Raw genomic sequence first — 129260 nt, 5'->3', positions numbered from 1 at the left:
AATGTATCTCATAAAAACATGTATATATTGATTGTGGTTTTTTTTACTTTCATCACTATCATATTGCCTTTAATTACCTTCAAGACTCCACATTCAATATGGATCTTACACTTGAGATCATCCAATTTCCTAATTGACGATAGATTCTTTTTCAAGCCTTTCACATGTCATACCCCTTGAATTGTACGAACAATACCACCATACATTTTCAATTTGACAATACCTACTCCAATAATTTCTAAGGCATAATCATTTCCCATAAACACAAATCCTCTCAAGATAGGTTCATAAGTGCAAAAGTAGTCTTAGTGTCGAGTCATGTGCCAAATTGCACGTAAATCCAATATCCAACAATCATGGAGTTGTCTCCCACCTCTAGAACTCCCTACAACTTCACTGTACAAAACTTTCGCATCATCTAAAGCATTTGAAACAAAACCTTGAGAGGTTGATGCTTCAAAGTTCTTCCCTCCACTCTTCTTGCGTTTAAGGGGGTGGAAACATTTTTCCTCTTAAATTTCTATACTATTATATTTGTTTATTTTATGTTATATTTATGTGTTTTAAACTAAGATACTTCTTACTCTAAATAATTAATTAGGTGTTTCTAGTTTATTTTGTTTAATTATTTTATGATGTTTATCACTATCATTTACAAAATTTAATATTCTTTAATACATTCCTTTTTTTTTTCTTTTTGTAAGCTATATCATAATAAATTTTAAATAATTAAAAATATTCAAACTTATTTAGCTTAATGATGTTTATATTAATATAAGCTATAAAATAATATTGTTAAATTATCATAAGCTCATCTTTTTATTATTTCTTCATACATTATACAGATAAATGTTATTCTATGGCCATAAGAAATAAAGTTTGAATTAATTTGTAGTTAGAGCTTTGACCTTAGGGATTTAAATGAGTAAAGAAATTAAGATGAAATAACCTTTTTTTAGTTGGTATATTATGATAATACTCATTTATCCTGACTGGAGAAGGTATGAACCATGTGTATACAAGAGAATGTGGGGCAACCACGTGTATACAAGAGAAAGTGTGAACCATGTGTATATAAGAGAAAGTGGGGGAACCATGTGTATATAAGAGAAAGTGGGGGAACCATGTGTATACAAGAGAAAGTGTGAACCATGTGTATAGAAGAGAAAGTGTGGAGGAAATAGCAACATGGGGGGGGGGGGAGGGGAACCATGTGTGTATATACAAGATAAAATGTGAACCATGTGTGGAGGAAGAAAATTTTGTGTTTCATTAAGGTAAGGGGGAGGAGACATTTATCCTCTTAAATTTCTATACTATTATATTTGTTTATTTTATGTTATATTTATGTGTATTTACTTAGTGATGAGGTGACTCTAACCTCATTTACTTATTTAAACTAAGATACTTCTTACTCTAAATAATTAATGAGGTGTTTCTAGTTTATATTATTTAATTATTTTATGATGTTTATTACTATCATTTACCAAATTTAATATTCTTTAATACATTCCATTTTTTTTCTTTTGTAAGCTATATCATAATAAATTTTAAATAACTAAATATATTCAAACTTATTTAGCTTAATGATTTTTATAGTAATATAATCTATAAAATAATTTTTTTAAATTATTGTAAGCTCATATTTTTATTATTTCTTCATACATTTGTTGAGTGTCTTTTATTCATGAATTACACTCAACTTTTGGTACTCTTTTTGGATAAATTATAAATATATATATATATATATATATATATATATATATATATTATGATAATTTAACTCTAATTAGGAAGAATTAAGTTTATATTAAAAGATAGAAGAGTAGTAGAAAATTAATGATGATTTCCCTCATTTTTTGCAGAAAATTTAGGAAGACAAAATTCCACAACCATAACTGTGGTTTTGGAGCTATAGTTGTGGAAATCTGGGAAGAAATTAGAAGGTCAGAAAGTTGCAACTATAGTTGTGGTTCTGCAGCTATAACTGTGGAAATCTGGAATGCAAATTTAAGGGTCCAGAGACTTGAAGCTAAAGCTATAGGCTCACAGCTTGAGCCATGGAACACTGATGATTGAGAGAGAGCACTAGAGTGTCACATCCATAGCTACGAAATTCACAGCTATGCGTTGGAGGTTCCTTAAGCTTGAAGGAGTTTCCACAGCTATGATTGTGAAACCACAGTTGCAGCTGTGAAGCTTACTTCACCTTGATCTTTATAATGTTTTAAATTTGGAACCTGTTGTGTTAGCATGTGAAAATTCATTTGTGTGTGCAAGATTAATAGAGTATTGTAATTGTTGTGCTAATTATTAGCTTGGTTTAAGTTGGTGTCTTAAGCTATCTATTGGTGTGGCATAATGAGTCAGGGAGTTAAGTCTTTGATAGGAAGTGTGAGTTTGGAATTGTAGAATGGTGAATGCTAAGTAATGCAATTGATTTTTGGGAAATTAAGTTTCACCACTGCAGCGGTTTAAACAATTGCTAAGGGAAAGGTGCTCCAAATTTTTGTTTAAGTCTCAGCGCTGTAGCGCTAGGTCCTACAACCATAGCGCCCTCTCGGGAAAAGTTGTTTCATGTGAAATCATCCACCGCTCTAGTGCCAGCTCCACAGCTAAGGTGCCAAGTCTCTGTCTAAGCATTTCTTGTATACAAAAATCCCACCACTGCAGCGTCAAATTCTGTAGCCATAGTGCCAATTTTCTGGCTAATAGCATTTATATATATAGTTTGTTTCCACAACTGCAGCGTCACTTTCACAGCTAAAGCGCTCACTCTCTGGAGCTAAATTTCAATATTAATTGGCACACCGTTGCAGCGGTGGCTCATGGCTATGGCGCCCAATCATTAACACTTATAAATAAGGGCCAGGGGAACAGTTTCATCAGTTTAAAAACTGACTCCCACTCTTGTAAACCTTCCATCTCCCACATTTGTGCTCTTCTTCTCTCGTGTCTAGCAAACCTTCCATCTCCCACATCTCATCTTCCTCAAGTGATCTTTATAAAGATCACATTTTTGTTCATTCATTTTACTCCAAAACATCAAAACCCTCTCTTGTTACTTGGATTATAAGGTAAAGTTTCCATCTTTCTTACCTCCTTTTACATTGCATGAAACATTTGCTTTCTCTTTTCAACTCTTTTGAACCCTAAGCATGATTTTGTCACTCTTTGAGTTCTTTAAATCATGATGATGGCATCATTTGTGATGTATTTCATTTTTGGAATGGAACGCTTGAACTTGGGTGTTTGATCTGTCAATATTGCACATGCATGATCTTTCTCATTTTTTACCTGCTTTGTGTTTGAAGAAATGCCTGAATGAGAGGAGTATTTAATTTGAATACAATGAACACCTTGGAAGAAATGACTATTGAAACGTTCTCTTATTGTGTGAAATGTGAATGACGAGAGTGCACTTGCATGTTGTTTTTCTCTATCATTTATATCAAGTGCTTGATTAAATGCTTGAGTGAATATATGTTCCATTTTCTTGCTATTAATGGTTAGTGGTTGTTGTACTTGTAAAGCTTTTCCTTGGAACACTTGTCTGATTATATCAATGTGTTTGCATGTGTTGTGTATAAATGATTATCAATGTGTTTGTAACTTCCATGCATGCGTTGTGTACAATTTTAGGTTGATTTTATGAAATATGTTTAGGGTTTCATGTGGTAGAATGTTTATCAATCTACACCGAGGCAATTTGATGAATCAGTTCTGTGGCCTGGGGATAGTCCTGTATTTTCTGGAAGGGGTGGAGATCAAGGTGAACACCCTTATGGTGGGGAGCAAGAGCATGGGCAGGCAATGCATTTAGAAGAAGCTGAAGAGGGAGAAAGCTGGTGAAAGAGAAGACAATGATGAAGAAGCAGAAGATGAAGGGTCACTATCACCCGCTTTCTGAACTCGCTTTCTGACAGAGTAGAGTTCAATTTAAATTCATGCAAATTTTAAATTCCTTTCAATTTAAATTTCAGTCATTTTAATTTCAGTCGTTTTAGTTTTCTTTTCGTTTGGACTATCTGTTGGTTTACTTGTTTGGCTGGTTTTGAACTTCTTGGTGTTCTTGGTTGAAGTTCATATTTTGTGGTGCAACTATACTAATGGTTGGGATATTCATTGTTTTTTTGGAATTGTGCACCATTGGTTGTTTTGATAGCAGTAGTATGAATATATATATATATACTTTTTGTGAAAAGAAAAATGTATATATATATATATATATATATTTTGGGAAAATTTGAAAATCATTCTTGGAAGGTAGTAAATGAGATGGCCTTTAGATCAACAAAATGCGAAAACACATCTTTTGATTCACCTTAAAATGGTTTGTTTTGAGACTTGTTTTGAGGTTGTACTCATCCAATTTGTTGATCATGAAGTTGTGAGATATTTGATTAGCATGGCATGAAAGATCAATAATTGAACATTTAGCCAAGCTGGTGGGTGAGAGAGACTAAACAATACAATGCATCTATCATATACACTTCTACGTTTGAGAGCCATCATCATCGTATATGTGTTTGCATTGATTGAGTCTTGAATGATTGCTCCTGTGAGAAATTTTTGACAGGATCAAGGCATTCCAGTGTGTATAATTGAATTCTCTTAAGCCTAGAGCCAAACAGTTAGCCATAATTGAATCCCTTTCTTGAAACCTGTTTGAGCCTTAGCCTGCAATCAACCTTAAGCCTATGCCAAATTCCAACTCTTCACCCTAACCAAACTCTTGAGAGTATAATGAAAATGAATTGGGGATTAAGTTGAGGGAGTTGTTGAAATTGCCAAGGTTGAAGGAAAGTATTGAAATCATGTTAGTGCAAAGTATGAAGGAAAAAGTTACCCCTCTATCAACATCACTGTTCAAATTTAAGTCAAAAGCAATGCTTATGCTTGTTAGTTTTATTCTATCATCAATCTCAAAAAAAAAAATCAATCAAAAATCACAAATCAAAATAAAACAAAAAAAACAAAAAAAAAAACAAGCACGTGCACATAAAGGCCCAAATGAGAGGTGGTTCTTGAAAGCTAGTCATACACTCGTGCAGAGACATGATGTTTAATAAAGGAAGAAATTGGGCTGAGAGAGAGATGGTTGGAGTTGAATAGAAAGAGTTATTCACTTTCATTTTGCTCTCTTGAGTTTTAAACCTTCTTGACTAGAAAAACCATGTCTCTTTGTAGCCAAGCCTCAGTAAAACTTTCAAAAGTCCTTGTGATCCTTAATTTTCTCTCAAAGAGTAGTAATGAAGAGATGATACCAATGCTTATGTTCATAGAAATGATGAGTGGAATTGAGAGAAACACTCACCTTGAAGAGTCATTCTTATGAGAGTATGTTCAATTATTGGTTTGTAATGTTTGTGTTATGAATTGTCTTGCAATCTTTTTGGTTGAGCATGATTGATTTTGTGGGCACCTCAATGAGTAGAAAATGGTTTTTGATAGTGAATTGATTGAGTGTTGGCTTATTGTTGATACAGAAGCAATCTCATGATGGGAAGTTTTAGTTGATTAGTATTTTGTTGGGGACCAACAAAAGATTAAGTTGGGGGAGTTGTTGAGTGTATTTTATTCATGAATTACATTCAACTTTTGGTACTCTTTTTGGATAAATTGTATATATATATATATATATATATATATATATGATAATTTAACTCTAATTAGGAAGAATTAAGTTTATATTAAAAGATAGAAGAGTAGTAGAAAATTAATGATGATTTCCTTCATTTTTTGCAGAAAATTTAGGAAGACAAAATTCCACAGCCATAGCTGTGGTTCTGGAGCTATAGTTGTGGAAATCTAGGAAGAAATCAGAAGGTCAGAAAGTTGCAGCTATAGTTGTGGTTCTACAGCTATAGTTGTAGAAATCTGGAATGCAAATTTAAGGGTCTAGAGACTTGAAGCTAAAGCTGTAGGCTCAGAGCTTGAGCCATGGAACACTGATGATTGAGAGAGAGCACCAGAGAGTCATAGCCATAGTTTTGAAATTCACAGCTACATCGTTGGAGGTTCCTTAAGCTTGAAGGAGTTTCCACAGCTATGGCTGTGAAACCACAGTTGTAGTTGTGAAGCTTATTTTACCTTGAAGAACTCTCCACAGCCATAGCTGTGATTCTACAACTGCAGTGGTGGGCTTAAAAATTACAATTCCTCCCCTGTTTTGAAGCTAATATAAAAGGGAAACGAAGGAACTTTTGGGGGAAGGAAAAAAATAGAGCAAAAACAAGATCAGGTGCACACAAAGGGGGAAGGACAGAGTGGGAACGAAGATTGGGAGGCTGGATCACTTGGGAACGAGGATCAACTCCTTTTCTTCATCTCTTCCTTTGTAATTTCTTCTTCTACTCCTTTGATCTTGTAAATGGCCATGAAGGGCTAAACCTTTTGAGGATTGGTCTTGGTGTAACTACTAACTCTTTTATTTCTTAAATCTATATATGCATTGCATCCTTATTACTTGTGCTTGATTCTACTTTTAATGCTTATATCGGCTTGATCACCCGTTGTATGAATTTTTGGTTTTTGAATCCTGTTGGAAAACATTTTGGAAAACCCGAACTAAATCTTACACCTAATCATCTCTTGTTCTAGGGATAGACTTGATATGGTAGTCACTGTTGTTCAAGTCATTGGTTTTAATGCAAAGTGTTAATTTCAAAACATAGAGGAATCATGTTTTAGATTAATTACTTTAGGATTCAACTTTGAAGAATCTGTTAGAAAAGAATGGCACAATCCAAGAGGGGGGGTGAATTGGATTCTATGACCTTTTAAAAATTATCAGAGTATTTAGGATCTTTATTTCACTTTTAAACTTTTCTAAGACTGAATTTTCAAATGAAGCTTTTCTAAAGACTTGTTATGAAAATATGAATGCAATATGCTCACTTGATTACAACATAATGAGGTTCAACAATAATGCTCTAATTCAGATTTAAAATGACAAAATTCACATATACTTGTTAATCAAGTTTTATCTTCTTTTAAAGTTCAACCAAGAAATTACACAATGTAAAAGATAAGGTAGAAGAAGATTGCACAAGTCTTTTATACTGGTTCAGCCACTCCACATGTGACCTACATCCAGTCCTTAATCAACACCTGATTAAGATTTGTTCCACTATCTTAAGCAAGAAGGTTTACAAGCACACACACATGCATATACTTCAACACAAAAGATAACCACTTTCTTGACCCCAAGAAAGCACCCCTTGTAGAACCCACTACAAGAAACCTTACCACTTGAGAAACCCTTCTCAAGATTTTTTACAAAGATTCACAAAGAATAAAGGAACGAATTCACCTGGAATTCTTGAAGCAAATCTTAATCTTCCCCTTTCAAGATATGATGATGATGATTATCTTCTCACAAGCTTTTCACAAACGTTTTCACTCTTGGATTTCACAAAGAAAACTCTCCAAGATGTCACAAAGACTCCACAAAACGTTTTTCACAAATTGATTATCAGTTCTAACTCTTTTCTGAAGTTTCTCAAAGTTCAAACTATTTATAAAAGTTTCAGACGCAGATAATCGATTATTTTAATGAATAATCGATTATTTTGTTCTTCAGGTTTTCTGGAAACCAACCAAGAACAATATAATCGATTATTTTGCTGGATAATCGATTATTCCAGAAAGTTGTTCCTGGGATAACCGATTATTTTGGCAAATAATCGATTATTGCAGCAAGGCATCCCATTTTGCCTATTGTTGGAGTAATCGATTATATTTAACAATAATCGATTATTTTGAGTTAGTACTTAAAACTTCATTTTAAGTCTCAAAATAACTTTTCAATGTTTTAACTCATCATCATATACTCTTTACTTAGTTTAGATATAGATTTGATTATGCACAAAGCATACTAAGCACACACAATATAAAATCTCATTCAAAACAACTTAATTTCTAAACTCTATTACATTACTCCATTACATTGCTCCATTACATAGCATTTTCTTGACTTTTCTTTGACTTTGTTTTTGTGCTTCCAAGTTGTAAGTTGTTGTTGCACACTTGTGTTGTGATCATCAAAACTTCTTTAGGCTTCAAGCTCTCCTAAGCTCAACAGAATCTTGTTGGATTACTAAATGTACGTGGAGGTAATGAAATTGAAATCATATTTATTTTAAGAAAATTTAAGAGTTAGCAAGTGCTCTAGGGTCCAATCCTTGTTTTATATAATTTTCTTAGAACTTTTACATTTTCGCTAAAATTTTACTTCACATTATTTCACTCCAAATTATATCAACATCTCTTTATTAATCACTAGAGTAAGAATTACTAATCTCCCAAATCCCTGAGGACGATACTTAAATACTACATCGAAACTTGGTCCGCTTGCCAAGTGGAGTGTTTGCAAAAACCTCATCAACATTATAAAGACATGTTATTCTATGGCCATAAGATATATATCAGGATCTTAAGAAAATATTTTGGTGGCCTAAAATGAAAAAGGAAGTAGCACAATAAGTAGCTACATGTTTGATTTGTTAAAAGGCCAAGATAGAACACCAAAAGCCAACAAGAATGCTCCAATCCTTTAATATACTTGAATGGAAATGGGACAGTATAACAATGGATTTTGTAGTTGGTTTACCACGAACAATGCATAAATTTGATTCCATATGGATTATCGTGGATAGACTTGCAAAATCTGCTCACTTCTTGCCCATCAACATCAGGTATTCACTAGAAAAAAATAACTAACTTATATATAAGGGAGATTGTATGACTGCACGATGTTCCATCTAGCATAATATCTTATAGGGATCCTAAGTTTACTTCTAGGTTTTGGGGAAGTTTACATCAAGCATTGGGAACTATAATTAAGCTTTGCCTTAGCTCAACATATCATCCTCGAGTTGATGGACAATCAGAAAGGACCATACAATCCCTAGAAGCTTTATTGAGAGCTTGTGTGCTAGAGGATTCTGGTAGCTGGGATCAATATTTTTCTCTAATTGAATTCACTTATAACAACAATTTCTATTCTAGCATAGGTATGACACCCTATGAAGCTCTATATGGAAAGAAAATGCAAAACTCCTTTGTGTTGGTTTGAAACTAGAGAAAATTTAATCTTAGGTCCTGAAATGGTGTAACAAATCATAGAGAAAATCAAAATAATTTAGGAAAAATTGAGAATGACTTAAAGCAGACATAAAAGTTATGTTGATAAGAAAAAACGACCTCTTGAATTTGAGAAAAGTAATCACGTATTTTTGAAAGTTACCCCAACAACTGACATTTGTAGGGTAATGAAATCTAAGAAACTCACTCCTCGATTTATTAGTCCTTACCAAATTCTCAAAAAAAAATTGGTCTTGTTGCTTATCAAATTTCTTTACCTCATTTTCTTTCAAATCTTCACAATGTCTTATATGTGTCAATTAAGAAAATATATTTACGATCCTTCTCATGTAATAAGGCCTGATATAGTACAATTAAAGGATAATCTTACATTAACATGTACAGATCGCAAACAAAAGGATCAAGCAGTTGAATGACAAACAGATTTCACTAGTAAAGGTCATTTGAAATAATGACACTGGAGATGCTACATGGGAATTAGAAGAAAAGATTAGGGAAAGTTATCTTCATTTATTTTAAGCAATAAAAATTTCGAGGACGAAATTTCTATAAGTAGGGGAGAATTGTAATATTCTAAATTTTCATACCATACTATAATATTCTCAATTTTATTATTTTCTTAAAATAATATTTTAAGTTTTTAGTAATCATATTTTAAAAATAATAATAATAATAATAATACAAATTAAGTACAAGGTCTTTATTTTAATGTTTTGAAACTTTTATATTTCTAGCAAACTAAAATAGAAATATATATTATTTAATTACATTATAAATATTTTAAGAAAGAAAAATATATTTATAATATTTTTCAGAATAATACTTAAGCTATTATAATTGTATGTGAAACAACTTAGATATATTATAATTTATATAACAATATATTCACAAAATATAGATTGGTTGAGTGACTTGTTTAGTTATACACAAGAATGTTGGGTCTTAGGTCATGGGTTTGAGTCATATCATGATTTTAGTGGTTTTTAATAACAATAATCATATTAATAATAAGAGTATTAATTGACTGATAAAAAAATGTATAGCAGTAAAATTCATCAACTTAGCAACATTAGGAGGGGGTGGGGGGGGGAGAGAGAAAAGGAATAATTTTACATTTCATTAAGGTAAGGAGGAGGAGACAATTATCCTCTTAAATTTCTATACTATTATATTTATTTATTTTATATTATATTTATGTGTATTTACTTAGTAAAGTGACTCTAACTTCATTTACTTGTTTAAATTAAGATACTTTTTATTCTAAATAATTAATGAAATGTTTCTATTTTATGTTGTTTAATTATTTTTTGATATTTATCACTGTCATTTACTAAATTTAATATTCTTTAATACATTCCAATTTTTTTTCTTTTTGTAAGCTATATCATAATAAATTTTAAATAATTAAAAATATTCAAACTTATTTAGCTTAATAATTTTTATATTAATATAAGCTATAAAATAGTTTTGTTAAATTAATATTTAGCTTATTTCTTCCACTGATTAATCATGTTAATCCCTTGTATAATATATAATAACTACTATTGTGCTAATATTGTAGAATAAGGAGGGGGATTGTAAAATAGAACCAATAAATCCCTCTTTACTTTGTAAAAAAAATGTAAAAATGTTAATCCATGTAATGTAAAAATTTTATATGAAGTGGTAATAATTTGATTTTTCTATATGACCTCTAAGCATTTAGAATTTTATAAGATAGGCAATAATTTAACAATATTGCTAATATATTTATTATTATTATTATGACTTTAATAAATAAAATGAGTGTAACATATATCATAATTTTGACTTCCACTAGGGCCACGTTTTGTTGATCTCCCTCTCATCATTGTTAATGTTTTTGCTTGTTTAGAATTTTCCAACCTATCTTTCTAATTCTTTCGCCTGGATTCTTCTTCAAGAATAGCTCCTACATCATCATCAAAGGATAGATGACCAATGACATTGTTATTTGTTATGTTGATGATGAGTTGATCATATGAATCTGGTAAACTCTAAAGTAGAAGTTCCACACGTTCATTTTTTGCTATATATATTAAATTCTTATGATGTAAGCCAAGCAAATAGCATATTCAAATTGTTGATGTGGTCTCTATTACTGTCATGGACTCACTCATTCAAAGAGTGTAGAGTTTTTTCTTTAAGAATATCCTAGTGTGGAATGACTCAACCTCATACAACTTAATGAGAATGTCCCAAATCTCCTTTGTAGTCTTTTTTCTCTACGCCACTGGATAAAACTAAATCTTCCATTACTAAATGCAAATTGGCAACAACATTGTCATCTATTTCTCTCCACTTTTCATAAGTGATATCTTTGGGTTTGTCTTCGATTGCACCAAGACAATTACTTTTCCTCAAAATTGCTATTATCTTTAATTTTCACATGGAGAAATTACTACCTTTAAATTTCTCTATCTCATATTTTGCTTCCAAGATTTCTCTCTATTTTTTCTCTCAATTAAGTTGACTTATGAAACTTCCATTATGATTAGTATTGCCTATTGGAACAATGATGCTAGACTGTGAACTTTTACACATTAAGTAAATTCACAAGAAAGAGAAGTGGGTCACTAATGGACACATTTAAATATCGAGTCTTTCCTTTCGAAAACTTTTCCTAGATTTGCACTTTCACACTACCACACTATATATTCAATAACAAGAATAACTTTTGTTGATGTGACAGATCAGATAATACTACAACCATATAGCATACTAAGAATTTTTTTTGACACTATACTAATGTGCATCATAGTAGAATAATATCTTCAACTTATTGGCTTTGATACCATTGTTGGGTACCAGAGTAGCTAAATAATACCACACAACTAAAATGAAAGATAAGAAAATTAGAGAAAAAAAAAAGATAATAAACACAATAAGAAAATTTTACTAAAGCAGGAAATTACATCACTTCTCACTCTAAAATTCACTCCTTGAAATAGGAGAATACTACTACTGAGAGAGAGCTCTCAAAGTAGGTAAAGAGAGGAGAGGAATATTTGGGATTCTTGTAATGGGACCTCTAAGCCTTATTTTATAGGCTATGTGTGGAGCTAAAAGCTAAATTCACCAATGTGGGACTTAGTAACTAACATTGATAACATAACATGACTCTTATTAGTACTGATTGTGGTTTGCACAAATTTTAGTTCTATATTGAGTGTTTGTGGAAGGCGTTATGAGAAAGAGAATGTGTGCACAAAGTTTAGCAAATGAAAGGTTGCATGCGTTATCCATTTTTTATGTTGCCATAAGTTCATGCATGGGAACGAAAAAATGGAGTGTGTTCTTTTAGTTGTGGTGGATTTCGTGTTAGAAGAGATGAGTTGCATGGAGAGTTATGTTCAACTTGTTGCATTGGTGAAAGAAATAGGGACAACAAGGCGCGGTGTTAGCATGATTACATTGGAGATCCACAACCATGTGAAAAAAATGTTTATGATTGTAAATTTTTTTTGGTGAAAGTGAAAGGATATAAGGGTATAATGTATGTTGGATGTTGTATGAGTGCAAATAAAGGAGTGGGAAGTGTTTTGTGTTTTTGTTTAGTGCTTGTTGGAAGCTCACCACGAAGCTTTCATAGTGGTTCAAATATAGGTAGTGTCATAAATGTTTTTTTGTGTATGCAATGAGAAAAAAGCCAGAAAGTACTTCTAAGTGGAGTTAAGATTCCAATGACTCAAAGTGTTGATTTGCTAGAATGGATGAGATTTTGGACTAATAGGATGGGAATCATTGTGAGTTTTACTACAATAGTAATTATTTGTTGTTTTTAAAAGTCATGGTGATTCATTGTCAATTCAAACACACTAAGGATGTGTGTTCTATTAGGATTTTAAAAGAATTATTTTTTATATATATATATAAAATCTTGTGGTATTATTAAGTCTTGTAGTATTGAATCATGATAATCATAAATATGTCAAAATATGATGGTATCCAATTGACAGATAATGTGTAAATGAAGACAAAACATGCTAAATAATTTTGTGTTGATTTGTGAGAACAAGCATTGATTATAAAGGAAATTGAGCATGAACAAATTTTTTTTTGTAAGTACTTAGTTAAATTTGTCTACACTTTGTTACATGAACAAAAGACCACTACAACTATTTTTTAGGTGCCTTTGGGGTACATTGGTACCAACTAAAGTCCAAGTTTTTGCATGGAGGTGTTACTTGAAAGAATCCAAATGAAGGCCAACCTAAAAAAGAGAATTGTATACTACAAGATATTATGGAAGTTTCATGTCCATTATGCATTAAAGATGAAGAAAATACTTGTCATATTAAGTTTTCTTGTTCATTTTCTTCTTCCATATGCATGGAAACAATGCTACACTTGGGAGCTCAAGTAGTTATGCCTCAACATTGTAGGAGCCACTTTTTACATCATGTGTATGGTTTGTTAGCTAGGGAACAAAATTCAAAATGATTAATATGACGCTACAAGAAATGTTACATACAATAACATACAAAAAGTGTCACTATAAATACAAAATATGTAGGTATAAATATTTTACATATAATTATACATAATTTTAATGTGAACTTTGAATAAAATTTAACATTTATTGTATGTCACTATAATTTATACCTATACTTTTAACAGTATACCAACATATTTATATTTATAGTATAGGTAAAAATAGTTTTTAGTGAGATATTTTGTATCATTATAAGATGTGTCACAATTTTTTTTTATAGTGTGGGTTGTTACAATAATTTAGACTATATGGCTACCAAAAAAAACAATGTTGTCTTCAAAAACAAGTTTATAGATGTTGTAAATGTGTTATCCTTAACAAAATTTAGATCTTGGTCATGGTTAAGTGCAAAAGTGAAGGAATTTTTCATTTTCTTTTAATGAATGGTAAAAAAAAATCCAATGTATAGATTAAAAGCTATGTAGGAAAATATATCTTGTAGGGATGTAATCCAAGTTCCATATCATTAATACAATAGAGACCATTTGCATAAAGACTAAAAGAAAATTCACGAGGGTTTAAGTTCAAAGTGAACAATATCATACAAATGTAAAGAAGTGTATATGAATATACCTACCAAAAAAAAAAAAGATAAATGCTCCTCTTGACAAATATATCTTCACAAAATGCAAATATAAAACAATCCATCATATTTTGTGTACAATTTTAGGTACCCACCATTCCTCTACTTTGTGTGTGTGCGCGCATGTGTATGCGTGTGCGTGTAGTGTGCATGTGTCTTATTCGAACAGTAAGTTTACCTACACTTACTTCACCCAATAATTCATATTCTATTTCAAATTTTAACAATCTAACTGTTGAATTAAAATTTATTAATGTATAGATCAAGTCTGTAAGTTTTTTTAAAAATTAAAAATTATTTAATACTTCATTTCATTAATTTAAATCAACATATTAAATATTTTTATAATTATCTATCAATTTAAATTAATGAAATAAAGTATCAAATAATTTTTATTTTTTTAAAAAAAAATTATAAACTTAATCTATACATTAAGAATTTTTAATTTAATATTTAGATTATTAAAATTTAAAATAAAATATGAGTTATTAAGTGAAATAAATTTAGAATGAGTTATTAGATAGAAGAATGAAATGTGTTTGATAATATTATTCTAATATAATTATATAAATACCAAGCTAGAGGAGCATAAAATGTAAAGAATAGGAAATTCGTACATAATTCAGTGTCTCTAAATCGTGACACGTTTTAGTTAGCGAGAAAGTCTATGTGAATTGCATTCATAATTGCTCTTGGGTATTGTAATCAATTATTTTCATGCTGAAATCCCAAAGTTTCTTTGCTAAATCAGTGTTCATTGCCAGTGAACTTGCTTTAGCCACATTATTATCTGAAAAATACTCGCCACTAATTCCCTTCACATGTGGATGCAACGCCACATAGCATGTTGTTGCTGCTCCCTACAATGAGATTGAAGTAGTTGAGAATGCAATATTATAAGAATCATAAATTAAATATTGAAATTTTAGATTCCCTTTTAGATAAAAGAAGTAATAAATAAGTAATAACAAATGTTTATATTCAATAGTTTGAACTATGTTTATATTACCTGTTGGATACTTTTTATCTGAGGATTAACAATCATCTTAATTAAATCTGCATAAATCACACAAACAACATAAAACTCTGTAGTTGTCATCACTTTTGCATTCAAAAATACTGACCAAGATAATTTCTACACACTATATAAGTTTGATATTGTTTAACATGTTTGAATTCAACATTCAAAAGTAAGACTGGGCAAAAGAAAAAAAAAAGACTAAATTGGTAGTGAACTGCATTATAAAATTGGAACTATTTTAAAAAAAAAAAAACTAAAGTGAAGTATTTTTTATTAAAGATTCAACTCTTTGAAAAATGAACTACAAAATTTTAAATGAACTAAACTATTTGTATAATAGGATAAAAATTAGAAGTGTAAAAAATGACCAACCTCCATGGCCTGATGTTTCGAACTTATTCAAAAAAGTACCTAACAATAAATAAGTCAAATTGGTTGAACCCAAAAGTTTAAAATTTGGTTAAATTAGTTGAACCAGATGGTTAGACCACTAATTTTCATGCTTAAAATTTGGTCTGATATTTTTTATATTTTTTTTGTAGAGTTTAAATAAAAATAAAATAGAATGGATGAATTTGGTCTGTTTCAATAAATCAACAAGTCAAAATAGTTACAATTCAAAAAAAAAAATAGTTCAATTTAAATTGTGGTTTAATTCAAACTTTTAAAATGTTATTTATTTCAATTTAATGAAAAAATAATATTATAGTTGATCTGAACTAATATTTAATTCAATTAAAACAAACCTTTTTTCATTCACTTCCCATTTATTTTGTCTGCTTCAATTCAAAAGATGCAACCTATTTAACATAATTAGTTGTTTCAAGAGTAAATAATATATATGTGTATCGATGATGTAATGGATGTCTACATTATCGTGAATGATAATTCTATTAATTTTTATAATAATTATTACCTTAAAATTTGGGTTGATAGTAATTTTTTATTAGTTGAAAATTGTTTATACGGATGCATAAAAGTTAAACTTATGTTCTAATGTAATTAGAACACCTGTAACTATGAAAAAGGAATTGAATCTTATTACACTGAACTAGATCACTAAAGACTTAAAAGAACAATTAAAAGGAATATATCCTTTTATGTGTTGGATTATGAAAAATATTTTAGTTTGTATCCCAAATTCCTTGATTTGAATAATTCCTAGACAATTCATTAGAATAATGTAATATGGTAATTACCAGTTGGCACACTTCCACTAGTCTCTGGATTATAAATATTGGTGATAATACTTCCTGGATGAAGAGAATTTGCCGTAATATCTACTCCATCTTCCTGATCACGATGTAATGATTAATATTATATAGTTAGTATATCATAGAAAACTCAATGAGGCAAAATAAAATAATAAAAAAATTCATTTTAATTTACTTACAAACAGAAGAAAAAGCGAAAGTCATAAGAAAAGAGAGAGAACATTGAGAAAAGTTAACAGTATGGTGTTATTAGCCTATGATTGTTGCTCCTGTGAATGCATAGTTTTAGCATTTCAAGGAACGTAAAACAAAGTAAGACTAACAAAAAGTGGTCATTGATGATCAAACAACATTTCTATATATATAAAAAAAAAAAAAAAGTCAATATAATCAACTATTTCAAAGATAAGTCTAGTTTCAACAAAATAGTTATCAGTAACATTTTATCTGTAAATAAGAAAATAAAGGCATTATTAGAGTACTATGCGAAAGACAAATACTGCTTAAAGAATTCTAGTAGTAATTAGTTAGCTCATGATAAGATGCTGTAATTTCTTTAAACACAATGAACATGGTAAGATATAAGAACAAAGTTGGTCTTATATATATAGAGGGAGAGAGAAGGGATCCTTTTATTCCAGGAGTAAGTTTACCTAAACTTACTCCGTTCAATAACTCATGTTCTACATCAAATTTTAACGATTTTACCTTCAATTTAAAGTTCTTAATGCATAGATCAAATCTGCAAATTTTTAGAAAATTTAAAAATCATTTGATATTTCATTTCATTAATTCAAATTGATGAATAATCATAAAATTATTTTATACATTGATTCGAATTAATGAAACGAAGTATCAAATAATTTTTAAATTTTTTAAAAATTTGCAGATTTGATCTATGCATTAAGAACTTTAAATTGAACGGTTGGATCATTAGATTTTTATGTAGAACATGAGTTATTAACCGGAGTAAGTCTAGATAGACTTACTCCTAAAATAAAAAGATCCCTCCTTATATATATATATATATATATATATATATATATATATATATATATATATATATAGGAGGGTTCAAATAACACTGGTGTAACTTTTACTAAGTGTTACACCACTCAATAACTTTATATTAATTGTGAATTTTGCAAATCTAACCGTTAGATTGAAAATTCATATCACTTAGATCATATATATATATATATATATATATATATATATATATATATATATATATATATATATATATATATATATATATATATATATATATATATATATATATATATATAGTTGAGAGATCCATTTACTTTAATAATATAAATTTTGGTAGATTACTCTATTCAAGAATTTATGTTTTATATCAAATTTCAATGATTTAATCGTTAATTTAAAAGTTCTTATAATGCATAGATCAATTCTATGAATTTTAAAAAATTTGAAAACTGTTTGATACATCGTTTTATTAATTCAAATCAACATATAAAATATTTTTATGATTATTGTAACGTGGTTTTAAAAAAAAAATGGCTGATTTAGTATCCCGGAACGGGCCGTTCCCAATCTAGAACGGGCCGTTCCAAGCTATTAAATTAAACTGAAATTCGTGGTTGGGAACGGGCCGTTCCGGAGGGAGAACGGGCCGTTCCAAATTCCAAAACGGGCCGTTCTGGTTGGAGAACGAGCCGTTCTGGAAGGAGAATGGGCCGTTCCGGAGGGAGAACGGGCCGTTCCGGATGGTTAGAAAGCTTGTGTTTGGGAGGATTGAAGTTCCGAGTTAAGCCTCGAGGGGAAATTCTACTTTTGTTCAGTCTTTGGCTATCTGAGCCAATCTTCAGGTAAGGGAAGCTAGAATGTTTGTTATTTAGGATGTATGTGAGTTTACAAACTCAATGGGATTAGGCCGGGCGCAGGTTGAGTGTGTCAGGCGTGGAAGAGCTCAGAGTTCTTGGGTTGGTGTTAGGCTAGGTGCGAGCTGACTGTACATATATGGTGCTATATTTTATATACAGAAACTTAGTTATTTTGATCTTTATATTTATGTCTGTATGTATGTGTTATCCAGTTTAATATTCTCTTAGTTAACTAGTTGTAGTGCGATTCCACTAAGTGTAGAGACCGTGGCGGGTCGTTACAATTATCTGTCAAATTGAATTAATGAAATGAAATATCATATAATTTTAATTTTTTTTAAAAAAATTATAGACTTGATCTATTTATATTGAATTGTAAAAATTCAATCATTAAATTAAAATTTTTTAATACATATATGAAATTTGTAAAAAAAAAAATTAAAAACTATTTGCTATTTTACTTCAATAGTTCAATTTGATGGATAATTATAAAAATATGTTATCTACTAATTTAAATTAATAAAATAAAATATTATATGATTTACAAACTTTTTTAAAATTAATAAATTTGATTTATATATTAAAAACTTTTAATTTAATAATTGAATCATCAAAACTTAATGTAAATAATGAATTATTGAATGATATAAGTCTATCAAAATTTATTCTTAAAGTAAGTAGATTTTCTCTCCCCTCTCCCTCTATGCAAGCACGCTGACAATTCAAAACCATAAAATTAGACTAAACATCAAACTGGGAACTTCAACAATTCATATTTTAATTCCATTGGAACTCTCTAAACTAAAAACAATTAAATTCTATGTTAAAAGTAAAACAACAAAATATACGATAAAAGAACAATAAACATAACATAAAAAATATAATATTGAATCAAAAGTAGGAGCTATCAAAATATTGGTGAAAAAAAAAACCCAAAAGTAGTCAATGAAAATAACCATGTGCAAGTTCAAAGTTTGTTTCAGTAATCAGTCAAAATTTTAGAGAAAAGATAATAATGTTAACTCTTAATAGTCATTAACAGCATAACCATCTGTAACATAACATTATGGTATAAAAAATTATCATCGAAACTTTCCTATAATTATATATTAATCATTTTATAATAGAACAAATGTCAACATACTTTAAGGCGTGTTGCGAGTTCATTGGCATGTAAAATATTAGCAAGCTTTGATTGCCCATATGCATGCCACTTCTCGTAACTGTACACAAGGAAGAAAAAAAAATAATCAAATTAATATACATTATGTTTCTCCTTTCCATAGATACTATATGAATCATGTTTAAGGCTTAATTCTAATTTCTACACACAGCTAAGGTTCACATAAGTATAACAAAATAACTATATCCAAGTGCATCAAATTCTAAATGATATTGTCGATTTTCTGTATAGAGACGCTTAATGGTACCACAAGTGACAGGCCACAAATGTGTCAATAATGTGACATATTGACACATTAATAATGGATAAACAAACATGAGATTGACAATAATAATATTTCTTTTATTCTTTAATAATTGAATAAATACTGGAATTGAATTCCAGTGGTAATAAAATTAAATCTCCAGAATGATATGTCTTCATGGTATATCTTACCTTGATTCATCATTAATTTTATCAAAAAGAATTCCTTCGGGATATGTATAGTGGTGGCCATCAGATGATACATTGACAATTCTTCCTTCTATCTTGCTTTCAATTGTAGTTTTCTTCATAGTATCTAACAAAAGATTTGTTAACAGAAAATGACCTGTGGAATTATAATAAGTAAAAATAAATAAATAAAATAATCAAAGTTACTTTTATATAATTAAAGAAAAAATAGAAGAATTATATGCATATATATACATATATATATATATATATATATATATATATATATATATATATATATAACTACCATCTAATATTGTATAAGCAGATATTTTGAGACAGCTCATGACCATAGAAGAACTACATGTAAACTTAGGTCTTATTTGGATAAAATTATTAAAAAGCACTTATATAGAAGAAGAAAATATAAAAATAAAATAATTCAAGAGAGAAAGGTTTCTTGTGCATATGCTACGGTTGACCAATAGTAACAAGAACCTTTCATTCTTTAGTTCTTTTCTTTAGAAAGAAAATATGGATCACATTCCCTATACTCCCAATAAACTTTCTTTTTTTAGCATTCTAGTATTTTTTGCCCCTTTCCCCTTTTACATTGAAAAGCTCGTAAAAGATTTCATGTTACCAAATATCAGTCATTTCCTTCATACCTAAGTGATTTGTGGCGAAGAGTAGTTCTATGTTGTTTTTGGACAGCGTGAAAGGGGATGCCCCTATTCCTGCATTGTTTCTTAGAATTACAACAAAAAAACCAAAAAAAAAAAACATTATTACTCTTTTCTTTCTTTGAATGATCAAAATTAAGGTATATGCATATATGCATATGTGAGGGAGTCTGTAATTAATAGTGTGAAACTGAACAACATAAACTTTATTATTAGTTGAAAGAAAAGCGTCAGCATGCTCACTCTTGTTCAAATACATTTTGTACTATTGATTAAAATTAATTAAAAATTATAATTATAAGTGAAATTTATTAAGTAAGGAAAATGTATAAAATTTTATAATTTTTAATAAATTTTAACTTATAAAAAAATTATATTCGTGTTAAAAATGTGTTGTTAACATTTTTTCAATTGAAATTAATTCAAGTGAGACCTATTAAATTCGGAGAGTTCTACATAAAATTTAGAGGTTCTCACGTTAATTTCAAACTAATAATAATTGAAAAAGGTTTCTTTCAGCTTTTCTTATACACGCATAAAGAAAGAGATTATAAGTAAGAATTGTACTATATAAAAACATTATTAAGTAGGTTAAGCAGAAAATGTGTAAAAATATTAACATTGTGTGTAGTGTGTTTTTCTTACATCAAGATGTTCAATGGAAGACCAGATGAATTGAAGTCTAATGCAAATTTCCTCACAGATGCCATTGAGCTGAGATCTAACTCCATCACATCAACTTTAGCTGTGGAAATCTCTTTAAGAATTGTTTCTTTAATAGCTTTTGCAGCAATCACATTTCTCACGGCCATAATCACATGGACTCCACGCAAAGCTAGAACTCTTGCAGTTTCAATGCCAATACCATGGGTTGTTCCTATTATTAGAATATCCATCACCAAAATTAATATAAAATTAAGGGGCACATACATGAATACTAAGCATGTAACACATACCACGATAAAATATCTTTTACATAAATTATAATATGTTATCATATAATTTATAATTAAGGGAAGCCTACGAGGGAAAAAATGCAAAAATAAAAAATATAAATGTTGTGTATCAGGAGTTACCACACACATACACATATCTTTATATTGATAAGATATTGTTCACTTTTAACACGGTCCTCATGATTTTACTTTTGGATACTACCTAAAAGACTCATCAACCAATGAAGAAAATTATGTGAACATAAACTCATTTCTATCCTTTAATTTGAGTAATGTAGGACTTTACTTGCATCCCAACAATAGACTTGCGATCAAACTAAAAAAGAAAAGCACAAACTCAAATACCAATGAGTGTAAGACGTATAGCCATTAAAGTGCAAACTTAATCGGAAGTTGTCAAAGTTAAAATTTTGGATGAACATTAAGCTTAACTATTGATGCATCATGTGTTTAAATATATAAAATTGGCCTTAATCGCATTCTAGTTGTATGATGAAATGCTTTAGTAATTACAAATTTAGGAACGACTAAATAATAAATTATTAAAGAGTCATGTTATCCTATTATTATAGGTAAAAGAAATGTTAAGGACTAACTTTGTAATAATTTGTAGTTGACAACTGACATAATATTAACATAATATTAGACATGGCAACGGCGCGGGGTGGGTTTTATGTTTTCCGTCCCCGCCCCCGATACTCGCTGGAGGTAAAATCTGGGTACCTATTCTTCGTCCCGTTCTCGTCCCCTCTTCTTTTTTTCTTTTTTTTTTTTAAAAAATAAATATGAACAAATTTAAAAAAAAATAAAAGAAAAGTAAAATAATATAAATTTTTACATATAAATATTTTTAATTTTGGTTTATATATATATAAAAAATTTAATTATATTAATTATTAAGCAGGGCGGAGGCGGGGGGCGAGAGCGGGGGCGGGTATGGGGCCAGGGGTGGGGCGGGAATTAACATCCCTGCCCCCGCTCCCGATTTTATCAATCGGGAAAAACCCGAATCTGAACCCGATAAACACAAATTTTCCCCGTTCAAATCAGGTTCGGACAAGTACCCACGGGACGGGTTAGATTATCATGCCTACATAATATCATGGGATTGATGAAAATACCAATGTATCATTGTCGTAACGTGATAAAGAAATACGTGAAAAGAAATTGTCAAAGGTGGAATATTCAAACTCCTTCCATAAACTCCGACAGCTACAATTAATAATCATTAACTAAGCTAATAAGTGTTTAATATATAAATGAAAACCTAAATTGTATATGTTTATCACTTGTATAAGTGATAACATTATTAATATTATTATTATTAATAAAGACTAAAAATATATTCAAATCAAATTTTATCTAAAAACAAATAGGACTTAGATCATTAAAAAATATTGAGTCTAAAATTATAATTAATATAATAATAGTATTATTTTTATTACTAGTAATTAGGGGGAAAATACTTTGGATCTCTCTCTTTTAAAAAAAATTCAGCAAAAAAAATCTTTTAAAAAAATAAAAGAAAGAAAGGGTATATTGAATAATTTATAAGTAGTTAAAGGGTATAATACTCTAATAAAATGTGGAGACGAAAAAGAAAATATCTTTTTTTCCCTAATATTATAAATATTATTTTTCATAATATTTTAAAATTATATATAAACTCACTATACTTATGAGGAAGGAGTTAAGAGGTAAGGTAAGTCTGTGAGTTTGTACGACCAACATCCTTAGAAACATAATATTAATATTCTAATAATCTAAAACTATTTTACACAATCATTCGATCATAATTCATCATATATAATAAATGAGTAATCTTTATAATAATTTTAAAAAATTATACAAACTATGATTTATAATTAGTTAATTGTATAAAAAAATTATACAGACAACACATCACTATTAAATTTAATCTTTAAACACTAAAATGAAGCATTATTAATCAATCAACATATGGAGAGAAAGAATTCCTATAATTTCTTTGACACAAGAAATTAGTAATATGTATATGTATATGTGTGTGACCTGTGACAATAGCAGTGAGACCAGTTCCATGGATCCCTTGAGTAACTTCCTCTGCAGTAGAAGACCATGAAAATCCTGAAGAACACATGATCACTAACTCACTCTCTTTTTGTTTGTGTGTGGTTTGTGGGTGTGTTTGCATGTTCTACTTATAATAGATGTGTCATAGTTGCCGTCTCGTTGGTTCCTAGAATAACAATTTAGAATCCACCTCATTTGTAAGTGACGTTTTCTTCTCATTGTTGGATAACTAATGAGTAAATTACATTCATATAATATTGGTGTAAAAGAAAAATCACATCATCAACTAATAAATATTATTAGTATGATTTTTAAGATAATTATTAAACTACACATCTATTTTGATCCTTAAATTTGAAAGATGCTTTTATGTTGATCATTGAAATTAAGAAATTAGCAAATAAATATTTAAAATGTAATATAAATATTTAAATTTAACTACGAACTATCAATTGGTGTTTAAATATATTTAATATTATCACTTTAGTCACATTTTTTAAAATTTTGGATTAATATAATTGTTAATTTGTATTTTTAGAAACACATTTAGTAATTAATTAGTTTTAAAGACTAATATGACAATGAATTCAGTTTAAGAACCATTTTAGATGTTTATTCTAATTGTTATAACAGTCAAATAAATTATTTATATAATAATAATTTGTAATTCAACGATAGAATAAAATTACTTTAAACCAATGCATAATATTTCTTATTTAATTTTATTGTTTTATTATTAAAAGATTTATTTCGATATCTTAATTTTTAACATGATACAGTTGTCATTTTCATCTAAATTAAACTAATGATATTATATAATTTATTGTATATGTAACACATGTCACCACATATAAAAAAGCATGTTAGTTTAAATTGAATGAAAAATAATAATTTATCATTTTAAAATTTAAGAAATCAAATTAAACATAATTAAATAAAACATTAAAAATAGTAATTTATCCTTTTGTTGAGACTTTTTTTTCAGCCACTTTTTTTGGTTTGAAGTATATGTCCCAGTCCCACGGCCGGCTTATAATTTATATTCTTACCCGGCTTAAATATTTTTTAAAACCTGTCAAAATCAAAAGTTTTAAATGTTTATATATTTTTAATGGGTTTCTTTATTTGAATATTAAAATAGTAAACTATTTTCCTATACATGTATCTCAACAATGTATTGCAAAATTTAATTTAATGTTCAAGAAATATTTTTCCTGTGAATTTTTATTTTTGTTATAAAAATTGTGCGCTAATTAAATTAATTTTCATTAAATATTATTTTTTAAAGTTCCTCAACATAAGAGGATTAATTTTCTAATGCAAACTTACCAATACACAAACAATGAAGCATAAAAAAAATCTATCCCGGTACACTAGTTATGTTGCATGGATTCATGATATATATAATTAAACAAATCTAAAATATGAAGCAATGTTATAGATATATTTAGGGGTGTCAATTTAATGTATGGTTCTTCATGTCTCCTTCTATAAAAGTCCTAAGTATTTTAATCTCACTTAATTGAGGGACTTAAAATCCCTAATCTATACAACTCCAAATAAAAAGGAGTTAGGGCCAAGGTCCAAAGGGACTTGACTCTACCGTATGTCATATTATTTCTTTTTTATTTTTTAATAAAAAAATGACAAGAAAAGCTTTTCCCAGCTTATTTTTATTTATTTATTTTATATAATAATTTAATTGTATATGTAAATTTTTGTAAATAACTTATGATGATATATAATTTTTTAAATATGGATTTGTATCACTTTTTCATATTTATGCACTTTTTTAATTTTCATTCTTAAAACATGTTTCATTTAAATATTTTTATTTGATTTCATCGCATAAAATTTTGTTTATTCTATTTTGAAAAACATTGGAAAGTCAAAAGTAAAAAAAAATTGATTTCAACATTATATTTTTTATTTTATTTTATTTATAGATAATAAATTAACATATTATTAATCTTAATTTTAATCAATTATATATATAAAATAAATCATATTTATATGATGGCATGTGATAGAATATACCTTAAAAAAATTAACCACTTAAAATAAATACAAGATTTTAAAATGCAATATAAATCTAGAAGAATTTAAATATATATATTTTTATTTTCATCTGATAAAAAATTATAATTTATGATAAAATTATTTATTTTTATAATAATTACTTTAAAAATCATGTTTATTATTTAAAATAAACTCGAATCAATTATATATATTTTTAATACTAACAATATATAAAAAGTTAAACTCATTTTACAAACTATCTAATGTCTCTCATCTATCAACTATCAAATTGAGAAAACTTACAAGATTTTTAAATGTAGTACAATTTTACAAGAATTTAAAAATTATACATATTATTTAAAATAATATAACTAATTGGTACGTAAGATCGTGAGACAAAATATAATTTAAAGGTTTGTTTAAAAAAATAAAAATTGGAAGTTAGTCCATAGACTGTATAGAGTAAATTAGTTTATATAATTATGGTAATTTTTTAATAAATTTATTATTTATATATGAAAAAAAAAATTTGGCCCATAAACTTTGGAGGATGAGCCGGCCCATTTGACTCGTCTGAATGTGTTACAATAAAAAAGAATTAAGTGGAACTGTATTGTGTCATGGTACTTACTGACTCCTTCACACATGTCTGGTAAACGAAGTGTGTGTTGAAGATCATGTTCCAACTCTTATTCATGAAGTTCACGTATTTTCATCATAACTACTATCTTAATTTTATAAATTATTAACTAATCACTCATATAGCATGCTATGACATGATATCACTCATTTTTTTTTTATAATTTTATAATTTTGTTGCATATTAAATTTAATGAAAAATTAATTACCTTTAAATAAATTTTTATTTAATTTTTACAAGATTTTATCAATCACCCAAAATAAAGTAATCAAATATCCTTATTTTGAGTCAACGTAAATGATTAATGATTTATTTAGACAAATAATTTATTTAAAATCTTATTTAATAAGTTTTTATAATAAAAGTTTATGTTATAAATACTTAAAATTTAATAAGTTGTTGTATTTAAATATTCATGTTAATAAGTACTTGTATAATTTTAAGTGTTTGAATATATAATTATTTAAGTATTTATAAGATGTTATTTCATTTTAAAAATTATAAACTAAATTTTGACTAAAAATAAAATAAAGGGCTTAAAAATGTTTTAAGCGCAACAAAATTAACTAGTTTTGATTATAGTCCTTGTAAAAATATTTCATCTCTTTAAAATTGAAACTATTATTTTTAGTCCCTATTTTTAATGTAATCATTTTTAACTACTTTTTGTTTATTAAAAGATTACGTGAGATATTACATGCAATTGTTAGTAATATTATGTCAGTATTTGATATCTCTAAAAAAAAATTAGATCCTTAAAATAATTGTTGTTCATTTACATTAAAATATTCATCAGGAAAAAAATTAGTAACTTTAAATTTTAAAGGAATGAAAATAAAATAAAAAATATTTTAAAAAGATCAACAAAAACTTATTTATTTTATGAGGATCAAAAATAATATTTTACAAATTTTAGAAGGATAAAAAAACAAAAAAAAATTATAGGGATCAAAACCAAAACTCCTAATTTTATAAGGATTAAAAACATATATAACCCAAATAAAAATATAAAAAGTTAATAAATAATTTTTAAAATTGACATTATACACCACTAATATTAACATTAATAAAAATTATTGTTCACTATTCACCTAATTTTAATTTATAAAAAAATTATTAATAAAAGTAGAATAAATCAATTATATATATAACTGTGATTAAAAATTAAGAACAATAAATTTTAAAAATTAATTTTATATATTTTATAAAATCATGGTAAAAAGTTATTGAATAATATTAGCAACAAAATTATTCCAAATTTTCTATTTTAGAGAAAACTAATTACAACGTTTTCTGATGATGTGGACTTTTGAAGAGAAGAGGTATAAAAAATTAGAGGAGAAAAGAAAAATAATAAATAAAACAACAAAAAACTTTTGAAGTAATATATATATATATATATATATATATATATATATATATATATATATATAAAACTGATTTTTAGTGAAATTGTAACGTAGTAAGTTTAAAAAAAAAATATGGGTGATTTAGTAGTCTAGAACGGGCCGTTCCCAATCTAGAACAGGCCGTTCCAAACTATTAAATTAACCTGAAAATTGTAGTTGAGAACGAGCCGTTCTGGAGGGAGAACGGGTCGTTCCAAACCCCAAAACGGACCGTTCTGGAGGGAGTACGGGTCGTTCTGGATGGAGAACGGGCCGTTCTGGATGAGTCCCAGAACGGGTCGTTCTGATTTCAAAACAGGCGTTCTGCATGTGATTTTTGCACATGGTGAAAGGGTGCAGAACGGGCCGTTCCAGATTCAGAACAGGCCATTTTGGCCACTCCAAAACTTCTATAAATAGGGGTTGGGGGCAGTTGAGGAGAATGAGAGGTTTTAGAGAGAAGTTCTATGAGAAGGACTCTGGGTCTGTGAGCTGTCTCCCAAAATTCTCTGTATGATTCCTTTTCTCCTCTAGATCACTAATGCCTTCTGTCTTTTCTTGAAATTCAGATTATAGGAAGCTTACTTTGGGAGGATTGAAGTTCCGGGTTGAGCTTCGAAAGGGAATTCTACTTCTTCTCGGTTATTGGCTATTTTGAGCCAATCTTTAGGTAAGGGAAGCTAGAATGTTGTTTAGGTTGCATGTGAGTTTAGAAACTCAATTGATGCATGAATGTTGAGAATCCATAGATGGATTGAAGAAAATCTCATTTTTGGGGTTTTGAGAAAAAGGAGGATTTTGATGATTTTTATGCATAGGTTGGATGCATGTGAGATTTAAGTTTATTTTGAGTCGTATGGAGCCTATGCATTGTGTTTTGTGTTTGCATGTGGCTGAATTTGTTAGTTTGGATGAGAGTTTTGAACTCTCTGACTGGGATTTAGGCCGGGCGCAGGTTGAGCGCGCCAGGCGTGGAAGAGCTTAGGGCTCTCAGGTTGGATGTTGGGTCAGGTGTGATTTGGTTGCGTCAGGCGTGGAGACTCTTAGGAGTCTCTATCTCAAGGACACCGAGCGTGAGTTGAACGCGCCGGGTGTGGATGAGTTTTAGGACTCTCATGTTGGGATTAGGCTAGGCGAGCTCAGGCTACGCCAGGCGTGAACATGTTTATGAATAAAATGATGCTAATGCATGTTAAGTTGAAGTTTTGGATCATGTATGTATGATATATGATGTATGCTGAGGTGTGATTCATATGTATGCATAGTGATGATATATATGAATGTTTAAATATGATATGGCATGAGTATATGTTCATATGTGTATGATTATTGATCATAATGGTAGGTAGACCATGTATGATGTATGATGCATTATTGCATGTGATGTCTTATGACATGTGTATGATTGTTGATCATGATGGTGGGTAGACCATGTATGATGTATGATGCATAATTGCATGTGATGCCTTATGGCATGAGTCTAGCCTAGGACTTGAAGAGAGGAAAAATATTTTCGAACTAGGAGAACTCACATAGAGTCTCTTGAGAGTGGTGCTTGGATAGGGCACTGATATATGAGAGTGGTGCTCAGGGAGGCCACTGGATTTGGGAGAGTGGTGCTTAAATAGGCCACTGGGTTGGGTGAGTCTCCTCTAAGTCCTTAGCTAGTGTTGGAACGGGGTATAAGGTCGAGGGTTATTCCCTTAACCAAGTACTCGGGAAGGTGCATGGATCCTTGCGGATAGTCGGTGGGCGAACTCCACAATTGACTTGGTTATGCATGCCAAGGTCATAGTAAGCTCGTACCCAGCTGTGCTATACTTGAAGGTGGATCTGGAATTCCAATTGTGTAAGTGATATCATCCGAGTAAACCCGAGTGAGGATTATATCCTGTTTAGCTGTGACCGAGCAGGCGCATTGGGCGTGAAAATGGTTGGGGTGGTTTCGGTAGGATGGGATGTCACTTATACAACTCTGTTGTTAGGGAGATCTCCTAGGTGTATGCGTGACGACGCATTAGATGATTGATATGCATTGATATCTGTCATGAGATGCATTTATTGCATGATCATTAATATGATGAAGTGTGGTGTTTGACTTCATGATTGGTGGATTGTATTTTATGCATGAGTAGTAGAGTGTATGGTGTGACTCTATGAACATGATTGATAGTTGGATGATGTGTAGTATAGATTTTATTCTGTACTTGTATGATTGGTTTTGAACTCTTGCTTACCCTTCTGTTTCCATGTGGTGGAACTACGATGATCATACTTGGTATGGGAGCAGGTCAGGGCTAGCTTGGAGTTGAGGTGTCCGCTGCGAGACGAGGAGTTTTGATCCTTGTATTAGAGTTACCATTTTGGGTAACGGTTTCGTCTGTACTTGACCAACACTAGTGTGTTCTATTTTATAACCAGAAACTTAGTCATTTTCATTTTTATTTATACATGTATGTATAAGTTGTCCAGCTTAATATTTCTCTTAGTTTTACTAGCAGTAGTGCGATTCCACTAAGTGTAGAGACCATGACAGGTTGTTACAGAAATGATGAAAAAGAAAATTATATATGTCGATAATAAAATTTAAACTTAAATATTTTTTAATAAATTTTTGTATAAATTAAGTAATAAGTTATATTGAACAATTTATTAAATTAAATTCAAAACATATTATAAACTACTCAAAAAAATATTTTATAAATTTATTTAAACATTTTCATAATTACTTATAAAATAATATAATAACAAATAAATTATTCACAAACATTTTCAAATGAGACTTAAATTGTCCAAATATTGAACAAACACAACACTTTTAGAAGAAAACTTATTCTAACGCTAATAACTTAATATAATAATATAATATTTGGAGTCAGCATAAAGTAATTAAAGTGTCCAACTTTTGAGCAAACAATTTTGCAAGTATATGCCATAGTTGTTCTTTATTAGTCACTATGGAAGTATATGCCACCAGCTTTGAAAATTAGCCCTGGCTAATGACTATTGTAATCAATTAATTTCAAACTGAAATCCCAAAGTTTCTTAGCCAAAAGAGGGTCTGTTGGGAGTGAGCTTGCTGTATCCACATTACTGTCTGAAAAGTACTCGCCACTAATTCCCTTTACTTGAGGGTGCAATGCCACATAGCATGTTGTTGCTGCTCCCTACGATGAAATTTGAAGAAGCTGAGAATGCAAGATTAGAACAATCATAATTAATTAAATATTATTCAACTTTTGGATTTCCATTAAGATATGTAATAACAATGTCCCTAACATTTATATTTAATTGATCAAACTAGTTTAAATATAATTACCTGCTGGATATTTTTCATCACCATTTTCCCAAACTTGTTCATTAATTCTGCATGAGTGGAACAGAAACATAAAAATCAACTATATTGTCATAACTTTCAAAGACAAATATTACTAATCAAGATAATTTTATCTATAATATATATGTTGATGTCACAAATTTTCTACTATAAAAAAAATTATTATGTATTGATACTGATAATTAGTAACATAATATACTTGTCATTAAATTTATTTTTTTTATATTATATTATATGTTGATATATTATTAAAAATTATAGATATAAGTAATAATAACATATAAAATATATTAATGAATATCGTTCAAAATTAACATTAAAATTTTGTAAAAATTTTGTATTCCAAATTCCTTAATTTGCATGATTAATTCTTAATTAGACAAACTATAAATATGTATGAATGATGTAACGTGGTAATTACCCGTTGGCACACTGCCACTAATCTCTGGTTTATAAATATTGGTAATAATAGCTCCTGGATGAAGAGAATTTGCAGTAATATTTACTCCATCTTCCTGGCCATGGTGTAATCATAGCACAATGAACATAGTCAAATATTAAAACTAAGTTGGTACAAAACAAAATTGATATGTGCAATCTAACAATACAGAACCAAAACAAGCTTTATAAAATTCGACTAAATATCAAATCAGAAAGTTCATCAGTTCACAAATAAATTGGTTGAGGTAGATTCACCATTACTGCCTAAACTAAAAATAATAAAATTGTGTTAAAAGTAAAACAATAAAATATAGGATACAATAGTAGTAAGATATAAACACGTCTCTAGTCTCACACAAATAACATATTAAATCAGAGAGAGGAGCCATCAAAACATTTGTTAATACTCAAAAGACAATGAAAAGAACCATGTGCAAATTCAAAATTTGTTTATCTGTAACCAGTCAAAAGTTTTGAGAAGGTTTTTTTTTTTTTTTTCAGAAGTTTAGAGAAAGTAATTGAAAATAATAAAGTCAACTCTTATAGAACATAATTAACCAACTACGTGCAAATTCTCGAAATTCAATTTTAGTCTCAATTATTTTGAGTTATTTTGGTCTTATAATTTTTTTTTTTTGGTGCACTGGAAAATTAAAAGAAACTACAAACGAAGGAAGGAACGTCCTCTAGCATCATCACGTAGAGCTTCACATAACGAATGAGGAGGAGAGCCAAAGACAACAAAAGGCCTATCAAGAGACCCCCCCATCTTTGCCAAGATATCTGCACAAGCATTCCCCTGACGCAGAATATGAGAAAGTGCTACCCTCCAATCACGCCTTAGCAATTCACGTATCTGCTGAATAACCACCCCAAAGTTGTGAAATTTGGGAACATGTGCCATAGACACCAGCCTAAAGGCTTCCAAAGAATCTGTTTCACATTGCACCTCTCTAAAACCAGCATCCCACGCAAGCAACAATCCATGTTTCAATCCCAATAACTCGGCCAGCAGCACTGATGTGGTTTGATGCCGCCCAGAAAACCCCGTCTTCCAAGTCCCTTCGTGGTCCCGAATAACTCCTCCAAAGCCCACGCAGAGATCCCCACTCTTATAACTACCATCTACGTTGACTTTCACCATTGGGGGAGTTGGCTTACACCATGTGACTTCCTGCACCTCATGAGAATGCACTTGCTCGCCTGCGAAAGCATTGTTCCAATCACACAGTGTGGAGTTAATCTTATAACGGACCTGCTCCATATTCCACTCTTCTCCTCCTAACACGTCCATATTACGCCACCGCCATGTCCACCACATAACAGCCAAGAACTTGCTACATTGAGCGCTATTCACCCCCCTTTGAATCCAAGTTCTCACTTCATGATTGAAGAAGTTTATATTTGAGAAGCCAAACTGTAGCCAAAGCGCTTTACTGTACTTGCAGTCCCGCATGCAATGTAAAACCGATTCAGTATCCTCGCCACATCTAACACAAAGGGGGGATAGAGCCAAGCCACGGTTGAACCTGAACAAATTAGTAGGCACTGCCACATGAAGCATCAACCAAATTATGACTTTCACCTTCTCAGGGCACTTAATCTTCCAAATCCACAGCCACTCACCTTCAGCAGGCAAAGGACGGTTTTTGTTACACAACCACTTATAACCACTCGCTGCGGAGTATTCCCCATCCGTTCTAGCTGTCCAACTCCAAACATCTGGAACATTGCCAAAGCCCATTATATCAACCTGGTTTAGCATGTCCTTGATGTTATCTGGTACCAAGGTGTACAGGCTATTCCAATCCCACGACCCATCTTTCCACACGTCATTGATCTTCCTTTCAGTATCAGAAATATGCACATAAGGCACATGGTTACAAAGACGATCCATAGCGGACCATGAGTCAAACCAAAAGGACGAGTTACCATCTCCAAACCGAATCTTAAACCCATCCCTAATTTCATGTGTAGCCCGAACAATCCCTCTCATAATATTAGACATAGAGCCCGTGCTGGTTAAAGACAAAATACATCTCCCCCTTAGATACTTGTGCTCCAATATTTCCCGCCAAAGAGAAGGTTTACCAACAAGTAGCCCCCAAACAAGCTTCCTAAGTAGAGAGATATTGGCCATCCTGGTATCACGAATTCCAAGCCCCCCATACCTCCTTGGCGCTATTACTTTCTTCCAACTCACAAGGTTCAAGCTTCTAGTAGCACCCTCCTTCCCCCAAATGAAATTCCTGGACACCTTGTCAATGTCATTACAAATGGTTTGCGGTAACCACAAAGTTTGCATAGTATAAGTAGGCAAAGATGTCAGTACCGATTGAGCCAAACAGATTCTACCCGCCCTATTTAGCATATTCCTTTTCCACGACGCAAGTCTAGAATGAAGCTTTTCAACCATCGGCAGAAAATGACTTCGACCCATCCTTCCAGGTACAAGAGGGAACCCCAAATACTTCCCCAGGTCATTACAAAACTGCATATTAGTGGTAGCACTGAAGTCACGAATCACTGAAGCAGGGGTCTTGGCGGAGGCATAGGCTTTCGATTTCTCATAATTCACCTTCATGCCTGACGCGACACAGAACTCCTCTAGAACCTCAACAATCAGATGGCGTTGACTACTCTTAGCTTTACAGAAAAGCAAGACATCATCCGCAAAAAGAAGGTGAGATATGCGCGGTCCTCCCCGAGCGACACTGACTGGGCACCACCTCCCTTCTTCGACTCTAAGAGAAATAAGAGCTGACAATTTCTCCATGCAAAGGACAAATAAGTAAGGTGACATAGGGTCTCCCTGACGAAGGCCTCTAGATGGACTAAACCTCTCTAGCCTCTCCCCATTCCACAAAACCGACAGCTTGGAGGAGCAAACACACTGCATAACAAGGGAGATAAATATAGTAGGAAAACCAAAGTCATTCAAAGTGTTTCGAAGGAATTCCCATCCAACCCTATCATACGCCTTCTCCATGTCAATTTTAAGAGCCACTGTCCCAACTCTATCTCTAGACTTCTTCATATAATTTTGGTCTTATAATTTAAAAATTAATCACTTTTGACCTTCAAATTAATTTAGAAAACATTAAAAAGTAGTTATAAAATCCTTATTTGTATCATTTACGACTAAAAAAGATACATTTTCAATTTAAAAAGTTAAAATAAGAAGAAGAAAAATTAAGTATCTAGAATTTGAACATAATTTTTTTTTAGAGGGATAAAAATATAGTTTACCTATGTCAATCATTTTCATCCTTGTGAATTTAGCATTTATAATAACTAGCAACAAAGAAAGCACTTTGTGTATATCTACAGAATTTTTTTTTTAAAATATAAATATATTAGTGGAGGTAGTGAGCAATTAGAGTTTCAATGACTGAATTAGTGATTCCCTAAAGAGAACCATTAACTAACTTTTCTCCTTTAATCATTTTTCAATACAACATATTTCAGCATACCTTTAAACGCATTGCTAGTTCGTTTGCATGTAAAATGTTAGCTAGCTTCGATTGTCCGTATGCACGCCAGTTCTCATAACTGTATACAATCAAGAAAATTAACCAAATACATATTATATTTCTTCTTTCCACAAATACTATAGTATTCAAGTTTTCATGCTTAATTTTACGTACAATTAAGGCTTGCATGCTTAATCTACGAGAAATAATTATATCCAAGTTCATTAAATTCGACTCATGTTAATGGGTTTTTGGTGGAGTCTTTTATATGATCTTTTTTAAAAATTGTAGTATTATTAATACAAAGTAGGTTAAATACTTTTTTTTTGTCCTTTATAATGTTTTTTTTTTCAATTTAGTCCCACTTTAATTTTCGGTCTCAATTTGATCCCCAATAATTTAAATCGTTCCAATTTGGGACTTCCGTCCAAATGATTTAGACGGAATTAACTGGTGGCCACGTGGATGCCAGGTGGATGCCACGTAGATGCCACGTAGGTAGATCAAAAAATACTTGAATACATCTGGAACCAGAACGGCCCGTTCTGAAACCAGAACGGCCTGTTCTGATTACATTATTGGTGTGTAAATTTTGCACCTGGAACGGGCCGTTTCAGATCCAAAATTAACACACCAACAGTGTAACCAGAACGGGCCGTTCTGGTTTCAGAACGGGCCATTCTGGTCCAGAATTTCGGGCACAAAAAACTAAAATACAAAGCATTTCAAATACTAGATTTGGTAATATTGTTAATGAGGATTAATAACTTCAATTGCTAAACATTTAGGGTATACAGTATATCATTAAGGATGATACAGTGTATCACTAAGGACAATGGTAACAAGTTTTATTTCATTGTTAGTCAAACTAGAGTGAACCACTTATTACCAAATTGACACTATACAGTCAAGGATAAAACGAAACAGTGTTTTTCCTTGAAGTCATTAACGATGTACTCCAACAATAACAACTTGTTCTTGAGGAGGTACCCCTAAACCCTGAATTTTAATTTCAATTTTTGAAATACATTGCAGCATTTTAGTCAAGATTTTGAACTGGATAAATTCAAATCAAAGAAATATTTTGAAAGGTCTTATCTTATTTGATTTTTTTTAGTTTTATTCATAAATGAATATTAATTTATTGTGTTTTTTATTTATTATATATTTATTAATATAGATATAATAAAAAAAGAATAAAAAGCATGGCGTTCTGGAACAGGCTGTTCTGAATTCAGAACGACCCGTTCTAAAAGCAGAACGACCCATTCTAAAAGTAGAACGGCCCGTTCTGGTTTCAGAATGGGTTGCTCTGCTTGCAGGTTTTTTCCAGCATTTTGGCGTCCACGTGGCATCCACGTAGATGCCACGTGGCCAACAGTTAACTCCGTCTAAATGATTTAGACGGAAGTCTCAAATTGCACTAATTTAAGTTATTGAGGACCAAATTGAGACTGAAAATTAAAGTGGGACTAAATTGAAAAAAAAAATATTGTAAGGGATCAAAAGAGGTATTTAACCTACAAAGTATTTATGGTTAGAAATAATGATTAATTTTTATCAAGAATTATGAACACACATAAAATGAATATTTTTACCCCCAACATAATTTATTTTATATTCAAGATTAGGATTCAAATCTTAGATAATTTAGTTAATAAATACAAGTCGTTATCACTTATATATTCACCGGTGTTGGTAGAGTCTTTTATGTAATACATTCTATATAATGTTAGCATCTTATGTAACATATGGACACAAAAAATGAATAACACAAATTGATCAGAGATTTACAATAATTTTTTTTCTATTTTTTTGACAGCATATTTCTTCTATATTATTTAAAAATTGAACAAATATTAATTCCAATGGTAATAAAATTGAATCCCCAAATTAATATGTATTTAGGGTACATCTTACCTTGATTCATCGTTAATTTTATCAAAAATGATTCCTTCTGAATATGTATACCGGTGACCACCTGAGGTAACATTAATAATTCTTCCTTCTTGCTTGCTTGCACTTGCCGATTTCTTCATAATATCCAATAAAAGATTTGTCAAAAGAAAATGACCTGTGGAATTATAATAATAATAAAAAAGTCAAGACCACTTTTATATAATTAAAGAAGTAGAAGAATAATTACTTGAGGTTCTATATATTAACTACCATATTCAAACTATATAAGTCGACAAATAAACAAACTTTGGTATAGTTTTTGATAAATTTATCGATAACTATTTACAAAAGAAGAAAATAAAGAATAAAATATATTGAATGTCTTTCGTTAGCTAAATCAACTTCTACAACTTACTATTTTTGTTTTATAGAAACTCTTTCAATCAACTTCATTGAAAGCTAAGATGCATAACTCTAATAACTCTAATTTTAACTTAGAAACAAGTTAACATGTATAAGAGAAGTTCGATATATTTTACTTTAATATTTATTCCTTACTATCGATAAAAGCATTATAGTGTTAATTTTTTCCTTTCCCCTATTACACAATAAAGCTCTTAAAAGATTTCATGTTACCAAATACCAGACATTTCTTACATACCTAAATAATTCGTAGCAAATTGTAGTTCTATGTTGTCTTTAGACAGCGTGAAAGGGGTTGCCAATATTCCTGCATTGTTTCTGAGAATTACAAAAATAGCAAAAAAACCATTATTGCTCCTATATTTCTTGGAATGATTAAAATTAAGGTACATACATGTGTAGAATAAGAGTATGAAACAACATAAACTTTATTATTATTTGAAGTTCATGTTAGACCTAATAAACTCGTACTCCTAATTTAGAAGATATCACATAAATTTTAATCAATAAAAAATGAATGAATGTCTACAAAAAAATGTGTTGTTAACATCTATGAAATGTATGAAAAGAGGTGATCATAACTAGAAATCTTGTCGATGAAAACATTATTGAAGGGGTTAAACAAAACATATTTAATAAATTTAATAAAGCATATAGCTCATGTAGTTTCTTACATCAAGATGTTCAATGGAAGACCAGATGATTGAAACTCAGATGCAAATTTCCTAACAGATGCCATTGAGCTAAGATCTAATTCCATGAAATCAACTTTAGCAGTGGGAATCTCTTCAAGTATGGTTTCTTGGACAGTTTTTGCAGCAATTGTATTTCTCACGGCCATAATCACATGCACACCACGCAAAGCAAGAACTCTTGCAGTCTCGGTGCCAATACCATGGGTTGTCCCTGTTATATGGAATATTCACCATCAACAAAAAAACAAAAAAGAAATGCAAATAATAGGCACATATATGATACTACAAGCATGTATAGTATATTTATAACTAAATTATACTCTTCTCATTGAAAAATAAAGATATTATATTATTTATTTTTTATATAATTATATATACAATTTACTCCCATCAATAACTTAATCTATTAAACAACATTACGTTACCTTTCCTTTACATACATATATTATATCATCTCCTCATGTGGCATAATCATACTCTGAAGTTAAATTCCTTTCTTTATTTTTCCTCTTTACACACTTGTACATAATTTAATTAAGGACTTGCCTTTTTTTTTTTTTTTTTAACAACAAATAAAGTAAAATATATATAATATTAGTACAAGGGGTACCATAACCCATGTACAATGGTATATTTTAAGGACGTGCCTTAAAAGTCTGACTTCAATGGTATATTTGTATATATCTTATTCAAGCTTACACTTTAAAGCTATAAAAATTAAATTTAAGAACTTCAAAACCTAAGGCATTTACAGCATATTTTACCAATATTTTGTGTTAATAATAAAAAAACTATCAATACTGTTTAATGAAAAAAAAAAGTTATGACTGAAAATTATTATAAAAATCAGATAATTTAGTAAGATGTATTTTTATCAAAAAAATAAAAATATTAACAAATTTTTAATATATTAGATGTTTGTTAGCTTGTTAATTAGCATTAGATGCTTTTTAATGTGAATTAATATATATAGTAATTGAGAAAAACAGAACAATATATATCTTTCTTTTCCTGCAAACTCTATTAAAGAAAATTGTAAGTAAAACAAGTCATAAGTACGTTTAAATTTAAAGTATCTACAAGTCAATCAAGGTTAAAAGATTAATAATTTACACTCACTCTTACACATACTAAGACATATAACCTCTAAGAAACACACTTAAAAATAAATTTCCAATTTAGAATTTCGGGGTGCAGTGAGCTTGGTAAAGGGTATTATATTTGTCTTCTCAAATTAGAATTGAACCTAAGTGCATCTCATCTGTAGCATGAAATTTTTAGTAATAACAATAACAAATTTAAGAGACCCCACCTGTGACAATTGCAGTGAGACCAGTTCCATGGATCCCTTGAGTAACTTCCTCAGCAGTAGAAGTTGATGAAAATCCAGACATGACTAACTCACTCACTCTCTTTCTCTCTCTGGTGGGTGGAGTGTGTGGTGTGGCAATGGCCAATGGGTGGGGACTGCATGATCAACTTATATGTGTTAATTAATTAGTTGCAATATACTAACATTTTTTTTAATACAATAAAAGCCTAAGTGAGGGTGATCCAGAAGCTTAAAGACAAGTTTTAAAGTTCTATGAGTCATATACTAAGATAAGTCTTAAAGTTTTATGAGCCATATCTAATTAATTGATAGATAAATGAGTTCTTTAAATATATTAATAAAAGTTCGAAAGTTTTAGTCATATGTATGAAAAATATTTTATTAAGAATATTTTTGGTATAAAATTATTTGGATAAATCTTTTTATAAACACTTTTCGAAAAGTAAAACAGAAAGGATAAAAAATGAAATAAACTTGCTTATAAATTAAAATTAACTTATATATAAATTATATATTTTATAGAAGTTTTCTTTTATTATTATTTTTTTAAATATTATTTTTAACTCATGTATATGCTTGTTTTAATTTATAAATAAATAGATAATTATGGATAAAATAAAACATAGATAAATAAATAATTGCCGTCTTGTTGATTCCAAAAATTCCAATTGAGAATCCACCTGTTGTCCAAGTGACGATACCTTCGATCTCCTTGTTGGATTATTCACCACTTTGTTTTGGCTTTGGCTTTGGTGATTTGTTTGGTTTGATATATATGTCCCTTTGCCAAGGCCATCTTATACCACAAGGTCCTCACTCTGATTTTCACCTTTTTTACTTTTTCATAAATAATTTTCTAATTTCTATTCTTATCGCGTTAAATATTTTTGTTAATTAAACTAATATTTTGAATTTCTCAACATCAAAAGTTTTAAGAGTTTAATCATTTATAAGATTTTACAACTCAATCAATCATAAATCATTCTTACTAATTTTTTAAGATAGTGTATTATAAAATTAACAAACTTAATTTTTATATATGACAGTTTATAACTGAATAATATGAAGGCTTACATATTATTTATTCAACTTTGAAATATTTACTGGTATGTGTATCGTATTTGATTTAAAATATATTTTATAAAATAATAAATATATTTTAAAAAATAAATTACTTTTATTTTAGTTTCATATATTAAAATATATTTTATTTATTTTAAATTATTGTTATACTTATATCTTTATTTTATAATAATAATAATAATAATAATAATAATAATAATAACAGCAAAATGATATTTTTACCCAAATTTAAGTGATGTATATGTTAATGATTATATTATCTTCTACATTAAATTTTTTTATTTATTTAATATCCATTTACTTTATCTCCATTTTAAAAGGTATTGACAAAAATTACTTCATCGTTAATTTCCTGATATAGATTTTGTCAAATGATTCTACATAATCTTTGATGTTCACTAACAATGCTAGCTATATCAGTAATGAGACATATATCAAAATCCTTTTCACCTCCATCCTACTTTTATTGAATAAATGTGGGAATTTTTCAAGCATGGATTAATTGACCACTTAAACTATATTTATTATCTAACTATATGTTGACCCTTCAATTTAATATATGATTGTCTTATAAAAGAGTGGGAACATTAATTTGAAGATTATCTTAATTTAGTAATATTAAGATTAAGATATGTGTGAATTTTTCAAATGTTACTGAATATGTTTACTTCAAATTAATGTGAATCAAACATACACTTCTATTGTTATTCAATAGTAGTAGCGAACGAAAGAACTTTATGCCATCAATATAATAATGGTTCGACGAAGTGGAAAAATTTATTAGGAACGAAAATATGAAAATAAAGAATCCAGGTGAAATTTTAAGTTACCAACCTTTCCTACAATTGCATAATGGAGAACCATTTTTACAATAAGATTCAATATCTCTCAAAATTTAAAAGCGGTTGTTGCTATTCATTTTGCAACTTGATTTTTGATGGTGCATTCAATTACATGAGAGGTTATGGTTATTGAAATTGATGTGATCATAAATTATTACATTGAAGTCCTAGTCATGTATATATATATGTGCATATTTGTTTTCCTAATTAAAGATGCATTTATAGACCATTAAAACTATATTTATCATCTAACCACATACTGACCTTTCAATTTGACATGTATAATGACGACATAATTATTATAAAAGACCAAAAAAAAACATTTTAAAAATTATCCTGAATTTAATAATATTAAAATTAAAATATTAATAAATATAAGTAATCGATATAAATATAGATATTTTATAAATGAATTTACTTATTAATTTTTATATAATTGAGTTTATTTATTCAAACATTTAAAATTTAATTTAATATTGTATTATTTTTTTTATCCATAAAAAAGTTTGCAAAGACGCGATAAGGAAATATTATATACTGTATTATATATATATATATATATATATATATATATATATTTTTTGCATCTTTTATTTTTTATATTTATATTTATGTATAAAAGGCATATAAACTTGAATTTAGTGTTTAATAAATATTGTCTTTCTAATTTTTAACTTTTAATTGACAATAAGAGTTACTAATTTAATTATTTTTGTTGTTGTGCTAATTCCCAAACCTAATGCGGCTAGAGGGTCACAATCCTTGTGCAAACAAATCAAGACACAAACAAAAGTATCATCAGCTATGGATGCATGCATGACATAACACAAATTTTAAATATGATGCAACCTTAGATATGTTACAATAAAATAACATCAAGGTAATCAAACTCTGTTATATTGTTGCATAACCCACTCTAGCAACTTAATTGTATAACGACCTACCATGATCCTTATATTTAGTGGAATCATATTATTACTAGTGAATTAAGAAAAATATTAAAACTGAATAACTCATACATACAAGTAGATATAAATATAATAATAATTATGTTTCTATGTACAAAATATAACACCAAATATGTACAGTCATCCAAAATAATAACCCTTAGTGTTGGTCAAGCACAAACAACAGTTACCCAAGAAGATAACTCTAACACTAGGACAAAACTTCTCATCTCGCAACGGTCACCTCAACTCCAAGCTAGCCCTGACCTGCTTCCATACAAAGTATGATTATCGCAGTACAACCACATGGAAACAGAAGGGTAAGCTAGAGTTCAAAAATCAATCATACAAGTACAGAATAAATTTTATATTACACATGCATCCAAATCAAGTCCCAAAGGGGCTCCCATCTTAAATCATTCATCATTTCATCAAACATGAAGTCAACACCACACACTTCATCATACTAGAAAATCATGCAATAATATCAACAAATGACAAATATCAATGCATATCAATCATCTAATGCGTCGTCACGCATTCACCTATGAGATCTCCCTAACAGCAGAGCAGTGTAAGTGACATCACAATCCTACCGAAACCACCCCAACTGTTTTCACGCTCAATGCACTCGCTCGGTCACAGCTAAACAGGATATAATTATAAATCCTCACTCGGGTTTACTCAAATGACGTCACTTACACACTTGGAAGTCCGGTTCTACCATCAGGTATAGCACAGCTGGATACAGGCTTACCACGACCTTGACATTCATTATCAAGTCACTTCTGGAGTTCGTCCACCGGCTATCCGCAAGGAACCACGCACCTTCCCCAGTACTTGGTTAAGGGAATAACCCTCGACCTTGTAACGCCCAAATTCTAATACCCAATTTATACAATAAAAATTATAAATTTTTTTTATAATGTTTTCGCAATTATATCACTAATAATATCTATATATTTATTTAATAAAAGTAAAGAAAAGAATATCTTGTGAATTTAATATATAATATATCGTTCTAAAATATTTAGAATAACGTATTCTTTTACACATTATTCCTTTTTCCTTACTCTTTTAATACAATATATATATTCATAACAGAAAGAAAATTACAATTAAAATAATATGATTGACAAGTAAAGTTATAATAAATCCATCAAATAGCCTCCATATTCCAATTTCCTTCCATGTAGGACAACAAAATGATCTGGAACCTCAAGTTGGTCCGTCTATTTATAATATATTTAATTTAAAAACAAAGAAAGGAAGGAGTAAGAACAATATCCAATAAATACAATAATTCAAAAGAATGAACAGAATTATTTATAAACAAAAATTTAACATATATATATATATAAATATATATACAAATTAAATATTAGATTTTCTTGATACAATAAAATTTGAATTATACTTGTAGTGACTAGTCAGGATAAATGAGCATCATTATAACACCAACCAAAAGATATTCCACCTCCATTTCTTACTCATTTAAATCCCCAAGGTTAAACCTCCAGCTACAAATAATTCAAACTTTATCATCTATGGCCATAGAGTATTAATTATCTTTAAAATGAGTAAAAGACATTTTAACAAATTATATTAATCATAAAAAATTACTCAAAATAAATTTAACAATTTATCATTATTTAAGCTTTAATTAAATAATACAAATTTAAATAAAATATATTAAGAGCACTAATTAATTAAATGACAATGACAATTATTATAAAATAATTAAACAATATAAAATGTGAATATATTAATAATTATTATAGATAAGAATAATCATAGAATAAGTAATAGTAATTAAAGGTTAAACAAATATATGAGGTTAGAAACACCCCACTAAATAATAACGTAAATAAATAAATATAATAATTAAAAGTTAAGTAGTTAGATGAGGTTAGGAACACCTCACTGAATAAATATAATAATAACATAAATAAACATTGTAATTAAAAGTTAAGTAGTTAAATGAGGTTAAGAACACCTCACTGAATAAATATATAAATATAGTAATTAAAAGTTAAGGAGTTAGATGAGGTTAGTAACACCTCACTGAATAAATATAACAATAATGAGGTTAGGGGCACCTCACTAAATAAATATAAGCAAATAGATGAGGTTAGGGATACCCCACTAAATAAATAAATAAATAAATATAGTGACATAAATAAATATACATAATAGTATATAAGATTTTAAAGAGATAAGGTTCTCCTCCCCCTTACCTAGATAAACAAGAGCTACCACTTGAACAGAACCTCCTCTTTTGGATTCCCTCTCTCTTTCCTCTCTCTATTTCTCCAGAATTTCCTTCTCTCTAGAATTCTAAATTTTCAAAACCTTAGGCCCCTATTTATAGAAATTTTGAAAATACTATGCACTATGCACTATTCATTAAAATAATATTATAAATTACTATGCACTATGCACTATTCATTAAAATAATAAAATTTATTAAAATTTATAAACTTCAGATCCGCAGCCCCTCTGTAGCCGCCAGTTACTGTGCACATGTACAGTAAAATACTATTTACAAATACGTAAATACGTATTTATGAATAGTGAAAAACGTATACGTGAATAGTAAAATACATGAATAGTAAATATACGTAAATAGTAAAATACTTAAATAAAAATATGACAAACCTTCTAATAATCTCAATAAATATTTAAAATCAAAATAACTTGTTTTATTTATTAAAATTTGGGATATTACATTTTTAAACCCTTTAATAATTTCATAAATATTTAAAATACATAAAAATAACCCTTTTATTAATATTGTATAAAATTTGGGATGTTACAATTCTCCCCTCCTTTTAAAAATTTCGTCCCCGAAATTTTCTTGAAAATAGGAATAGCTCCTCGCAGTTTGCTTCCTAAGCCATGTTTTCGCTGCGCTACTCTGATACATTTTAGTAACTCCTAACTGAATGTTAAGAGTACTCTTATGTCATTTATCTAAGATCATCTTCCTTAATTCGAGATTATTAGGCACATAGATTCTATCTTAAAACACCATCCACTTCCAAGCATAAGGGTTATTTATACCTCTACCAATCTTTTCTACTTGGCTTATTAAGAAAAGATTTAACTCTTAGGTCCTCTAATCACATCTATTAATCTATTAGTCCTTTCAACATACTCAATTTAATGCTCCTAAGGTAAGCTCACTTACCAAGCTTAAGTCTCTAAATTCTTCAATCAAATCCAACCCTTAAATCATCAAAATGATAGATCAATGATCATCCTATTTAAGGCATTTGTCACCATATTACTTAAATTTTTAAGACCCTCTCCAAGGATAAAGTACTTAAACGTAAGTTTACTAGATACGTATAATCAATCTCTAAGTCTTACCACCATATCTATATCCAAGGCAACCTCATATCTACTATCTTGTCTTATACTTTCATGTCTTGCCATCAAAATGAATCAACTAATTATGTTTCTCTAATTTCCTTCAATAGTCCATTCTTTACTCGAGTCATACCTAGTTTCACACTACTAGAAGTAATTTCACAAATCAAACTTAAATTCTTAATGTGAGCTAAAAGATATCCCTTAACCATAAGAAGAGATATATAGAGTTTTTTTTTTTTTTTTTTTTTTTTTTTTTACTCAAAGTATCGACCACCACATTGACTCTTTCTGAATAACAACTGAGATTAAAATCTTAATCCTTCACAGTTTCCAATTATCTCTTTTGTCTCATATTCAACTCCTTTGGATCAAACAATTATGTAAAATTCTTATGATCACTAAATATCTCAAACTTAGAATCATACCAATAATGTTTCCAAAATTTCAAGCGTAACTATTACGACTTCTAATTCAAGGTCATGGAAATAATCCACCCAAACCTGTCTTCAAAGCATTACTATATACCACATAACACTTACTAAAGTTTGATAATCTTAACACTAGTCAATCTTTCCTTAAGAGTTTCAAAACTACTATCACACTTACTATTCCATAAAGGCAACTCTCTCTCCTTGGTTAATCCAGACACAGGTAATACTATCTTAGAAATTATCTCAATAAATCTCCTATATTAATTAATGCAACAAAGCTCTTAACCTAACTAATTGACCTAGGTATCTCCCACAACTTCTATCATAAATAGATCTACGTTATATCTCCACTAGAAATTACACAACCTAGAAAATTCACCTCATAAAAATTCATACTTAGATAACTTGGCATAAGCTGTCTTGAATATATTTTCATCCTCAATTATAATACGATGATATCACATCCTAAAGTCAATCTCACAACCTTCATTAATTCACTCCTAAGGTCGTCCATCCTCATATCAGCATACATGCATATCAAATCATATTAGAATACCTACTATAAATCTTCATATATACCATTCTTAAGCATGTATGAATCAATTACTGTTTACTCCGTATAGCCTGTACATGAACAACCTTTACCACATAACATCATACAACCTTAAAGAAACTTTTGATCCACAAGATAACACCTCAATATATTAGAATAAAATCGATTTCCTAATAACTCACAAATATCATGACAACATATATATCTCTTTAACAACTATCAAAGAAAATGATACATAGAAAATTATATAGGCTATCACCAAATAATCTCAAACCAATCACCAAATAATCCCAAACTTATCACCAAAAGAAAGCTAACAGGATAAGTTATCATTCTTATAAAGACTTGAAATTCTAAAATGATCATATACTTAACTAAAAATTTCAAAAATTGTAGTAGATTAAATCAGCGCTTAACAGCTAGACTTTTGATCACTAAAATATTCATAACGAAAGTTCTAGATCTCCATTGTACCTGATTTTGGTGCCCTTGACAAGTAAACATCCAACTTACAACTTTTATGAAATTCATAAAATCCAACTCTGTCAATATAATACTTGTACTGGCATCACAAAACTGCAGCTAAAACATTCCCTGCATTGATCAGCAAAAGAGTGCACCAAAGTCTAAAGCCCCAAAAATACCTTAAGATACTTCCAAATCATTATTTAAATTTCTTCCTACAATCTTGAACCAAAATAACTTTCATATTTAGCACAAAGAACTTAGAAACTAAAATAATCCTCTTACAATCTAACCCATAAAAAAAATCAATATGTAAATATCAAATTTAATAAATTATTTAATAAGGTTTAAAAATAATAAAAGAAATATAAATTAATTCCAGTAAAGGTGGCAGTGCCTCCTAGTTAGGAATAACTTATAAATTCTAAATCATATAATAAAAATAACAAAGATTCACACTTTAGTTTTTATCAAAAATATTTAAAACTCCAATTCGCAACATACATCCTCTTTGGATTTAATTACTGTAACTATAGACTTCATCTACCAAACAAGCATAGTAAACTCATAACTCACGGCCGATTGGATCGACCGCTCTGATACCATTAATGTAACGCCCAAATTCTAATACCCAATTTATACAATAAAAATTATAAATTTTTTTTATAATGTTTTCGCAATTATATCACTAATAATATCTATATATTTATTTAATAAAAGTAAAGAAAAGAATATCTTGTGAATTTAATATATAATATATCGTTCTAAAATATTTAGAATAACGTATTCTTTTACACATTATTCCTTTTTCCTTACTCTTTTAATACAATATATATATTCATAACAGAAAGAAAATTACAATTAAAATAATATGATTGACAAGTAAAGTTATAATAAATCCATCAAATAGCCTCCATATTCCAATTTCCTTCCATGTAGGACAACAAAATGATCTGGAACCTCAAGTTGGTCCGTCTATTTATAATATATTTAATTTAAAAACAAAGAAAGGAAGGAGTAAGAACAATATCCAATAAATACAATAATTCAAAAGAATGAACAGAATTATTTATAAACAAAAATTTAACATATATATATATATAAATATATATACAAATTAAATATTAGATTTTCTTGATACAATAAAATTTGAATTATACTTGTAGTGACTAGTCAGGATAAATGAGCATCATTATAACACCAACCAAAAGATATTCCACCTCCATTTCTTACTCATTTAAATCCCCAAGGTTAAACCTCCAGCTACAAATAATTCAAACTTTATCATCTATGGCCATAGAGTATTAATTATCTTTAAAATGAGTAAAAGACATTTTAACAAATTATATTAATCATAAAAAATTACTCAAAATAAATTTAACAATTTATCATTATTTAAGCTTTAATTAAATAATACAAATTTAAATAAAATATATTAAGAGCACTAATTAATTAAATGACAATGACAATTATTATAAAATAATTAAACAATATAAAATGTGAATATATTAATAATTATTATAGATAAGAATAATCATAGAATAAGTAATAGTAATTAAAGGTTAAACAAATATATGAGGTTAGAAACACCCCACTAAATAATAACGTAAATAAATAAATATAATAATTAAAAGTTAAGTAGTTAGATGAGGTTAGGAACACCTCACTGAATAAATATAATAATAACATAAATAAACATTGTAATTAAAAGTTAAGTAGTTAAATGAGGTTAAGAACACCTCACTGAATAAATATATAAATATAGTAATTAAAAGTTAAGGAGTTAGATGAGGTTAGTAACACCTCACTGAATAAATATAACAATAATGAGGTTAGGGGCACCTCACTAAATAAATATAAGCAAATAGATGAGGTTAGGGATACCCCACTAAATAAATAAATAAATAAATATAGTGACATAAATAAATATACATAATAGTATATAAGATTTTAAAGAGATAAGGTTCTCCTCCCCCTTACCTAGATAAACAAGAGCTACCACTTGAACAGAACCTCCTCTTTTGGATTCCCTCTCTCTTTCCTCTCTCTATTTCTCCAGAATTTCCTTCTCTCTAGAATTCTAAATTTTCAAAACCTTAGGCCCCTATTTATAGAAATTTTGAAAATACTATGCACTATGCACTATTCATTAAAATAATATTATAAATTACTATGCACTATGCACTATTCATTAAAATAATAAAATTTATTAAAATTTATAAACTTCAGATCCGCAGCCCCCTCTGTAGCCGCCAGTTACTGTGCACATGCACAGTAAAATACTATTTACAAATACGTAAATACGTATTTATGAATAGTGAAAAACGTATACGTGAATAGTAAAATACATGAATAGTAAATATACGTAAATAGTAAAATACTTAAATAAAAATATGACAAACCTTCTAATAATCTCAATAAATATTTAAAATCAAAATAACTTGTTTTATTTATTAAAATTTGGGATATTACATTTTTAAACCCTTTAATAATTTCATAAATATTTAAAATACATAAAAATAACCCTTTTATTAATATTGTATAAAATTTGGGATGTTACAGACCTCGTACTCTGCTCCAACACTAGCTAAATACTTAGAGGAGACTCACTCAAACCAGTGGCCTACCTGAGCACCACTGTCACCCAAAACCAGTGGCCTATCTAAGCATCACTCTCATTTATATCAGTGGCCTATCCAAGCACCACTCTCAAGAGACTCTATGTGAGCTCTTCTAGTTCAAAAATATTTTCCTCTCCTCAAGTCCTAGGCTAGACACATGCCATAAGGCATCACATGCAATAATCCATCATACATCATACATGGTCTATCCACCACCATGATCAATATCATTCTCATATGAACATATACACATGTCATATCATATTTAAACATTCATACATATCATTACAAAGCATACATATTAGTCATACACCACCATACATCATATATCATACATACATGATCCAAAACTTCAACTTTAAACATGCATAAGCATCATTTTCAATCCAAAAACATCAAACTCACTCACGCCCGACGCAACCAAATCACGCCCGGCCTAACATCCAACCTGAGAGCTCTACGTTTTTCCACGCTCGGCGCATTAAGCTCGCGCTTGACGTCATCCAAACAAAGACTCATAGGAGTCTCCATGCTCGGTGCACCCAACCTACGCTCGGCGCCAACTCAACAGAGACCTCAAAGACGCCCCCACTCTACGCTCGACACCACATCAGTACATGAACATATAGGGCATTTATCTGATATCACACCCGGCGTGACTCATCTAGAGACCTCCATCTCAATTCAATCCTGAAGCGACTAACCTCGCGCTCGGCGTGAGTTTGAAATGGTGGCCTCTGATGAATTCACGCCTGGTGCCAAGAACTACGCCCGACACAAATTCAAACAACAGCCCCAAAACTTCAAAAATTTTCTCCAACACCTGAAAATCAAAAAACCCAACCACATGCAAACTAAGAAAAATAATGCATGGGCTCCATAAAACTCGAAAACAAACTTAGATTCAACATGCACCCACCCGATGCATCAAAATCACCCAAAAACCCTATTTTGCCCAAAACCCCAAAATGAACAATTTCTCCAATCCAACCATGAATTCTCAAACTTCATGCATTGATTGAGTTCCTAAACTCACATGCAACCAAACAACATATGTTCTAACTTCCCTCACTTGAAGATTTGCTCAAAATAGCCAAGAACAGAGAAGAAGAAGAATTTTCCTCCAAAGCTCGACTCCCGGATGTCAATCCTCTAAAAGCAAGCTTCCTGCTTGAATTCTAAGAGAAGACAAAAGAGATTAGTGGTCTAAAAAAGAAGAAGAATCAAACAAAGAAATTTGGGAGAGAAAAGAGCTCACAAACCCAAAGTACTTCTCTATAAAACTTCTCTCTGAGATTTTATTTGAGAATGAGCTTATGAGGCTTCCTTCTCAGAAAAAATATTATATACTCTTCTCTCTAACACCCACTAAACTTTGCAATCCACTTACTACGTTATAATTATCTCTTTCAAGTTACCTTGAATGTTTCTACTGGTGTGTAGAATGGAGTCTCCCACATTTTTTGTGCTAAGCACATAAAAATTAATGACCACGTGTTAATAAATAACCACACCCGTCCATGTGTTAATGTTAGTGTTCCAACTCCCATTCATCAAGCTAATTAAAATTACTTATTTAGGTTAAATTATATTTTTAACCCTATTATTTTTATTATACAAAATTGACCTTGTTTTTTAATTAGATAAATTTAATTTTTCAATTTTTAAAATTACATTTGTCACATCTTTTAATAGACCCTCCGTTCACCATTAATTGACTTTGATGTAATAATATGATATGATTGATTATGGTGCGACTGACATGAACCATTGATGATACTAGTATGACATACATTACATTGTTATGAACAATTGGCAATGACATTGATTATTACTCAACTATATATCCATGCAATGATAATATATATTACTATGTCAACATTATTGTGTCACATCATAATAAATCATGTTATATATATATATAAAAAAGTAATAAATGAACCAAGATTGCATTATTATTATTTTTTTTAAATTGAGGGACTAAATTCAAACTATTAGAAAAAAAATTAAATTATGGATTGGAAATTATAAAGGAATTGAAAATACAATTTAACTTTAAATTTATTTATTACCTACTTATTTGGATCATTATTATTAAGTATTGACCGATTAAACTTTAGTCTTGGTAAGTGTTCGGAAAAATCTTATGAAAATAAATTATGATATATCTACAAATTATTTTCAACTTAATTTAACAATCTTTCCATAATAACTTATAAAATTAATTTACAACTTTTATAAAAAAATAACCTCATTTTTCTTTGATTATAGAAACAATTTATACCTAATTTATATGATAAATATATAAAGTATGTTTTGATACAAATTTAAAAGTACTTTTAAAAAAATTTCTACATAATATAAAGAGTATGTATTAGTAAAGAAGTTATGAGAAACACTTCTATATATCTTGTATTTAAACATATTAGATAAATATTTAATTAAATTGTTCACCTAAAAGCACTTTGATCTCTTGTCTAATGTTAAACCACCCAAAAAAATGTAAGTAAAACAACTTTGCTAAAACAAAATCTTTTAGTACCAAAAAGAAGCTTTGATCGTGAGTTTTCTAGAGAGAAATAGGAGAAATTTGATTACCTTTCAAACTTAGAGATAGCAGCAAGTGGGTACCTACGACTTGGGTCAACCAAGAATGAACTTTCTATACTAAAAGAAAACAAATATCAACTATTCATTTACCTTCTAATCCCATGATTAGAAAAAAAAATAAATATATATATATATATATATATATATATATATATATATATATATATATATATATTGGTGAGATCTTCATAAATTAAATTAAATAAAAATAAAAATAAAAAAGAAAAACCTCTTAATCCACAAAATCCAAACAGATCTTTGTCACAAACGACAACCCTTGAATCCCTGAGCACCTTGACACTAGCAACAAAAAATCCTTCCACGTGTCAACAAAATTGAAGCATTCACCACGAAATTCCATGCCTGAATCCAAAACTTGCCACTCCACCGTAACCACCCTGGTCCACTAACTTGCAATGGCGAATGTTCCACAGACCAACTTGCTAACTTGTTACAATGATCCCAGGTGGCTTCACACAGGTTTCACACATTTTTTAGTATATGGATAAGGCTTAGATGATGAGACAAGAAAATAAAAGGTATAAGACACAAGAATGAGTCAAAATCTACTAATATTAATATCATGCTTTAAAATAAATAATTTAGAGATTGTCAACATTTCTCTATTTGGGTTTGGCACCCCTAGTGCCTCCTTAATACAAATTTCTCTTAGCTGATCAAAAAAAAATTTATTCATTTTTAATACTTTTTTAATAATTTTTTTAGACGACCATTTCACATGCTATTATAATTTTAAAAGACTCTCTTAATTATTTTTCTTTTATATCGTATATATTTGATACTCTTAATCACATGTCTCTTTCAATTTTTTTTTTATCTCTAAATTAAATTTTATTAGTTTTTTTTTAAAGTTGCCACTGTCCAAAAAAAATTGTTAAAAAGAAAAATACAATCAATTATAACACATTTTACAAACCCTCTTTTTAGTATTATCTAAATTTATTGAAAATCACAAGTTGTTGTAAGTTTTACACCTTACTTAATAAATCTCATATATGATTTTTTTTTAGTTTTAATAAATTTTAATTAATAATAAAAAAATTACTAAAAAAACATGTTGTTAATATTTTTTAATTAAATATAATCCTATGTCATAATTTAAATATAATTTAATTATTACAAATTTTAATCATAATATTATTTGTATATTAAAATATTTATTTATTATGAATTTTAGTTATAAAAAAATATATCTCATTATTTGTTACATTATATTTTTTTTTAAAATGTGCTGTCACTTTGTTATTGGTTGTGTTCAGTGACTCATATTTTTTAGAGAAATTCTATGGTACCCATCTTATTTGAGAGGGTACCGGTACAGTTTTTTATATTTTATATTTTTAGTAATTTATTTAAATAATATTTATAATATTTTATCCTTTCAATTTTTAAATTATTTAATCATTTTATTTTTATTTTATATATTCTAATTTATTTGTAATAATATTATTATATATTTAAATAGTTTAATTTTAATAATTTTTTAAGTATATTTTTATCTTTTCACTTAAAATTTTTGAATTTTTATATTTTAATTTTAATAATTTTTTAAGTATATTTTTTGTCTTTTTGTCTTAAATTTTTGAATTTCTATATTGTAATTTTAATAACTTTTTATTTCTACTATTTATTAATTTTTTCTTTTTCTTTAATATTTTATAATATTATTGAAAACTTATAATTTTAATCTTTATAATTTTATCTTACTTTTTATTTTATAAGTATAATTTAGATTATTTATTTTATAATTAAATTAATTTTTTTAAAAAAAATTTATGAATTTACATAGAAAAATATATTGAAACCCTTCCATCTTTGAGGGTACCGTAGCAACTCCCTATTTTTTAAGGTTGTATTGTAGTACACTTCCACGTCACTTGCCTCGTCCAGTTGTAATATTTCGTAAGCTGCACGTGCCATGTCTCCTTGGGTTGGTAGAGTCACGTGTCTACACCCAACGGCACCTGAATCGGCGGAAAAAGAAAGGAAAAAGAGAAAAAAAAAACTGAAAACACACACCGAGAAAACGGAAAACCCTAACCAGTTTTCTTCTTTTCTTCACATAACTTGCTTATTTGATTTCATCTTGTGCATGCCTTCTTCCATTTTCTTCTCTGTTTCTTCAAGGTACCTCTCTCTCTGTTCTTTTCAGTGTTTCGGTTTTAACGTTGAATTTGAATTCTGCTAGTTACGGTTGTGATTGCAGAGTTGAATTTTAGGATGATGTTGGTCTGTTGCTTTGATTTGAGCTTTTTTAATGAGAATTTGGCATCATTTGAGTCATAATTTTTTTTTTAATTTTTGGTTTGTGTTTCTTTTGCCTATGGTTGCTTACTTGCTTGAGTTGGAATGGTTTTTGTTTACTTTCTTCATGCCAGGGTTAGAGGAATAACAGAAACAGTGGTTAGAATTTTGAGTCACTTTGTTAGCTTAGTTTGGTTTAGTGATTGAGCAGTCATGCGTTGCTGAAAATGAATGGTTTTAACTTTGATTGTGCGAATTAGATTGTTGAATGTGGCATCGCTTGGTTAGATTTAGCAATTTAGTCATGAGTTGCTGAAAATGAATGGTTTTGACTTTGATTGTGTGAATTATATTTTTGAATGTGGCATCGCTTGGTTACTGCTTGTGTGTTTGGTCATTTGATTGACACATAATGCAATTGTGGTTTAGGAATGCATTTCGCGGTCATGGTGAATTTTTTATTTTTATTTTTTTTTGGTGTGTGGGTGTGATCATTTTCTGTTGGGATAATTTCACAACAATTTTGGTAACCAGTTATGGAACTAATAAATATAAATCTTGTATGGGAATTTGGAAATCATAGCTGAGATGCATTGGTAACACCAAGTGTTAGACTTTCTGATAGACACTTTCTACTTTTGATTCCTTAACCATTGATCTATAACCATTTAATAGCAGCAAACTGTTTCAATAATAGTTACAGATAGGCATATTATTTTCATTTTTTTAAGTGGTTTTATGTTTTTATGAAGGAGATGTTAATAACAAGATTGTATTTTTTGCAGCATTTGGTTCACAAAAACATGAAAATAGATAGTATATACAAAGTAAATAAAATAAACCTTGTAGGCTCTAATTATTAGTGTTTACCTTTGGTTTTCTAGTCGTAGTGTTCATTGATATATAATAGTGTAGTGGTGAGGTCATAAGATATGTCAATAGTTTATATTTTGATGTTTTTGATATTCTTTTCAATATAGATGAATTTTTCCACTGTTGTTATCAATTGCAATAATGGTAGAGTTTAAAACACCATTATGGTCTTTATGGTAATGAAATTGAGGAAGCCGTAAACATTAAAAAGCATAGACTAGATACAGAATAAACTGTTTCTATTTAAGGTCTGACTAAAATCATGGTTAACTTAATTACATGGACTACTCTATGTTTTCTTAATGAATAAAAAAATATGCCACATAGATCCCTAGGCAAGGGTTTCAGCTTCACTATTCATAATAGAGAAACCTAGAAAGGTTGCAATTTTCTTTCACTAATGTAAAATTAAGTTAAAATTCATCAGTTACCTGCTGTCGTAGAAAGCAGAGTGCAAAATTTATAGTTATGATATGAGGATGTATAAAATAAAAATATCATCCTTTTACTCTAATAACCTTAATAAATAAAGAAATTCAGCTTTCTTCTGCATATTGAGTAAAATCGTATAGCATTTTGAGATGAAACACTGTTCCTTTACTATATTGACTTTAGAATTAATTTGCCTAAGGATATATGATTGCTATACTCTGGAATTGTGGTTATTGAATATTGAATAATATTGCATTTTCAATTGTTGATTTATGAATGTGGTCAATAATAGTTCTCAATCTGATGTTGTTCACCTCTGTTTCTTGGCTCTCACACATATTCATGCATGCACAAAAACTATTATTGTGATAAAGAAACTGAACTGATAAAAGATCTGCAGATGTTTAACGCTGGTACCTTATTTGCTTATGTTTAGGCTGAACATCACATGGTTTATTGCCATAGAACCGGCTGCTTTAACTTCTAGTACAAGACTTGTGGAAACACTTAATATAATAATGCTGTTAGACCTGTTATTAGAGTCCAAAACTATCCCACTTCATGGAGAATATTTGAAGCGTCTATGCAAATCTTGCAAAACAAGGTTTTTGAAGAAGCGCAGAATTTCCTTTGTGGTGTAATTTTCTTGTTACCGAACTGGGATAAATAATAAACTAGTCACACTCGTGCCAAGGCTCTTGTAATTACAACTTGTCTCTGTTTTCAAATGTCTGATGCTGCTATGGAAGTTATGAAACCTGAGGTATAGTATTACATTCTATCTATTTGAATTTTTTAATCCATTTAGAGTTATTTGTTGTTATGGTGTTGTTCATATCTTGCTTTGGCCTTTAGAGTTATTTGTTGTTATGGTGTTGTTCATATCTTGCTTTGGCCTTTTGTGTTGGTTAAATGCATAGTTTACAACTGTATTTAAAATTTCAATTTCATCTCATAACAGCAGGTCTTAATGAGTAGGTATTAAGGCTTCTAAATTTGTTATATTTTTTACTTCTAATTAACACTATGTATATGAACTGTGATGCATGCTGAAGTACTTGTTTTCTTTTTATTTGTCTTTAATATTTTTTATTATCTTAATTAAGTACAAGGGTTCCTCAGATATAAAGCTTGATCTCCAAAAATTCTTCTTGTACCTCTCTTTAGATGATCAGATTTTCATTTAACTGTAATTTTATTATGTTAATGCCTATTATTGTTTTTCTTTCCCTTCTCTTTCTCCATCCTGTTCTCTTTATGTAATTAAAGTTTTCTTTTTCCATTAAAAAATTATTTATTTGCCTTTATAATTTTATGGAGGTAGTATGTTTTTATAGGAGACCATAAGGGATTGTATCCTTTTAGCAAAGTTAATCTCCTTTTATTATGTTTTATGCCCATATGTAGCACTTATGAGCCATTAATTTTCACAAACCATAGGCCCATATCTCTTCCAAGAGGGTGTACAGATGAGGACATTAAGAAGGAAAACCACTTGATGGTGAAACTGTACAATATTGGGAAAATATTGCTTGTATCAATTCTTTGAATTTGTAGATAAGATCACCTTAATGATGTTGAATTTTTTAGTATTAGATATTCTTTTACATCTTTAATACAAATGAATGTTAGTCAGGGCCAAATGCAGAAATTTTATTCAATTGGATCAAGTAAATACGATATCATCACATAACTCAATATAAAACCTGTTTCTTTTCTTCAAGTATACCTATTTTACTATTAGTTTAAATGAAGAAACATTTTTTTTGTCCAGATATAGACTTTTATCATCAAAATAGTTTGTATTATGAGGATTCTCCCCCTCCCCCTTTCTTTATTTGCTTCAACTATATCACCATCACTGAACTCTACTTGTAGATTATAATGATGAAGTTACTGTATTGTTTTGAAATTTAGAACATGGTAATGTCAGGTTTATTCTTGTTCATGGGTAGCTAGTTTATTGATTTCAATTTGCCTTTGGCATGCTTAGATGAAATCCTACATCTGGCTTCAAACTGCGGATGGTTCTATTCAGCAAGTAGAGGAAGAGGCAGCCATGTTTTGCCCCATGATTTGCCAGGAAGTACTTCAAACAGGCATGGGATCTTCCAAAGCTTATGCTATATCTCTTCCACAACGTGTCAATCCTGCAATCTTGGGTTTGATACTTGATTACTGTCGGTTTCACCAAGTACAAGGACGATCTAATAAGGTCTGGAATAATCCAGCTTTCCTGTGATTTATTTTATCTTGATTTCTGGAATATATATTTGTGGTACTCCTCCATTATTTGGAGATTTGGTGCTTGTTAGTTTTAAAGTATATTTGATAATTCTTCATCAAAGTATTATCTGTTGCTTTTATCAGCTGAAATACTGGAGAGGTGATGGAATTTATAGATAAATGAGTATTTGATTGTTATTTTAGGAGCGCAAAACTTTTGATGAGAAGTTTATTCGGATGGATACAAAGAAGTTATGTGAGTTGACATCTGCTGCTGACAGCCTCCAACTAAAGCCTTTGGTTGACCTGACCAGCCGAGCACTCGCTCGGATTATTGAAGGAAAAACTCCTGAAGAGATTCGTGAAACATTTCATTTGCCTGATGACCTCACTGAGGTTTGTGATGATAGCAAAAAAGACCCTTAAATTCCGCAATATGTTTCTTGATTTACATTTGATCTTTGACAGGAGGAGAAGCTGGAGCCTCTAAGAAACATAACTGATGATCCACGTATTCGACTTCTAAACAGATTATATGCTAGAAAGAGGAAAGAACTAAAAGAGAGGAAGAAACTGAAGGTATTTTCTACCATTTATACTCCATTAATATTGTTGGACCTTGCTTATTGAATGTTAATAGAATTCTTATTATGGTAAACTTCTTATCGGACTGTTGCAAATTGCAATCACACTAAAATGCTTCACGTGTTTCAGGATGTTGAGGTTGAGGAAGAGCCAAAGGATGAGCGCTCAGTTGAAGATCTCCTATCATTTATTAATGGTGCAGATGGAGGTATGTCACGTCTTTCACCCTCTTTTCTAAATTTCATTTACCATACTACTTTTTGTTTCCATTTGGCTATCTTATCAAATCTTTCATTTTATTTTGGGAGGGGGCGGGTGCAAATGTGGATGAACGATGTCAATATTGTCTTATTGTTAAAGAAAATTATATCACTTTTATTGCATTTTGTTCATCTCTATAATACTGCCACGTGCATTGTTTCCCCAGCTTTGACTTTTGTTGCAGCATGCTATATTTAGAGGTCACAAAGTATTTAAATCTGATGTTATGTTACTACTGTTATTATTGTTTTTGGTTTTGCTATTATTGTTTAGATGCATGGAGATACTCTTGTTTGTGATAGATACTAGAATGATTATGCTGATTTCTTGTTATCACACAATTTTCTATATTAATTCAATCATATTACATATAGTGTCTGTTTGAGTAAACTTCTCCAAAAACACTTTTAGGATAGAAAAATAAAAAAGAAAAAAAAAATAAATTTCTTCAGAAATTAAAATTAGTTTATATATAAGCTAATTTGTAGAAATTCTCTCTTATTAATTTCTCCAAAAAAAAATTTTAATTGTACATAAGTTAATTTTAGCTTATGGAAAGATTTATTTCGATTTTTTTTCCCCCTATTTTTCTCTTCTAAAATTACTTCTATGGAAGCTTTTCAATCAGACCCGTATTAAAGTTTGCTTTAGAGTACAATAATTTTGATGCACCCTATCTTGTTTTTGCTTTACGTAGCTTACCTTGTTGATACATGTGATTTGGTAGATACAAAGGAAACTAGAGCAAATAAAAATAAAAAGAAGAATAGGAGAAGGAAAGATCATGCAAAGGATCTTTCACAAAATGCAAATGAAAACGATAAGGTTAGGCTCTGGCACCTCTTTTTGAAAACACTAGTTGAGGATATGTTTGTGATCTATATCCTCATTCTTATCGCTTAGATTACTATTACCTAGTGATGTCTACATTATCTTTTGTTATTAAAAGAATATTGTCTCTCATTTAAAATCCTTTTATATATTTTAGGAGTTGAATCCTCTTACTTCTGCATATCATAATGGGAACTTTGACAATGCCTCTGCAAGTCAACATTCGATGATGCAAAACCTTCCTGCTGTTAATTTTTCTCCAAAATTTGAATTTATTGATGGTGATATGGATGATGATTTAGATCCTGCAATGAAGGAGGAGCTTGACAGGTTAGATACATGCTTCTGCTAGTTCATCAATTGATGAGGAATAAGTTCATAACTATATATATGACAATACTCGTTATATATCTGTGCTCAAACTAATCTCTAATTAATTAGTTAATTAATTTCTATGATTTCTTTAGCTTCATGTTACCAGCATCTGTTGCTTTTAGTTATAGAATATCTTTTTCCTCCTCGCAAGTAGATTCCAGGGACCCCAGAATCTTCCTGACTGGTTTAATGCATTTTTTCAGAGATTGCATTCCATTAAAATTGTTATTACTCAAGGATTCTATCTTTAATTGGATTCGGTGTTGAATGTGCTGCACGTGTCTTACATAGTAGTTCATTAATGTACTTTATTTGAGCAGACAACTCGTAGAATGGTTGTCATATAACCTATGAAAGAGGATAGCCTTGTCAACTGATTGTCGAGTGATTCATTTTATTGTATTCTCTCTTATCTTGCACTTATTTGCTGTTTTATTTTTTATTTTTTATTTTTTATTTTTTATTGTAGGGAAGTGGAGGATTTTGCACGAAGATTGAATTCAGATTGGCCTGAAAGGATGCAAATTTTATCTTTGGGCCAAGACAGAAGACTAGTACCAATTTCTATGAATAGCAGTGGTTCAACGCACATGTATACAAGTATGTTCTTCATTCTATCTTGATATATTCTTTTAGAACCCTACATACATTGTTTTCTATCAGAAGCATCTGAAAATTTTGCTCAGATCTGTTAGTGCTAAGACATGAATTGATTAAGGATTTAGGGATAGACAAGCAGTGATAGCATTGTTGCATATGTTAATTAGTTTTGAGGACGTGTTATTTCATGGGGCTTAATCATTGATTCGTTGTGTCTGCTTTTGTCACCACCCACCCCAACCCCCCTTCTTTATTGTTTATTTCACATGCTAACAACTTTTAAATTTCAAAATGATTTTTAATTGGTAACTGATAATTTAGAAGGGCTGGGTTGAGGGTGGGGAGTTGCAACGGAGGTTTTAATCATAAATGATTGCAAGTCTGACATTGAGCATGTAATTTATGGTACATACAGGTTTTGATCAAAGATAGTGCAGCACTGGAAGATAATTCAATTTCCAAGGTGAGTGAAAGTTGAAGTAATCTAAAAGGATGTAAGCTTAGGGCTTGCTGTTGCCTGAATCTTGGAAGTGCAAGTCTGTGTGAACACCATGTGAGTAATATTTGTTGTTTCTTGTAACTTATAACCAAAGTGTAGCTTTGTTTTTTTAAATTTGAACATTTTGAATTCTGCAAGCAAGGGGAGAGGGGCAAATAAAAGGAAAAAAGTGAGAAGAAAAGAGTAAAACAAAATCATGGAAAGCAATTTGAGCATAATCGGGTTTGACCTTGTTTGTATTTATTCCTATCTTGATAAATTTTGTCAGGCCTTTGAATTTTTTAAAAATTAATTTCATTTTTATTTTTATTTTTTTTGCGGTGGTTAAGTTATAGCTGGCGTGTATTATATCTTCGGTCTGCACTGTTAACTTGTTAATCTCCAAGCTCTTGCGTCAAAAAATGTGATTATAGTGGAGTTTTATTGTACGCTGAGTGATCCGTTTGAGTTGATTGAGACAAGAGGATTGATTGCATACTTCTTATTCAAAAAGAAAGCGAGTTTTCATTTTAGCTTTGACTTCGTGATATTTATAAGATGTTGCTGGACGATGTGTATACCACTTTTATCTTTCTAGTTTTAGAGTCTGATTTGATATAAGTTAAAAATATTTCTGAGAGTTTATCTATTAAAAATAGAGTATTTTTCAGTTGAGGAATTATCAAAATTGTTTCTAAACTTGTATTCAAATAAATTATTTATAGTATTTCTCCCTTGTTGTCATGATGTAGTGACTGAGGAAAGAGTATAAAATTTATATTGCAGATAGGTGGTGGATTTCTGTTCACGCACACTTTTGTGATTCATATATATATAAACAATTAGTTATGTATGTCCGTGAAAAGATTGTTATTAGAAGATACACAATTTGAAGTTTAACATGCCTCCCCAAATCTTGTTGAGTGCATGCGAAACTGCTAGAAAAGGCTGCATCTATTTAGTACTTTTCATGTTGAAAAATGCTAGATCCTCCGAACATAATCGTCCGAAAAATTAACCGATACACTGATGATGAATATTATATATTAAATTTTTTAACAAATGTCACTATTATTTATTTAGAGAATAATTTGGCTATTTTTTCGAAATGTATAGCATCGTTCTTTCATGTTTCCAGCTTGTCAAATTTAAACTTTTTGTTTACTTATTTTATAACTTGAAAACATTATAAAAAAATCAAATATTACATTTGAAGGATTAAAAAACAATAGAATTTGCAAGTAAAATAAGAGTTAATCGATAAACTAGCTTATAAGTTAATTAAAATAATTAATTTGTTTTACAGTCAAATAAATGGAACACCTTATTCTATATCTTTCTTTTTGTCACACATCATCTATCTCTTCCCTTAGTATAGCTTTATTTAATTTACATTCCATAGTTATCCCGTTTCAGTTCCAATGAACGCCTAATGTCTACACTAGAGTGATTCATGGAGTCAAATACATTGAGTGTGTAAAACTTATAGATGAGCAAAAGAAGGCAAAATGATGATGGTTTAAGACCTTATAAGTAAAAATAAAATGCAAGGCTAATCTAAGTCCTTCCTTCACCGGTTCTTGTGGTCGATTCCAGTCTGGGAGTAATACTCCTTCAAAACCTTGGGCAGATAGAGAGGCAAGAGGAAGCCAAAGAGATTAAAAGACCAGAAAATGATATTAGCAATGGCAAGGCCTCTCCCAACGTAAAGCCTCCAACCATTGTCAGCATCCCCCTTGTAGACCTCACTCCTGAGCCAATCCAAGATGGTGAAGATCCTCCTGGCATTGTAGAAGGTTGGCACAAAAGCCCTTATCGGCGCCGAGAATTTGTGCGACGATGCCACCCCCTCCATGAACACCTGGCTCGCCAACAGAAACACGTGCGGCGCCGCCGCTTTTATCCCTTCCTTGTCCCCCTCGAACACTCCTTCCAGAATGTAGGCTATGGGGGCCAAGAGCCCTATGGTGGCCCCCACCCCCTCGTACAGTTTCAGGACCTTGCTTTCGGGGTTTATGGCGTTGGGAGAGGGCTCCAGAGAGGGGAAGGCCACCTTGGAGATGAAGTACATGTATATTAGGGAGAAGAACACGAACCCGAAGTCCTCCAGGCTCACCATGCCGCTCGCTGAGACCACTATTACTACTGCCAGCGAGTTTAGCTGGTTGAAGGACAGGATCCCTAGTGGGGACTGTTGTGGGGATGCTTTCTTGTTCTTGTTTAGCTCATTGGTCTTGAGGGGTTGTTGGTCTTGTTGTTCTTTGAACTCTAGTTCTTGATCCTTTGGGAGGGCTATGTCGCAGGCTGTTGGACCAACTCCACCTGACATGCTTGTGCAGATAGATAGATAGATTGAATGTTTTTGTGTGTGGATTGAAGTTTGAAGGACTATTGCATGGGGTGGTGGAGGCAAAGTATTGTTAGTTTTTTTGTTATGATGGGAATGTTGGTAAAGAAAGGAAGTGAAATGAGATTGGGGAGTTTTATCATGATGGGGTGGTTTTCGGGAGCGGAATGAAGGGCAAAGTTTCATGCTGGTGGTCATGACACTTCACAAATGGTAGGTTCACATCAGTTTAAGGTAACTTTGACCATGTTCCAAACTCTAGTTGTGACAACTGTCCTTGTCCTTGTTAATTCGGAATGTTGCACTTCTGCCACAAAATATGAATGTTTTATGTATATAAATTAGAAAATAAACCATTAATTTCTTTTACAAATACTTCTTTTATATATATCTATATATATATATAAACTATTTCATTAATCCTAAAAGTATTAAACATCCTGATAAAAATTCCTAAATATTTAAAAATCCTCTAAAATGATATGTAAATTTTACTAAAATATATTATTTTTTGGATGATTATGTTATTTGTAACGACCTACCATGATCATTATACTTATGAATCATCAATTAGTAGCGGATAAATAACTAACATACTTAAGATTAATATAATCACGATACCTAGATGTGTACAGTACAACATACATACATACACACACACACACACACATATATATATATATATATATATATATATATATATATATATACACACACGTAACTAAACAAAACAAATAAATATAAGTATATGTACAATAATCCAATTATGAAAATATAAATCTTAAGTTGTCAATCATGCAACATCTATATAATTGATTTCATTAGAGTAACCCAAAAGAATTCACAGGATACCATCCACCAAAAGAAACTTGTCTCTAGCTAACCCTACCTTACTTTTATAAAAGTCGTGATCATTATAGTCTAACCATCACAAAAACATGTAAGGATAAATTAGATTAAAAAAAAATACAACTTATTACAAGTATAAGAATAAAACATCTATATTAATCACTAATATGTAAACCAACCAAACAACATCTCATGACTCACATCATACAACAATTAACATAACATTAATAGGTTTGAAAGCTCAACACCCAAACAATTCAAACTTACACCCCAACCATACCATACAATAAAATATTCATACAATGAATATGAATAACATCAATTCAAACCACATCATATACATATATGACAACTAATACGTTGTCACACATTCACATACAGATATCTCTTACAACACTTGAGAAATTTGAGTGACTTGACTCTACCAAACCAATTCAATCGTTTTTCACATATTACATGTTTACTGAATCGACAACTAAACTCGGATACCAATTGTAATATTTTGAATTTTCAAGCCATATTATAATATTCTCAATTTTATTATCTTACTTATTTTTTAATAAATAATACTCGAAAATTTTAGTTACCATACTTGAATAATAAATAGAAATACAATGTTTTTTTAAAGTTATAATTTTTTTTACATTACTAAAATGAAAATATATGTAAAATTCTATTATATTATAATTTTTTTAATAAAAACCTAATTTTTTAGAATAATACTATTGTATTATTATAAAATATTCGAAATTTTCATAAGATTTTCTTTTAAAAAAAAAGTAAAAGGGTCAAAAATGTGTTGTAGAATTACTGCAACACGTCACTCTAAAGAAGTTGGTTGCAGGACATAAGTAAAAAGATAAAATAAGATTTTACATATATATATATATATATATTTAAATATATATAAATGCAGTGTTTTAAAACTCGGTTCGAACCAGTCAAACCGAAAACTGGTGGTTGAACCGAGTTGAACCAGTGATCAGGCCAGACGTGCAGGTGACTCGGTATGACTCGGTGTGACCCGGCTAAAAACATGGTTAAACCAGTGACTCGCGGGTCTCATGACCCAAACCGGGTCATCACTTTTTTTGGAAAAAATTTTTTTTAAACGGCGTCGTTTTTTTATTTAAAAAATAAAACCTTGAAATGTCTCTCCCATTTGCTGCACACTTAAGCTTCATCTTTGAGAACCCTAAGTTTTGTTTTTCAGTTTGATTTTAAGCCACAATCGCCGCACACAGCTGCATAGCCACAATCGTTATTCCGTCGGATCGTTGCACAGCTGCACCGCCGCACTGCTGCACCGCCGCACTGCTGCATAGCCACACAGCTGCACAGCCGCACCACTGCACGCCTACACCACCGCATAGTCGCACGCACCACCGCAGCATCACCGTGTCTGCTCAGCATCTCCCTAAGGTTTGGTTTTCAGTCATTGGAACGAGTGTTTTTTGAAAGATTTTAACTGGGTTGTTGCTGAAATCGTGTTTCATTTATTCAAATTGGGATCTTGGTGTTGATTGGAATTCGTTTTAAATATAGCGTCTTTCTCACCGGTGCATTCAATTGGAGGAAGGTTTAACATTTATGTGCGGGTTTAATTATGGAACGGAGAGGATGCATTTGGTAAATGAAAAAAAAAAAAAAAAAAGCAAAAGAAGCAAAGATTTTGTGCAGGAAAAAAAAGAAAGAAGATTGATGACATAGGGGGTTTCAGTACATATAATAATAATAAAGTTTTGCTATAAATAGTAATATAGGGGGTTTCAGGAGAAGGAATTGAGAAAAAGAAAGAATGTAGAAGGGAGGGAGGGAGGGAGAGAGAGAGAGAGAGAAAGAGAGGGAGAGAGAGAGAGAGAAAAACTGCGTGAATAGAGAGAGAGAGAGAGAAACTGCGTGAATATGAATGCTGAAACTGCGTGAATATGAATGCTGTTTTCCTTCATAAATCAGCGGCTATTTTTTCTTTCTAAGTTGTTGTTGAATAAAAATATGACTGTTAAATAGCTCTTACAGTTTCTGTACGAGTTCACTGCAAACCCCTGGCTTCCTTCAAGTCCCACATCTTCCCAAATAGGTATTCAATGTATTCAATGTCTTTGTCAGTATTAAGGTTTAGGTTTCCAAAGTTTGTTCCTTTTTATGCAAATGCAAGCTTCCACTCTCAATCTCTCAATCACGACGATGCTGTTGCCTCATTCAATTGCATGCTCCATATGCATCCTTCCCCACCTATCTTCCATTTTGGCCACATTTTGGGATCCCTCGTCAAGATGAACCATTACCCAACTGCTATTTTCCTTTCCAAACAATTGGAATTCAAAGGTATTACACCAAATATTGTTACTTTCAACATCCTCATCAACTGCTTCTGCCACCTCGGTCACATCAATTTTGCCTTTTCTGTGTTCGCCAAGATTCTCAAAATGGGATATAAGCCAAATGCAATTACCTTCAATACACTCATCAAAGGCTTCTGTCTTTGTGGTCAGCTTAGGAAAGCACTGCACTTTCATGATGACCTTAAAGCTCAAGGATTTCAGTTGGACCATGTTAGTTATGGGACTTTGATCAATGGTCTTTGTAAATCAGGAGAAACAAAGGCTGGCATAAAGTTACTCAAAAGGATTGAAGGGCATTCAATTAAGCCTAATGTGGTAATGTATAACACAATCATTGACAGCTTATGCAAAAATAAACTTGTTGCTGATGCCTGTAATTTGTATTCTGAAATGCTTGTCAAAAAGATTTCTCCGACTGTTGTCACTTTCAGTAGTTTAATGTATGGCTTTTGCATTATGGGTCATTTCAAAGAAGCAATTGCTTTTTTAAATGATATGAAATTGAAAAACATCAACCCAAATATTGTTACCTTTAACGTATTGGTTGATGCGTCATGTAAGGAAGGAAAGATAAAAGAAGCTAAAATTGTGATAGCTTCGATGGTAAAAGCAGGTGTGGAACCTGATGATATTACTTATAATACATTAATGGACGGATACTGCATGGTTAATGAAGTGAAAAAAGCAAAGCATGTATTCAACTCTATGTCCCAAATAGGAGTGGCACCTGATGTTTATAGCTATACTATCATGATTGATGGATTATGTAAGAAGAAAATGATAGATGAAGCCATCAATCTTTTTGAAGACATGCAACGCAAAAATATGATTCCTGATACAGTAACTTATAGTTCACTTATTGATGGTCTGTGCAAATCGGGAAGGATAGCTGATGTTTGGAATCTTGTTGATGAGATGCATGATAGAGGTCAACCTGGCCATATAATTACCTACAGTTCCTTATTGGATGCTTTATGCAAAAATGGTCATCTAGACAGAGCAATTGCATTATTCAAGAAAATGATTAATTGGAAAATTCAGCCAAATAAGTACACATACACAATACTTATTGATGGACTGTGCAAAGGTGGAAGACTTGAGAAAGCGCAAGAAGTTTTTCAGTATCTTTTGATTAAAGGCCATCATCTCAATGTCGTCACATATACTGCTATGATCAATGGACTTTGTAAAGTGGGGTTGTTTGATGAAGCATTGGACTTGCTGTCAATAATGGAAGAGAAAGGTTGCATCCCTAATGCTATAACTTTTGAAATAATTATTTCTGCTCTATTTGAAAAAGACGAGAATGATAAGGCAGAGGAGCTTCTCCGAGAAATGATTGCTAAAGGCTTATTGTAAGTGTTAAATCAGGTGAGATGCTTTCTAGTTACTAAAGAATAACTAGGTCATTTGATTTGTGACAAAAAATAGTTAGTCATTAATTCTCTTGATTCATATTAACTATACGTAACCTACTTTCAATTACTTATATATGCAAATGTGTTCCAATGAGTCCCCGGTCGGCTTCTCTAATCTGTCGATGGTTATTTCAATTTATTTTCATTCCAATTCCATCTAATGTGCTTCATCCTATGGATATGCAAACTGCACTATGATTTTCTCTTTTCTTCTCTATATTTGTTTGCAACTGTTCTCTCTCAATAACGAGTCCTCACTCTCAACTCTAATTTGACCTTTCTCACTTGGTTAAATAATACATAATAACTTATACATTTGGCCTATTTTCCAAATATGAAGGGGGCCCAAATCCCAAGGGTGAAAATTTTAAATTAGATCAGTTTCTACTCTTATTAATTTGCTTTTTCTATCATTCTATACTGGGACAATAATGAGGTAGATGAACCTTGTCGAATTACAAAATGGTCATGGCTTCTAGATTTGGGAGAGTTTCTTTTATGTATTGCTTTTGTTTTTTAATTTTAAGAGTTGGAACGTGAAAGGGTAATGCTGTCCTTGTGTTCTATTTTTGAATCAATTGATCCTTCAAGAAGAAAACGAAAGTTGATTCTTTGAGCTCTATAAGTGAGTTGGATATTGAATTTGAAGTTTGTAATGAGTGAATACAAAAAGTAAATTAGTTCTATATATAAATGTTCATATCGTTTATGTGATGCAGTTTGGTTGTTTCTACGTGCATATTGTTAGTTATCCATGTGAGCTAAGAGATAAACATTGTGCAATTTGCTCATGAAAATTTCCCCTTCACATTTTGTTTCCACCCAAATAAGTTTACAGAAACTTGTTCTGTTTTGTGAGTCTCAAAAAGAACAAACTTTGAATATCAAGTAACATATTATAGAGGGAGTAGCATTTCCGTTTTGGACTTGTTAATTCTTGAATGAACTAAGCGTGTTCATTTCTGTGATAAATCTTCTAATGCTTTTTGTAATGTTGAACTAGGTTCCTCTGCCAGAATAAAATTCTTTGGTGCAAATGATATACCAAATGTGGAAAACCTTGATCTCCAGATGTATAGAGACAAATGGCTGAACTCCTCATATGCAAGCTCATAATATATTCACCACCACCAACCAACATAACTACATGTAGGACTGATTTCTTCCCTGTACTGTCTCCATAGTTTGTGTTTTTGTTTTTAATTTAAGGTACAAGGTTTGCTTTTTATGTTAATTATGTTTTGGAAAAATGATAGAAGAAGGTACCAAACCCAGACTACACATTAGTCAGTGTGGCTGTACAACCTAATGTCTGTTTATAGATTTACAGTTTCATGGACAAATACAGAATGTAGCATTAGTTCCCTTTGCTTGTTATTTTATAATGTGTGGACTTGGAAAGCATAAGCTTGCACAAAATTTGATGAGTCCAACCAGATTACAGGGAGAGGGCAAAGCCTAATATATCCTGATGGCAACAAGCTCACAATCACACACAAGTATCAATCTAATTTAATAAAATCAACTGAAATTCATTGAAAGAATATTAAATTAACAGTAAAACTAACATGATCACACATGTATTAGGCTTCATCCGGAATTGCAATTATAAACTAAAATTAGTATATATATATATATATATATATATATATATATATATATAAACTAATTTGTATAAGTTTTCTCTAGTTTATTTTTCTAAATTTTATTTTTAATTTATTTATAAGCTAATTTTAACATATAAAAAAAATCATTTTGATTTCTTGTCTGAAAGTAATTTTGAAAAAAAAGTTATCTAGACATGCCCTTAATCCAATTTGTGGCGGAAGCTCCTTTCAATTTTGTAAAACAAAGAATTGAAGTCTACGGACCATTTTGTTTGTTTTCTCTACCCAATAACATTAAACTACCAAGTGTTGATTTCCTATTGCACAAAGCCAAGACCCCATATGAAAAGATAAGATTCATAGCCTTAAACCAAAACCAACCTCAGATCTTAATTCCTAATTCCGCTAGGACTTATTCTTCGAAGCACATTGCTAGATCCAACCTTCATCTCTCATTAAGTAATTAAATCACACACACTAGATGAGTTGCAAAATAAACTCCTTAAGCCCACCATTTCCATGCAAATTGTGTACCAAGAAATCGAAGTTTAGAAGAAGAAGAAGAAGCACTATCTTCTTTTCCTTTTCAAGTGAAAAACAGGAAAATACCATTTCCACAAGCATTGAACCCTCAACAACCGAGTCTTGCACTGTCAGTTTCAAGACAGAAAAGGGTTGCAAGCTTGGAATTTCAAGGTATCCTGACTTTGAGTATGATGCTGAAGGGGGAATAGGAACTGAGTTGGTGCGAAGGTCACAGAGAATTCAACCAAAAATGACCTTCCTGTTTCATTTGATCTTGAAACTTTGTATATTCCACCACTAAGAAGTTCTACAACCAAGTTTCTTGGATTGCCATTGCCACCATTTTTGAAGATTGATATAGTTCCACAAGCATTCCAAGGAAGTATTAACCAAGAATCTGGCAAGGTAAACATAAGTTATCGAGATTATACTTCAACTTCAAAGGATTGTGTATTATTGGTATGTTTGGATAAATTTTTCTATAATTCTTTTGAAAAAAGAAAATGAAAAAAAAAATAAATAAATTTTTTTACAAGATAAAACTAATTTATACATAAGCTTATGTATAATTTTTTAGAAAAATTATATTATAGAATTTTTACATATTAATTTATCTATAAGCTAATTTTAATTTCCTATTTTTTTTCTTTTAGAAGTAATTTTACAGAAATTTATTCAAACAAATGCTATGTGTACAACTTTTAGTGACCCTAATTAATGGTTAGCTGCGTGTTTGTTTCAAATTTTCTTTTAGGACTGATTTTAGAGAAAGATGAGTGAAATACAATAGTTTAATAGACATTGATTATCTGTGAAAATTTTATACCACTAATCATTCAAAAATCATTTGTCGCTTCTATAACAGTTATAATAAAAGTCAATAAATTTACTCTCTATATATTAATTTGCGATAAAATAACAATATAAAATGAATTTACACTATCAAAGTTAATTAGAGAAACTTCTGCATTGTAAAGGCAAAAACAGTTGGTCAAGCATGATCTTATTTTAATTTGCCAAAGGTGTCTCTCTAATTAGTTTAGTTCCATGTATAACCACCCAATTAATGATATGGTTGCTTCGGTTTTTTTTTTTTTTTATAATTTTTTTTAAAAGGTTGATCTTGAGTTCAAGGCCAGATTCATTTTTTCTGCTGGTAGTCTCTATAAGGCTGCCCCACTGCTGGTGAAGACAGTGTTGACATCTGAAGAATCAAAGGGCATTGTGAAGAGTGGAAGAGGCAAGAGATTGGATAAAGAGGGAAAATGCAGACTGGTTGGTGTGGCAAAAGTTGATCCTATTGATGATTTCCTTATGAATTCCTTTCTTGGTCTTCCAACTGAGTGCCTTGCTGACTTAAAGGCTGTAATCTCCATTTCTTCCTCATCTTAAGATCTCATCACTAAACTTTGACATTTGTTGAAGTCTAGTTAGAGTCTGTTTATGTACATTTTTCCAAAAGTAAAAGTTAGAAGAAGAAAAAAATGTAATAAACTTTTTTAAAAATTAAAATTACTTTATGTATAAATTAATTTGTAAAAACTCTTTTTTATTAACTTCTTCAAACTCATGTTTTTTATTCACGCATTACCTAATTTTAGTTTATAAAAAAATTCATTTTTTTTTTTTGAGTTAGAAGTACTTGAGAGTAGTATATTCAACCACATACTTATATTTGTTACATCCAAGTTGGAAAATCATTGTGAATTGGGAAGTAGTTCAAGATGATGTGATGTAGTGAACAGTTAAATTGAACTAGTTTACCCAATATTTCAGCCTTGTGGCCTGACAACCATGCGTAACACTATAAGTAAAGCAATTATAAATGTACTCAAAAAAAGAAAATGAACTCTAATCAAATATCCTTAAACTTTTGTTATCTTCATGTGTTTTTAACACTATTTTTCAAGGACTGATTTCGTGTATAAAGGAGATACTGAAAGATTGTCACACGTTTATTTATATATATATATATATATATATATATATATATATATATATATATATATAAATATAAATCTATACGTACATACATGAATTGCTCTTGGAATGTTTTACTTTACTGATTTAATTATACATATATATTTGACATAGCTGGTTGATAACTTTTGCATGAGATCAATTTTAAATTTTTCATATTTGATAGAGATGGACATCCGGCATAAACTAACAAGAAGATTAATTGGAGCTCAAAATAAAAAATAAAAAAATTGAAATTTAATTTGTTTTTTCCTGACAAGATTGGAAAGAATATTTAAGCTTTAAAAAGTGATAAAAAAAATTACTTTTAAGAGATTTTTACATAAATAAAAGTTGATTTGTAATCGGTCACGATCATAAAATGTATTTGTTCAACTTTTTCTTTTCTTCTCATAATTAATAAGTAATTCGTGCTTACGCACAACTATTTTTCTTTTCCTATTATTTATGAAATAAATATTATTTAAAAATTTGTATATTAGAATTAGACTTCTAAATAAAAATGTCTTTTTTTTTAGATATATATTTCTATCGCATGTAAGACAAATTACTTATGTAATTATATGATAGATTAAAGTATGATTACACATAAAAAAATTATTTTTATTTATAAAAAAATTATTTTAAAATATTAATATTTAATTTGTAAATAATTATAATAAATAAAAAAATTAAATAAAAGTTAAAAAAATTCTTATAAACCTTTGAAGAAAATTTTTTAAAAACATTCTTGCACAGATATATGTTTGTATCTAATATATAGGGAGTGATTATTTTTTATTATGTGGCATTTTTAAGTTTTAAGAAAGAATTTGGTGACATTAGAGTTTAGATTAAAGATTTAATTAAAAAATAAAATATTCCTTCTTATTATAATTTTGTTAGGGTTTCAAAAAAAATTAATTAAAAAAGTTAAAAAAAAAACTAAAGAGAAAAAGTTACTAAAAAGATTTTAGTAACCTCAACTTTTACATGTGATGAAATATAGAGAAATCTAATTATATAAATTTACCTATTTCATTTATATTTATACTATTAATAAAAGAGATACCCTATTTTTATATACACAAATTTTAGGCTAATTTATCCTTGTAACTAACTCTAAATCACTTTTTCTTTCATTATCTTTAATCTATTTATTTCTTTTTTCTACTTCAAAGATGTTTGGTTTCCAAATCTCATTAAATAATCACTCATTATTTTATTTTTTATAACTAGAGAGTACCTCTTTTTTCTAGTATGTATAGTAGTTATTAAAAGGACTTTAGTAACTCCAATTTTTTTATACATGACATAATACAGAAAGTGTATTTATGTAAATTTGCTAGTCTGGTAGATTAAAAATTGGTTGAAATGTCTTTTTTATTTTTATAGTTTCACTTTATTTTATCTTTTTAGTTTCTATAATTTAAAATATGTTAAAATATTATTTAGTCTCTATAATATCACTTACATTACCTTTTAGTTCCTATACTTTTAAGTCTCTATACTTGTAGTTTTTTTAATCTTTTAATCTCTATCATTAATTTTTTTGTTGTTGTAATGTTATCTTTTTCGTGTTGATGTAACCAAGATATTAATTTAATTTTGTGTATTAATTTGATGTCAATTTTATTTTGTTAGAGTTATTCTAAATTAGATCTCTTGATACTTCATGTCTCTTTTGTACCCTCACATGTAACATGCATAGTTGAAACACTTTTTTATTCTCATGAAATTAAAGATTTTTATCACATCAACACAAAGTTATAAAAAAATTAACGATATGAACTAAAAAGATCTACTTTTAACTATAGGAACTAATTCAATTGTGTCTCTGATGTCAATTTTATTTTGTTAGCATTACTCTAAATTAGATTTCTCAATACTTCATGTCACTTTCGTATGAACCTTCACGTCTGACATCAATTATTGAGACACTTTTTCTATTCTCACAAAATTAAAAACTTTAACCACGTCAACACAACATTAGAAAATAATTATCAATATGAATTAAAAAGATTTACCTTAAACTATATGAACTAAAAAATATTGAAAAGGATAAATATAAAGAATAAAAAATTTGTTTTAAACTATAAAAACTATAAAATAAGATAAGTAATAAAACTATAAATATTAAAAAATATGTTAATCATTGGAATAAATGTTTTTAGTGTTAGTACTTATCTATGATTTGTTTGGTTTGGTAAACATACTTGTTTTCATGCATCCGTTATGGTGTTAAATTCATAATTTGGCTCGTGTCTTCTATGCTTTGATCATGATTTTATTATTATGTTGTAAGCTTGTAAATGACAAAATCTATTGTGGATAAACAATACATCAAAAGTGTCATTTATGAGGATTTTACTCTATATATGTATAAAAAAATTCGTTTATTTCATGAATAAATTTATCTAAACATATCACATTCAATAACTCATGTTTTACATTAAATTTTAATGATTCAACAGTTGAATTTAAAGTTCTTAATATATAGACCAAGTCTACAACTCTTTAAAAAATTTAAAAATTATTTGATATTTCATTTCATTGATTTAAATGGTCGGATAATCATAAAATCATTTTATACGTTGATTTGAAGTAATAAAATGAGTATCAAATGATTTTCAAAATTTGTAGACTTGATCTATGCATTAAAAACTTTGAATTCAATGGTTGGATCATTGAAATTTAATGAAAATTTAGGTAAATTTATTCATAGAATATACGAATCCCTTCTTTTATATATATATATATATATATATATATATATACACGTTATTAATGTGAAGTATTTATTGATTTTGTGGATGATTATCACTAAAAACTTCAACTCTCCATTTTTGTTAAAATCTCATATTTCAATTACATTTTTTTTATTCATAATATCCAAGCATGAGATCATATTTTTTTTAAAAAAAATTGAATCATAATTTTACTTAAATTAATGACTTATTAATTTTTTTTATAAAATATTTAATCATATACACGATCAACTATTGAACCAAATATTGAACATAATATACATGATATATGTTCTTTAACTATAAATCATGGTTTGGTCTTCAATTTAAGCATGAAGTTGTGACTAAAAGTACTATTCTAGCTTGATAACATTAATCTAGTAAGAATGAGTTATACCTTTTTATTAGACAAAAAATAATTAAATTATGTAATTTTTTAAATTATCAATAATTAAAAATAGTTTTATTGTATCTCTTCTAAAGTTTCTTTATATTACTCACACATCCTCTCTAATTTTTAAGTGAATACACTGATCTCTCTTATTTATTTATTTAAATAACACATATTTCTTTATAAAATAACAATAATTATACATTATTAATAAAAAAGAATTATTCAAATAACAGTGTGTACTTTAATCATTAAAAACTGTAGTAGTGTATTACAAAACACTACCCTAGCCACATGAAGTATCACTACCCATGCCCCAATATCTTCTTATTTTTATTTTTTTTATGCTATTTCGTTTACTTAGTTCATCCTACAATGGTGTAGTTACTTTTTCAACAAAATGAACCAAGAGATGCAGACATCCTATATTAGGCTTATCATACTCACAAGTCACAATTCTCTATTTTTGACTCCTTCACATGTAAAATACCAACAAAATAAAGAAAAAAAGTCACTAAATGAGTATGTAGTCCAGACATAGAGATATACTTTTTTCAAAAAAAAAAAATCAGAAACATATCATAACTAAGGGGTGAGATTTTTCTAAAAAAAAAAAACTTAAAGAATCATGAACATAATGCAGAAATAAAGAATAAACACATATTAGTGTATTCTCAAATTCACTTCTATTTTCTTTTTCTTTTTCACATGTTATCATAGAAGAAATGAGTAGATTTTAAAAACTAGGTGAACAACATTTTTCTAAATTTTAATTATATAAATCGTGTTTCTGTTTAAACTAATATAATATGAAAGTATCTGTAAGGGGTATATTCAGCAGTTAGAAAACCAAATCAAACGCAAACTGCGTGAATATGAATGCTGTTTTCCTTCATAAATCAGCGGCTATTTTTTCTTTCTATGTTGTTGTTGAATAAAAATATGACTGTTAAATAGCTCTTACAGTTTCTGTACGAGTTCACTGCAAGCCCTTCCTGGCTTCCTTCAAGTCCCACATCTTCCCAAATAGGACTTCAATGTCTTTGTCAGTATTAAGGTTTAGGTTTCCAAAGTTTCTTCCTTTTTATGCAAATGCAAGCTTCCACTCTCAATCTCTCAATCACGACGATGCCGTTGCCTCATTCAATCGCATGCTCCATATGCATCCTTCCCCACCCATCTTCCATATTGGCCACATTTTGGGATCCCTCGTCAAGATGAAGCATTACCCAACTGCTATTTCCCTTTCCAAACAATTGGAATTCAAAGGTATTACACCAGACCTTGTTACTTTGAGCATCCTCATCAATTGCTTTTGCCACCTTGGTCACATCAATTTTGCCTTTTCTGTGTTCGCCAAGATTCTCAAAATGGGATATAAGCCAAATGCAATTACCTTCAATACACTCATCAAAGGCTTATGTCTTTGTGGTCAGCTTAGGAAAGCACTGCACTTTCATGATGACCTTAAAGCTCAAGGATTTCAGTTGGACCATGTTAGTTATGGGATTTTGATCAATGGTCTATGTAAATCAGGAGAAACAAAGGCTGGCATAGAGTTACTCAAATGGATTGAAGGGCATTCAATTAAGCCTGATGTGGTAATGTATAGCACAATCATTGACAGCTTATGCAAAAATAAACTTGTTACTGATGCCTATAATTTGTATTCTGAGATGCTTGTCAAAAAGATTTCTCCGAATGTTGTCACTTTCAATAGTTTTATGTATGGCTTTTGTGTTATGGATCATTTCAAAGAAGCAATTGCTTTGTTAAATGATATGAAATTGAAAAACATCAACCCAGATATTTATACCTTTAACATATTGGTTGATGCATTATGTAAGGAAGGAAAGATAAAGGAAGCTAAAATTGTGATAGCTTCAATGGTAAAAGCAGGTGTGGAACCTGATGTTATTACTTATAATACATTAATGAACGGATATTGCATGGTTAATGAAGTGAAAAAAGCAAAGCATGTATTCAACTCTATGTCCCAAATAGGAGTGGCACCTGATGTTTATAGCTATACTATCATGATTGATGGATTATGTAAGAAGAAAATGATAGATGAAGCCATCAATCTTTTTGAAGACATGCAACGCAAAAATATGATTCCTGATACAGTAACTTATAGTTCACTTATTAATGGTCTGTGCAAATCGGGGAGAATAAATGATGTTTGGGATCTTGTTGATGAGATGCACGATAGAGGTCAACCTGCCAATATAATTACCTACAATTCCTTATTGGATGCTTTATTCAAAAATGGTCATCTAGACACAGCAATTGCATTATTCAAAAAAATGATTAGTTGGAGAATTCAGCCAAATAAGTACACATACACAATACTTATTGATGGACTGTGCAAAGGTGGAAGACTTAAGAAAGCGCAAGAAGTTTTTCAGTATCTTTTGATTCAAGGTCATCATCTCAATGTCTCGACATATAGTGTTATGATCAATGCACTTTGTAAAGTGGAGTTGTTTGATGAAGCATTGGCCTTGCTGTCAATAATGGAAGACAATGATTGCATGCCTAATGCTATAACTTTTGAAATAATTATTTCTGCTCTATTTGAAAAAGACGAGAATGATAAGGCAGAGGAACTTCTCCGAGAAATGATTGCTAGAGGCTTATTGTAAGTGTTAAATCAGGTGAGATGCTTTCTAGTTACTAAAGAATAACTAGGTCATTTGATTTGTGACAAAAAATAGTTAGTCATTATTTCTCTTGATTCATATTAACTATACGTAACCTATTTTTAATCACTTATATATGCAAATGTGTTCCAATGAGTTGGCAGTCGGCTTCTCTGATCTGCCGATGGTTATTTCAATTTATTTTCATTCCAATTCCATCTAATGTGCTTCATCCTATGGATATGCAAACTGCACTATGATTTTCTCTTCTCTTCTCTATATTTGTTTGTAACTGTTCTCTCTCATTAATGAGTCTCTCACTCTCAACTCTAATTTGACCTTTCTCACGTTAAATAATACATAAATAACTTACACATTTGGGCCTATTTTTCACATATGAAGGGAACCCAAAACCCAAGGGTGAAAATTTTCAATTAGATCAACCTTGTCAAATTACAAAATGATCATGGCTTCTAGATTTGGGAGAGTTTCTTTTATGTATTGCTTTTGTTTTTTAATTTTAAGAGTTGGAACGTGAAAGGGTAATGATGTGCTTGTGTTATATTTTTGTATCAATTGATCCTTCAAGAAGGAAACGAAAGTTGATTCTTTGTGCTCTATGAGTGAGTTGGATATTGAATTTGAAGTTTGTAATGAGTGAATACAAAAAGTAAATTAGTTCTATGTATAAATGTTCATATTGTTTATGTGATGCAGTTTGGTTGTTTCTACGTGTGTATTGTTAGTTATCCATGTGAGCTAAGAGATCAACATTGTGCAATTTGCTCATGGAAATTCCCCCTTCACATTTTGTTTCCACCCAAATAAGTTTACAGAAACTTGTTCTGTTTTGTGAGTCTCAACAAGAACAAACTTTGAATGTCAAGTAACATATTATAGAGGGGGTAGCATTTCTGTTTTGGACTTGTTAATTCTTGAATGAACTAAGCGTGTTCATTTCTGTGATAAATCTTCTGATGCATTTTGTAGTGTTGAACTAGGTTCCTCTGCCAGAGTAAAATTCTTTGGTGCAAGTGATATACCAAATGTGGAAAACCTTGATCTCCAGATGTATAGACAAATGGCTGAACTCCTCATATGCAAGCTTATAATATATTCACCACCACCAACCAACAGAACTACAAGTAGGACTGATTTCTTCCCTGTACTGTTTCCATAGTTTGTGTCTTTGTTTTTAATTTAAGGTACAAGGTTTGCATTTTATGTTAATTATGTTTTGGAAATATGATAGAAGAAGATACCAAACCCAGACTACACATTAGTCAGTGTGGCTTTACAAACTAATGTCTGTTTATTGTTTTTCAGTTTCATGGACAAATACAGAATCCAGCATTAGTTCCCTTTGCTTGTTATTTTATAATGTGTGGACTTGGAAAGCATAAGCTTGCACAAAATTTGATGAGTCCAACCAGATTACAGGGAGAGAGCAAAGCCTAATATATCCTGATGGCAACAAGCTCACAATAACACACAAGTATCAAACTAGTTTAATAAAATCAACTGAAATTCATTGAAAGAATATTAAATTAATAGTAAAACTAACATGATCACAAATGTATTAGGCTTCATCCGGAATTGCAATTATTTGTCCAGAATTTTACAACAATTGATTAATTTAATGATTCTTTCCAGAATTTGTTATCTAGGGAAATATCATCGGTGGTAAAGGAGAGAATATTAAATTTTAAAAGAGAGATAGAGAGTCTTTGAAATGTGAGGCTCTTGAATTAATCTGTAATTCGTGTGTAAAAAGAAAGGTTTTTTACAAGGAAAAAAGTGAAAGATGATGAATTTTAACCATGAAGCTACAACCCTGTCAAAATACTGTATGGTAAAAGCAAAATTGCTGATGTAGCAGTGTTATAACCTGCACTTTAAATTCAATATATTTTTATATAAATAGTGACTTTTGACAAGTTCAAATGGTGGTACAATTCTTATTAATTGGTTGCTCTTGTTTTAGCTTAATATGCATTGCATACACACAACTGCTAGTTGCGGGAACTGGATAGCATTGTTGTATATAAGAATTAACCGCAAACTCATGCATAGACTTGCTTAAAATATGACTTTTGATATGAATGGGAATCAATTGTTTGTAGTTTAATATTTAGGAATACATAGTTTATCTTGATGTAGTCTTGTTAATCATTTTATTCTAGATTTTAATTTTCTCATGTTTATGGCAGTTATTTTATAGTTCAGCAAGGACCAATAGTTCTATGTTTTTATATTAAACATGTTTATATATCTTATTTAGCTGTAATGGATATTTCATACTTTTTTCAAAAATTTGAACACTTTATCGATACGTATCACTAATAAATATTGGTAAAGTATCTGAAAGTATCAAAATTGAATAAATTTTTTATAATATTTTTAAAGGCTAGTAGGATACTTCATTAACATGTATCGGTGAAGTATCCAAGAGTATCGTGTCGGATACGTATCGGATACGAATACGTGAAGTAAATTGAAGTATCCGTGCTTTATAGGTTTTCATCTATTTCTGTAACTTAATCTGAATCTCTTTCCTATGTGATTTTATGCACAGCAGTATTTTTTTTAAATATAAAATTGTAAATTTATTGAGCTATTATATCACTGTTTCTTTACTTAATATAGTGAACTAACAAAGTAGGTGCAAAAATTATTGCACTTTCTTTGGTTTGCTTCTTATAGGTTGGTGAACTCACAGGTTTGTTAACATCTGATTTGGGTTCTCTTAAAGATATTGTCAGTGAGAATGTCTCAAGGGATCGTGGATTCAGGGCATTATCTGAGGCAAGCAACTCTACATCAATGAGAAGTGAGCTTTATATTTCCTATATTTAAGCATGTGTATGGTTCATTCCATTTTCACTTTGTTGGGTAGACTTTCCTTCATTTCTTGAGGAGTGGAATTTGTACCACAAATTTATTGTTTAATTCTTTTTTTCTCACTTATTTATACTCATGCATGTTTTAGTTTGCATTTTTCTGCCCACGTTCATTTGTGTGATTGCTTCTATTTTCTTTGTTCTTGTAGGTCATTGGAACAATATTCATACTTTTTTCTTTATCCCCACAACTGGCACCCATTCTGGGTGTTCTGATGCTTGCAGTTTCCATTTCAATCGGTAAGTTTTCATTGTATCTGATGATATCAATTCAATTCATTTTCAACATTGTCGTGGTCTATTATAAAATGCAGAAATATTATCACCTATCTTATTCACCCTTTCTTAAATGTAAGAGATTTAATAATTTCATAGGTAGCTTATATATGCAGGCTGAGAGTTGTATGTATCTTGAATTATAAATACATTGTGATAGTAATTTGTTAAAAAAAAATTGGGTCATGCTATTTGTCATTTCATGCATTCTTCCCTGATGCTAATTCTTTTTGGTTCTCTGAAGCTGTCTACAAGAGATCTACTTTGCTGGTTTTTAAAGCACATGGGATGGCCCAAGCATCTATATCTGATTGTGTAACAGAAACATTTTCTGCTATTCGAACAGTGAGTTCCCAATAGTTTGTGTTCTATGACAAATATTTGTCTTATGTATTGCAATGGCCTGGTTTTATAATCCACAGCTGAAACAGTGGCATGCTTGCTTACAGGTAAGATCCTTTGGTGGTGAAAAGCGCCAAATGTTTTCATTTGCTAGCCAGGTAAGGTTATTTAAAGAAGGACCAATAGCTAATTTCATAAAGGGTGTGACATCCTCTAGATACTTTCATGTTAATTATTTGTTCCGTGCAGGTTCTATCTTTCCAATCAAGTGGGATAAAGCTTGCAAGTTTCAAATCTGCAAATGAATCCTTGACTAGAGTTGCTGTTTATATTTCTTTAACAGCATTATATGTTCTTGGAGGAAGCAAGGTTAAGGCGGTAAGTAATTCTAGCTTTTGAAACTTTTGTCTTTTCTCTATAATATTATGACAAATCTAGTAATGGTCTTTTCTTTCCTTTCCTTCTACAACAGATATTGACAATCATGACTGTTGCTACTTATTTGCATTCTTTCTTTTAAGTTCTGATATATTATCCTTATGATCATATACATCTTTCTCTTATTATTTTCTTACAAGAATTTTCTACCACTGAAATCATTCTTGAATATTTCTGAGTTGCTCTTAATTCTTGTTTAGGGCGAGCTCTCTGTTGGAACCATGGCATCTTTTATTGGATATACTTTCACTTTAACATTTGCTGTAAGCTAGTTGAGTTGTTGACCTTCTGTTTTACTTTATTTTATATTTTTCATCCTCTGTCCTATCTGATATTATGTCTTTTAGGTTCAAGGATTGGTTAATACTTTTGGAGATCTTCGTGGAACTTTGGCTGCTGTTGAGAGGATCAACTCTGTTTTGTCTGGAGCTCCAGTTGATGATGCCCTTGCTTATGGCTTAGAAAGAGAACTGAAACAAAAAACAATGGATGATGAAAGCTATAAATTGGTCTTATCTAATATTTCTACTGAGAATAACCAAAAGAATTATTTACATTACATGTCAGCTCTTAAAACATCAAGCAATTTGTGTAACTTAGCTTGGTCTGGAGATATTTGTCTTGAAGGTAGTTTTTTGAATTTTGTTTGTATCCCTTGTGATGTGTTGTCTTAATGCACGGCTTATTTAGTAATGTATACTTTTTTTTTCCTTCTCTTTCAATGACTATGCTCATATTATGCTGCAGACGTATATTTCTCTTATCCTTTAAGGCCAGATGTGGAAATCTTAAATGGCCTAAATTTAAGGCTAAAATGTGGAACTGTAACTGCTCTGGTGGGTCCTAGTGGTGCCGGAAAAAGTACAGTAGTACAGTTATTGTCTCGTTTTTATGAGGTTTGATTTCTGTTTCTTATGTTGTAAGATGAAATTTCATTGATTTTGTCTTGAAAATACATTCATCAAGTAAATTTTATTTCTGCAGCCTACAAGAGGTTGTATAACAGTTGCAGGAGAGGATGTCCGAACATTTGACAAAAGTGAATGGGCCCAGGTTGTCTCTATTGTAAATCAAGTAAGGAATAAGGAGAAAAAAAAAAAAGAATCTTCATGTTTGATATTAAACAATTGCTTCATTTATTTGTAAATAATACATATTACAGGAGCCTGTTCTGTTTTCGGTGTCTGTTGGAGAAAATATAGCATATGGGCTTCCAGATGAAGATGTTTCTAAAGAAGATGTGATTAAGGCAGCGAAAGCTGCAAATGCTCATGACTTTATAATTTCACTTCCACAAGTTGGTTTGTCTTCTAGGTATGCAGATGCTTTTATGTACTACAGTTATAATAGATAAGTTGTGTTCTTATTGTTCATCTTTTCTGGAAAGGGCTATGATACACTTGTTGGCGAGCGTGGAGGTCTACTGAGTGGAGGACAGAGACAGGTACAGTGGAGTTCACATATAAGACCCTTTTCCTTGGATGGCAATAGCATTTTACATGCGAACCCATTAGAAGGTTCTTGAGTCTTGGTTCTAAATTGCAGAGAATTGCTATTGCCCAAGCTCTCCTAAAGAATGCTCCTATCCTTATACTTGACGAGGTGCTGTTATTTGTTTAATATTGCAACCGTTTCTGCTGTATTATTGTTGCGTCACCACTACTTTCACCATATTTCTGTCATTCTCATTTAACTCGCTCAATGAATGTTTTATTTATAGGCAATTGTTAATATATTAACTTATATTTTTAGACAGAATACACTAACAATATACATTAAAATTTTAAGGGGGAAAAATACCATCTCTTTATTTTAATTAATTTATGAGTTATTACAGTAATTCAATATATAAATTAAAAAATAAATTGATTTCACTTTTCTCTCCTCAGCATTCAGCAGCTGCCTCAATCATGTTGCCACGAAAACCACGTCCTCAACCTTCCAATCATCTTACATTGTTTTCCTCCATTCAATAAAGGGAAATATTGTTGAGAAATTATTTTATAATTTAAAATTTAAATTAAATATTTAATCTAATTAATATTTGTTTTTTTTTTTTATACTCTAACGTTCCAAAAACTAAAGCAGTTGGGATTTTTCACTCTAACCAAGTCCACGTTTTGTTTCAAATTAGTTAGCACAAGTACGTCACTTATTTTACTGTTCCTGGAAAACTTGTAAAACAAATTTTAAAACTGGTGCACGTACTCTTATTGTTGAAAAAAGGTATTTAATAGTGCCTATATATATATATATCAGTAGGTGAGGAAAACAGATACGAAAAAAAATACACAACTTCATTTATTTTTCTCTCAAAATTATTTCTACTACTAAAATATTTTTGGAGTGGTATTTTTTGGTTCGAGGATCTTTCACTGCACTCGAACGATCTAACGGGTTGATGTATCTTGTGAGAGGAGCACATTCTAAGACTCAAAATTACCAATGCAATAGGGACGTTTTCTCTCTAAGGATAGCGCTCTGCGTGCTTCAATCCAGGCTACTCTAAACCTATTATTCAATATTTTAATTTGCTCTTTGTGTTTAATTAGTTGTTACTAATTGCTCTATTTTAATTTTATAATATTCATTGTGTTGTTGATATTGATTTTATTGATAAATCTAAATATTTATTTTCTTGTGTTCTATTTAATTTTCTAACAATCTTAGAGAGAAAAATTTTCCTTTCTTGTTCAATATCAACATGTCTGCAATGGATATTTTAAAGTCTGAGTAGTAAGCCAGGAAAATTTAATGGTGAAAATTTTTTATGTTGGCAACAACAGATGAAATTTTGGCTTACAGAGTTGAGTTTATTTTCTGTTATTTTAAATGGAAAATATGAAAATTGTCCTGATTGTGCCTTGGTTGAAGCTAGTTCTTCTAGTGATAAAGATATTTTGTGTCATGGTCGTATTTTGAGTGCTCTATCTGATAATATTTATAAAATATTTTGTCATACAAAAACTGCTTCGGAGTTATGGGACACTCTTGAACTAAAGTATGGTTCTGCTGAAAAGGGTTTAAGAAAATACTCTTGTGCAAGAATGATTTATTTTCAAATGGAAGATGGAAAACCTTTCTCTGACCAAGTTCATGAATTTGAAAATATTATTTATGATATGAAAATGAAAGAAATTATTTTGCCTGACATAATGTTTGTTAGTTTGTTAATTTCTAAATTGCCTCCTTCTTGATCTGAATTTGCAAGAAGCCTTAAGCATAAACCCGATCATTTCACTTTATCTGATTTATTGGTTACATTGCGAATTGAAGATAAACATCGTATTTCACAAAAGGATTCTAATAAAACCCCTTTTCAAGCTAAGGCTCATTTAGTGGAAAACGCTAATAAGCCTAAACAAAAAAATTTCAAAAAAATATGGTTTTTCCAATAATAATAAATTTGGTCAAAACTCTCATTTCTCCAAAAATAAAAACAAATCTTTTAATAACAACTACAAACCAAAGAGTAAAACTCAAGGAAATGAGTCCTTCTACTTTGTTTGTGGAAGAAACAATCATTTTGCTAAAGATTATTTTCGTCGTCGTCGTCAACCAAAAGATGTTACATCTGATCCCAAATCATCGTCTCAACTTCAAGCTAATGTTATTACCGTTATTGCTAGCTCGGATTCCCCATCTAACAGGTATCATGTCACTAGCCTAGAGTTAAATTTTATTTATAACTCAAATGATTGGTGGATTGACTCTAGAGCTAATGTTCATGTGTGTGTTGATAAAAAATTATTTTCTTCATATCAGGAATGTGGCACACGTACTGTAAGCATGGGGAATGAGAGCCTAGCACGCGTCATTGGTATAGGCCAAGTAGAATTAGAATTATCTTCAGGAAATTGTCTTGTTTTAGATGAAGTTTTTCATGTTTTTGAAGTTAGAAAAAATTTGATTAGTGTTGCTTTGTTAGTTCAACAAGGTTTTAAAATTGTTTTTGAATCTAATAGAGTTGTAATTTCTCGACATGGTTCTTTTGTTGGGAAAGGATATATTTGTGATGGTTTATTTAAACTTAATATCATGTCTTCCTTTATTAATAAAAATTCTAGCATTTCTTCATCTTCTATTTCAAATGTTGAATGTTGTGACATTTAGCATGGTAGACTTGGACATGTTAACTTGAATTCTATTAAAAGAATGATGACACTTGATCTTATTCCTAAATCTTTTAATGAATTGAAACAAAAATGTGAAGTTTGTATTCAAGCCAAACAACCTAGAAAATCTTTTCAAAATTCTGTCCAAAAGGAAACTTGCTTGCTTGAACTCATTCGTAGTGATATATATATGTGATAGCAATGGTGTTATTACTCATGGTGGAAAGAAATACTTTATTACATTCATTGATGACTTCTCAAAATATTGCTATGTATACTTGATTATTCATAAAAGTGAGTTATTTGAAAAATTCAAGGTTTATAAAGCAGAAGTTGAAAATCAATTAGAAAAGAGTATTAAAATTCTTCGTTTTGATAGAGGAGGGGAATATTCTTCTAATGAAATGGGTGAATTTTTTGAAACACATGGCATAATTCATGAAGTCACTCCTCCCTATGCTCCTCAATCTAATGAAATTGCTGAAAGAAAAAATTGTACTTTATTAGACATGATAAACTCTATGCATATAAGTTCTGGTTTTCCTGATAATTTGTGGGGGGAAGCTTGGTTTACTGCATGTCACATTTTGAATAGAATTCCTTATAAAGATTCATATAAAACCCTTTATGAACTTTGGAAAAATAGAAAACCAAATTTGAAATATCTCAAAGTGTGGAGGTGTCTTGCAAATGTTAATATTCCTTTTAATAAGAAAAGAAAAATTGGTCCCAGGATGGTTGATTGTGTTTTTTTGGGATATTCTTTACATATTACTACTTATATATTTTTAGTTATTAATTCTTAAGTTGCTGAAATTTCTAATAATATAATGAATTAATCATCCATACACTACCAGTGTAAAGTTTTTTACACTGGCAACCAATCATATCTTTTAAAGTTGTTTATTTTATTATTATTTCATTAAATAAACAGCTGACATGACACTATTAAAAGATATGATTGGTTGCTAGTGTAAAAAAACTTTACACTGGCAGTGTATAGGTGATTAACTCTAATATAATTATGAAATCTAGAGATGTTGTTTTCTTTGAAGAATAAATTGTCTAAACTTGTTTATGATACTTCTAGCTCTTTTTTACCTTCTAGTAGTATTGTTAACAAGAATTTTGAACCTAGAATTAGTAAAAGAATTAGAAAAGCTAAAGATTTTGGTCTTGAATTTTATTCTTTTTTACTTGAAAATGATCCTAAAACTTACAGTGAAGCTATGAGATATGTTGATGCACCTTTTTGGAAAGAAGCTATTAATGATGAAATAGATTCTCTTAAAATCAATAAAACTTGGTTTTTGACTGACCTTCCTCCTGGTTGCAAGAGTATAGGTTGTAAATGGGTTTTTCGAAAAAAAATTAAGAACAGATGGCTCCGTAGATAAGTTTAAGGCAAGACTTGTTGTTATTGGTTATAAACAAGTAGAAGGTGTAGATTTCTTTGATACATATTCACCTATTTCAAAAATTACTACTATTAGAGTTTTAATTGCACTTGCATGTGTTTTTAATTTGGAAATTCATCAAATAGATGTAAAAACTGCCTTCTTAAATGGTGACTCGGAAGAAGAAATTTACATGAATCAACCTGAAGGTTTTATAGAAACTGGAATGGAAAATAAAGTTTGCAAGCTTGTTAAATCGTTGTATGGTTTAAAACAGGCTCCCAAACAATGGCATGATAAATTTGATCAAGTTGTTTCTTCATATGGATTTCAGTTTAATAATAGTGATAAATGTGTTTATGTAAAACAATTTGATGATAATTCATGTGTTATTTTATGTCTCTATGTGGATGATATTTTAATCTTTGGCAGTTATCTACATGTTATAAATGATGTGAAGTCTTTCTTGTCTAGTAATTTTGAAATGAAGGATCTTGGTCTTGTTGATGTTATTTTAGGTATTAAGTTGATTAAGAATCATGATGATATTGTTTTGACACAATCACATTATATTGAAAATTATTAAAGAAGTTTAATTATTTTGATGTGAAACCAGTTTCTACCCCATTTGCTTCTAGTATTAAATTGAAGAAAAATATTGGTGAAAGTGTCTCTCCTCTTAAATACTCTCAAATTATTGGTTCTGAAAGATAACAGACAAAAAGAGGAATATTATGAATGGATTTCTGTGTGTATTGATCATGCCAATCATTACATTATATACATGGTATATGTTGTATGGATAAGGACAAAACACAAAAAAACAATAATCCTAAAAATGTACATCACATAGAATTCTGGAATGATCTAATTATTTACAGCTTGTAAAACAATTTTCAGTTTGAGGAATGGTACTACGGGCCAAATTACTAGCTTCTTCTTCTTTTAGCCCCCACAAGCTGGAGGTGCAAAGATGTCAAGTAGCTCCAGCTTGGATAGATTGGCAGTAAATAGTCTAGGAGGAAGGGCTTTGGTAAACATGTCGGCCAATTGATTGGAGGAAGATACCGGTAATAATCGCATTAATCCTGCTTGGTTCTTTTCGCGAACCAGATGGCAGTCGATCTCCAAATGCTTTGTACGCTCATGAAAAACTGGATTTGCAGCAATCTGGAGAGCACTCTGATTGTCACAATAGAGAATAGCTTGTTTGGAGAAGGGAACTTTAAGATCGGTGAGTAGGTAAGTGAGCCACTGCAATTCACATGTTGCTGTGGCAAGGGCACGATATTCAGCTTCTGATGAAGAGCGAGAGACGGTCTGTTGCTTCTTTGTTTTCCAAGAGACCAAAGAATTACCGAGAAAGAAGCAGTAATCGGTCACCGAACGCCGGGAATCTACACAAGTATCCCAATCAGCGTCACTGAATCCAAGAAATTGAATAGGTGAATCACGCCGGAAGATTAAGCCTTTGCCAGGATAACTCTTGAGGTATCGAAGGACACGCATAGCAGTCCGGTATTGAACTTGAGTAGGATGAGCCATGAACTGGCTTAACTGTTGTGTGGCAAATGCAATATCTGGGCGTGTGCTGGTTAAGTATAGTAATTGGCCTACTAGCCTTCGGTACGCAAGAGGATCAGCCAGAGGTGGAATAGAGTCTTTATGAAGTCGTAATGAACTGTCCATAGGGGTGGTGGAAGGCTTACACCCAAGCATACCAGCACTAGATAATAGATCCAGACAATATTTATGTTGACATAAAGATATACCAGCTTCAGAATGTGCAACTTCTATGCCTAAAAAATATTTTAGAATGCCAAGATCTTTGATGCGAACATGGGTGTGTAATGCATGTTTAAGGGCAGTAATTTCATAATCAGAGTTACCGGTTAGGACTATGTCATCCACATATATGATCAAAATAGTAATCTCCGAATTACTAGCTTTGATGAATAGGTTGTGATCAGCCTGGGCCTGTTGATACCCACAAGTAAAAAGAAGATGAGAGAGCTTGTCATACCAGCATCGACTTGCCTATTTAAGACCATAGAGGGATTTGCGGAGCTTGCAACACTGAGTAGAGGATTGTCCAGAGAATCCCAGGGGTAAAGACATATACACATCCTCTGTAAGGTCTCCGTGCAGAAATGCATTGCTTACGTCAAGTTGTTGAAGAGTCCAGCGATGAACAGAGGCAATGGCCAAGACAACTCGAATTGTGGCCATTTTGACAACTGGTGAAAAAGTGTCAAAGTAGTCCACGCCTTCAATCTGAGAGTACCTCTTTGCGATAAGGCAAGCTTTGTAACGCTCAATGCTGCCATCAGGGTTTCGTTTTATCTTGTAAACCCACTTGCAGCCGATGGGTTTGATGTTAGGAGGAGGTTCCACAACGTCCCAAGTCTTGTTAAGCACCAAGGCATCTATCTCTGTTTGCATAGCATCTCTCCAACAAGAGTGTTGAACAGCTTCACTGTAGGACCTAGGTTCAATTTCAGAGGACAAAGACAAAAGATAGTGTTTGTGTGAAAGAGAGAGGCGAGCATAACTGACCACGGATTGAATCGGATGCTTGCACGTTGAGGATGATTGATTTGGTGGAGTGAATGAAGTATTGCAATAGTAATCAACAAAGTGAGACGGAAAGATGGATTGGCGAGATGAACGACGGAGAACAGGGGATGCCGGAATAGGGGACGCGGGTTGGATGGGAGGTGATGAGGGTGGGATGGGAGAAATAGAGGTGTGGTGATCGTCTGGAACAGCGGAGGAAGTGGTGAAAGGAGCGCTTGATTGTGGCGAGGTAGGGAACGATGGGTAAGGCGGAGGTAGGGGCGGTTGGTTTGGGAAGGAAGAAGACGATTCAAGGGTTGAATTGAAATTGGGAAGCAGTGGAGTTGGTTGGTGTGTTTAGGTGAACGAAGGGTGGGTTGTGAGAATGTGTGTGGTCAAGGGGTGGTGCGTGTATGGTTGACTAGGTAGGGAAAGGGGCTCATGTGTAGGACTTGGGGTTGAGGATGAAATAAAATCATGTGGGCTGGGCTGATTGGGCTGAGAGTTGAGAGAAAAAGGGAAAGATATCTCATGGAAAATAACATTTCTTGAAATAAAAATATTTTTGGTGTGAAGATCCAAAATAACATAACCTTTAGTTCCAGTTTGAAACCCTAGAAAAACACCTCGTTTGGACCTTGGATCAAATTTTTGACGATGTCCATGGGTTGAAGCAAAACACAAACAACCAAAAACCTTAAGCATTGAAAAATCTGGTGGTTTATTATGTAAGAGTTCAAAAGGGGATTTATTTTTGGTGATAGGTGATGGTACCCGATTAATTAGAAAAATAGCATGCTTAATAGCATAGGACCAATAATGAGTGGGTAGGTTTGATTGGAACATAAGGGCACGGGCTACATTGAGAATGTGTTGGTGTTTTCTTTCTACTCTACCATTTTGTTGTGGTGTATCAACACAACTTGTTTGGTGAATGATCCCTTTGGAAGCAAAAATTTTTTTTAAAGAAAATTCGGGACCATTATCGGATCTAAGTATTTTTATTGTAGTGTCAAATTGATTTTCTATCAAGGCAATGAAATTTTGGACATGTGATTGCACCTCGGCCTTTGATTTTAATAAAACAATCCATGTGTATCTACTAAAATCATCAAGAATGGTTAGAAAATATTTGTGACCATATATAGAGGGTTTTGAAAAAGGACCCCAAATATCCATATGTATTAAATCACATTTTAGTAGCTCTACTAGTGCTAATAGAATATGACAATTTCTTTTGTTTAGACAAATGACAAATATCACATGTTTCATTAATATGTTTTGAAATAAAAGGAAATTGCTCATGGAGCAGATTGAGACGAGAACCGGATAAATGGCCTAATCTAAGATGCCAAAGGTTTTTGTTGTTGGTGTTGGCAGTGCTATTGGCAGAAGAGGAAAAGGTTGGAAGGCGTCCTTCTTTGTTGATTACTAAATGGTAGAGACCTTGCTTCAAGCTAGCCAAACCAATCATCCGCAACGAGCTTGCCTCCTGTATGTGACAAATCTTGTCAGAAAAAATAAGATGATATGGAAGAGTAGAAATTAATTTGGAAATGGAAAGAAGATTAAAGTTAAAATTAGGAACATAGAGCACATCATGTAGAACAAAATGTGGAGTGAAATAAACAGTTCCAGAAAAACATGCCACAACAGTAGATCCATTAGGTAAGTGAATATGGACAGGATTAATTGGAGAATAATCTTTGAAAAAATTTAAAGAACAAGAAATGTGGTCAGTTGCTCCAGAGTCTATTATCCAAGGTGTGGTGTGTGAAGAATTGTTGTCTAAATGGATATTAGTGGCATTTATGGTGCAAAAAACAAATCTACCACTATTTGGACCAGAATTGGGGGTTGGGCCCATGTAAGAAGCATTAGCGCAAATGGACTGAGCGTCATTTGAGCTAGCTGTTACAACACTTGATTGTTGGAAGAGTTCCTTCAAACATTGATATTGACTTGGTGTGATAACAAGACCTGGCCCGTTGGAGGAATCCTTAGAAACTTTGTCTTCTTCGTGAGAGCTTTCTTGGGTGGTGGTGTTGGCACTGTTGACAGAGGAGAATGATGGGTTATGAAATTTTGGACGTTCGGGGTAACGAGGATGACCCGGAGGGTATCCATGCTTTCCGTAGCATTCATCCACCGTGTGTCCGTCACGCCTGCAATAAACACAGTGTTTTTCGTTCCCTTTGCCAGAATTTTTGGGAGAAAAATTTCTTCTGCCAGCGTTGGTTTGAGAGGAAGAAGAAGAGCCAGAGGAGTTATATCTGCGTCCTCTACCAGCACTGGGAAAAGGAGTTCTAGCAGCATTAACAAAATTATTGGGTGTTTCTTCTTCTTGACGAGGAAGGGTGAAGGAATGGTGCTGCCTTTCATGTTGGATTACCATAGAGAAGACTCTATTCACAGGAGGAAGAGGGTCCATCAACAGAACTTGAGAGCGCACAACATTGAAACGCTCATCAAGTCCTTTCAAAAAGTGGATTATAAAATCCTGTTGATGGTAAGAGCGAGCAAGACAATTGCAAGGAGTGAAAGGCCTGAAACTGTCGAGTTCTTCCCAGACAGCTCAGAGATTGGTGAAATAATCAGTAACAGAGCGTTGGCCCTGTTTAAGGCCATAGACTTCTTCCTGCAATTCTGTTATGCGCAACAAATCACTCTAAGAGAAGCGCTCTTTCAAATCCGTCCAGATGTCTATGGCACGATCGAAGTATATCACGCTTTGAGCGATTGAAGGGGAAAGCGAGTTTAGTAACCACGACATGATCAGAGTATTGTAACGTTCCCAAGAAGGGAAGGAAGGATCAGTGGCGGTAGGAACTGGTACGGTGCCGGTGAGAAAGGCCATCTTGTTTTTAGAGATCATAGCCATACGAAAAGAATGTGACCAGGAATGGAAATTTGGACCGGTGAGGGCAGGGGGGACTACAACGGATGTCGGGCTCTCACTAGGATGAATGAAAAAGGGACTGGATGGATTCAGACTTGGGTCAGTAGGAACGGTTTCAGGATTAGAGGTAGTGGTGGTGTTGGAAGGCGATGATGATGCCATTTTGCAGAAAGGGTATCAGCAGAGCTCCAGGGAGGAGCTCTGATGCCATAAAAGATAACAGACAAAAAGAGGAATATTATGAATGGATTTCTGTGTGTATTGATCATGCCAATCATTACATTATATACATGGTATATGCTGTATGGATAAGGACAAAGCACAAAAAAACAATAATCCTAAAAATGTACATCACATAGAATTCTGGAATGATCTAATTATTTACAGCTTGTAAAACAATATTCTGTTTGAGGAATGGTACTACTGTCTTTGTTGTTGGGTTGGGCCGAATTACTAGCTTCTTCTTCTTTTAGGTTCCTTGTTGCATTTGTCTAATTTCTCAAGACCGGACATTGCATATGTTGTTGGTAGGTTAGGGAGATATACTCATAATCCTGATCATTCACATTGGCTTGCTCTAGAAAGGTTATTTAGATATCTTAAAGGAACTATTAATTATGGCATTCGCTATGCATGTTATCCTGATGTAATTGAAGGTTTCTGTGATGCAAATTGGTTATGTTTTTACTTTAGCTGGAGGTGCAGTAGCTTGGAAATTTGCAAAACAAGCTATTATTTCTCATTCTACTATGGAAGCTGAAATAATTGTTTTAGATACTACTAGTAGTGAGACTGAATTTCTTAAAAATTTATCATATGACTTGCCTTTATTAAATAAACCTATACCTCAAATCTCAATGCATTGTGATAGTCAAGTTTCTATTGCTAAAGTAACTAGCAAAAACTTTAATGAAAAAAAAAGGAACTTGAGAATAAGACACAAATATATTAGAAATTTGATAACTCATGGTGTTATTTCTGTTAATTTTATCAGGTCGAAAAATAATCTTGCGGATCCACTCACAAAAGGGTTGACGTGTCAACAAGTACTTGAATCGTCGAGGGGAATGAGACTAAAGTCCATCAACTAGTTGCAACAATGGACACCCGTCTCCACATAAATGACGATCCCATAAATGGAGTTCAATGGGTAATAACGAAATTATTTGTTAACTAAGTACACCATTGTAAATTGCAAAATTATTGCATGTTCCATTCCTATGGCAAGGTGTACTCTAAAGTAAACTGTGACAGTAATAAGGTTGAGATATTCAAATATTTCTATTTAATGTGTTAAAAATTAAAAATACCTCTTAATGGACCCAATGACAATTGTTGTAGGGGTGGGTGTCACAGACCACCCTTGGAAGGGTTCACCTAGTGAGTGTTGTGGTGGGGCTGCTACTGTGAGATATAGACAATCTCTAAATGACACTCACGAAACAAGATACATGCACAAGGTCGTAATGCACTCCATTGATTAGAACTCAAATGAACATCTTTATTATACGTGTTATGTTCTAAAATTTGGCCAAAGGGATATGGCTTAAGACAATCATGTCTCCATATTCTCTCAGATAGAAGTTCATATGCACTAGGTATAAGGCTTAAACCCGAGAGGTTCCTTATACTGAAAATATAATATATCATGCTCCATTAAATTTTTAAGTTTATATATATATATATATATATATATATATATGTATATATATCATTTTTTTTATATTTAAATTTTTAAATTAGTGGGGAATTGTTGAGAAATTATTTTATAATTTAAAATTTAAATTAAATATTTAATCTAATTAATATTTGTTTTTTTTATACTCTAACGTTCCAAAAACCAAAGCAGTTGGGATTTTTCACTTTGACCAAGTCCACGTTTTGTTTCAAATTATTTAGCACAAGTACGTCACTTATTTTACTGTTCTCGAAAAACTTGCAAAACAAATTTTAAAAATGGTGCACGTACTCCTATTGTTGAAAAAAGGTATTTAATAGTGCCTATATATATATATATATCAGTAGGTGAGGAAAACAGATACGAAAAAAAATACACAACTTCATCTATTTCTCTCTCAAAATTATTTCTACTACTAAAATATATTTTTGGAGCGGTGTTCTTTGGTTCGGGAATCTTTCCCTGCACTCGAACGATCTAACGGGTTGACGTATCTTGGGAGAGGAGACCATTCTAAGACTCAAAATTACCAGTGTAGTGGGAGTGTTTTCTCTCTAAGGATAACGCTATGCGTAACGCAAGATACTCTAAACTTATTATTCAATACTTTAATTTGCTCTTTATGTTTAATTAGTTATTACTAATTGCTCTGTTTTAATTTTATAATATTCATTGTGTTGTTGATATTAGTTTTATTGATAAATCTAAATATTTATTTTCTTGTGTTCTATTTAATTTTCTAACAAATATTGGTTGTGGAAAACATTTTATGGGATTTCTATTTAATTTTTATTTTAATTTTAATGTGTTGATTTTTATTTTATAGCGGTGGTTGCATGTTGATGATCAAAAAGACGGTGATGTCTATGATGGAGAAGTTGGACAAGTGGTCCATGGATGGTGCATCTAAAATCACCATAGATATAATATTAAAAACAATGAATGGTTGAGATTGTGATTTAGTGAAAAAATATATTGTACACCTCCACACACTGGATAAAATTTCTGAATTTTTTATTAATTTTTTTTAAATTACCTAAAAAAATGTATTACGATGATTGATGCAGCAGCTGTCACTTTCAGAACGGGCCGTTCTGAAACCAGAACGGCCCGTTCTAGATGAAAAAATAAGACAGGAATAATGCAACAGAACGGGCCGTTCTAGAAGAAACAAAAACACGTGATAAACTACACCAGAACGGGCCGTTCTGATTTCAGAACGGCCCGTTCCAGATTTAAAAATAACATACGATTACTTAAACCGAAACGGGCCGTTCTGAATTCGGAACGGCCCGTTCTGGCTACATATTTGTTTTTTTTTTTCATTCTACTAAATCACATTTAAAATTTAAGTATAGTTTTTCAATTGAGCGAGAAATGAAGCCTCTTCCTCAATGGGTTTGATGGGCCTAAGGTTCTCTTTACTTGGGCTTTACATAGATGACCACCTTTCTCATATATTTGGTAGTATAGGAGTTTATATTGTTTGGTCTTGTATTATGGGCCTTAGTATAAGACTTTTTGGGTTTTAAGCTTATTGGGCCTAGTTTTGGGCTTCATGGGCCTTTGGACTTTTAATTGCTTTTGAGCTTAGTGAGCCCAATGGGTTTGATGGGCCTAAAGTTCTCTTTACTTGGATTTTACATAGATGACCACCTTTCTCATATATTTGGTAGTATAGGAGTTTATATTGTTTGGTCTTGTATAGTATATGACTTTTTTGGGTTTTAAGCTTATTGGACCTAGTTTTGGGCTTCATGGGCCTTTGAGCTTTTGACTGCTTCTGAGCTTAGTGAGCCCAATGAGTTTGGTGGGCCTAAGGTTCTCTTTACTTGGTCTTTAGTATAGAAGTTTATATTGTTTGGTCTTGTATTATGGACCTAAGTATAAGACTTTTTGGGTTTTAAGCTTGTTGGGCCTAGCTTTGGGCTTCATGGGCCTTTAGACTTTTGATTGCTTTTGAGCTTAGTGAGCCTAATGGGTTTGATGGGCATAAGGTTCTCTTTACTTGGACTTTACATAGATGACCACCTTTCTCATATATTTGGTAATATAGGAGTTTATATTGTTTGGTCTTGTATTATGGGCCTTAGTATAAGACTTTTTGGGTTTTAAGTTTATTAGACCTAGTTTTGGCCTTTATTCATAAGATGTTTGATGTCATTGAGGAAGAGGCTTCATTTCTCGCTCAATTGAAAAACTATACTTAAATTTTAAATGTGATTTAGTAGAATGAAAAAAAAAAAACAAATATGTAGCTAGAACGGGCCGTTCCGAATTCAGAACGGCCCGTTCCGGTTTAAGTAATCGTATGTTATTTTTAAATCTGGAACGGGCCGTTCTGAAATCAGAACGACCCGTTCTGGTGTAGTTTATCACGTGTTTTTGTTTCTTCTAGAACGGCCCGTTCTGTTGCATTATTCCTGTCTTATTTTTTCATCTAGAACGGGCCGTTCTGGTTTCAGAACGGCCCGTTCTGAAAGTGACAGCTGCTGCATCAATCATCGTAATACGTTTTTTTAGGTAATTTAAAAAAAAATTTAATAAAAAATTCAGAAATTTTATCCAGTGTGTGAAGGTGTACAATATATTTTCTCACTAAATCACAATCTCAACCATTCATTGTTTTTAATATTATATCTATGGTGATTTTAGATGCACCATCCATGGACCACTTGTCCAACTTCTCCATCATAGACATCACCCAAAAAGACAGTTAAACAAAGAAAGGAGGCATGTGTAAGAGAGGGACGACGGTGTTTCAAATTTCACTGTTGTTTCACTACCATATAGAGTATATAGCGCACTTTTCAAATTCTATTTTATTATGTAAAATAATTACTTTGCTTGGATTCTTCTCTCTTTGAAAGAAAAAAGTGTGCTGTAATTTTTTTTGAAAGCTTAATCATGTATTTATTCTTTTAAATTTGAGATATGAATGTTTTTATCCTTAAAATTTAAAGTTTGTATTTTTAGTCCTTAAAATATAAAATTGTTCGGTTCTATCAAATATTTGAATTCAAGGTCCAATTGATAGTCCATTTAAACTTATAAAACATATCATAAAAGAAGCTATCAAATCAATGTTAGTGAATATACAGAGACTACGGTAGACAAGTTTATCATATTATTCCCGTGGATAAGTGAATAATAATCATTTTATTTTCATTTTTTATTTAAACTATTTAAAATTACTAAAAAAATCCTTTTTTTAAAAGTTGCTTAGACTTAACTCTAGTGGCCACCACTTGTTCTTCACTATGGCGATAATGCATTCACCACGGACCCACTTGTCGAGGTCAACCACCTGTTAGCCGCTATCGTGACAGCAAAATCTAGTGTAGGTAAGGTAGAAGTCAGGGTCCATTATTATTGTCAGAGTTAGCACTTATCGGGAAAAAATGTTACGGGTTTGGGGCTTGCACTTTCTCCTTGGTGTAGGGATGACAAAATGGGCCGTGGTCCGCTGGCTGGCCTGTTGGCCCGTCAATTTTTGGCGGGCTGGGCCTATCATTTCAGCCTGTCAACCCGTCAAGTTTGCCAACCTGGCGGGCCAAATAGCGGGTTGGCCCGTCATACTCGCCAACCTGCATAGGTGATTTAGTGATTGGGCTTTAGTATAAATAATAGGCTTTATATAAAAATAAATAAAAAAATCTGGCCCAACAGGTAAAGAGATTGGCCCAACAGGTAAACAAGTTTTTTCGTGGGTCTGTTTGGTTTTCAATTTCGTGTCGTGGGTGCTCTTCAAAATTTTTCATTCTGGGGGTTAGTTGCGTAGATCTAGTGTCTCTGGAGCGTATGGTGGGTGTTGATGTGCTTGGTTGTACCTCTGATCTGTTTTTTCTTTTGATTTTTCAGATTTATGATTTGCTTTCCTTTATTTTTTATGTTTTCTAGGTTTTGCTTGAGTTATAGATCGATTTTTTTAAATATTTTTTATCTTAGGATATTTTTATGTTGGCTTTGGATTACCTGTTGCAATGTTTGGGATTTCATCGGTAGTTCAGTTGTTTGTGTGTTTTTTACGCATTTTTTTTTATGTTTTTGCAAATTATTTTTTGGGTATGCGGGCTGGCCCGCCGGCCCGCCAACCCATTCTTAGGCGGGGTGAGCCAGCATTTTCAACCCGTTTTTCATTGGCGGGCCAGCCCGGCGCAGCCCGTTTTTGGCGGGCTATTAGCGGGACAGGCCAAAACGGGGCGGGCTGGCCCGTTTTGCCACCCATACCTTGGTGCGTATGCTTTCTCCCATTTCTTCATGCACCTTCTCCTTCTTCGACCCAGACTTGAACCACGTCTCCTTCACCTTGGTGTCCATCACAAAGACATCACCATCGAGGATGAAGACACTGTTATAGGCGGGGCCGTAGAGCTCCTTATAGGTAGCAATGATCTTGTCATCAGTCTTGAGGAGTTCGTCATCAAAGGAGGGAGGGGGACAAAGCCCTCAGGGGTTGAAGGCGATATTGTTGTTAAGGTTGATAGAGTTGAAAAAAGAAGTTGGGGTTGACAAAGTTGAATGAGGTTGAAATTGACGGAAATGATAGTAGGGGGTGTTGAAGAAGGAGATTGGAGTTAACAGTGAAGACTTTTTTTTTTTTGGACAAAATGGTCATCTACTATCAAAAATTAAATTAATACATTAGTACAAAATTTATCATCAAATAAATTTGAACCGTTCATTTCAATTATTCATACATCTAACAAAATTTTTATTTCTCAACCAGTGAAACATAAAAAATATACTTTGTTTTATTGGTCCACTTATGAACCATATGATGTATGCGTTTACTATAGATTTCGCCCGCTAAATAACTAATGCCAACTTGACGAACAATGAATCAACTTGAGAGAATGTGAGTTATAAAAATGATAGGATTGAACCAATATACCTTTTTAGTTTGACTCATTATGAAATTCAAATTAAATATCCAATTTACTCATAGAGCACATAGAATCACCTTTCTTTTTCTTCTCGAAGGAACAATTGATACAAAATATAAAACACAGCCACATCATTACCCTTCCACGACTTCAAAAGAAAAAAAGAAAAATACTACATAAAAGAAACTCTTCCAAATTTAGAAGGCATGTTCATTTTTTAATTCAACAAGATTCATCCACCTCATATTATTGTCCCAGCATAGAATGATAGAAAAAAACACACTAATAAGAAGAAAAAAACTAAACTGATTCAAAGTGTTCATCTACCATTTTGGTATAAATTAGCATTTAATAAGGAATTGTAGGTGATACATTGGCAAGTTGACCTCTATCTTGCATCTCATCAACAAGCTCCCAAACACAAGTATTCTCCATTTGCACAAACCATCAATAAGAGAACTACATTTTACTGTATTAGTATTCAAGTTTTTGCTTTGCATTTCTTCAAAGAGATTCATGGCTTCTCTTACGTAACCCATTAATCACGATCATATGAAATTTAATGTTATTATTACATTTCAATTCATTAACTTTTACGATTGTAATATAATTTATTTATTTTAATATATATCCCAAACAATGATTTATCTCCAAAGACAAAAAGATATGATATTAAAAAAATTTAATTTAAAAATAAATTGAATTTTCAAAAAGTACAATATTAAAGTTAAACCAGTGAATTGAAAAAGTAAAAAAATATTAAAATCAATAAAAAAAATAATGTTCATAATATATTAAAAATAAAACAGTATAAAAGTAAATCATGAATCTTTGATGGAGAGATGGAAAAGAAGCTTCCAGTTTGGTGACAAATGAAATCTTTAAGGAACAATTCTTTTTAAAAATAATAATATATGCTAATCATTTTAATGTTAGCATTAGTATATTAATTATTTTGTTATTAGAGTGAGTAGAACTACTTTTTTAAAATTTTCTTCATACTCTATTGTTTAGGACATTGTTTGTGAGACTTTAACATGTTTGACCTCAAACGCACAAGTTTGAATACATCATTGTGTAAAACTTGGGGAACAAATCAGTTATTGGATTGTATTGAAGGTTCATCAAAAATTTGCTTTAAGAAAACTCGCTAGTATCATAACACAATATTTTCTTTCATTCTTTTTCTACTAATATTTTCTAACAATCTAAAGCAAATTGCTTCTCTTTTTGTTGTTCTAATGGATTTGTTGTTCTGTATAATTATGTGTTTGATAAGTGTTATGATTTCATTAAGTTTATAACCCAATTTAGAGCACTTATAATAATTTCTAATAGCTTGAAATCTTGTTTTGAACTCAAAACATATCTAAATTGGTAGGTGATCACATTTTGTCTTTGAATCATGTTTTTAGATAACTTACAATCATTTGGTTGCCATTTTGTAGCTTAGAAGAACTTTTGTGAAGAACACAAAGCCTAAAAATATTGTTAAGGTTATCTCGCATGGTTGACAACACAAAACTTAATATTTCACGCACTAGAATAAAGACTGAACTTATAACTCGCATAACTCAATCAATTCTTAACATTTTTACACTATTCTAGAATATAAATTATAGTCCCAAGTGTTTACTTTCTAACCCAATAAACAAAAATTATTTGGTCAATCACATGGAAAGATATTACAAAAATAATAAGATATATCCATAAGTAAAATCTCCTAATTACTCATTAATTCATATAATTAAGGGTGTTCATCAATCTACAAGAACCTTAACTTGTAAAGCATATCTAATGAATTCAATTATCATCTAGATCATTAATTTTACCAAACAATATAACAACCACATTTATAAATCAATATAAAATTGAATCATCAATTTTACAAAATAATTATAATGGTTCATTCTTTTTCTACTAAAATTTTCTTACAGTTTTGTCACAAAATATTTCAATAATTAAAGTGGTCCAACAAAAAATCTCTGAAGGACTAGAATGTTAGACATTGTAATTTAAGGATGCATTTTTGCTTATCTACACTAGTCTTACAAAAAGGAGAGGAATTTTATTAGGAAATAGTATTGAGGGAAATCATTAAACAATAAACATTAAGGTGAGTGAAGGCTAACATCGGAACTTGAAGAAGTATCTTTAATTTTACTAATTGGTACAATAATCAAATATTTATTAAATTTTATTTGAGACTTTGTGAGGATGTTGGTCTGGTCTCATCCTTATCAAATTTCATAGGGATTTCTGTTTCCCATCCAAAAATAACTCAAATGACTTCTCTCTTTCGGAATATGTACGAGTAGGTGCATTCCTATACTTTCTGTTTTACCTAAAATACCAAAATCAACCCAAGATTAAGAACCTTAACTGAAGCAAGGAAAATTGTCTTCTATATAGATAATTTTAAGAAAGGAATGAAATTGGTAATATTAATTCTATTTGCAAATAATAAAAAGTAATTTATGATGAAATGATTTATAATTTATTTATTTTTAGTAATGTACAATAAGTATATTTTTAATTTGGATTTTCAAAATAACTATTATATATTAAATATTTATGAATTTTGATCAAAATTACAAGTATATATTTATTATATTATATGAACATTGATATATATGATGACACATATTTTACAAGTATCGTATATTATATATTTTTAAATAATCATATATTCGTATCCGTGCATCATTGATGAAAACATTGGAATACAAAGAAAGAAGAAAACAGAAAGACAAAAAGGGGAACGAATGAAGATAGGACAATAGAATACACCGCACAACAATCAGGTAAAGGTGTCACAGAACAATGTTTATCTGCACGTGGTGTCTCAACCCAAATATCTCGAGAGACACATCACAAACATGGAAAAGTAAAAGCACATATAATGTAAGTGATTCCATATGCATACCTTGTATTTGTCAAAAAATTCAATCTGCACAAATAAAAATAAACTATAGGATTAATCAACCAAAGCAAAATAACTTCTTTCCAATAATTCGAAACAACCATACACTATCTCCAGGCATTATCAAAAAGAAATAATAGATAGAAAAAGAAAAATTATCAAGACAGATAGAAAGATTTGACTCTACCTTCTGAATCAATATTCTTCCAAAGATCTGAACTCTTAGTGTTGACATAATTTTCTCCCACACTATGTTCATGTTTATAACAAAAATAATAGTTAAAAGTGGCTCCAGGGCATACAGAACTCCAATTTTACTAAGCAGCTTCCATAACGGCTCAGGTCTAACACCAATTAGGACTTCAAAAAACCGTCCTAAAAGAACAACACCACATAAGAATGCATATATAATATGATCAACAGTGAAATCGTGCATAAACAGTGGTAAAAAGGAATCATAAGATAGCACCCCAAATTTCATAATTAAAAATACTGCAATAACAATAACAATTTGTTGTGATACAAACAAGTCCCTAATCGATAAAATAAAACAAGAAATAATAACTTATATAACATAAACACACTTCAATGATTGAGAGGCCTTTTGAGTGATGACCAAAAGCAAAATCATGAGGTCTTAAGTTCAAAGCGGACAATATCTCATCATTGTAGAGTATGTTTGTATAATAACCTTATAAAAATAACTCTCAACAAATACCAATAAAATAATCCCATCAGCAACACTATTTTCCATGAGCAAATAAAATTTCATCATCCCATTTTCTACAAAACGCAGAGATTGTTGTATTCAAGTCCTCAAAGAACAAATGTTTACATAACCATATTTGATGGCCATGTAGCTCAAGCAATTAGACAAAAGAAAAAAAAAATTCTTGGTTAACCACTCCTTTAACAATTTACGTCTTGCAAAAATAATTACTTTTTACAGAAGTTCTCTAAATTAAAGTTACTAAATCGAGATTTAAATCGTGAATTGACAGCCAAATCTTTCAATCATGAATCATAATTCATAGTTTGCATTGAATGGTAAGATTCACAAATGATGAAACGTAACTTCAAATATATCATATAATTGATAAATGATATATAGTGAACAACTAAATAACTTTAAACTAAAATTAAAAGCAAAATTACTACTCCCTCCATTCCATTTTATTTGGCGTTTTGTCAATTTATATTAAATATTTTTTTCATTGCACCCTTAATCAATATTAATGTATTCTTTAATTAATGTATTTTTTTCTTTTTCAATACTTATATTATTGGTAGAAATCCAAACGATTTAACAGTATATAGAAAAGTTATATAATATTATTTTATAAAATAAAAAATATTAATTAATTCAAAAACTCAAATGTATATGAATAGTATTTCTCAAGTCTTGTACCAAAAGCGAATGGAATATTAATTATATGTGAGTTTCTGCCTCTACTTTAGAAGAATAGAAATGAAGCAAATTTAACAACCAAACACACATGTCATGAATCCCGAATACAATTTTCACCTTTTAAAAACCCGACGCATCTAAATTATACATAAATTTTCCCAAAACCCCTTCTAAACTTATATCCAATAATGATGATGAAATGTACAGGTTAAAAATATCCTTTTGATATATTTATAGCTTTCAAAAATTAACTTAAATTTTTTAAAAGTATATATATATATATATATATATATATAAATATATATATATATATATATATATATATATATATATATAGAGAGAGAGAGAGAGAGAGAGAGAGAGAGAGAGAGGTTAAATAAGAAAAAGTGGGTGAAAAAAAAAATACCATAAACTCTTGATAATTTTGTGTTTCATTAAGGTAAGGGGAGGAGACATTTATCCTCTTAAATTTCTATACTATTATATTTATTTATTTTATGTTATATTTATGTATGAGGTGACCCTAACCTCATTTATCCTCTTAATAATTAATGAGATGTTCTAATTTATGTTGCTCAATTATTTTATGATGGTTATCACTATCATTTACTAAATTAATATTTTTTAATACATTCCATTTTTTTCTTTTTGTAAGCTATATTATAATAATTTTAAATAATTAAAAATATTCAAACTTATTTAGCTTAATGATTTTTATATTAATATAAGCTATAAAATAGTTTTGTTAAATTATCATAAGCTCATCTTTTTATTATTTCTTCATACATTATAAAGATAAATGTTATTCTATGGTCATACAAAATAAAGTTTGAATTAATTTATAGTTGGAGGTTTAACCTTGATGATTTAAATGAATAAAAATTTAAGGTGAAATAACCTTTTGTTAGTTAATATTATGACAATACTCATTTATCCTAACTAGTCATTATGAGAATAATTCAAATTTTATCATAACTAGAAAATCTAAAGTATAAATATATATATATATATATATATATATATGTTGATTATAAATAATTATGTGCATTCTATTTAATTATTGTTGGGATACAAACAAGTCTCACATCTTATAAAATAAGACAAGAATAATAACAACTTATATAACACAAACATACTTCAATGATTGAGAGACCTTTTGAGTGATAATTAATTAAAAGCAAAACCGTGAGAGCTTAGACCTAAAGCGGACAATATCTCATAATTGTTGTGTTGTGTGTGTAATAACCTTATGAAAATAACACTCATAAAATATCCCCCTCAGACAAATACTATAAAATAACCCCAACAGTGGTATCAGAGCTGCGGGTTGAATTTAGTGACAACCAATAAGTTATAACCCTTACAAAATGATATTGATAATGTGATATATAAAGACAGATTCCGCTGCTTGAAAGGTTAAGTCCCTTGTTTGAGAGCAGGATTGTTGGGATATAAATAAGTCTCACATCTTATAAAATAAGACAAGAAATAACAATTTATATAGCACAAAAATACTTCAATGATTGAGAGACCTTTTGGGTGATAACAAAAAGCAAAACCGTGAGGGCTTAGGCTCAAAGCAGACAATATCTCATCATTGTGGAGTTGTGTGTAATAACCTTATGAAAATAACACTCATAAAATATCCCCCCTCAGACAAATACCATAAAATAATCCCAACAATTATTTATATTAATTGGATATTTGCTCTCACTCCTTTGGTTTTTCTTTTATTTTGAAAAAAAAATAATAACATATTAATTGATATAGAGATGGATTCTCCACACGTTGGATCTTTTACCGCGTTGGTACACGCATTTTTCCCGAGCATGCAGTGGGCAATCAACACCCAAGATAATATTGTTACCTTCCATGGGCAAGGACCATCAACAATTACGTTACCTAATAAGGATACCTCGATTTTTTTAGATGGACCCATCACTATTACCTTCACCCTCCTATCGACTAATCATGTTAATCTCTTGTATAATGTATAATAACTACTATTGTGCTAACATTGTAGAATAAGGAGGGGGATTGTAAAATAGAATCAATAAATCTCTCCTTACTTTGTAAAAAAAATGTAAAAATGTTAATCCATGTAATGTAAAAATTTTATGAAATGGTAACAATTTGACTTTTCTATATGACTCTTAGCATTTAGAATTTTATAAGAGAGGTAATAATTTAACAATATTGCTAATATATTTATATTTATTATTATTATTATTATGACTTTAATAAGTCAAACGAGTGTAACACCAATCCCTATTCTTTGATTTTTTATATGTTCTCACTTAAATTAGAATCTAGTACGACTGTGAAGTATAGTATAATTAGGTGTGAACCTACCACGACCTTGATATGCATTAACCAAGTCACTTGTGGTATTAACTCACTAACTATCCTCGCGATACCACACACTTATTTAGTAATCAGTTAAAGGTGATAGTCATTGATTTCATACCTTATTTCAACATTGACTAAGAACTTAGAGGAGACTTGAAAATTTACTCCAAGAGTTATCATCTACTCAATGAGGGTTTTCAACAACTAGCATCCAAAAGTGCCATACCAATATTACACAATGGGATGGATATTCATCTTTCAAAAAAATCTCCCTTCTAATCCTAAGTTAATCAACATGTTTTAAGGGTGACATCCTGGTTGCTCCAATATCTACGACGATAGACGACACCTGCAAAGACACTTTGACAATTAAGTCATAGTGAAATTTAGGATAATAATTAGGTTAAGGTTAAGTGATACTTAGTGTCTTATATATGTCATTTTTTAGTGTATCGTGATTTTAGGAAAATAATGTTACATAATATTTGTAGGCATGGTCTGATTATTATTATTAGAGATTTATGGGATACGATGCATAGATTGTTACCTGATTGAATTTTGAACAACATTTGGAGATTATTGTGTAATGAATTCAACTAGATAAATTTATGAAGAGGAATCTACCTCAATTTGTCTGGATTAAACGGTACAATAATTATAAAGAATAAATATATTTTAAACAATAAAAATTAAAAAATAAAGCAAATAAAATTATTAAGACTAAAAAAATATTTTATCCTTATAAATATAAATCCACCACTTTAGAATCCAAACCTAAATCCGTCCTACCATTTCCGATAGCGAGAACGAAAAATCAAAATCCACCCCAACCCGTCTGTTGCCCTCCCTAAAAAATGACCCCTCTATGTTTCACACTTAAAATTTGTGACCGTTGAATTTTGCCACTAAGGCAAACTCATACATAATTCCCATCAGTCCGAACTAAAAGCACTACGTTAAATAGTAAAAATAAAAACAACATAAATGTGAGATGGCTAATTGGTTCAAGCATCCGTCCTAATCCTGGTTTTTAAAATACTCCATCACATTAAACAGCCATTATATTATACAGTGCTACTCTTAAAAGTTTTTACAAGTTTCTCAGCGCCAATAAACCTTGCTTCCAGCACAATAAAAATTAAAAAAAAAATTAAAATATTAAATATTAAAAAAAATGTCGACTCTTATTTTTGTTTTGAATTTAATTTTAATACAACATGAATGTAAAAAAATTACACAAGTAATTAAAAATCACCCAAAAATATATATTTTTAAACGATTACTATAAAAAGAAAAAAACTTTCCAGTGACTGTATCATAACAAAAAATTTAGGGCAGTTAAAATCTCATGGAGTCTTTTTACTATTCGTGCAATTATCATTTTTCATCTACACAACAGTATCTCACTATCAAAGTAGACATTTCCTGGGAGGAACGGAAAACATAGTGCACTAATATCCAAGACATCTTACCTTCACAAGCTGCGCTGAACAGTAAATCGAGAAAGTGTTGGGCTAAAAAATTTCGAGATCATTGAATTATCTCAAATAATAGAATACCTACAAGCAAAATTTAGACAATTATGCCAAGAGAAGAAAAAAAAAATCTTGCCTATGAGGACCAATGAATCTAAAAAAAAAAAAAGGTTGACCTGTACCGCAATTAAACAAGTTTATTACACAAAAAAAATGGTAATAAATCCACAAGTAAAAAGAAACTAACTAAATATCCCATATGAAATGATTCGGAGGAAAAGGGCTTGAGAATGTAAAGATTTTCCGGCAAAACCTACTTTCAACATTCTGACAGAAGACCGTCCGGTAAAACTTGGACCTCTGCTAAAATATAAATTGGCAACAAGTCAAACTCTGTATACCTGTATAACTAACTAACCCAATTTATTCTTTCACATTAGGTAATTACTGTCTTCTGTTTGGGAATATACTTTGTCTTGATTCCCTTTTCAGACTTCTTCAATCTGGGTTTGGATTTGGTAACCCTGGGGGTTCTGTTATCTGCATTTGCCACAATGTTGCATCTCTCCGCGTCAGAAGATTGACATGATTCAATTTTCAAATCCTGTGTCTCCCTCCCCTGGCACTCACCAGAAGATTCTGTGTCAGAGCAAACAAGCACTGTCACATCCTCGGATGCAATAGCTTCATCCCATCCTGCATGAGTAGTTTCAACAAGGCAAAGTAAATTTGACGAGTGAGCCAAGCCTACGATCACATTATCAGAAAAATATAAGAACCGTCACAAGGGCATGAAGTGATAAAGCTTACTTTTTTGTAGAAAAGCTTTTGCAGCACGGCAGAACAACCGCAAGCTTTCTGGATGCTCTGTATCCTCTACATGGGGGAAATTCTTTTCAAAGCCAAGATTGCCACCGCCATCTGTATTACACACCCTTAAAAAACTTGGACCTGACATATTTTGACCATCTTCATGAGCTGCATCAATTTCTGTCCCACCACTTTGAACCGGAAGTGGATCTTTAGTTTCAAGCCGGCTAACTGGCCTCCAAAGCTTAACTGTTGGGCGATTGTTGCCACTCAGGATAGAATCAGTTTTCATTGGCTTATCTCGAGAACTATTCTGCTTGGCCACATTTTCAACCACGCAGTTCTCTTGAGAAGCCACCATATTACCATCTGATTGGCTGCAATTGCCAAGATTAACAGATATGGATCCTATCAAAACTTCTTGATTCTTAACCTGGTCAGATTCTTTCTCTTTTATGGATTTTAAAACCACCTTGTCTATTTCTGTTTTAGACTTCCGGCTCCATACTTTACCACCATTAGCTATAGTAGATGCCTTTTGATCACAGTGGGTTCCATATTTCTGAATGACTTCAGGTTTTGACATTGAAGAATTATGGTTTGTATGCAAACCAGTGGCAACAGGCCTTGGTGATTTTGGCAACCCCTGTTGTCTGGCAACTGCTAGACGTTGATGTTTAGGTCCATTTGCTGAATCTCCCTCAATATTCTGATCCGTGACAGAGTCGTGCTCTGAATGAGTATCTCCATTTATTTCTTCATTGGTGTCAGGGCATTGGAAAGATACATCTGAAGCTGAGTTATCTGCAAATGTATTTGGATTATGATCTTCAAAATTGTATGTATCTAAAGATGCTTCTGCCAGTGATAAAGCCTTCACAGCAATGTCAATATTGTCTTTAATTTCTGCCTCAGATTTGTGTCTTTGTTCCCTAGCTTTCTGTTCTTTTTGTCTAATCTTCTTCAGGCGTTTCCTCTCCAAAATCTCAGCTTGTCTATAAAATTAGAGTGGATTATTAAACAATGAGTCCTATTATCCATACATGACCAAATTTAAAAGGCTTATTTTCAGCCATCTCTAAAATATCAGCATAAAATTTAACATGAAATAATGTGGCACAAAATTTATTTATAATAGTTCATTAGAAGTTACTGAAATCATATAAAATTAAAAATAACATGAAGGTCATAGCAGAGGCATCATATGTTCATACATTATTTTAAGCACATTCTAGAAGTACTCAAAACCTAAGTAGCAGGAATGGCCAAGTTATTGCATTATGAACGAGAGTTTACATAGATTAACAGGGCAAATTTTACTAAAACGATGCATGAGAGTTTAGTACAAGTTGATTATTGGTTTTCTTAAAACACCTGTTCGTGCTATTTATATCCATCATGGTGCAAGTCGCAAGAGCCTATCAACCCATATAGCACTAGGTTCTGCTTTGGGTTTCTTAGCCGTACAGATTATTGTGAGAATGAATCTCTTATTTCACAAAACAAAACAACCGAAAAGAAAGTGTTTTGTTCAGACTCCATTCTAAAGTCTATATTTAATTCAAATAGGATTATTTCTTAAATAAATAAGTATACTTTTATTGAATTGCTCAAATTCAACCAGGTACCTTTTCTGAGCAGCTTCTTCCTCCTCCACCAATTGCTTCTGGCACCTCAGTGCTTCAGCATCCTTGTCAGCAAGCCATGCCTTCACCTGAGTGAACAAAAGCTCATATTTCATCATGACTATAACAGAAAACTAATTTGAGAAAGTGACATTTTTAGTTTGTTAAAAAATACAACTAGGGCTTGATATATTGTTCCATGGGCCACCCCCACAAATTCAAATATTATGACAAGACATGAGATGGATTCATGAGTCAATTATCAAAAGTGAAAACACATTTGAAATGCATAGGTTTTTCAGCAGCCTCTGATGCTGAAAAACACATCTTTTTAAACCAAATGCACAAGGCACCTCGTATAAAGATAGAAGAAAAGGGGAGAGTTATATGAACAAACTTTGATGTTAAGAAAGACAATTACCAATTTCTGTTCTAGCAAGAAACTTGTGCAAGCAACTAAATTTTTTGGTTCAAGACCAATTTTTCCAGCCTCTCCATCAAATACATATCTTTGCATTGACACAGCTGTCCCACATAAACATGTTTTTTCACTAGCATCATCAAGGATGCTGAACAACTCCTGGGATGATATAGGAAAACTGGAAGGTTTAGATTGAACGATATCCTGCAAACAATATAGTATATTGTATTAATATATCAGAAATACATATTTAACAAGATAAACTAATTAAAAAGTTAGACCATAAAGCTGCTTACCAAAAGGGCAGCACCAGCCATCAAATAATACTGAGGAAGTGAATAAAATCCTTGATTTTGAATTAGAGTAGTCAGAGATTTTAAAATTGAAGAACCTGGAACTTCCTGGAAAACATTGTCAATGAAGAAAAAAAAGACATTTAGATTAATTTATGAAAAACATGATATATGAAAAACAATGAGATAAAAACCAAAAGGGATGTGCTGCATATCTGCAGTTTTATTTCTTATCCATCTTGCCTAGGAAACATATTCGCCCTATCAGCAAACATATGCAAGGGTTTTTGGATCCTGGAGGCATATATGTCCTATTTTGTTCCTAACTTACTCCTACTCTTTAAAAGTTCATTATCAAGAAAACAAGTTCAAAATTGGTCCCACTAAGGCAAACTCTTTTGTTTAGACAGTAGGGCATAACAGGATTAAGAAAAACAGCTCGTGGCAAATTTGCACACACGTGCTATACTTTCTCCCAATGTGTTAAATGCAGATCAAGCTCAGAGAGAGTAGACAACTTGTTCTTGTAGCATAAGGTGATTAATTTCCTGGAAAAACCTTTTCAGGGTTATGGGGAGCTTTTTTTCGGGGGGTGGGGAGGGATTCATTACAAAGCTTTTGGTAAAAAAATATGGAGCCTTACATTTTAATGGAGTTTTGTCAGTCCCCATTTCCATACTAAATTGATCTATGTTTATGGCTTCTCTTTGGTGTTCTACTCATGGCTATTTCAAAGGTTTTGCTATTTTGGAGAAAATAGATTTGGAAACTGATAGAGCCCAATTAGTAAGGCAATATAGCAGGCCCAAGGTTTGGAGAGTCTACACTAGGAGGAATAAGATTTAACAGTTTATTATCTGTTTGTTATCTATTTAGGAAATTGATAATTATCTTCTGTTTTATCTTTCTAAATTAAAGTAAATATTATCTAGGAAGAGATAAGATTATCTAGAAAGTTAGCTAGGAGGGATATAAAAAAGGGGTCAGGGGAAGTCTGAAGGTGGAAGAAAAATTATTCTTTAAGAAATTGTGCGGAGCCTATGCTCTGGAAAGAAAGAGAAAGCAGATCACTACCTGTAATTCTTTTTTTTTATTCAATAAAGTATTCTTATATTTCCAGGAACCTATCAGAAACATTGTTGGTATTTAGCTTTTAGTTCAGAGGATTTCGCATCCCCCCTGCTTGTACTTTTTCGTTTTTATATCTAATAAAACTTCTTTTAAAAAACTCGATCAAATTTGAAATTGAAAGGCACCCACAATTTCCAATTTCGTTGGGAGGGAATGGGGTGGGAGATGATGAGTCAATATAGAAAGAACACAAAAAATGCAGCTCATAAATGCAACTGTAGTGTAAATGAAGGGTGCTGTAGAATATATGATCACAAAAGTACTCTAGGTACAAACAGATCTAAGTTTTAACTAAAAATGGTATATTTATGGCTGAAATTCAGAACTTCAGAGCCACAAACCATGACAAATCACTCAGCTCTTATCTTAATTAAAGTGAAAATATGAAGAAGTACATCAGAGATGTGAGGTCTAATTTCATATTTGGCATATCAACAATAAGCATGCAAAATAATTTAACATTAAAATTTTAAAATAACTTCATGTTCAAATAGCTCATTCATACAAGGCGCAACAAGATTTTACCTCCAGTGCCACATTTTCGAATGATACAACTTCCTTTGCCTCTTCTACAGATAGCTATTCAAATCAAGAACAAAATCAACAAATCAAAACAAGTTGAATTATTCATGGGTTAAAATTTACAATGATGAAATGTTACCTTATCCCAATATGCTCCTAAAAGATCCCTAGATTTTGTAAAATCCTGTAATATGCAAACAACATAGGAAAACTTGAGGATGACAAGGAAAAGGAACAAACAAGCTGCTATCTACGTATATAGTGAAGAAAATACAAAAGGTGAATGTGTGAAATGAACTAAGAGAATAGATATAGAATAATTATTTGTGAGATCTAAAGAATACCTTATCAATCTTTTTTAACCGATGATGTACACGTATATGTCTTCTATAGTTAATGGGGGAGCAAAACTCTCGGGTACATTTGTCACACTTCTGCAACTGAACCTTCAGAGGAGAGAGCAAAGGCCACCCTGGAAATTCTGTCAAATAAATGAGAAGTGATGTCAGAATAAGACCTTTGGACTAATTTTTCCATAAGCACTTATAGTAAAAATAAGATAAATGCATTGAGCTTCTCCGTAAGCTAAAATCAACTTATGCACTATAGCTTTTGGAAAAGTTAAATGAAAATAGCTTCTATAAAAGTTAATTGCATAAGTTCATTTTAGTTTATAGGAAAAGCTTAATTATTTTACTTACTTCTCTTACAAGTACTTACAGAGAAGTTTAGTCAAACAAGGCTCCTAAGTGACTTTACAGTTAAATGTACCTATAACAAGCCCCAAAATTACTTATGATACAATGGGCATATTACTGTTAACCTTAGCTAGAAGTCTAGAACAGCACAAAGGCAACAATAATCTAAACTAAACTCTAAAAGATGTTAAACCTCTGCTTTATTTCTTTTTAATTTTACTATTTCAGGCATGCTATACATTACATATCACATGATTAATACAGGCTTTAACTCATTTAACATCCAATGCATACAAACTGTTATCACCTAAATGCTTTTGAAAATGAAACTCCAAAATTATGAATATACAAACCTGAAAAAGAATTGCTAACACCTTGTGGATCTAAAGCATGGAGTAATTGAATCCACTGTACAGGGCTGTCACTGGCCCTTGGAAAAGAAACAAAAGGTTCTTTTCCAATTGCCTGTCTGATTATGGTATCTATTCTGTCTTCTGTTTTCATAACATCTGGAGTGCCAGAGGCTCTGAGTTTTGCAATTGGCATCTACTAACACAAAAGCTTACCAAGCAATTGTACTAGACAACCTGCATAAAGTATAAAGCAATGTGTAAATTGGTCTAAATGTAATATCACAAGGAAAGGTATAAATTTGCTTATCTGATAAAATTTAGTTTCTAGTGACCAAGTAAAATTTGTCAACACATGCTTAAAGAGTGGGAAAAAAGACAACACTTTTGTTTGTTCAAAGCTGGGATTTTCCCAGATTATTTACCATAAAAAGAATGAGAAGATCCTGGAAATTGATAGATCAATGCCAGAGTAAAAACATAATTGCCCACAATTATTTCCTGTCACTTTCTCCCCAAGACCAACACCCTTGGTAGAAAAGTTAAAAACTAATGTCCAGATCAGACTAAATAGCATGTTCCAAGATATGGTGCATCATATCAGATCAGATGATCATGTTGATTGGACAAGTGGCATTGGAAACTTCAGCCCATTAAAGCCATGCAACATTTTTATAATAGGTCTTGCAAGGTGTGCAGTTGACAGGTGTCATTAAAAGTACTTATCATACATAATTAACATTCCAAATTTAGATTGAACAGCACACAAGGTAGTCAGATAAAATCTCATTCATAAATAGGAAATTAAAAAGATCTGAAGATCTTCTAATTCTCTCATTGTGCTTCCTAACTTTGGTGTTGTCCTTGTTATAAAGAGAATTTTCATATTCAAACCAGGTATCTTGTATATATATATATGAGACATTGTCCCCCTTTACCCCCACCTTCCCCCCCCCCCCCACCCCCAATATTTACCGACCACCTGAGCTCATGCCAACAACACCTCAAAGATCCGCTAGTGCTCCTCATCCACCAGATAGATGTGGATTCCTGCAGACTTCTCTTAAATGTGACTTTATTTGGCATTCTGCTCCTACTTGTTGTCAGGTGATAAGCATGCAGGTAGGAAACAAGTCTTGCAAGCTGAGCTACAGGCTCTTCAAGAGAATCAATTATATTTGGATTATTGTTCCATGGCCTGGTATTAAACCAATTCTTGCTAATGGTTCTCTAGATCACTACAAGGCTTACTAGATCGCTTCATATGTAGCCAAAAAAACTAGATCACTTCTTGAAGATCATTCTCTAGATCACTATAAGGCTCTGTAGATTGCTAATGGTTCCTAAACCCAGTCAAGCGGGTGTATTTTAGTGAAGCTTAATTCCAATGGTTCTCTAGATCACTACAAGGCTCAGCTGATTGCTATTGGCAACAAGCAAGAATATGAATTGATTATGATGAGGTAATTGCTCTAGTGGCAAAAATGACTATTGTTAGGACAGTTCTTGGTATTGCTGCATGCAAGGATGGCCCGTCCACCAAAAGGAGGTTTCTTGCACGGCGATATTTAGGATAAAAATTTTATGACTCCACATCTAAGCTTATTTTCTTCCTCCTCTGGTTTGGTTGTTGGTGTGTATGAGCAGAAACGTTAAGGTGACTAAAACTTCGACCTAGGCCAATTAAAACCTTGCAGCTGTTTTCTAATGTTTCATATGCTGAGCAGTGCAGCAAATAAGTGTCATTTAATATGTTTCCCCTGCATTGTTTCTACTCAGTTTCTATATATATTGCTGGAAAGCTGCTGTAATTGCGGTCAACCTTGTCTTGCCTTAATTACAATCACCAATCTTGCCTTAATTGCAGCCTCTTTAGGATGCCTTAGCTGCAGCATCAAGGGGGTGTATTTAGTCCCACATTGACTAAAGATAAGGCTTAAGTAATGCTTATTAAACTTGAATAATCTTCACCTTATAAACTAATTTTGTGGGATTGAATTACATCCCACATTCCCACGTCCAAATTCAAAGTTCGTATCAAAGCTTGTCCTAGATCTATTGTTGGGGCACCTACATTGCCATGCTCTAGGCCCATAGCCCTTGATGTGAGGGCTATGTTGAAAATCTTCTCTAATTGCAGTCACCCTTGTCCTACCTTAACTTCAGCCTTTTTATGATGCCTTAATTGCTACATTGAGGGTATCTTTAGTCACACATCAACTAGAGATAAGGCATTAGTAGTGCTTATAAAGTTTGGGCAATGCCCATCTTATGAGTTAATTTTGTAAGGTTAAGTTAGGTCTTAAGTCCAAATCCTAAGTATATAAATGAAGCCAGAGTATTTAATATTGCGTATTAAAGCACTATAGCATCATCAATGTTGTGGCATGCTTCTGCTTTATGATCTTAATAGCGGTGCGGTTCATCGTTCTGGCTGTAATAGCAGGAATCATGGCCACATTCAGAAAAGCCCTTTTTGCCCCTGCAAATTTACCATTTAAAGATGGTCCCTCACCCCCACCCTTCATTTAACCATGTCAGAATCCCTTTTTCCCTACCACCCTCACCATTTTCACACCACCAAGTCAAGAACCCTAGCCTCACCATCCATCTCCGATGTAGACCCAGCTCTTTGTGGTGAGATTTTTGGCAGCACTTCAATTTCTGGCCATTTTCACACATCATTTCTAGCCAGTTTCAGGTGGCTCACATCTTTTTCCAGCCAATTTCCAGCAAGCTCATCACTTTTCTGGTCAGTCCATCACCATTTCAGATTTGCTCTGTTATAGAGACATGTTTCTCAAATTCTGACTTTAAATCGCTAATCACATAGACTATAAGCCTAAGTAGTGCATATAAAGCTTTGACAATCCTAACCTTACAAGATGATTTCATGAGTTGGGTTACACTCTAGAATTCTCAAGTTATATTAATAAAATCATAATATTTAATACTGTTCATCACAGCACTATAGCGCCATCGCAGAGGATCGTGATACGCTGCTGCTTCTGGGATCTCTGTAGCAGAGTGGTTTGTCGTTGTGGCTATAGTCACAGGAACCATGGCCGCATTCAAACAATTTTGCAGCCATCTCGTCAAATCTGGTGTAAAGACCTTTTTGCCCCTGCAAATGTACCATTCAACACTGATCCCCCTTCCCCTTTTCCCTTCATTTAATCAGATCAGAAACCCTTTTTCCCCACCAACCTCACCATTTGCACATCCCGAAGTCTGAAACCCTAGCCTCCTCACCATCTCCAACTTAGACCCAGCTCTCTGTGGTGAGATTTTTTGCATTGCATTTCAGTTTCTGGCCATTTTGCCAGCGCAGATCATTTCCAGCTAATTTCTGGTGGCACACATTTTTTTCCAGCCAGTTTCCAGCATGCTCATCACTTTTCTGGTCAGTCCATCACTGTTTCAGACTTGCTCTGTTTTAGACACGTTTTCTCAAATTCTGGTTTTAAATCATTAAGTATTAATATATCTTTAAATCATTAATTATGAATTATTAAAAAGATTGACGAGAGATAAGGCCGAAGTAGTGCTTATAAAGTTTGGGTAATCCTCACCTCTTACAAACTGGTATAGTGCGGTTGAATTAGGTTCTATCCCAAATTTGAAGTTATATAAACGAAACCATAGTATTAAATATTACAGAGCACAGCATGATAGCACCATCGCTGCGCATTGTGGCATGCTGCTGCTTCTATGATCTCTGTAGCGAAGTGGTTTGTCATTGTGGCTATATTCACAGGAATCATGGCCATAGACACGATTTTGCAGCCATCTGGACCACTTCTGCCACAGCAGGCATAAAGCCCTTTTCCCCACCCACTCTCACTTTGCAGACCCCCAAGTCTGGAACCCAAGCCTCACCATCTCCAAAGTAGAGCCAGCTCTCTGTGGTGAGATTTTTGGAGTCACATTTCAGTTTCTGGCCATTTTCTGCCAGCACACAGCTTTCCCAGCCAGTTTCTGGTGCATGGTGACACACATTTTTCCAGCCAGTTTCATAGCATTCTGCTGCTTCTATGATCTCTGCAGCAGAGCTGTTCATCATTGTGGCTGTAGCAGCAAGAATCATTGCCACATTCATACAATTTCAAAGCCATCACAGCCACTACTGCCACATAGGCACAAAACCCTCTTTGACCTGCAAGTTGACCAACGCCCCGCCAATTATTTAACCCGATCAGAAACCCTTTTTCCCTCCCAAGCTAACCATTTGCACATCCCAAGTCTGGAACCCAAGCCTCATCATCTCCTACATAGATCCCACTCTCTGTGGTGAGATTTCTGGCATCACACTTCACTTTCTGACCATTTTCCACTAGCGCCCATCATTTCCGGTCAGTTTCCAGCATGTTCATAACTTTTCTGGTCAGTCAATTACCGTTTCAGACTTGCTCTGTTTTTGACACGTGTCTCTCAAATTCCGACTTTAATAGCTTTATTAACTGAACCAAAATAGCCTTATACTTGTCAACCCAAAATTCATCTAACCCCCAAGACACTGAAAGGGTTTCCTGAGATATTATCAACCACAGCTACTGAACAAGCAAATTTCTAAAAAGAAAAAAACAATGACACTTGCCTTGTGTGAAGTATCATCTAGACAGCTTGGCCACATGTCATTGAAGCAATTATTAGTTGCTTTTGCGTGCATTTTTTCGTGAGAATTTCCAGGACATGGACCGGGGATGGTAATCCAAACAGGCACTAAATTAAAACAAAAGACACCCCTAATAAAAACATCAGCAATTATTAGTTCTCGGACTTGGAAAGTACGGAGAAAAAAATGAATTAGGCAAAGAGGATCTCATTCCTCCTTCTCCATACATAAATTCAATGTACCACCATGTTAGCAACAATTTAGACATGCAAATTAGTGCACCTGTTACCTACCATCAGCTTCAATTTACCTTTACAACAGCAACAGCACATTAAATGAATTAACCCAAAAACCACTTCCCAGAGCCAGAACCAACAACACCACCATCATCAACAAGTACAACTCATTTACGGTGCCAAAGCCACGCACTGGTCAAGCACAACTCACTCCTACATTATTCGATTTTTAGTTTTTAATTTTTTTGCCCCACATTACTAGATTTAATTTAAACGTCCAAAAATAAAAAGGTCCACACGCAAGACGAAAACCAAAACACTGAATCTAATCCCAACCGATCGATTTCGACGCCGCACTTTAACCTCTAACCTCTGCTGCTTTTTTTTTTTTCCTTTCTCTTTTTCCCACAAAAAACTAAAAAAGCAAATGCAAAACAGCGGAAACTCGCATTCTTCCCCCTTTCCATTGATCGATACAACCAATGCCGATAATTAAACGACGATTAACTGAACCAAACGCATGCATCCACGATCTTTCACAAAACCGACATTAAGAACACACACAAAAGCGCAGGAATTTAAAAAAGAAAAAAAAAAACAAATTAGTTCACAAATTCAACTTCTCATTCGTTCCACACTATAAAACCACTAAACATTTCCAAAAAAAATCGAGATACAAAAAAAATGATTTGAATGAAAGTGAATTTGGAGAGTTGAGTAGAGTGAGAATGGATCACGTACCGGATAGGAATGAGAAGGAGGAGGAATCGAGGATCGGCGAAGCGGCGGAAGACAGTGTTTGGCGGGAAGGAAAATCGGCGAGAAAAGACGAGAAAGCGATCAGCGGAAGCAGGTTTAGAGAGAGAGACAGAGAGAGTATGTGAAATAAGAGAAATTGTTCAAATGAATGTTAACAATGTTAAGGGAAAAAGTTAAATATATAAATAAATAAATAGGTTTGGGAATTGGGAGGGTGAGTTGTAAATTTCATGTGCTAAGTTGGCTTGGCCTATATCTAAGAAAACTTTCTAAGATAATTCAATAATTAATCATTTTTTTATCCCACTAATGAGGAGTTTCATTTTTAGTGTTTGAATTTTAATTCACTTAATTAACTTTCTATTTAAATATGGGATAAATGATGAGTAATTGAGTATGATAGAATGGAATATAGTCGGTGTCTTGAATTTAAATTTTATTGTGGATATTATATATAAAAAAATTAATGTTCTTGTAATTTTAAAAAATGCTTGTTTATATATATATATATAAAAAAAAAAAAAAGTGAAACTATACGAAGTGATGGAAAATTATTTCTCAAGTTTCTATCCCATCATTTTATATATTTCATTCATTCGTGTACAATTTTTTAAATTTTAGTTGGATCTTTTATTTTTGTACAAAATAATTTGTAAATAACGGTAATCTTGTGATTGATAACAAAGTTTGGTTTGGTTTGATTTGATTTTTTTATGAAAAAGATTATCCTAAATTATAATTTTGTTGTTCTTAAAAATTTGAGTAAAATTCAAATAAGAATTTGTTCTCCAACACTATTTAAAGTTGATTTATTTAATAAAAATATCAAGTTTAAGTTTAAAAAAAAAATTAATTATTTAAATTGAGACAAGTTTAAATTTGTAAAAGAGTTTGTTAGATTTGATAGATCAATCTATAGTTATCTATATTATATAATAAAAATTAATATAAATATTACATTATTACTAATGTAATTAAATAAATAAATTTATAATACAAAAAATCAAATCATCAATATTTTTTTTATATTTCTATTACACTTAAATGTGTTACATTCTTTATTTGTACAAAATCAAAAAATCAAAAATAAAAACTCTAATAGTCAAATTTTTAAATATTCTTTTTCTTTATCTTCATTTCTAAATTTTAAATGGGGTATAGTAAACATTTAAAAAAAATAATGAGGTTATCTTCTTTCATTGTAAACTATGAGTGACTATATGTTTACATCAATTGTCATCCCTCTTACATTAGCTTTTTATTTTTATGTTAAAATCTAAATTTGAATAACAATGGAGTAAACTATTTTTTTATGATGCAAATTAAAAAAGATTTGCATGTGTACTTAAAAACAAATTGCTGACTTATTTCAAATTAAGTTTATTACCATATTTAACATAATTAATATAAAATAAGCAAAAAAGTTAAGTCAAACTTTTAAAAAGGTCATGTGAAACCTATAAAAAAAATTATGATAAATAATCAATCAAGTTTAGACTTTAATTTCATAGAACATGTTCGATTTGTATATTTAAAGTTTAGTCTACCTAGCTAATTCCTACCTTAATTATCATATTAAGATTGAAACTATTTAAAAGTTATAGTATTGATAATTTGGTAAAAGGAACAATAAAAATATTAGTATTTTTTCTTCCGGTTAAGGACCAAATTAATCTTTGTCTAAGTCATAAAAAAAATTGGAGGTTTAGCAAAAAAAAAATCTCATTTAGAAATAAAGTCTTGAATACCAAGAACTCATTACTAACAAGGAAGAAGAATGATTTCTTTTAGTAGAACTTGTTACATATTAAAAATGAAGAATAAATGTTACATAAAAGATGAAGTCTTTGAAGAACTATGTTTACCATGAAAAGAAGCATTGATCTTAGGAGAAAATATTAAATTTATAATCATGTGTGCTAAATCAAATTTAATTTCTAAGTTCATTCGAGGTCCTACCCTTTCTTATTGGTCATGACTTCTTACAATCAAATTTGATTGGGAGAGATAGATATAAAGTGGCTAGTGAGAATACTTTAATAATTTTAAATCACTATAAATGTTAAATATTCAAAATATAGTTATCAACGGTTATTGGTAGTTAATTTGGTTATTGTACATTTAATGCAGTTGATACTTTGATCACTTGTCGTGTATGTAAATATTTCGCTAAACATTTAATAAGATTGATTTTTTTATTCTATCATAATGTGATATCATAATAAATCTTACTTTAATGTTCATCTTTTTCTCCTCTTTTATTGGTTGCTTCCTCACTATTACACCCAACACAATTCCTTTAAGTTATTATTGGTCTTTGTTTCATTAATTCTCAATGATCCAGTCACAATTGAAGTCATGTCATGTTAATGGTCCAAATTATCCACAAACAAATTTAGGGAGAGTTTGCATTAAGCTTTGGGAACTAAGCTTAGGTTAAGTTTAGTATATCATCCACAAACAAATGACGAACTGAGAGAACTATCTAATCCTTGTAAGTTTTTCTTATAGCTCATGTTAGAACAAAAGGGTAGTTGGAATAGTTCCATACCTTTAATAGAATTTATTTACAATAATAGTTACTATTCCAATATTGAGATGACATTCTATGAAACCTTTTAAAGGAGGAGATGTAGGGCATTTTTGAGTTGTTGTGGACCTAATGAAAACTTTGTCTTAGGGCCAGAAGTAAGGCAACAAAATACTGAAAAGGTCAAGATGATCAAAGAGATAAGGTCAAGATGACCCAAATGAGAATAGCCTAGATTAGGCAAAAGATATATGTCAATAAAAAAATACTTATAATTCTAAAAAGGGATAATGTATTCTTTGAAGTCACTCTATGGACTAGGTTGATAGGTCATTGAAGTCTAAAAATATTATGCATCATTTTATTAGTTCTTACATCTAGAACTATTTTTTATGGGTGAACTTCAATGATAAAATTTATTTTAAAATAGGATAGTTGTAACATCTTGTTTTAAGTAAGAAAACAATAACATAGTTATTTAATTATTATTTATTTTATTGGGTTCAATTAATTTTTCATTAATTGGACTAGTAAAATATAAAAACGCTATTTTTATAATAATAAAGTAAATATGGGTTGAGTGTGTTATGTTGATGGGTAAGTATTGGGTCTAGACTTAGAAGTTCGACCCATTAGTTTGCCTATCATAATGGAAAAGAGAAGGTTAGCCTTCATATGCATCAATTTCTTGTTTTTGCTTATGATGCTAGAGAAAGAGCTTGCAAAGGAACCCTTACCAAAAAAACCTTGAAAAGCAACGCTTAGAGGCCTAAGACCACACCTTTAATCAAAGATCATCATTTGAGGTAAAAGAGAGAGTAAGAGTGATAATTATCTTCACTTGGAATGTATAAGAATTGTTAGTAGTGGGATCATCACTCAACAAAAATGATAAACAATACGAGAGTTCTTTAAAGCGAAGAGGTTTCACCCAATGAGTTTTGGTCTCAATGATAGGTTCATTTTAATTTGCCAAGAGAAAACAATTCATTTGGTGAATTTTAGTTTCTACGAGATGGATGGTTAAGCGAAGGTCTTTTGCTCAATTAGTTTTGACCTTTGGACGGATGGCCATTTTAATTAGCATAGAGTGGTGGTCACACTCAACGAATTTTTGTCTCTGTTTCATGTAGCAAACCTTCCTAGTACTATTTTTGTGGGTTATTTTCCCAATAAAAGTACTTTGACATGGAGAATAGTTGAGATTACTTTTAAAGGTGAATGAGTAGTTAGAGAAAAACTAGTGAAATTTAAAAGGTAAAACATGAACAATGGTTGAAAGTATTAAAAGTAAAAGTTGTGTGGATACAATTGTGTTATGAATAATTTATGCTATAAGAGATCTATGTGCCAAAGTTTAGTCTAAGTTATGCTTAGTAGTGCAAAAATCCAATGTTGCTTAGTCATTTGTGAAGTCTAAACTTTGTCTAATAACAAACTTTAAATCTAGGCATTTCTTAGCCCTGTGCCATTTGTGTGTTGTATTGTATGATAGAGTTTATGCATTCATGCATCTTTTCATTAGAGGTATTTGTTTGTAAATCTAGTTAAGATGGTGTCTATATTATTCTACCTTGACTCCGAAGTTTCATTAGGAGGGAGCATCTTGTCAACATGTGTGATAAATGGTAACCATAACTAGTGAAAATAGATGTATTGTTTACCCATTATGCGATAATGAGTTCAACATGGGCCTATGTTGTCTCATATTGTTAAGAATTAATGGTATCGTTTGCATATAGAATTTAAAACATAAGAGTTCATATGTCTAGTGTTTCGATATGTGTAAGTGTACTTTGTACTTGTGTTTATGTTGTGTTCTTAGTGTGTAAGACATATTCTCATTCCTGTAGTATTTTGTTGTTTGGACTAAATATCACTTTTAGGTGAGAATGACATTGAGCATGTTGATAGGATGAGAATGAGGATGATGAAGCTTAATAAGTTTGTTATTCTATTTTGATGAGTTACTCTAATAGGTTGTTGTATTGAAATAAAAAATTTATTGATTTTATTTACTAGTATTTGTGTTTTATTTGAACATTATGTTGATTTTTCAAAACATTAGTAAGAGCTATTTTTATTGTCTAAACATTTTTAATATTTATACTTCTTTTTTATTAATTTTTTTACACCTCTTATTGAAGTTTTATTTCGCGAGATTTTTTTGTACCTGAATTACGTGTTAGAGCTTTATTATAACTAATTGTCATAATATTCAAGATATATCATTCGCCATATATGTAATATATATATAGGTATAAATTTATTTATATAGTTTGTGGAGAAAAGACACAATCTAGAATGGGAGTTGAATAATGTGTATCAAAACTCACATTTGAGCAACGAAGAAGAAAAGAAATTAACAGACAAAGTGTTGGAGAAGAGTCAGATGAAACATTAGAATTTTTTAACAAGATTGAGTTCCACTATCTTTTAGACAAGATACAAGTATTTTTTAACAAGTCACTTCTGACTCAATCCTAAGTAGTCTTTGACTTACCTCTTCAAGAAACTACCCAAGTATTCTTTAAATAACAAGCCTCTTCAAACTTAGTACCAAGTATTCTTTCAAACAAGCCTTTTTAGACTCAAGACCAAATATTCTTTCTTAAATAAGTCTCTCCAAGCTCAATACCAAGTATTCTTTGAACAAATCTCCACAAGTTCAACCCTTACATCAAAGGTTACAAAAGATTATAAGGTTTTTTCGCCTCTTCTAGACGTGTTGCAACCAACAATGAAAGTACAAATAATCTAAAAGAAGTATATACATAATTTATAGTAAGTGTTTCTTTGTATGTGAGTCTCTGTTATGTGTTTCTTTTCATTCGAGTCTTTGTTCTGTGTTGTTTTCTTTCTTGATGGCTCGATCTTTATGATCATTGTGATAATTTGAGTTGAACTCACAAGTTGCTTCACGAGTTGTTTCATTTGTCTTCACTATTGAACCTAAAGGAAAGAGATTATCGTTGCTTTATTTAATACAAACATTAAATATTTTTCAGTAAAACGTGTATCTCTTATCTAATCTAGGAGGCTACTTATCGTCATTTCTTTCTAAAATGAGAATAACATAAGTAATGTTAGCACAAGGCAGTCCTTGCAAAAGCAATATCATCATAGAGCTGTTCTTGCAAAAGCAATGTCAATGTATAGTAGTTTTTGTCTTTTTCTGCTTTTTCATGATATTCAAGATTTTGCCTTTTGATTCTGATGGATAATTTGACTTTTCCTTCTTTAACAGGTTTTAAGAGTTCCTAAACATCTTTCTTGTTCAATATGTTAAAGAATAAAACATTCAATGGAATTTATTATTAGTCTCATTTAAAAAAATATACGTTTAATACATAATAAGATAGATACATTTTACATTTCATTTGATATCAAATATTTTGTAGATAATTCATTTTGTTTAAAAGAAAAATCTTTTATTTGTTATCATTAAAACTTCAAAGATCCAATATCGTCTTTTGACTTAACATAATTATACACAATTTTGATATTGATTTCGAATGAGATTTAACAACATATATTATGTGTCAATATAGTTTATACCTACACTTTTTTTTATTAATATACCAATATAAATAGCATCTATAATGTAGATAAAAGTAATTTTTAGTGACAAGTATATGTGTCACTATATAGTATTTATGTGACAATTTTTTTTTGTAATGAACTTTTTTGAAAAATGTTTTTAATGTAACTAATTTTAAAAAAATGTATGTATTAATATAATATTTATTAATATTATTATTATAGCATTTAAATATCTATCTTTTTTTATATCATCTTCTGCTTTTGAAATAATATGAATACAAGTATCATTTATTATAATAATAACTTTTTAATGAGGAGGGATCCACTTATTCTAAGAGCAAGTTTTAGTAGACTTATTTTATTTAATAAATCATGTTTTACATCAAATTTTAATAATCTAATTATTGAATTAAAAGTTCTTAATACATATATTAAATCTGCAAATTTTTAAGAAATTTGAAAAACATACAATACTTCATTATACAAATTCAAATCAACGTGTAATTTTTTTTTATGATTATTCATTAATTTGAATTAATGAAATAAAGTAGTATATGATTTTAAAATTTAAAAAAAAATTGCAGACATAATCTATGAATTAAAATTTTTTAACACACACAGGAATTTACTTATTCCAATATTAAGTCTACCTAGACATATTCTATTCAATAATTCATATTATATATCAAATTTCAATGATCCGACCGTTAAATTAATTTTTTTTTCAATGTATAGATCAATTCTACAAATTTTTTAAGAAAATTTAAAACTATTTTATACTTCATTTTATTAATTCAAATCAACGTATAAAATATTTTTATAATTATTTATTAATTTAAATTAATGAGATGAAGCATCAAATAGTTTTCAAATTTCTTAAAACTTTGTAGACTTGATTTATGGATTAAAATTTTTTAATTTAACAGTTTGATTGATAAAATTTGATATAGAACATGAGTTATTGAGTGAAGTAAATCTAAATAGACTTACTCTTAATTAAAGTGAGTAGATTCATCCTCATATATATATATTTTAGTATATTTTGAAATGTATATATTACGTCAATTTTGTTTTATGAGAATGAAGTATCAAATCATCTTAGATTAATATAAAATTTCATATATATGATCTAAGAGATATGAACTTTCAATCTAACGGTTGGATTTACAAAATTCACATTTAATATAAAGTTATTGAGCGGTGTAACACTTAGTTAAAGTTACACCGGTGTCGTTTGAACCCTCCTCATATATATATATATATATATATATATATATATATATATATATATATATATGAGAGGGGTTATAATTACACCGGTGTAACTTTTACTAAGTATTACACCGCTTAATAACTTTATATTAAATGTGAATTTTGTAAATCCAACCGTTAGATTAAAAGTTCATATCTCTTAAATCATATATAGAAAATTTTATATTAATTCAAGATGATTTGATACTTCATTCTTATAAAACAAAATTGACGTAATATATTTATTTCAAAATATACTAAAATATGAACACTTTGATTACCTTCAAGTTGTTGTTCAATTTTAACAAAATTTGATATACACATATAAAGTGATATGAACTTTCAATCTAACGGTTGGATTTGCAAAATTAACATTTAATATAAAGTTATTGAGCGGTGTAATACTTAGTAAAAGTTACACCGGTATTATTATAATCATCCTCATATATATATAGATGAGGGTTATAATAACAATGATATAAATTATATATATATATATATATATATATATATATATATATATAGAGAGAGAGAGAGAGAGAGAGAAAGAGAGAGAGAGGAGTGTTATAAAAACACTAGTGTAACTTTTACTAAGTATTACACCATTCAACAACTTTATATTAAATGTGAATTTTGTAAATTCAACCGTTAAATTGAAAGTTCTTTATTCTTAAATTATATATACAAAATTTTATATTTCTCCACCCAATAACTCATCACCTACATTGAAATTCAATGATACAATTGTTAAATCAACCGTTTTTTTTATATCAAATTTTAAAAAAAAATTCAAAATAATATGATATTTTGTTTCATTAATTAAAATTGACATAAAATACTTTTATAATTATCTATTAATTTGAATTATTAAAATAAAATATCAAATAATTTTAATTTTAAAAAAATTATAAATTTGATCTATGCATTAAATTTTTTTAATTCAATGATTAAATAGTTAAAAGTTGATATAAAATATGGATTATTAAGTAAAGTAAGTCAAATTAAACTTATTCTTAAATTAAGTGGATCTCCCTCTTTTCTCTCTCTCTCATATATATATATATATATATATATATATATATATATATATATATATATATATATCCGATTATATGAAAAATAAAATATTTAATAATTTATTTGAACTATTAAATTTAATAAATATAGTATATTTAATAACTAAATTTTGTTAGTTCAACACTTATCTTTGTAACCAATAATTAAGGTTTGATCTTCGACTTAGACATAAAGTCACGATTAAAAATATCAATTTATCTATTGATAAGAAGTTATACTTCCTTACTAAATAAGAAATTGTAATATTTGATATTATACCGGATAATGGTATGAATATTAGGGAAAGCACCTTAGAAGAATCTATAACTCCTTGCGATCACATTGAAGACTTCTCGTATCATTAATGGATCCTCTTATGGGCCTGGCCCATCAAGGTTAGTATAAATAAGTATGACCAGTGACAAAGAGAGGTACGTTTTGATAATTACCAATTTGATTAGCATTGATATCTCTGAGACTGAGGACTGACTTAAGCATTGGAGTGCCTTTTACAGGTACCCCTCTCTTTTCCTAGGATACCTCATGGAAGACGAAGACCCAGCAGGAGTAGCAAAATTATCGGAGTACCCTCGTACAGGTACATTTTGGCGCCCACCGTGGGGCCCATTTTGAAGGCCCGCATTGTTTATCTCTTTTGCAGGAAGAAGATTTTGTAGAGGATGGTACTAGGAACAACAACCACTCGGTTCAACCTGAACAGGACTCGGGGCCAGTTGTTGTGGAAGATCAAATTGATCTCTCAAAAGCTATGAATATGCTTCGTGAAGAAATAGAAGCTGTCAAGAAAGCCCGAGAAATAGACGCTCAGGAGCTTGAAGTACTCAGGAGAGAAAATGCCAAGTTGAGAAGCTTGAACAGAACTTGGAACCCTACTGAACAACCCAACAATGAGGCCTCCTCATATCACGTACCGACAACTCCAAAAACACACGTTCCTCTCATGCAGTTATCAACCATTCCTAGGAAACCTCCTTCTCGGATAGTGGCAACACCCGACTCATACAAGCACCCTTTCACTCAAAACATTATGGAGACAACCATATCTGATAGTTGGAGAAACCTTCCTTTAGAGAAGTACGATGGATCCTCAGATCCCGATGACCACTTGAATGCATATCTCACACAGGTTACCTTTCTAACAACAGAAGACGCTGCTTTGTGTCGCCTCTTCCCCACTTCACTAAAAGGACGAGCATTGAGTTGGTTCATTAAGCTTTCCCCCAGCTCCATAAATTCATTTGAAGAACTAACATCTTTATTTACAGTACAATTTGCTACAAGCAGACCTTACCAACTGACATCATTGGCGTTGGCCAACATCAGACAGGAAAAGAAGGAATCCTTAAGGTCATTTATGGATCGTTTTAACAAAATCGCAATGGAGATAAAAAACCTGAACCCAGCTGTCGCAATGGATAGGTTGAACACAGCGTTGAAACCCGGACCTTTTGTAGATAGTATATGCAAAAAACCTCCGTTGGATATGAATAACTTGAGGAGAAGGGCTAAAAAATACATGAAAATGGAGGAATTAACTGAATCAAGAAATCAAGCTAGAGCCGAGGCTATGCCAATTGAGAAGCAAGAAAGAATCTAAGGGAAGGAAAGCTCTCGGCCAATTGAGATGGACCATACAGAATTAATCAAAACATGCGAGCATACAAGCTAGAAGAATTAAATGGAAAGTTAATGCCAAGAACATGGAATACAACACATTTGAAAGTGTATTACAGATGAAAAACATTGTAATTCGGTGTACTCTTTTCCTTGCTTAGCTTTTTATCCCTAAAAGAACGTGATAGGGTTTTTGCTAAGCAATGTTTTTAACGAG

At 30.9% G+C, this 129260-nt stretch overlaps 8 protein-coding genes and 1 pseudogene across 18 annotated transcripts; 4 read left to right on the top strand and 5 right to left on the bottom strand.

Moving 5' to 3' along the window:
* Positions 1 to 14233: 14233 nt before the first annotated feature.
* On the bottom strand, positions 14234 to 25608 carry LOC109800082 (short-chain dehydrogenase TIC 32, chloroplastic-like). Its single transcript, XM_020360769.3, has 8 exons — positions 23575 to 25608; positions 21233 to 21464; positions 20573 to 20652; positions 19908 to 20061; positions 19434 to 19512; positions 16425 to 16518; positions 15214 to 15260; positions 14234 to 15064 (listed from the first exon to the last, which is right to left on the bottom strand). Exons 1-8 carry the CDS (start codon positions 23714 to 23716, stop codon positions 14885 to 14887), a joined length of 1008 nt encoding a protein of 335 aa, XP_020216358.2. The 5' UTR covers positions 23717 to 25608; the 3' UTR covers positions 14234 to 14884.
* Positions 25609 to 30273: 4665 nt separating this feature from the next.
* LOC109800081 (short-chain dehydrogenase TIC 32, chloroplastic) lies at positions 30274 to 39954 on the bottom strand. 2 transcript variants are annotated; one of them, XM_083075624.1, is made up of 8 exons: positions 39223 to 39954; positions 37890 to 38121; positions 37454 to 37533; positions 36814 to 36967; positions 34894 to 34972; positions 31401 to 31494; positions 30962 to 31008; positions 30274 to 30809 (listed from the first exon to the last, which is right to left on the bottom strand). In XM_083075624.1, exons 1-8 carry the CDS (start codon positions 39302 to 39304, stop codon positions 30639 to 30641), a joined length of 939 nt encoding a protein of 312 aa, XP_082931750.1. In that variant the 5' UTR covers positions 39305 to 39954; the 3' UTR covers positions 30274 to 30638. The 2 variants fall into 2 exon arrangements, with proteins under 2 accessions (XP_082931750.1, XP_029127766.1); XM_029271933.2 differs by having other exon boundaries at positions 30683 to 30830.
* A 14167-nt stretch (positions 39955 to 54121) lies between these two features.
* Positions 54122 to 61430, top strand: LOC109800693 (SKP1-like protein 21). Its single transcript, XM_020361524.3, has 10 exons — positions 54122 to 54318; positions 56177 to 56503; positions 57734 to 57955; positions 58171 to 58362; positions 58435 to 58545; positions 58681 to 58759; positions 59540 to 59637; positions 59801 to 59973; positions 60488 to 60618; positions 61034 to 61430. The coding sequence occupies exons 2-10, from the start codon at positions 56468 to 56470 to the stop codon at positions 61048 to 61050; spliced, it is 1059 nt and encodes a 352-aa protein (XP_020217113.1). The 5' UTR covers positions 54122 to 54318; positions 56177 to 56467; the 3' UTR covers positions 61051 to 61430.
* Positions 61431 to 62543: 1113 nt separating this feature from the next.
* LOC109801516 (uncharacterized) lies at positions 62544 to 63652 on the bottom strand. The gene has a single exon (XM_020362599.3). The coding sequence runs from the start codon at positions 63639 to 63641 to the stop codon at positions 62667 to 62669; it is 975 nt and encodes a 324-aa protein (XP_020218188.2). The 5' UTR covers positions 63642 to 63652; the 3' UTR covers positions 62544 to 62666.
* Positions 63653 to 65402: 1750 nt separating this feature from the next.
* LOC109800747 (uncharacterized) lies at positions 65403 to 69482 on the top strand. Its single transcript, XM_029271516.2, has 3 exons — positions 65403 to 65714; positions 66312 to 68008; positions 69059 to 69482. The coding sequence occupies exon 2, from the start codon at positions 66380 to 66382 to the stop codon at positions 67994 to 67996; it is 1617 nt and encodes a 538-aa protein (XP_029127349.2). The 5' UTR covers positions 65403 to 65714; positions 66312 to 66379; the 3' UTR covers positions 67997 to 68008; positions 69059 to 69482.
* Positions 69483 to 69793: 311 nt separating this feature from the next.
* LOC109800748 (uncharacterized) lies at positions 69794 to 71768 on the top strand (annotated as a pseudogene). The gene is made up of 2 exons (XR_014434181.1): positions 69794 to 70592; positions 71304 to 71768. The product of XR_014434181.1 is annotated as an uncharacterized LOC109800748 (transcript).
* A 4348-nt stretch (positions 71769 to 76116) lies between these two features.
* On the top strand, positions 76117 to 83625 carry LOC109800080 (ABC transporter B family member 28). 8 transcript variants are annotated; one of them, XM_083075594.1, is made up of 14 exons: positions 76118 to 77925; positions 78917 to 79071; positions 80646 to 80731; positions 80976 to 81066; positions 81347 to 81447; positions 81552 to 81602; positions 81694 to 81822; positions 82083 to 82145; positions 82230 to 82509; positions 82630 to 82778; positions 82867 to 82956; positions 83045 to 83179; positions 83270 to 83326; positions 83428 to 83625. In XM_083075594.1, exons 1-14 carry the CDS (start codon positions 76322 to 76324, stop codon positions 83500 to 83502), a joined length of 3066 nt encoding a protein of 1021 aa, XP_082931720.1. In that variant the 5' UTR covers positions 76118 to 76321; the 3' UTR covers positions 83503 to 83625. The 8 variants fall into 8 exon arrangements, with proteins under 8 accessions (XP_082931723.1, XP_082931720.1, XP_082931729.1 ...); XM_083075607.1 differs by having other exon boundaries at positions 76119 to 77925; positions 83045 to 83196; XM_083075612.1 differs by having other exon boundaries at positions 76414 to 76553; positions 76721 to 77925; positions 83270 to 83625.
* Positions 83626 to 89431: 5806 nt separating this feature from the next.
* On the bottom strand, positions 89432 to 92381 carry LOC145949408 (uncharacterized). Its single transcript, XM_083059380.1, has 2 exons — positions 91277 to 92381; positions 89432 to 90153 (listed from the first exon to the last, which is right to left on the bottom strand). Exons 1-2 carry the CDS (start codon positions 92379 to 92381, stop codon positions 89432 to 89434), a joined length of 1827 nt encoding a protein of 608 aa, XP_082915506.1.
* Positions 92382 to 107721: 15340 nt separating this feature from the next.
* Positions 107722 to 119199, bottom strand: LOC109799844 (uncharacterized). 2 transcript variants are annotated; one of them, XM_083075584.1, is made up of 11 exons: positions 119011 to 119199; positions 118016 to 118163; positions 113422 to 113655; positions 112715 to 112851; positions 112510 to 112554; positions 112374 to 112427; positions 110721 to 110825; positions 110425 to 110628; positions 110007 to 110092; positions 108379 to 109373; positions 107722 to 108264 (listed from the first exon to the last, which is right to left on the bottom strand). In XM_083075584.1, the coding sequence occupies exons 3-11, from the start codon at positions 113612 to 113614 to the stop codon at positions 108005 to 108007; spliced, it is 2079 nt and encodes a 692-aa protein (XP_082931710.1). In that variant the 5' UTR covers positions 113615 to 113655; positions 118016 to 118163; positions 119011 to 119199; the 3' UTR covers positions 107722 to 108004. The 2 variants fall into 2 exon arrangements, with proteins under 2 accessions (XP_082931710.1, XP_020216071.2); XM_020360482.3 differs by lacking the exon at positions 118016 to 118163.
* Between the last annotated feature and the right edge of the window lie 10061 nt (positions 119200 to 129260).

Source organism: Cajanus cajan, chromosome 1 (genome assembly GCF_000230855.2).
Source record: "Cajanus cajan strain Asha chromosome 1, NIPB_CcT2T_4, whole genome shotgun sequence".
Taxonomy (NCBI): domain Eukaryota; kingdom Viridiplantae; phylum Streptophyta; class Magnoliopsida; order Fabales; family Fabaceae; genus Cajanus; species Cajanus cajan.
This window is presented reverse-complemented; position numbering and strand designations above follow the sequence as displayed.

What these genes read in the sequence shown, in the direction of transcription:
- LOC109800082 (XM_020360769.3), bottom strand. Translation starts at nt 23,716, where the DNA reads ATGCAAACACACCCACAAACCACACACAAACAAAAAGAGAGTGAGTTA. An exon ending in TCTCACTGCTATTGTCACAG is followed by an intron (nt 21,465 to 23,574) that starts GTCACACACATA and finishes TTCTAATAATAG; the next exon opens with GAACAACCCATGGTATTGGC. An exon ending in AAAATTAATGATGAATCAAG is followed by an intron (nt 19,513 to 19,907) that starts GTAAGATATACC and finishes CCTTGTGTACAG; the next exon opens with TTACGAGAAGTGGCATGCAT.
- LOC109800081 (XM_083075624.1), bottom strand. Translation starts at nt 39,304, where the DNA reads ATGTCTGGATTTTCATCAACTTCTACTGCTGAGGAAGTTACTCAAGGG. An exon ending in ATTTGCTACGAATTATTTAG is followed by an intron (nt 36,968 to 37,453) that starts GTATGTAAGAAA and finishes ATAATTCCACAG; the next exon opens with GTCATTTTCTTTTGACAAAT. An exon ending in TGATGAAAAATATCCAGCAG is followed by an intron (nt 30,810 to 30,961) that starts GTAATTATATTT and finishes ATTTCATCGTAG; the next exon opens with GGAGCAGCAACAACATGCTA.
- LOC109800693 (XM_020361524.3), top strand. Translation starts at nt 56,468, where the DNA reads ATGTCTGATGCTGCTATGGAAGTTATGAAACCTGAG. An exon ending in TGCCTGATGACCTCACTGAG is followed by an intron (nt 58,363 to 58,434) that starts GTTTGTGATGAT and finishes GATCTTTGACAG; the next exon opens with GAGGAGAAGCTGGAGCCTCT. An exon ending in AAGAGAGGAAGAAACTGAAG is followed by an intron (nt 58,546 to 58,680) that starts GTATTTTCTACC and finishes CACGTGTTTCAG; the next exon opens with GATGTTGAGGTTGAGGAAGA.
- LOC109801516 (XM_020362599.3), bottom strand. Translation starts at nt 63,641, where the DNA reads ATGACCACCAGCATGAAACTTTGCCCTTCATTCCGCTCCCGAAAACCA.
- LOC109800747 (XM_029271516.2), top strand. Translation starts at nt 66,380, where the DNA reads ATGTATTCAATGTCTTTGTCAGTATTAAGGTTTAGGTTTCCAAAGTTT.
- LOC109800080 (XM_083075589.1), top strand. Translation starts at nt 76,322, where the DNA reads ATGTCTTTGTCAGTATTAAGGTTTAGGTTTCCAAAGTTTCTTCCTTTT. An exon ending in ATGATTGCTAGAGGCTTATT is followed by an intron (nt 77,926 to 78,916) that starts GTAAGTGTTAAA and finishes TGCATTTTGTAG; the next exon opens with TGTTGAACTAGGTTCCTCTG. An exon ending in GAGGAAGCAAGGTTAAGGCG is followed by an intron (nt 81,823 to 82,082) that starts GTAAGTAATTCT and finishes ATTCTTGTTTAG; the next exon opens with GGCGAGCTCTCTGTTGGAAC.
- LOC145949408 (XM_083059380.1), bottom strand. Translation starts at nt 92,381, where the DNA reads ATGGACCCTCTTCCTCCTGTGAATAGAGTCTTCTCTATGGTAATCCAA. An exon ending in TAGATTAGGCCATTTATCCG is followed by an intron (nt 90,154 to 91,276) that starts GTTCTCGTCTCA and finishes CCGCTGTTCCAG; the next exon opens with ACGATCACCACACCTCTATT.
- LOC109799844 (XM_083075584.1), bottom strand. Translation starts at nt 113,614, where the DNA reads ATGCCAATTGCAAAACTCAGAGCCTCTGGCACTCCAGATGTTATGAAA. An exon ending in TAGGAGCATATTGGGATAAG is followed by an intron (nt 112,428 to 112,509) that starts GTAACATTTCAT and finishes TGATTTGAATAG; the next exon opens with CTATCTGTAGAAGAGGCAAA. An exon ending in TCTTGCTAGAACAGAAATTG is followed by an intron (nt 110,093 to 110,424) that starts GTAATTGTCTTT and finishes TTGTTCACTCAG; the next exon opens with GTGAAGGCATGGCTTGCTGA.